The following is a 136,326-nucleotide window of genomic DNA, read 5'->3' as shown; positions in this document are numbered from 1 at the left end:
TTTGGTATAAAAAAAAATATATCTTTTCATTCCAAAAAAATAAATGACATTCTTACTTATTTTCTTGTATTTAATATGTAAGTAAAAATATTTTTATAAAATTTGGAGAAATACTATGAGAGGCGAGGTGGATGAGTCATGGCATGGTGTGAGTGGTGAGGATGGAGCCAAGGATAAGGATGAAGATGAAATGTGTAGGAAGAAGGGAAAGACACAGTCAATTTAATGCAGAATGTCACTTATCAAACTTGTTTTTCTTACTTTGAAAGTCATTTTTCTCATTTTAACGGACTTGTTTATCTAGAAAAAATATTTTTAAATTAGTTTGATCCCGATTAGAAAACCATGCATAATTTACTTGCTTTATACATTTTCGCAAAGACTACAATAAAACTACATCTATTATTAGTTCTTCTTATAAGTTAATATGCCATTTCTTAATTTTCATTTTTTGTTTTAAATAAAATCACATTTATTTCGGGCAAAAAATTCATATGAAGTACATGATTTTTGGGCTGTCATTTACATTAGGGCGGTGGCCCAAATAGTCTTCACGTTTCAACATTGTAGATTTTTTTGGGAGACTTACGGTAACGGTATTCTTTGACCAACTAGTTTATTAATACGGTTAAAGTATACAGAATTTATATACTTTCGTATATATATCGTGTATATATATGATAAAATTCAACGTAACAAATAAGGTTTGGGAAGGATAAAGTATACATAATCTTACTCTCGTCTTGTGAAATTAGAAATGCTATTTTCGATTGACAATTGATTTAAATAAAATTAGTTAACTACTATATTGTGCTAAAATCATATAAGTTGATAGAAACATTTGTTTGAATCGTAATAAATCGTAATAACATTTGTTTGATTCGTAATAAATCGTAATTTGATTATATAAATAAAATTTATCGAACATAACTCGTTGCTTTTTTCATAGTGACATTAATCTCTTTGTATTTTGGTCATCAAATAATTCGTGGCATCATGTGTTTTCAGATGTGGTCCCCATCTTGCTTTGGAATATATATGTCCAATAATACGACAAGGTGAGCCCTACGTACTAACAATAATGAAGCATGGATGACTTATTATCGCGAGATGAATAAGATTTTTTTATTATCAATATCAAATTAAAATAATTTGAATTTCAAATCAAATATCAAATATGTGAGGATAACAAATAAAAAGCTCTTAAAAGTTTGGAGTAGTATTTCATTAACTCTCTTACTCTCATTAGTATTTTGATCTAATATTTTAGTTAAAATCATATCTTCTTCGTTTCAATTTATTTGATACACTTTTTTTTAGTTTATTTGACAAAGAATGACTCTTTCATGTTTTAATAATTCTTTAATTTCAACTTTTCACATGATATGTTTAAAGCCATAAAATTAAATGACATGTTGATACATTTGAATATCTTTACTTTAAGATCATAAGATTAAGTTTTCTTTATTTTCTTAAATTTTGTGTCTAAGTCAAAATAAGTCAAACAAATTGAAACAAAAGAAATATATGCATTTTCATTATCATTTTATTTTTCTTGTTTTTTTCTTGAAACAAAAGGAATATATATTTTAAAAATTGTGGACAAATAAAATTAAACGAAAGAGGTAATATAGTAATTTCAACAATAAATAAGAAGAAATAGAATTTTACTCATAAATCGCATTCACTGAATGCGTTTTATGCCTTTCATTCACAACTCTTTCTATTTTGGTATCTGAGAAGGGTTTTTCAAGTTTTCAACGACATGACTTTTTTTAAAAGATAAAATATTTATCTTTTCTTGATATTATAAAGGTAATAAAGTAAATAAATATATTATAAAAATAGTGGACAATTAAAATTAAATGGAAGGGGTAATATAGTAATTTCAACAATAAATAAAAAAGACACAGAAGTTTACTCATAAATCACATTCATTGAATGCATTTTATGCCTTTCATTCATAGCTCTTTCTATTTTGGTATCTGAGAAGGATTTTTCAAGCTTTCAACGACAAGACGTTTTTTTAAAAGATAAAATATTTATCTTTTCTTGATACTATAAAAGTAATAAATGAAATAAATAAATATATTATAAAAATAGTGGACAAATAAAATTAAACGGAAGGGTAATATAGTAATTTTAACAATAAATAAGAAGACAAAGAATTTTACTTATAAATCGCATTCACCGATTGCATTTTATGCCTTTCATTCTCACCTCTTTCTATCTTGGCATCTGAGAAGGGTTTTTCAAGTTTTCAACAACATGACGTTTTTTTAAAAGATAAAATATTTATCTTTTCTTGATACTATAAAAGTAATAAATGAAATAAATAAATATATTATAAAAATAGTGGACAAATAAAATTAAACGGAAAGGCTAATATAGTAATTTCAACAATAAATAAGAAGACACAGGATTTGTATAATATAATTTGTATAACTGTTTACACTTCTGTTGTTTGTAATTGTATAAATTCGTTATTTCGAGTTTATACAAAAATAACTGAATTATACAAATGTACCCGCAAATTATACAAATCTGTTAATTATACAAATCCGCAAATTATACAAACGAGGCAGCTTAATTGTAGCTATATCCTGTAAATATGCAAACTATAGCTATGGAGCATAATAAAGTTTAGCGAAAAAATTATAAATGACATTTATAAGACTAATATTTTAAAGTTATAGCAATAGAATAAAACTTTCAAGTTGTAACAATAAAATTTTTTAGGTTGTAACAGTTTATATAAAAAAAAGTTTTTTTAATTAATTGTAGAAAATCAGTTTTGAAAAAAAGAAAGTCAAAAAAGGAAAACAAATCGATTTTGAAAAAAAAGAAGATAAAAAACGGATAATGGTGTACTAATTATTTTTGAATTCATTGATGATAATTGTTAATTAGCATAAATTTAGGAGATTCAGACTAATTAGGAATATTTATTTTCCTTATTTCACTCTAATCTGTTAACATTAATTAAAAAAATCATATTTTATTCATTTTGTTCAAAGCTTTTCTCTCTTCGTTTTTTTCCCCAGAATTTTAGTTATAACATTTTACTAAAATAAAAAATGATTTAAAATAACAGTAAAAATCAATTAGTGTGAAAAATAAATAAGGTAAAAACGGATATTTTAGTAGTAAATAATTTAAAAATATTAATGATAATTAATGAGAGACATAAAAATAGAAGAGTCATAACAAAGGAATATTTATTTTCCTTGTTTAGCTCAAAGAAGTTATTGACATTTTGGAACAAATTTCTTTTCTTTTCTTCAAACGTTTCTCTCTCTTCTCAATATTTTCACTGGTTAGTCGTCACTCTTGTCTAATTTCTATTTGTTTTTATTCAATAATCTTCATTTTCTTGTAATGGACGATTTCTTATCAGCATTAATAAATCATGGTGGTAGATAGAATCCTTCAAGTTAATTAGTGTTCTTTCAGATATTTTATTTGTATTGGTAACAAAATGTAACAAAAATTATGAACATTCAAACTGGAATTTTTTTTAAGATTTCCTTTGTGTACAATAATTTTAATTAAGGTGTTTTTTTTTGTGTTATATACTGTTAGATTTTGATATGAACATTCATTTTGTTTTTGTGTGTTTCTGATTTAAAATTACATAAAATTTGTTTGAAATTGATATACTGGTTATGCCATGTTGGTACGATTCTGGTATTATTTATTCTGATGGCGCGATTCTGGTATGAATAAGTAATGATTTATGGCATGAAATAAGTATGATTTTGGCATCCAATAGATATGAAAAGGGTGCATAAAAATTGTCTGAAATTTGTATACTGGTTTATGATTTTTGTTGTGTATAATAATTTTAATTATGACATTTTTTAGAAGTATAATGTTACATTTTGAACATTTAATTTGTTCATTATTTGTCTGAATCAGATATCATTTTTTTGGTATGTTTCTGGTTAAAAAAATTACATAATTTTTTTTTTTTGGAATTTGCATACTACTTATAACAGACATGTATGGCAATTTATAATGTTTTTTGGTACGATTCTGGTATGATTGATTATTTTTTTGGTATTATATTGGAATGAATTTGGGAATAATAATGTAATGAATTTGGTATATTGTGTATTTAATAAATGACAATTAATACGTAGAAATGAAATTATTTTGATATTATAGTGGCATGATCCTAGTATGAATAATTGATGAATTTTGGCATGAAATAGGTATGAAATGTGTGAATAAACTTGAACGCTGGAAGGGGTTTACTGATGTGAAATTCAAGAGATCTAAAGTTACATGCAATACATGTCGTCGAGAGGGCCACAACAGGAAGACATGTTCAAATTACCTACACAAAAAAAATCATAATTTATAATTGTGACAGACTCATGTTTTGATTTATTTTGTCTTTTACTAACGAATTATAATTTCAGAACATTTATTATGAGTACTGTAAAATCTGTTTTTATGTATTCATTGTATTTCAAATATATAGTGAACAATTTATTAAGTAATGATGGTATGCAATTGAAGTCACAAATACTAGTTTATTGTGATTTCCAATTAGTATTATTTTGGTATCCACTTAGTGTCCGACTTGAAAAAAATATAAAACAAGATGTAATTGAGGTGGATACAATATAAAATGGTCACAGTTTTACATTGTCAGCTTCATTCTTTCCAGATTTATACAAGATGGATACCAACTTCATACATTTTTTATTTTTTAATGTTTGTCTTAAATTCTCAAGTTAAAATACCATATGTATATGATACCAATTTAATGTCATTCTTATTTTTCAATTTGGACACCAAGTTGATACAATGTAAGCCAATATACCAACATTACTTAATCAATTGTTCATTGTTTTTCAAATATATAGTGAACAATTGATTAAGTAATGTTGGTATGCAATTGGTATCTATTTGGTATGCAATTGAAGTCGCATAGATACTAGTTAGTGTAATTTCCAATTGGTATTCTTTTGGTATCCACCTGATGTCCGACTTGAAAAAATTATAAAACAAGATGTAATTGAGGTGGATATAATATATATATAAAATGATCATTGTTTTACATTGTCAGCTTTATTCTTCTCAGATTTATACAAATTAGATACCAATTTAATGTCATTCTTATTTTTCAATTTGGAGATCAATTAGATAGAATGTAAGCCAACATAATATATTTCATGTAATTTTAATTTGTGTCCATTTGATTTCGAACTGATATCGCATTGCAAAAATAGAAACATTAAGATGTATTTAAGATTTCAAACCAAGTTATCCAAACTAAAACTATTTAATGATGTATCCAATTGGTATGCATTTTGTATACCACCGGTATCCCACTGAAAAATTATAAGAAACAAAACATAAAATTAGGTAATGTGTTGTTCATTTGATATCTATTTGGAAAGCTTAAGTGTAACAATGTATACAATTGTGGTGTACTATGTTTGGGATGTGTTTTTCAAGACTAAAGTCTAATAAAAATTTGGCTAATGCTGACATCCAAATTGTATAAACTTGATATCCAACTTGAAAACTTTTGACAAATTAAAAATAAAACTGTATGAAGTTGATATCCAACTGGAACAAATTACTAAAAGAAATAAATTTGAAATGTAAAATAGTGCATATTGTATTGTTGCAAAAAACTGTAGCAAAAATAAATATATATCAATCAAAAATTAAAAAACATGACAATGAATATACATATAGATGTATAGATCATGTCAATTTCATGCCAACATTAAACAAATTTCATACCAGAATCATATGCATGAAGAAACAATTTTTTTTTTTAAAATCCTACTAAATTGAATAATTGCTAAAATAATCTAACAACTTTTTTGCCTTTTTTTGAAATTGAAATTTTCGAGTCATCTTTCATTGTTGCTCTTCTTTTAGAGGGTTTTGATGACTGACACAATTCGATATTTGTTGATTATTTATTTATTTATTTTTAAAAAATCTCGCTTACAAAATCTGAGTCTGAATTCGAAGGGGTTCCACCATTTTCCGTTTTCTCTTTTGTTCCTTTTGATTTGGAGGACTTGCAGTTTTCTTTGCTTCTCTTTTCTTCTTCTTTTCTGGAATTTGTTTCTTCTTTAGTAGACCTTTCTCGCCGAACTTGCATTCTTGTTGGTCGGCGGTGATTGAGTCAATATGTTAAAAGTTGGAGCCTCGATTTCAATAGTAGAACTAATTTAGACTAATCTAGGGCTCTTTCTAGGAGTATGCTCAAATTTCTTCTACATTATTTTCACAGATTTGACCTTTCTTTTGATTGTAGAATGAAGATATCAGATTATGGTGATAGAGAGATGATTTACGATTTCTAAGGAAGATGAATGAACAGGTGAGAGAGAAATGTTTAATTTTTAAACGTGGGGTGGTGGGGTGTTGTTATGGTGTGTGAGAAGAATAGAAAAAATGTGGTGGTTGGGAGGTGGAGTTTGAAGAGTGACAGTAAAACAAATACAAGAATCAAGGTAAATCCCTAAAAATGGGTAACAGATAATTATGATTGATTCTTTAATTATATCACCTAATAATTAAAATATAATTATAAAATATTAATTATTTAATAAAGTGAAATTAAAATAAAAATTGATCTGTTATAACCCGCAATTAAAATGTTATATAAGCAATAATATTTTAAAAGTAGATTTAAAACCCGTAATATTACCCCTTAAATATATGTGTGGGGTGATTTTTCCTTAAGTTTATTATAGTGGCTATTTGCGAAAGTTCCCCTTTTCCCTTTTCATTATTTTCTTTTTCTTGTTTTTTGGTCTCCATCAGGCCCAAGGGAAAGAAAAGCCCAGTATACCTATACCAAACTGCTACCTCCACCCACCTCTACTTGGGCCTAAGTATGAAAGGGAAAATTAGAGTTATACTCAACAATTTAATTATCCTAAAATTCTTCATATTTTCGATCACATGAATAAGAAATTTTATACTGCGCAAACAAAACTTATAATAGTGAATAATTTTGATCTTTATTATTTTTAAATGTTTTAATCAGTGTACTGTATATAATCAATGTATATTATTATATTTCATATATACATATCATCGATGGTTACAAACTATTATGATAGGATGAATGAAATTTTCATTAGCGGAAGGGATAAAATGTCAAGATCTCGATGAACAAATAAAAATAATCAGATTCAGAAATGATTTCTGATCTATGATATGTTACAAACACTGGACCACCAAATTAATGTCAACTTGTCATTCATTGTCTTTGGAGGTAATATACCAGTCTCTTATCCATTCTCATTAAACAATGGCGAGGGCGAGGCAGTTTTTTTACATAACTATATACAGTGACGGATCTGGGATTTTAAGGTTGTGGGTGCTCTAAAAGTGGCGGAATCAAAAATACAAAAAAGACTTGTTAATAGTGAGATTCAAACCCGAAGTGAGATTCAAACCCGAGCTCAACAACACTAAAAGAACCTAAAGTACCCACCCAAAAGCCAATGGACCAATCAAATTATTTGTTCATTGGGTGCTCTATGTTAATTTTATACAAATACCTCTTAATTTCTACATAGATATATGTATTTCGAGACGAGGTTAAGGGGTGCTCGAGCATAATAATGGGTGCCCCCGACTATATATGTATATTAACTTGTGAAAACATAATAAAATTAATTGATAATTCAATGATAAAAGAAGTGACCGTGAAAATACTTTTCACGCTAGAGTTGTGGGCTCGAACTCCCCGCCTCTGTTTGGAACAATGGTAAGATTATCTCTGTGTGATCTATAAGTTACAGGCTCAAAACGTGGAAGCAAGACAAATGTTTGCATTTTTGAAGTCTCTCTTATGATTCAAGTGTGTATCGTAATTATGGTTTTCTAAGATTTTTTAACCTTGTAATAATTTTAAACCATGCTTCACTATTTGTATAGCTATATATAAGAGCTTAAGATAATAAGTTGAAATTAAAAAGAGCCAGGTAGGGTTTACACTTTACTCATTGATGGATGCAATTGCAGAAACAAAAACAAAAAGTTATCTTAATGGGAGAAAACAACATGTAATATGAAGGAGCTAACTAGCTAGACCCAAGGGCGGAGCTATCAGCCCGTCTACGGATTTGACAGAACTCGATAACTTTAGCTTAGATTTTGTATTTGTGTCTTATTTAATATGTCAAAATAATTTATTCAGAACCTAGTAAGTTATCTTTTCTAAAATTCAGAACCCATAAACTCAAAAATCTAGCTCCGCCTCTGAGTTAACTTGCCTCAAAGAGTAAAATGATTATTCTTAACTATCAAATTTGGCCATAATATAAAACAAGAAGAAGAGGCATAGTGAGACAAGGAAGTTGGAAGGAAAAGGATAGCACATAGTGCTTATAAATGTATGTCTTTAATGTACTACTTATAATAAGTTCATAACGTTGTCTTTAGTTCAATCTCCTAACTTTAGTACAACACTACATCTTATTTTCTTTCATCTATACTTATACTCCTAGCACTGAGAAACACACGCTGCATAGGCGAATTCAAAATTTAAATTTGACTGGTTCAATAACATTTGATGTTTGTAGCATTGAATTCATTATTCATTGCACATACTTTAAAAATATGAGTTCAGATCAAATATTTATCGAAATATTAGAAATGTTTTAAATTGAAAGTAATGGTTTTGATGTATTGGGTACGAAAAGATATTGAAAATTACCTTCTAACAAGTAATTTTTTAGCATTATAGGTTTCTTAGTGTAATCGTAATAAAGTTTTTTTAGATTATTAAATAATATATACTTACACAAGATCTGCAGACTTCATTCGTGAATGTTCTCCAGTGTCCTTTCTTTTATCTTTCTATTCATGAGTGGTAGCTTTAACCCTATTAAAAATCTAGGTTTTTTCTACCGCAAATTAAAACATATTTTTTCATCGAAAAATCAATTCTCACTAAAATAGTGCAAAACTATCTATTAATTTTAATGCGGAAACACTATTAGTATTATTTTTTCTCAATAATTTAATTATAAAATACTTGTAGAAATAATTATCAAATGAACTCATTCATCTAAAGACCCCCAAATTACTCCCCAAGAAATTCTCTCTCTAGACTAGAAGAAGAAGAGAAGAGAAGAGAGCAGCAACTTAGGGCGATTTTCCCCATTGATTCAAGCTTTGTTTGGGGCTTTGATTGAAGGGTTGGAGGCTTGAGTTGCTTTGGAGGCTAGAGTTTCAAGGATTTAGAAGAATTGGTGAGTCCCCATAGCTTCGAGGACGAACCATTTATTTCCTTATGTCATTTTTTTATGTTTAGACTTTGTAGGGGCTGCGTCCCAATGACTTTTATTCAAGAGTTCTAATAGATGGTTTGAGATATAGTGGGAAAAAAAAACTATCAAATATTTTTTTCATAATAAATTTAACCAAAAGCTAGCTCATGAGGACAGATTTGTTCAAATTCATATAAGGAGACTAATTTTCTATTCTTCTATCGATGTGGGACTTCTTAACACTTCCCGCACGCCCAGACATCAAGTGGAGCCTGAACACTTCTAAATGAGAGCCCAGTGAAACTTCTTAACACTCTTCCGCACGCCCAAACCTCAAGTGGAGCGTGAACACTTCTAAATGAGATCCCAATATCGGTGAACAACAACTTGAGATGACCTGATTCAGATACTATGTAAAAATATGACAATTAAGCCTAACTCAACCTAAAAACTAGCTCATTAAAAAGATATATCCAAATAAGGAGACCAATTTCTTATCCCTCTATCGATGTGAAACTTCTTACCGGATAAAATTATGTGATTTTAGTTCCTTGTTTCTTTTCCATGCTCTGATTATCACTTTTTTTCTCAGAAGAAAGAGACTAGATTCTACTTTCTGTCAAACTGTAGATATTCACGTGAATGACCCCTGGGTGGGTTCAACCACCCCAATTAAAAATATCAAAAATATCTTTAAATTATATTTAAAAAAATCTAAAAATACTCGTCATTCATTTATTTTATATGTTAGATTAAACTACAGGTTGAGGAGGAATAAGAATTTTAAGTTTAAAATTGGGATAACCCTATAATCATCATGCTACTCTGACCTGGAATTTGGAGTATATATATAAGTTTAATTCTACCACGATTTTAAATTAATATACTATACAATTATAATTTGGTTTATTTCAATTTCTAAGTGAAAAAAAATAGTATCTTCCTTAAAGTCAAATTAATTAGTATAAATTTGGTGTAAACAAAATTGTTGTCTCCAAGTAATTAGTACTACTACTTCTTTCCATTATTAATTAATATCCTATATATTGTAGGTAGGGTTTAAAGAATCAGATTCGCCAACCACTTTTTTATCCTCTTCTGTTTGGTTTTATTAATTTGAAAAGCTTTTGAAAACAATGATGGTTCCATTGAAAAGGTATTAAAAGCTAATTCTTGAAAATGTCTTGTCCTATACAAACCTAAAAGAATCCTATGTTTGCCCAATTAATTATTACTAAGTAATACAAATGTTTTCTACATACATTACATTTTTCTGCGTCGAGTCAGGTAGGAGCGAACAAGTTTATTCTAATTTTTTTAGACGGAAAATTACATTATTTATATACACATAGTTAAAATATTTTTTTTTATATATATATATAGAACCTCTTATTGGAAATTCTGGTTCCGCCACCGTTGAATACATGTGCAAGTCTTTTTGATCAAATGTTTTCAATAAGCTTCAAAATTATCTCTTTATTTTTTTAAAATTTCCTTTATGGGTTTTGTACTTCTTTTACATTAACAATTCACTGTAGCTTACGTACTCTCATATACCCAGATGGCCAGATTAAAGAAAAACTCACAATGATTGACTCATATATAGAGTGCTAATGAATATTATCAAGCTAGTATAATGGCACCATATATCACTTGTTTATTACGTATTTTTTTCTATAATATCTCATTAATTTCTATTAATTAAAAATGTTTAGTTGATACTCCACTAAACTTATGAAAATTTTATATTAGCATAGAAATATATAAAAGCTATTTGTAATTTTATTGTATATGAATACGAATTCAATAATCTTTCTACAAATGTGTCTTCATTTATGGTAGTATTGTCGTTTGGTGTGAGATATAAGGTATAATAATATTAAGGATAAAATGCAGGTATTAGGTAGTCCTTGGATTATTATCCCACCATTTATACTACAGTGATTGAATAAATTATCCCATGACAATTAATCTCGAAATAACTTGTTTCCAATCTTTAGTTGAACTTTCACGGAATAATATACATTAAGGTTTCGATATTCAGCAAGAAAGAGATAAAACGATTTGCTCCATTTGTCTCCAATTATTGTATAAACATTGTCTTCGATATTGGAATATGTTGGATATTTAGGTGACAACAAGAATGGAACATGTTTTGTGTTCCTAATTGTTTGGCATTATTTTTTGTTTTCGAATGATAATGTATGTATGTATTATTTTCTCCCTTTTCGAAGTGGAAGTGCCTTTTCAAACACTAGTAAAAAAAACAGCAATCCCTTGCCAAAAGGAGGATAATTAGAAGATAATGTCAGAAGCATGGATAGACCTAAGTGCGCAAGGTGTTCATTCCGATCCTTTCACCAGAAAATTATAAATTAATATATATACAATAAATATTGAAATGACTTTAATTATTCATGTTTATTTCTTTATATTTTGAATTTCTTTTGGAAAAAATCCTAATTCCGTCAATGTTGATTCTCTCTTATTTGTTAAGTACCATTTTATAAGTATTGCTAATAGTGTTGTTAAATTCATAACTAGCGAGCTATATATGTTTCCGATGAATAAAATATCTCATATTTATTAGAAGTAACTTATTCTCACAATTTTTTCGAAAATGCAAGTCATGTTGTATGTATATTTATCGTGTTTCATTTGTTTTGAGTATAACACTTATTTTTTCACATATTTAAAAAGATAGTTTGGTGTATTAAGCTCTATGCTTGTGGTTTGAGGAAATTAAAGATCATACTACAAAGATCTATTGTACACAATATTGTCCTACATTTCTGTCTAACTGTTCTCACTATGTTATTTAAGTTATATATATCTAGTTAATTAGGTGAAGCTAAATCCCACGTATTTGGAAGACAAAAATACTTGCACATTTTTGTCTGAAGATTGACAAAAATACGGATTTGATCTTTGGAGTTGTTGGACAAAACTTCAGACAAAAAAATCAGAAGTTTTGGAATATCACATACTTCAGACAAAGATGTCTAAGTTTGGGACAATCAAGCCAAACTTTGTCGAAAGATTGATTGTTTCCAAATTGTATGCAGTTCGAACTTGGGAAGCCTAATTACTTCAAACCTATGTTCGAATTTTATAATTTCATACCTGAATTTTTTCATGATTCGTAGGTTTGAAGTTGATTTTGAAGTGGCAAGCTAAACTTACCTAAAAAAATAATAAACTTATGCTATGCCTTAGTGGGAGTCCTATAATCGGCTATCTATGCATACAAGAATCAAACCCATTTAACCTCTTATTTGTGCTTCTCAATGGATTAAGAGTCGCTCTTAATATTATCTCAAAAGCATTTAGTTGTAATTTAGGAAAATACTGTGACACCGGACCTGAAAAACCTATAATCAGGTCGGGGACAAGGAAACCATTTTTCTTAAATTTGAGGAAAATAAGTCCATTTTCCTCGTACCAAATATAGTAAGGCACCCTCAAGTGTAGTACAGCTTTCTTGAGTTATTAACCCTTTATTGGGTTTCAAAACATCTGCTATACTTGCTGTATGTTTATGTTTAGATTGATTTTATTTATAGCTCCAAATACCATCCCAAACATCTGCTATACTTTCTTCCATGTGTCTTGGGGGAGCGCAAATTGGGTTAACGACGATCTCAGTTTACAAACATGCGTGTCATATCACTCAGGTGAGATTAGATGAGTAGCCGCTTACCGGATCCAATAGGGATGAACTTCTCTTTAATTTTCTCATCTTCTTTGAGCTCATATTTAAAACTGATAGTTGAAACTTGAAAACTATAACAAAACATAATACTGAAGACCCACACAAAATGATGAATGTCAAAAGTTAAGCATCCACATTAAAAATGCCATATTAGAACCGAAAGATAGTTGCCTGAAACTTAAAGAGTATAGTTTAATAGTAAAGCTTACAAGTCAACCTGTCAACTGCAGCGACATGGTTTGACTATATTACATCTGATTCCAAGTCCACCGGGGCAGAGAAAGCATCTCCTGCAAGTAGAAAAACAGATGTTCCTGTGATTCATACAGTCGGAGATGACAGTGTTTATCCCAGAAAGCTTGTAAGTTATAATTGGACGATCAAGCTCACCACTAGAACTTGTATATCTTGGTTGATTGCTCAGTTTCCTGAGTTGTGCTACCAGCAGCAGAAGCGTCGAATTGGATAGTTGAATGAGCTGGACTGAAGTTCGTCTGATCATTATACAGGCAGGGCTTAAGCACATGCTTTGCTCCAGCTGTTAATTTAATGGGCCCAGATCCCAGAGTACATTCAAATTTGAGAGTATCTTCATCTTTGAAAGATCCCAGGCGTGCCTCTGTTGTTCCACTTTGGCCACTCTCAATACTGTTTGACATGCCTTTAACTGAACCTGATTCAATTCCTTTTCTGCAGCTGTATTGACCTTCAAAATTAGAGTAGCTTTTTAATGGTGCTGAAACAACATAAGGATCTTCTCGAAACCAAAAGTTAGGGATCTCCGCCACATTTGTACGATTGTCTGATGTAGATAATGGCCTCTTTTTGCTCTTTCTGCTGTCACCAAGGTCTCTAAGACAAGGAGTAGATGTGATTTTGGTCACGTCACCATGTCTTTTGTATGTGCCTGTATTTACTCCGGAACCTATTTGGAGTGGCATAGGGGAATAGTTAGCTAAAGATGGTGGAGAGACTGGATTCTCCAATGCATGTTGAGGGCGCTGAGTGAAAGAACAGAAGCGCTCTGATGCAAGATATACCGAAGGGTCAATTTGACGGCTATCCCCAGCAATGCTGCTGCAGTAATAATTTTTCCTGTCAGATGTAGAATATAATTCATGAAAATCCATTAGTAGTTTCTTTTGTTTTGCATCTGAAAACCATGGGGTGCTTTCTGTAGAGAACTGAGACCAGGATGGTCGGAAGTTCCTTCCGGAATCTGGACGCAAATAAGGAAAATTGATGGCACAGCTTGTGCTGTTCAGATCAAGAGAGCTCGAGCCCCCACTCTGACTGGAGTAATGATGCATTAATGTTGGTACAGGTCCATATGGGCTGATTGTGAAAGATTTATATCCACCTGGAAAAGGCTCCTCAAAGTTTGGTTTTTGATTATAAAGGGAGAAAGGGATTTGTTTGATTGCACCTAAACAATTTTGCTGCACCGAATCAATTTGGCGACTGAAGTGAGGAGGACAAACTTGAGGCCTTGGAATGGCCTGATTGATTTGGATACTAGGAGAGCAAGCAACCATGCCTTTCAGTGTTCCCAGCACAGGATGCACGGTGAGATTTTGTTGATCATGATTTGTAACCACTGAACTGTAGTTGTAAGTCTCTGCCGAAAATTTCTCAGCAATGATCTGCTTATCTGTCCAAATCCTTTTATCCAGTGGTGCATGAAAATCTCTTCTATCAACCGTAAACTCTTTTCCCATCAGACGCATTTTCGATGGAGTAACAACCAGTGAGACATCATCAGAATTCCCATATTGCTTACTCCTGCTCGTTTCAAGTTGCTTGGCCTGATCGTTGAGCTTGCTTCTATGGTTGGACAAATTACTGACACTGCAATCTAACTCAAAAGGAGTAATAGATTCCTTATTTTGCTTTAGCGGATCCAACTCAACATTTGTTCTTCCAGCGTCATACTCATAGATACCTAACCTTGAAGGTACTGGAAAAGTAGGGCTCCATTCCATTGAATCATCTGCAGAGGACCTTTTTAGCTGGTCTGTGGATGGTGCTCGTTTATCCCAACCTCTAGCATCAGAGATATTGTCCATGTTTGAGTGTGAAACGTTGCTTACAGCTAATCCTCCGGAAGATCCCGCAATTCTCCTTGAGCTTGGCAGCTGAGTCAACTTTCCTTTACTGTTTGAGTTCAGATCGATTAATTCCCCTTGAGAGTTGAGGGGCAAACGAACATAGTCCTTTTCAATTCCCTTCTCTCCATGCATGGATTCTCTTTGCTTCCACTCAGGGAAAGAACAAATTTTGCACATTAATCCCTGATGGCAGATTTGAGGGAGTGGCTGATATTGCATGAAATGACCACTGCAATTTCCCACGATGGTTTCTGGCAGCGAAATTGGCTTCCTGTTCACATTTTCGTAAGCTGATGAATGTTGAGGATATGCCTTCACAGAATGCACAGAGCAAACTCCAGTAACTTCAGGGGGAGAACCTCTTAACTTGTCATGTGATCTCTCACTAGCACCACAAGCGTTAATTAGACTTCCAACTATTTGGTTATTCTTTTGGTGGTTATACATCTGTTGAGACACATGGAGAGACCCAGGATTGCAGAAATACTGAGAACTGTGTGATGCCACTCCAGAACCTCTTCCGAATAATTTTAAATTGTCATTTCCCTCAGAGACTTGATTAAAAACATCACTGCATTCAGATGAATTATCTTTAGTACCGATATTGTGCCTAAGTAAACCAGGAGCATCAGCGGTACTTGGCATGACGGACCTCTTTGGGGATCCTGGTTGAACAGTAAGCTCACTTTCTGTAGTTCTCAAAATATGTTTATTTATTCCTTTCTCTTCCACAAGGGATAGAACCTCTCCTCTCTCTGTGGCATCGTCTTATACAATGAAAGTAGCAACCAGGTCAGAATATAGACTGCAAAAATATTTGAAAAAACTGAAAACATATAGCAGAAATGCTTTACTATTGCGCCAAAGGATCTTTTTCTTACCTGAGATAATATGTCTGTCGCCTTGTTGATTGCTGCAAAAATTTGCCTCGTTAGGACCAGATAAAATCCCACCTGACGAGTTCTCCACTGGAAATTGTTTAGTCCTTTTCTTGAGGTTGCTACAAACTGAATTCATCATCTTTTGATCATCCGCTGAGAACTTGGAATCAGTAAGACCTTTGGGCTTCTTTTCTGAAACGAGATGTTTCCGTTGTGGTTTCTTCCCGTAGGTAGGACTAATGTCTTCCATGTCCTTCTCACACTTCTTTCTATGCTGTGAACAACTTGGTTTTGAAAATGAATTGGGCACTTTGAGCTTGTCAAATCTCTCCTGCAAGCAAAATGAGTCAACCATATACCGCAAAATAAAGCCACCCCTGAGAGTTTATTTCATTTTCAAATCAGAAAACCTTAGTTTTGAGTGATAATTAGCTGCTTCCCTACCAAAAAATGAAGTAATATATAATCAAGTGATATTAAGCAGAATGTCTTGGACAAAGATTTGCTGCAACTAGAAAGGTGGGATTCGATTGATATCCTTTTACTGGCGTATCACACGTTTAGAAATTCCCCAAAAGAGAAAACAACAAAAAATTAAAAAAACTGAAAGCTACAAAAATTTAACACATAAGAAGATGACAAAAGGAAAAAAAAAAAAGAAAAGGAGAACGTGAAAGAACACAGTTATATATGTTCTTATAGATGCACGCAACTTGCTCCTTTAAGAATGGAAAGGCATCTCAATTCACCAATTTTCCCTGTGAATACTACATTATCACTCACACAACTCCATAAAAGATGTAACTGAGTGAGGCATTCTCATTAACCTATATAAAGATTAAGAAAAACAAGAAGTATATGTGTTTAGGCATCTGGAGTGCAAATCTCAATTTTGGGCTATAGCTATATTGCAAAATTTATACTTTAATTCCAAAGGAAACGATAAACATCAAGAAGAAGAATTTTGGAATTTCCTAGTTCTTAAATCACATTTTATCTGATAGATATTGCATGTGAATTGAAAGACTGATATTTTTCATATACCACTAATCACAGAGGAAACCCATCTTATTTTTTTTATATTGATGCATTGATTATGCAACAAAGTACAAATAGTTCTTCAATGCTTACTTTACTTGGACCCAAAAAAGTAAACCCTCAATACCCGTGCTAGCATTATGCTGGGACATGATTCACCTAGTATGTCAACCAACCACGTTGCTAATCATGGAAAAGGGTGTAAATTGTCCCTTCTTCTCTTATTAAATCAAATGCACAAAACAAATGTTGATTAAATCCCTTTTCTATGAACAGTGGTCTTTAGGTTTCCGATTGTGTGGCGTAATTCAGGCTTACTCTAGTAACTAATCCAACAATTTAGATGAAATCGTTTAACTTCAGTCATAAAATATGGGATTCTGATCAATACTAAACGCTTCATGAGATGACAATTAAGCACCTGTAATGTAACATCTCAGAATTCTGAAGAAACAGCATAAAAGCCGTTGATGATCCACAATAAGCTAACAAACTCATTAAGAAAATGTTTCTTCCACATTTCACACAAAAACACAAACAGATAACAAGCCACAGCTCCATCTTTGGATGTATATTTACCCGGCTTTTTTGACAGTAATTTCAAGCAGAGAGGGGTAAATGGACTAGTTTTACCAGAATAGTTCATAGTTCAAAAGGTAGTGAACAACAAATCAGATTTTCACCATCCCAAATCTAAGTAACTTTACTAAAACCCCGTTATTTTATGCACAAAATTGTACATCAAAATCTCAATTCATCAAGCACAGGATACATTTCACGTCACAATTAACAAAATTAGCACAAAAAATAACAATGAAATACACATTCAACTGATACAAAGTTACATAAAATCGTACCTTCTTTCGGATTAGTAGATCCAGGCATCTACTATTCACATTCTTCCTTTGCTTAAACCTCCTATCCTTCTTCATCGTTTTCTTCACCTCCTTCAACTTGCTCGCAATTGTTTTCTTCTTCTTCATAGTGATTCTCCTCTTGCTTTTACGAATTCTAATTGCATTAACATTTCTATCAGAAAAATCCTTTTTCCCTTCATTAACAACAGCGCAATTATCATCGTCTTCTTCATCCCCATCCTCCTCATCATCATCATAATAATCACCGTCACCGTCCGTTCTCTCAACTTGCGGCGCCACAGCGAAAATGTCAACAATAGACCTCTTCTTCTGAACCCTTGTTTTTCCCTTAACACACTTAACCTTCCTACCCGTTCCAATTGTCCTGACTGGTACAACATCATCAGAATCCTCCGATTCCAGTACATCTAACCACCAGCTAAATTTCTTCACTGTAATTGGAGGTAACATAGCTCTCACATGATCTTCCTTCGTTGATTCATCGAACGGCCAGCATTTCACCACGTCCACACTCCTCGTCTTCGCAGTATACTCCCTAATTTTTATACCACAATAAATACAACTATACAAACAAAACAAAAAGGGAAGCAAAAGTACCGTATCACTATTAAAGCTTAAAAAAAACACTAAAATCTCACTCACCTGATGGAGAAACCATCTATCGACACCGCCGGCATCTTTTCCTCTACCTGCAAACAACAGAAATCATTTACAAACATATAAAAATCAACAATTACGAAAAAAATAGTTGTAGAGAGAGAAAGCTAGCTAGTACGATAAATAACAGTACCTTTAACTATAGAGAGAAAGCAAAAACACAACAACTGAATTACTACTAGCTAGCTTCAAAACGCAAATTCTTCTAAAACTCCATGGAAATTGAAGAAGAAGATGATGAAGAGATTATTTTTGTTGTTTTTGAGAGGTGAGGGATTTGGGAGGTGGGTTTTTTTTTTAGAGAGAGAAAGTAGGGAAAGAAAGATAAGAGAGAGAAAGAGAAAGAAGGTGAAGAAAGTACTTTATGCGTGTTTTCTATTATTTCCCGCTCGAAAAGTGTGAGAAGTAGGGTGGGGGAGAGGGGAGGGGATGGGGTAGGTGTCAGTTTATCCTATTTTCAGCTCTGCCTATACTTTTAGTGTGATAGCGACAGATGAGTGCTCAACCGAGTATATAAAAGTAAGTTTAGTAACTATATTTTATTTAATAGAAATGGTAAGTATTTGTTAATCTATTATCAGGTCTTTAATTTAAAAAAAATTTCATATGGATATGAAATTGTTTTTGTTAAAAAATATTTTATCTTTAATTCTGAGACTTTTTGGGTAAGTTAAAATTTAATCAAATCTTAATATAAATATCAAACATTAAATAAGGAATTTTAATTTACCTATTGTTTTTAATATCTTTTGTTTTCATTACCATTTTTTTTTTTAACGACAAGTGAAACCTCCAGCCGCTATTCTTTAGATGCGCACAGGGTAAAACATCTGCTTCTATGCAATAGCTCACAAATCACATAAGAGAGATAACCCGCACTAGGCCAGCTCGGTGCGACGAGCTTGACCTAGAAGGTAAAACCCCTTGCTTTCGCTGACAAGGGGTTTTGAACTTGAAACCTCCAAAATGGAAGTTCCAAGCCCAAAGTACTGGGCCACCCAGAAAGGTTCGTTATCATATATTTATTGTGCTATTTTTTGTAAAATATGTTTTTTTATTATTTTATTTCCATTTTCTTATATAGGTTAATTTCAATAAGGGGATTGATTGAAAATAGTTTTTGTACTTTCACAAAATAAAAATAAAAGTATATGTAGTAAAGACGAAGTCAAAATTTGATGTTTATAAATTTGGAATTTTAATTCTTTAAACTTATTACTAGATTCTAAATAGATAATTTAAACATGTTATATATTTTTTTCAAGATAGATATGAAATTTAAACCAAAGCATAAGTTATACACTGAACTGCCCAGTAATACTGTAGTAATTTCTTCACGATTATAAAATTACACCAAATATATTATATGGGTGTTCATTATAATACTCGTATTATATTAATCATTTATTTATTTATTCAGTTTCTCTTCTTCTTGTTTAACTTTTATCATTTTTTTATTTCTTATTCAGTGTCTGAAGCACATATTGGAGCTTCGATAAAATTTAAATCGCACTCTACAGGGTCTATTTGAGGGTGACCCTCCCATTAGAATTTTCTTCATATCGAAGGCTCGAATTCAAAATCTCTAATTAAGGGTGAAGCACTCTCATCCGAGCACCATACTCATGTTGATTTATTTTTTTAATTTGGTTTGCGTAAGTGTTATACAGAAGGACAAGTCACTCGTGTAAAAATATGAGGGAACTCAGCAACAAAGATTCCATGTATGGGAGAGGGGAAAACCACGCGCGCTTTGCAATTGACTGCTTCACGTATTCCACTTCAAAATATATCCCAGCAGAAATGAGTATAGTTTAGTCTTTCGGATTCAATTGATATAAAGGGTGATTATTCACACAATTGATTCGGAATCAATCCTCTTCAATATATATTAATTTTGATATTATTTACTAATTGATGTCATATTTGATTGTGTATGCAATATATATATAAGTTATAACTAATACATATACTAGTTATACGTACATCTTATTTAATATGCAGTGATGTATAACTAAGAGGGTATTTGAATTGACTTAAAAGTTAGTAAGTTAATTTTTCACTTCTGAAAGTATTTGCCAAATATAAAAAGTAACAGAAAACAAATCAAAAATAACTTCAAATAAGTTAAGAAATGTTTGGCAAGATCAATAAATGACTTAAAATAAGTCAAAAACTAAAAATAGATCTCTTCCTATTTTTTATTTTTTTTTAATTCAATTTGACTTTTTACTTTTGACTTTAAAGCTATTCTTTTTAAGTCAATCAAACTCTAAGACATAACAACTTAATAGTATTCATAACATTATGGTTATCAATTCATGGATAGCAAAGGTAAAAATAAACCTGTTTTTAATGTATCAAATTAAATAAAAATAATAATTTCAATATTTTTAATATATCCTATTCAATATTATTTTCATACTGTCCTATTCAATATTATTGAACTGTGCATCCGTAGATAACTGATGCATTACACAAAAAGGTGGAACAGCTAAAACAGATTACTATGTTTGGTCCAAACAATCAATAATAATTTCTAGCCTAATATGTAGCTAGTTTTCAATATATAATATAGATTGTGAAAATTAGTAGTCATAATTTGAGTAGAGTTTATCTCTTGCACTTCACACAGCCATGTGTTTATAAGGAGGAACCCCTTTCAAGGTAAAAAAAAGTACGATATATAGAAGGTTGATCTTTCTCAATATAATGTATAACACGAAAAATCTTTTAATTTATATATGAAATGTTCACATGAAAGAATTATGACCGGTCTAATGGGGGGAAGGGCGGGAGAGAAAACGCTTGAGTCTATATATCTTGATAGGACCCCATAAAAGAACGAGAGTTATTGAGAGGTTTCATGTTGCCAAAACAAAGGACACCTATTAACTTTAATTTGCTCTAGAAAGGGTATAGGTGCACTTTCTCTCTTTCAACTTCCACTGAATAAGGATCAGGCAAACTGTTTATAGTCAATTTCTGTGGTGATTACTTTGTAGAATATATATATATATATAGTAAAGATTGTATTAAAAATATTATGTAGAATGATTATATTGAAAACTAGCTAGCTAATAACTAGTATTCCAGTATTATTGATTGTTTGGACCAATGAATTTTAGGGCCCGTTTGGCCATGCAATATGGTATCATGATATGGAATCATAAGATGAAATTGAAGTTTTGTTTGGACATGCGATATGAAATTTTTGTGTTGTATATTTTCTCATAAACATAAAAATCTCACAAGTTGTAAAACTATTAAAATAGCTCCAATTGTTTATTCAATCTTATCAAATAAACAAAAAATTATAAAATCGCATAATAAATTATTACAAAGTTATTTGTTCTCCACTTAAGTAATTGTTTCATCTAACTTTAATTTAATAAAAAAAAATTGAACATAAATTGTAGTGTACTAGTCTTTAATATAATCCTTCCACATAGTACGGACAATTTTCTCACGTTGAACTTGCATTTCTCGATCATGTGACCGAGAAGACGAACCAACATTGTTACTTTGAGCCATTTGTTGGTCAATATCATCCGCAACAATATTTTCATGCTCATAGACTATAAATATTTCATCACTTTAACAATCGGTTGGTGTGAGTTAAAGTGACTATGTGTTGGTGAGAATAATAAATTTTATGCCGGTGAGAATAATAAATTTTAAAAAGTAATGATATGATTATAAATTTTATTTACATATGAAATAAATGGTTAGTAGATATAAATGTGGGGTTGTTTTAACAAAATATAAACTTGTGGATCAATTTTTGTATTAAAATATCTCAAACTATGATATGGTTTTTGGAGAATATAGAATCACATCTCATGATATGGAATCATGAGATGAAATCATTGTAAAATCGCATGTCCAAACGTTGATTCCATCTCACGATACCATATCACGCCAAACACCTACTTAGTAAAATTATAGAATGCATATTTTAAAAGTAGCATGCATGGTGTATGTATACGTCTGATTTGTGGCACTTTAATGTATTTCAACATCTTATTTACGAAGTATGATTTGCTCGACTGATAAAATTATATATGAATTGGGAGGTTTTTGATTTCCGAAATTGTTTTAAATTAGAAGTAGTATTTATATCTTATACAAATATTTAAACCAGTTAATTTGGTAGTATACAGATTAATACTTATATATCTTATTATATAAAGTGATGAAATCTTTGAGTATATTTCTGTGGAGGATTTCACAAACAAGCCTACCCTACTTGTTGTCAACTCTTTGTCCTTTTATTTAAGAAGATCTGCCATAAAATGATGTTATGTTTGAATTTTTTTCCTTTATAAATTCTTATTTTATCGTCACATATATACGTACTATAGTCTATAGTTAGATCACCCATTTGCCTATTAAATATTCCCACTTTCTTTGTTTTATAAGTAGCTTCGTATATTGCTTACAATAACTAGAAATTCTTTTTCTACCGAATATTCAAATAACCTAAAGATTCCATATGTAATCATCAACTTGAGTTAAATTATCGAATTCGAGCTTTGAATATTGAATTTTTTTTTGTTGGGAGTACCAGTGCACCACTCTCAAATGAGTCTTACAATGCACAATTTAAATTAAGTTCAAACTCTAATACAGATACCGAACATTGAGTCAAAATAAATTATGTCATCATTATTATTAGTGAAAGAAAATAGATTGTCGCATCAATCATTCTATGTTTTTTACACTCTTGCCCATTTTTACAAAAAAAAATGGGATAATACATATATTAGACCTTAAACTTGGCTTCAAATTTTAACTTTGACCTCCAACTTTCATAGTGCACAAACAGACACTTTAACTATTCAACCTTTTAATAAATAAACACGCGTGTCTTACCTGGAAAAACGCGTGATGTGCACGTTTTTTGCGCGAGTTAGGAGTGATTTTTGAGGCCTACAACAGTAAAAAAAGTGCTGAAATGACAACTCTACCCTTAATTAATTTTTATTTTTTTTTTAGTTCAAAAATGCACGTGTAAAGTGTTTAATTAGTTGGCAGCCATTGAGTGGCTCACTAATACACGTGACAGCGTTTGCATTTCACGCTCTTGGCTCCAAAAATTGCGTGTTTATTTATTAAAATGTTGGATAGTTAAAGTGAAAATTTGAAGTCAAGTTTAAGGTCCAATATATGTATTATGCCAAAAAAAATATACTCTATATATCATGATAGAAATCGCGGTGGGAATTAATGATAAGATGATTGATTCATGTGTTTTATTACAAGATATTTATTTATATAACTGACAAAGTAGAATCATATGATATTGTCAATAACTTAAATAAGATTTTCTTAAAAAAAAGAAGATAAATAGTCAAATAATTTTGAATAAGTTTAAAGAAGAAGAAGACTAGGGTTAAATAAATGAAGTTACAAGAAAATTTTGAGGTTGATAACTCCACTTTTTTTATTACTTGAGCATTTTTCTTTATAATGTCATTATAGAGTAAATATAAACTCTGTGATGATTTTAATATATTTCATTCTTGATCTCCGAATAATAGTTTTTGCACATTGTTGTTGTTAATTAATAGATATTCATTATTTCATTATAATTAATAAAGTAATATCTAGCCCCCACTTATTTTTATAAAAATGATATAGTAGTACGTTTTGAGTACATTTGATCCAAAAATTTCAATTAAAAAGTGTTAAACTATGTTTGGGGTATAAAGAAATGATTTTGCAAAACTAGAGTTAAAAAAATGGCATGGATGAGCCTTTTCTTTAACAGCAATGGCATATATGAACCAAACTTTTAACGGATGATATAAATGAGTCTTTTCTAAAAGTTCGATGGCATATTTGAGTTTTTTCCCTAGTATTAATAAAAATTCACAAAACACATTTTCTAGTGAGAGAGTGAAATGTCCATCTTTAAAAATAAAATAAAAAGGCGCGTGACGAAACAAGAGAATGTGTAAGAGAGTAGAGATTGTGGAAAGTAGTGCTCCTACGTGTGTGTACAAAATAATTTGGGAGTTGGGGGGCAAAGTAATGAGTATGACCACTGGGCCTAGCTGCAGTAGTGGGGTTTCTACATCTATGGTATGTCATGCATCGAATCGGATAAAATTGTTTCTTCTTTAATCAAATGTTTCAAATTTAAATTTCGAATATGAATCACTTTTTGATAGAAAACATCGAATGAGACTCTATGCAACACAAATTTAAAATAGTTAGACAAGTAATTGTATAAAATTGAAAGATAAACATATATCCTACATGGAGCCCTACATAGCAATTTTATATCCTACATGTATTATTTTACGTAGGACACATGTTTAATTTTATACAAGTTTAAGTATCTACATGTGCACAATCAGGGACGGAGCTAACATAAAGTTAGGGGGTTCATCCGAACCCCCTTCGACGGAAAATATTACTATTTATACATGGTTAACATTATTTTTTATGTATATATAATAGATGTCGAACCCCCTTCGATTAGTTCGTGGTTTAGTTCTTCAAATTTTGAACCCTCTTATTAAAAATACTAGCTCCGCCACTGTGCACAACTAAAATTGAAGAGCATAGTTATCAGCTGGAACTAGGTTAAGACTAGTGTTTATGCATTATTCCGAAAATATATGTCTATTTACCACATGTAAATACAACATGTCAAGATTGATGGGCATAAATGGAAATTTCATCAACTCAGAGGAGCTTCTGTTGTAGGACCCACACTGATGGACAAATAAATATAGCATTGATAAAGAGGGTTTTTATTAGAATTATTATTGAGTTATTTAGCCTAACCTAAAGTAGGAAAAAGTCACTGTATATGGTTCTTGAATTGTGTTCCATCGTAATTGTTCCAAATTTTTTGGTTTTTCTTTTTTAACCTTTTCTATGAATTGTACCTAATCTCTTATTTATACGTGATTATAAATAAATTGATTTAAAGTTATACGTTTTGTTGGGATACCTATTTGAATTTCATAAGTTATTTTTTTATATTTCGTATGAAAACTATTAAAAAAAATTCAATTTTTTCATAATTTTATCAGAGTTCATAAATAATAAGATGGATAAATAGTATATCTTCATGTTTCTTTTATAAATAAATGTTTGTGATCAGAAATTTCTAAATATGCATAATTTTATAAAAATTTACTAGTTGACAATGAATATAGTACTATTAACTAACTATATATATTCGTTAATATAATTCTTTCATGTGGAGATGAACTATCTCTTCATGTTGAGTATAATTTTTTTTTATAAAATTTAAAATGATGAGTCTTTTTATAAAATATAAACTTATAAGACAAAGTTTACATTTAAAAATTAATATCGCGATGTGCATCCCAATTCCTTTTTTTTTTTGGAAAAATTAAGATTGATTTGAAATTATGACCCCCGATCACACGTTCAAACGACCACTAAGTGTTCCAAATTTTTTTTAACTGAGTTGGTAATTCTTCATTTTTACATATTTTTTTAAAAAAAATTAAAGAGATAAAGAAGGAGAAATGAATAAGGAATTACAAAATGGAGAATTGAATCTTCACTAATAAAATAAAAATTTAAATAACCAATTGAGTAACTAAATTCACTCAATTTATGTGACGCATAGAACTTAACACAAAATATCATTTTTGAGCAACTCATTGATATTTCTTTAACAAAAATAATTGTGTAATGCTACATATGTTGAGGCAAACATCAAATAAAATGACGACATTGAAGAAGATTGTAAAATAATATTAAGTGTACTAAAAATGCAATTATTTCTTATGTTTCTCTTGTTGATTTCATTATATAATAATTCTTCTTTATTGAAATTAAGATTGGACTCTACAACATGTCATTCTTAATAATATAACTACTGCTAAATTATGTGTCTATGTCAATAACTAGTTACTAATTCTAAGCTAATTAACCTCGCTACTCCACTTTCTGTCTATCTTAGATACATATTAACTACTTCTATCTCTCCAATTTTACTTGTTCAATATTGACTTGATATAATTTTTCTAGAATAATAATTTTACTTTATTATTCTTTAAATATAATATATTCAATGTAAAAAAATTGAATTGGAAAAAATGACTATAATAAATCATAACGATATTGATAAATTATGAACTAAGGAGTCATTTGGTGTGACTTGTACGATATAATAATCTTAGAAGCTGATATCATAGTGATAAGATAAGTTATCTCAGTACACAAATAAAAATAACAGAAGAAACATCATAATGATAATTTGTACGTAGCTTAATTAGCTTCCCCATACTGTTGCACATAAAAAGGGTAGATTGAATTTTGTGAAACAGGAAATGAGACCCCTTTGTCTCTCCCAACAATACAAACCCTATTTATTTAGTTGGAGTGAGTGTGTACATGACTTTTACATATGTCGGGTTCGAACTCTGGATATGAAAAAATTCTATTGGAGGTGCTGCAATGTGCGATTCATATTTAGTCAGGACTTCAGACACCAGGTAGGAAACCGAAAAAAAAAATGACTACTACATGTGTTGTGCTGCTTTCTGGTTTCTTCCATCTTCTGTTTCCAAATGATTCACAACATCTCAACTGACCTCAATCACTACAACATGCAAAGTACGTACATAGGGGAACAAGTCATTAAAACTTCAAGAAAACTCATCATGTTGGGGGAAATTACTCCTACTTTTATGTTTTCATGATAGAGTATAGGGGTTCAATTAAACATACCTTTAGACTTGCAAATCATAGATAATTTTTATGTATGTTCTCTACGCGCTATGTTAATCTAAGATTTCTAAAATATGGGTGCACCTCCTAAAAGAATGAAAAGGTTGAATCGATCCCTTCGTCCAATGAAATTAATGAGTGGAACCCCCAATCCAGCATAGTTTCGTAGAGGAAAATCAAGTGGCAGACGCACTACTAAGGAGGGGTCTAACCTATGGACAACCAACTCTTTTGTGCATCGGGCAGTTCCACCTTTGTTTGTGTCGAGGAAGTTAGAAGCAAACAAGGAGGGAACTCTTTTCGTTAGACTAATCAAGTCTTCTAAATCTCTTGTAATATTTATAGTATTTCCTCTCGCCATGCATTGATGCATATTAAGTCTTATTAGTACATAATTATCTTTGTTTACCAAAAAAAAAAAAAGAGTGGAGCCAAGGTACCGTAATTGGGTTGATGATTCGAATTCCCTTCGTTCAAAAATTGTATTGTGTAATATTTCGATTAAAATTTATCTTTTATATAGATTTAGTAAATATTGAATTTTTTTAACTCCTTCTTTCTTGTAGATTTTACACTGCTTTCTTATATACTACTATAATCACTTCGTTGTTTTCTTCTTCTTGTACTTGGATTGATGCACTTTAATTGAAGATTTTTCGGAAACAATCTCTCTACCTCTATAAGATAGTGATAAAATTTGCATACACTCTATATATCCTCTCAAACCCCACTTAATAAAATTTCATTAGAGTTATTGTTATTAATAGTTAATAGTTTGATTTCACCACTAATAATAGTATAAGAAATTATTGCCACTGATCATCGACTATGCACAAAACTTAAACTCAATGAATTATTAATACTATATGACCCAACGTAATTATTAGGGCACAGTGAAAGATACAACACGTGGAACTTGGTTTCTCAAGTCTCCATCGCTGTACATATATATACCAAAGTAAATATCTGATCTACAGAAAAACTTTTACTCTGTCCCCAAACTGCCCATCAGTGAATGTACAGAAACAACTGTGAAATTTTTGAAATTTCTTTTTAATTTGATGATGTGGTGTTTAGATCAATTTATACGTATTATAATTATTTTTTTATATTAGCTATGTATTTTTACCCATCAAAACTCAAATAAATAGAAATAAACCATATAATATTATTTTTCCTTCACTGAGATTTGAGCCTAAACGATTGAAATCTCATAATTGAATTAATTTGCCTCTCATTTTATTGATCATCAGGTCATGAAGCCCTTAAAGGGTTCTCGATAATATGCATTAAGATATTATAATTCGATAATTTCATATTATTCTTAAAACAAAAGGTATAGCTTGTAGTCCTGTAACATAAAATAAGATGAGCGTAAATTTCACTTATGATTATGTAACTACTAAAGTATTTTTATCTATAAAAGTCATTTAACTATTTTTTCCTAACAGAAAAATTTCAAACTTTGAGATACTAACTAAAAAATCACTAAGTCGGAAAATGCCAGAATCCTCACTTATATCCAAGCTATGGCTTTGGAAGTGCCACGTAATTATATTGTATACTTAGTTTAATTTATATACTATTAACGGGAAAAGGCTCCTCTCCAGTATAGTAATCTCTCCAGTTGATTCAGTGCATATTTAATTTAATGATATCTGTCAATTTTAAAATCTGATGATCCATATTTATTTAAATAAAACAGCTTTTAAATCATGGTCAAATGTCATTAACCATGGTTATTATTATTTCTCCTTCTCTCTCCTCTCTCATCTCTTTCTTTCTCACTTAATTCTGCAACAATTTGTTTCTCAATCAGCAAAGAATTTGCTTTGTTAACAACAAATCGCTTTTTCTTTCCATTATTTTCACACCGTGATAAAAGAAGACAAAATTCAAAGGATGAACTTGGGTTATTAAATTTAAAAAATTCAACCCATGAGACTACTTCTTTGAAGCTTGGTTCGATCACAATGGTGATTCACAAAACTCTGTCATCTTCTTCGTAACATCATTTTTTTTCAATTTGGAGTTTCTGCAAAAGCCAACTAAAGAATTTGGAAAGGGCATGAAAAATGGGTAGGAAAATATTTTTTCATATACTTTTTTTGTCTGGTGAAATTCTCCATTTATTTTTTGGGTCTTCTTTTCCTGTGGTATTTATAATTGTAATCTTTAATTGGGGCTAATCACTCCATTTCAGACTTTCTCTTTTGAGACTCTCCCTAGTTGTTCATATGTAAATGTAAAAACATTAAAATATTGATGTAATTTTAATTTTCAATTGTTTGATTGCTCTGTTTTTTGGAGAGTTTTGGAGGAGGAAGAAGTGTTTCTTTGATGATTGAGAAAGGAATGAGAGGAGAGAGAATCACTAATAACCGTGGTTAATGATATTTGGTCAAGAAAATTAATCTGGTCCATTAAAAATTAAATGAACACGTGTCAACTATATGAAATTGCACTGGGGAAAACTGGAGAGAAGCCTCTTCCCTCCGTCCTCATACTATTAACGAATGTGGTGCAGCAGAGGGCGGCTCCTCCTTAATAAAAAACATTCTTGATGGAGAGACTTTCCCCAAATGGGATCCTACACAACATGAATTCAGAATAGTCGGATTCCAATACAACTCTCGAACACCTCATTATATTTATTGAAACTATGAATGCGGTGAGTAATTAATTACTCCTAATACTTATACTAGTGTGTGTATATGAAAGTTACTCTTTAATTTACTCTATATGTTTGTTGCTCCAAAAGAAATTAAAACAGTGTTTTGAGTAATTTATGTCCTTTAAATTTTCAGGCTTAGAAAAACTGGTCAAAGGAAAATTAAACCTTGTGCCCTAGCTAATAATAGTACAACATACAGTATATATATATTTTAAACCAAAAAAAAAGCTATTTCTTTAGCGTGGCCGGGGACAGACAGGTAGAAAAAGGGAAATTATATGAAAGAGCAAGTAGAAGATTAAATTTGTACTGGTATAAAACAATTCTCTGCAGGAGTACTTTAATTTGAGTCATGTCTTTTTATAATTAATATTACTAAAAAAAGAATTAATAAATTAAATAAAAATTAAACCTGTAAAATTTATAATATTGCAACTAATTCCGGACGATAACTTGATAAATATATAATCTTATTAAATATATACTCCGTAGTATTACAACTTTAGTGAACTTTTTCCCTTGTTCATCATAAGTACTGAAGAAGTACATGCATAGCATTTAATTTGGTCATATCACATAAATAAATGGATCAATGTAACGTGAATTATGATGGAATAATTAAAATTTATTTATTTTTAATTAGAGATTTTGAGTTCGTATACTTAGAAAATGAAAAAAGTTTCTTATTGGAAGCATTGAACCCTAAAATAGACCCTGTGTAATTCAAATTTAATATATATATATAAAACATAAAAATTATGCTACTTTTGTGAATATCAAGAAAGGTAGTTCGTAACCTATGGACATGCAACCACGTGTGAGGCAAATAGCTGATGTTGTGAGTAAAAAAATCTCAATGCGTTTACCAGAGCTTTAAAATCTAGAAATACTTTTTTTCTAACTCAAGAAATGTTAAAAGTTATTTAGAGTTTAAATATAATAATATTTTAGGAGTATAGATATTCTTTTAAATAATTCGATGGTGAAAAGATTATTTGCATTGAAAAGATATATCATTACACAGTTATGATATTTAGGAGTTGTTTGATATGAAGATAAGATAGATAAAGTTATTCTATCATATAAATGAAATAACTTAATTATCTCATCATTATAGTGCTATAAGAAAAAATAAAATTAGTTACAAAATTTATTGTTAATATGTCGCTAATGATCTCCTAGCTAGCTAATTGAATTTTCTTACAATTCATCGCTAATTCATAGGTAAACACAATAATTAATATGAGATTTTTGCTAAAATTTTGTTCGTCACTAATTTTTTGTTTTCTAGTAGTATAGTACAATTAGTAAAATAAATAATTCTAAAACTAGCTTATAATATCCTACACTAAATAGATAATAAAATAATCTTACATTTTATTCCGAAATTATTATCTTTTATTTATGGTACCAAACGATAATTAGGAATCTTTTTGTGATCATTATTAGTTATATATATATATATATATATATATATATATATGACAGAAAAGAGGTTACCACTTTTTGGGAAATATTTTCTACTTTTGTGATATTGAAGAAATGAATTTCTAATTTTCTATTAGTCAAACATCTAAAATAATGTAAGCCCTTATTAGTTAATTGCACATTACACCAATTAGGGATAAGTGCTTTGGGTTTTAAAAAAATTAATAGTACTAATTAGAACTTTTAGGATGTGTGGAATTGTCAGTGGTGGCTGTGTTTTTTATTTTTTAGGACAAAGATCATGTAAGTGGAATTTTTTAAATTAGAGGTCACGTGTATACAGTATTTCTTAACCAAATTTGTGAGGTGGTGATTGTGATCTACTAGTAATAAACTATTCCAATCAATGTGGATTATGGTAGGATAATTGAGATATTTATATCTTTGATTGAATGTTTAGAATTTAAGTAATGAGTATAAAAAAAAACTTGTTAATACTTCAATATAGATATCAGACACAGATTGAAAGTTTCCCCGCAACAACAAAAAAAGAAGTACTAATAGACTACTACTAAAACTGTTTGACCTAAACAACCTTTTTTCCCTATAAATTATATAAATGTGGACCATTTTTTCTTTTTTGTAACTTTCTTGGGAGTCCCAGATATGGAAAAAGTGAAATGGAAGGGGAAAAACTTACCCATAGTTAGTGATAATAATGATTATTTTCTATAATTAAGTACTAACAATCCATGTACAAGCACACATTATGTATTATTTGAGTTGCTATAAACACATTTACCAAATATGGGAGGAAATATAAACCTATAATTATATGAAAATTCGAATTGTATACTTTCGGAGAAATCTTTAAAGATGATCAAGAAAATAAATATTTTGCGTCAAGTCTCATTATAAAATTATGAAGCATCTCATGAGATCTCAAATTAACAAACAAAGGGGTACAAAGAACTTCAAGTGGAGATAAACTACTTGTTGCAACACTTGTCAAAGAGAAGGACAAACAATATAATGCACATCCTTTTAGAGTCATTATTGAAGATCGTCGATAATTGTTAGAAGTGAACAAACATCACTCTCACACATATCTAGACTAAGACAAACAAATGTGCAGATTTTCTAACAAATAAAGGCCACGAACATACAAAAGGTTTGCTAATCCAAGAAAAAACAAAAGGACATGAATTTCTTCTCCTAACAAACTTAATTAGTCATGTAGTTTATGAATGATATTATTTTTTTCAATAAACAAATTTATTTTAACCTAATAGAGCAAATATATGTCTTGTATTTACCTGAAATAGCAAAAAAAAATTAAAAATTACAACATATAACAAAAATTTGGAGTTTATTTGTTTGCTTGGAGCTGTATCTATTCATATTATATCAATGTATTAATTCGCTCTATATTTGTTCACTGTGATACATAGTGAATCGATAACTGTATCACAAGTTCTTTAAAATAAATTAGATAATTAGTCAAACAATCGCTCTGATTGGTAATTAGAGCTCAAAGCCCAAATTATACTGGAGTCCACTTATCCACTGTGAGCTTAATTTAGGCCCATTAAACCAATGAAGCCCAATTGACTCAAATTATAAAGCCCAAACTAGACTGGCCCATGACATACAATAGTTCATTTTCTGCACAAATCTTAACTTCTCTTCAGTTTCAATTGGAAATGAAGCAAAGAAGAAACCTCCCTCTAATTTTGTAAGCAAATCCTTAAATATTCAATATTTGAATTTATTTTTTCTTCTTAAATTTGCTATAATGTCTGATAAAGATTCAATAAATACAGTTATTTAGAGACTTTGTTGATACTCACAGCAGAAAAATACCATTTTTCCTAACCTAAACCTCTTCTTGATGAATAAAGTTTGAATTTTTTTGTCCATTTTCAGTCAAAAAAACAATTTTGTGTGTTGAAATTTGATTAGCCAAGAATTGGTTTTCTCACAACAAAAAACGGGGTCTGGGGAGGATAGAGTGTAAACGGACCTTATCACTATTCTCTGAGTCACAGAGGCTGTTTTCGAGGCTTAAGAATTGGTTTTCTCACAACAACAAACGGGATTTGGGGAAGGTAGAGTGTACACAGACCTTATCACTATTTTCCGAGCCAGAGAGGCTGTTGTCGAGGCTTAAGAATTGGTTTTGTTGAATTTAGTAATATGAAGTTGTCATTGTTGTACACAGCTAAAACAGCCTATAGGTTCTTGAGCTCCAAAGCTACATGGGGGTGTCAAGTTAGTGCAAAGAGTAAGGTAAAAAGTTGTAGAAGTGAACTCTTACGTACTAAAAAGCCTAAAGTGAAGTTAACTGAGCAGCAAAATCAAATCTTGGAAGCAATTTCAAATGGGAATTCTGTTTTCATTACTGGGTCAGCAGGGACTGGAAAAACCTATTTACTTCAGCATATCATCACTAAACTTAGGAAGATTCATGGGAAATCTCGGGTTTTTGTTACAGCTTCAACTGGGGTTGCTGCTTGTTCCCTCAATGGGCAAACCCTTCATTCTTTTGCTGGAATTGGACTTGGTGATGCTAGTTCTGTGGATTTGCTATCTAGGGTTTCGTTGGATAAGAGAGCGTATCGAAGATGGAATAAAGTTAGGGCTTTGGTTATCGATGAGATTAGTATGGTTAGTGGTGAGGTTTTCGACAATCTTGAGTTCATTGCAAGGAGCATTAGAAGTGAAGAGCTTGGCTGTGAGGAGAAGATTTGGGGTGGGATACAATTAGTTGTGAGTGGAGATTTTTTTCAGCTTCCACCAGTTATTAATAAGAAGGGACAACAGAAGGAATTTGCTTTTGAAGCTGATTGTTGGAATGCTAGTTTTGACGAACAAATAGAACTTAAAACTATCTTTAGGCAATCAGATGCACAGCTTATAAAACTGCTGCAGGGGATTAGGAAAGGGAAGTACGATTCCGATGATTTGAAGTTATTGGATCAATGTTGCTCAAAAGTGGAGCCAGATTCTTCAGCTGTTCAGCTCTATCCACGGATTGAGGATGTGAGTAGAGTGAACGCTGAGAGACTGGACTGTTTAGATGAGGTTCTGTTTCATTATCAAGCTCTTGATAGTGGTAAAGATCCTTGGAAGAAGCAGCTTAAGAATGGAATTGCACCTGAGTTGCTCAAATTGTGTGTAGGATCTCGGGTTCTCTTGACGAAGAACATTGATGTTGTTAATGGACTTGTGAATGGTGCTACTGGTACAATCTTAGATTTTGCTGTTGTTCAAGATACTCATAAATTATATGACCGTGAGATTTCTGATATTTGCGGAAATGGTAACCTGCTACCTGTTGTTAGATTTGATTCTGGCCAAGAACTGATGATTGGTGTAGAAAGATGGTATGTAATGGAGGGAGATGAAGCTGTTGCAATGCGAAAGCAAATTCCACTCATATTGGCTTGGGCTCTAAGCATTCACAAGTGTCAAGGGATGACTCTGAACAACCTCCATACAGACCTCTACCGTGTTTTTGGCTTTGGGATGGTATATGTTGCTCTTTCGCGTGTTAAAAGCTTGGATGGCCTTAATCTAGTCAATTTCAATCCGTCAAAGATCAAAGCAAACCCCAAGGTTTTGCAGTTCTATGAAAGATTGTCTGCTGAGAAAGATGAACAAAAGGGAGACAGTGTAACTGATGATATCTAAATTTGGAAGTCTCTGATGTAAACCTCGAGTAATGGTAGTATAATTCAGGGAAGTTCCTTTGATGATCTTAAGCTAGATATGTGTGTGGGAAGAGACGTATATGGGACTTTTAAAGTAGAAACAAACACATTCAGAGCAATCCCGGAAGACGTAACAAAGATACAATCTTTGGTCATTCAAACCAGGGCATTGAGTTCTTCATTTCCTCCAGGTAACAGATTTGTTTGCCAAGCACCAGCACCTTAAATTTACAGAAAATCTGAGGATCTTCTGCCTATTACATAAACTTTATGAGGTGCAATGTCCGTATTTCTAGATTGTCACTTGAATCCCAGAAACACGCGAAGTATCTCAGTTATGTAAAGACAGGTCATTGTAGAGGAATGGATATACCCCTTCTTTACGAGACCTACAGAGGTGCGTCCTCCTACGTGTATCAACATATTTCTGTATATCTTATTAGTATCAATGGAGCTTTCATTCAGCTATAGGAAGGGATCTTGATCCATGACAACCTACTGTACTCTCGATTGAGACTTTTGTATAACCAACTGGATATTTCAGATGAAATTTTTTAGTGGTTTAACATGTTTTATCGCCAAGCTCGTTCATTGGGGCTTGGTGAGCCAGGTACCAGTAGCTGAAATGCAGTTGTTTGATATGGATCTTGTTACGTCAAGTGTATAGCCTATGAACATAAAACATTTGTATGATAAAAGATTGTTTACGAGCTATTGCATAGGAACAGGATTTAGCCGCACTACTTGGAGTATATGAGATTGTTTACGAGCTATTGCATAGGAACATGATTTACCTTGTGCGGCTGTTGGTTACCTTGTCACTGGACTGGTCTATTTTCCATGTTGACATTTCTAATTGTGTTTTGATTTAAGAATTGCAATTAAAGATAAGTGGACATGCAATTGCCTCATAACCAAATAAAAACAAAGTTCATCAATTTATCAAACTTCAAGATGACCTTCAACACATCGTGATGAACTCTTCTTTGCTTTAAAAAATTGATTAAACTCTCAAAACTTCATATGTGCCACATGTTGGAAATCTTACGAAAAATACCTTCACCACAAATACTCGTATGAAAATCACCAAAGCTTGAGGTGTGTTGAAAGACACTGTCTAAGATATTTCATTCGATATAAGTGTATTCCCAGGATCCAACAAGCTCTTCTAGTATAAAACTAGAAACTAACAAAGATCCACAAAAGAAAACCAACAATATAGATGGAAGAATTATAAGGAAGAATTTCTCCCTCTCTCTCTATTCACACAAAAGGAATATATATGATTTCTTACACCAACAATAGCCATGAGAATATCAACCTCTTTCTTCAACCCTCATTATTGAAATGGATTAATGGAATCTCAATAAAGAAAATGAGACGTTGGAAAAAAGTATTAAAGACCATAGTTAATCAAGACTATTTAGGACATTCAATGGCTATTTAAGTATGAAAATTAAAATTGTCGACACAAATCTTTTCTCAAAAATGAAAGTCATAAAGCTATGCAATTGTAGAATCAATTATTCGTGGGAAGAAATATCTCTATATAAATCATAATAATTAACAACTTAAAATATTAAAATAATATGTTAAAAAATTAATTAACTCTCAAAATATTATTTGTGTAAGGTTTAAGAAAAATTATATCTAACTAGTAGCTCAATAAAATGAAATGCTATCAATACTTAAATAAATAAAATAAAATAATATGATGGGTCCCACCTCCCACACTTTTTGACTTGAAATACAACGTTCCAAAAACATGAGTTAGCCGTTTTAGCAGTGAGAGCCTGAGAGGAAAGCTCCATTGATGTAACTCCCAAAAAACTTCTCCCAATTACCTCAACCGCACCTAAATTTGGAGAATTACACTCCGAAAAATCTACTTAAATTCTCTGTTTTTGGTGTTTCAGAGACTTCATTCATGGCGGATTTCTCTTTTCTTTCTGATAGTGACAATGAAAAAGCTGTAGAAGATCTTCTCTCACAAGCAATGGATCAATCTGTTCTTGAACAAGTTGCTGCCATTAATTGTTCTGGTTTTACCGACTCTGTACTCCCCACTCAGCTCGAAACTCGTTTTCGCAAACTCAAATCCCTTCCTACTGCTCCGGCAACTCCAAAACCCTCTGCTGTCGCAAGAAATTCGAAGAGTTTCGGTTCCTCGGAGTTCCCAAACACCCCTAAAACGAAGAAAATTGATGATGAAAATGAGAAAATTGAAGGAAGCCCAGTTGAGGCGAAAGGTTCTAAGGTGAATTTGGAAGATGGGTTTGTTGAAAAACAGACGAAATCAACGGTTAGTTCGATTGAAAATGATGTTTTCTCGATAACCACAAATGGGAAAAGAGGGAACAAATCTTCATCTGGGCCAATATCATCTCCATCGGATTCTTCGAAGGATTGTTTGTCTCCACCAGCGAAAACTGGGTGTTTTTGGTGTTCACCTAAGAAGGGGTTTAATAAAAAGGGGAAAGAGAATAGGAATGTGAGTATGGGGCTGAAATGGGGGAAGGATGATGAGTTTTTATCGGACATGAGTATATTTTCGTCGAAAAATCAAGAGAAGTTGATGAAGAAAGCCATGGAGGAGCAAGAGAAGATTAATAGAGAAGCTGAGAAGATTGTTAAGTGGGCAAAGCAAGCATCTGCTCGGATGGATGTTTCTAGCATTGAAGATGAACTAAGTGATGATGACACTTTCAAATGAATGTGAGAATTCCTTTTATGCTGCTTTACTAGTAAACTTTATAAGATGCAATGTTCATGTTTTTAGATTATCACTTGAATCCTAGGAACACATTTAAGTGTCACAACTATGTAAAGATGGGTTTTTGTAAAAGGCTGTTGGTTTCCTTGTCATCCAAAAAAGAAAACAGATTGGACTAGACTATTCTCTTTGTTGGCATTTCTAATTGTGTTTTGATGCAATTGCCGCATATATATATAACCAAATAAAAACTAAGTTCCATCATAATTAACTACACTGTAAAGATAAGAATTTTTTTATTATAGAGAAAAAAAGTGTTTGCTAAAATTTGTACAGTTTACAATAGCTGAAACAACCAAAATTAGAAGTGAATAGTGTCATTCATCAAACTTCCAGTACAACAGCAATGGAAGCCATACCAGTCACATTCTCTCCAAACCATAGTCGCCCAAAAGAAAGAAAAAAGATGTTGAAATAAAAGTTGGAAGCATGCACAATAAGAATTAATCGATCAAAAATGTAGCTGCAACGCAAGCACATCTCATCAGACGGTTGGGCGAGATGAGCGACTCTTTGAATTTGAATGATCAAACTTCAAGATGGCCTTCAGTTTCTGGAAAAAATTAAGTGCGCATGCCTGCAAGTAACTCAATCAGAGGCTGAGAAAGTGGTCATGAAGCTGACACTATGTACAAAAACTTGTGAAGAAACCCAAGTTGACTACATTGGGCATTGATTGAAGTCAAAATATATTTTTGTATATTTAAAGATAATTTAATAGAAGGGGAGTTTGGAGTGATGATAAGTGGTGTACTGTGACCACGAGGTCATTTTTTCACTATGAAAACAACCTCTTAATGAAACGCAAAGTAGTAAGATTATGTACAAACACTCAATATGGTCCAGCCCTTCCCTGGACCCATAAGTAACGAGAGCTTAGCGCACAAGATTATCCTTTTGTTCATATATAATTTAAGACAGTACAAACAGTAACAACATTCCCTATTTGTTCCAATAATAAACATGACAGTGAGAATGAACAGATAAGGGCAAGTATTGATAATCAATTTCCTAGAGAGACTATGGAAGGAATGGTAACAGGAATTTTCCTCACTTTTTGTTCCCAAAGTTCCTCCCATAATGTAACTATAAATTAATAAAAACCAAAGACATATGCGGGTATTTTTTCCTCCAAGCTTCTTTTTCTTTTCTTTGCTTTTTTGGTGCAGCTATAAGAGGTCATTGATTAAACAGAAACATAACCCCCGCTAGGGGTGGAATAAATCACCGGAAGCCAAATTACCAGGCTGAACCGGGAATCCTTTATTCAGTAACCGGTACGATATTTAGGAGTAAATTTCAGAATTTTTGTACTCGGTGTGGTAGTTCGGTAACCGGTACTACCTAATAGCTAAGTTTCTAACTTTATCAGCCTTTGAGCAAGAGCATCAATTCACCAGTACTGACAATAAGGTACATGTTTTAACTAGTACCTCCCTTCTACTTTTTAATGCTACACTTCGTCTAAAAGTATATAAGAGGAGTGGGTAAAGTCATTATATTAATGAATGAATTCCGTGCTTCAGGAAAACAACTCAAGAGTAATTTCTCATGCTCCAGGCAAACAATTTAGGAGCTATTGTCAAAGCTAGTTACCTACATCCTAGTAATCGAGTTTCAGATCTAGTCTTTAAAACTTTTCATGCTTTTGGATTGCAAAAGAATCTCAATCTTAATTTTGGGCTGAATTTGGACTTACTGTTTTCCGAGATTTATACGGCCATGCCAACTCCACCTTCAATACGTAATTACCGAATTACTGAACCAGAATTTACCGTACCGAAGCTTGATTTACTATACATGACCGAACTTTGGAAATACCGAACTGAAGGGGATCGGGTGAGAGAGGTTCGTACCTTCCAACGTCTTCTATGCAAAAGAATGCGGCTGATTTCTTCCAACCTGATAATTATTCGCTGAAAAGTCAGTCTTTTTGATGGTTGCTCCTCCCAGCAATCCTCAATTAACCTGTTGAAATAATCACTTTAAATACAATTGAAGGAAATTGAAAGAAACACATGGACTTACTTACTCTCTCAATCCATGAGCATACAACTTTTGTGAAGCACTAAAGGGAGGGCGTTCATTTGCAACATATGCTTTGGCCACCTCAATTTCCTGCTTCATGGAAAATGGTGGACAGCCTTCAATCATCTGTGGAACGGAAAGCATTAAGGCGTATACATGTCTAACCCAACGGCCCTCTTAAATATTAAGGAAATTACAAACATGCTGGAACAGTCAAGATGCTCCAAGTGAATTAATAAAGTAGAATAAGCATAATTTGCAAGAAATAAGAATAGGAGCCAGTAGATGGCAATACAATCTTTTTAGGCCCAACTAACATTGACTGCAAAATATGGAGGACCCCGTTGCCTTTTTCCTCCATGAGATGAGATCTAGAACGCATACAATACCAACCTGTTGGTGGCTATCAGTCTGATATCATGCCCATTAGCACACATTACACATCAAATTTCAGTTACATGAAGTAAAAAAACTGAAAATAACTACGAAGCAAGAAGTGATAGCCAGCTGCCCACGAACAAACTTAACATTTTTTCTTCCAGACAGGGCACAACTGGAGAGCCTTATTCAGTAGTTTATGCATGAGAGGAAAGTATTAAGAATTAGAAGAGCTTACCTCTTGCAATATCAAAGCAAATGAGAAAACATCCACCTTGGTATCATACTCCTCATGCTTAAGAACTTCTGGAGCAACATATCTCCCTGTAAACCAAGAGGTCAATTCAACTTGTTATTCTCATAAACTAAAACATTAGAATCTTATATCACATCAATTGCCTTGTTAAAAACATGCATATAAAGACCCATAGTTCTACAATGATTAAATAGGAGTGTTATCAACTAAATTTTGAGGCAACCAGCTTATGCATATTTTTTTCTAAAATAACTAATTAATACCCTTCTTCAAATTCTATTGCCAAATGTTCAAGAGTAATTCTTTTGATGAACAAAAAAAATCAAGATACTCCTTCTATTCCAAATCCTAGAGTTTCATTCACTAGCACAGCCATTTAAGTGTCTAAACGTGAACTGTTTAGTATTTGCTGGCAAAAGATACAAGGCCCCCAAGGCCTAGCTCAAGTGGCAAAAGGTGGAGGATTTGTGGCTTAGGTCGCAGGTTCAAGCCCCACACCATGCAAAGCGAAGCCCGGTATTTAAGTGGAGAAGGGTAGAGGGGCGGGCCCATTATCCACCAAGTTTAGAAGGCTGTGATTGGTCCAAAGGGCGGTTCACACACGGATTTCTCGGTTATCAAAAAAGAAGATACAAGGACCATATAAACATTTTCAGTTTCAAAAAAAAAAAAAAAGATTCAAGGACCATACGCTGAATCTTAGAGAGGAAACTGGAGGTGAAAATGTGTTTCATCAAAATTAAAAGGAAAAGTAGAACCATGAGACTTTTGAGCCTAAAGCCATTGTTTGTACACACTTTGCATAAAGAAAAAAGGAACAAAATATAAGAGTAACAAAAAAATGACAACAAAGTAACAGTAACAAATCATTAGTGTGAATATATTTCTTCAACAGCCTAAAATGCTGGGATATACTCACATGAATCCTCTTGGCGTGCCAATGGTCTATCTTCCTTGACAGTTCTGGTAAATTTCATCAGCTTACTAAGTCCAAAATCTGCAACTTTCAGAAGTCCAGAATCATCCCGTAATATGTTTCTGTCATTTCACTCAGAAATTAAAAGTTTTCCATACATTTGTCAGGCTTCAGCCACTAAAGAACAAACAAAGCACGTGACTGGCCACTGGGAAACAGTCAGGAAGACTATAATAACATACTCAGGCTCCAGGTCTCGATGAATTATTGCTTCAGGTTTATGCTCATGCAAGTAGTTTATTCCTCTGCAAAATGTATACAAATATGACTATATGAGACACATAGACGCAACTATAAGAAAGACAAATTCAGATTTCTCAACATATTTATGTACACAGCTTCTTCTGCAATTGATCGTGAAGCTGTGCCACTAATTTGCTTTCTAATGAAAATTTATAATCATCATGGAGCCCCAAAGGCCAGCACTATACTGTGTTGAGATCAATAAAGTATGAAGAGATACAAAATGAATGTAACAATTCTAAATTATACTTTAGAACTGAAGAGACTGTAGTTGGCGTTCCTGTATTAATGGCCATTTATCAACAGACACCTTAGGCAAATTCAAGCACCTGGTGAACAGCATGCATGTAATACTAATAAGATTTTCAAGTGGAAATTCAGGACATCAGCCAGTAAACTGACCTTGCAATATCCAGTGCAAACTTCACAGCCATTATTGGCTTTAATGCACCTTTCCGTTTCAGGAATGCACGAAGATCTCCCTGCATACAGAACAGAATCAACGGTATACTTTAGATCGGCAGGGACTTCAAAGGCTTTCTCAACGACTTTAATGAATTTAGTTGACATAAATAATGGGGAATATTTCCTTTGATCAACAAACAAACAGAACCATGGCTTTAATGATGAAATAATATGCATGATTTGTTAAGTCGTTAACATCCTTGTATTTAGTACTTCGTTGATACTTAACCATCAATTATACTATTTTGATGCATGGTCGTTCTTGATTTTGACTTTGTGATAATTTCAAAGTACTTTAAGTACAATAAGTTCTTGATTTTGTGATATCATAGCAAGATTCTGGAGATAACTCCAGGAAGTGGTGAGTTGTTCTTTTAAATCAAAAGTACCTTAGGCAGATACTCTGTGATGATCATCATTGGGCTACTCTGTGTCACAGCACCAAGAAACTGGACTACATTTGGGTGGCGTATCTTCTGTAGTAAGGCAAGCTCATCCCCAAATGCCTTGCTGAAAAACAGTTAGAAGACAAAGAAAAGAGTCTTTAGTAATTTTTTTATGAACTGTCAAATGAGGAATGCTCTAATTCCAACATCATAGATAGTCTATGACCAACCCACACTTTATCTTTGTCGGTGAACAATTCTTCACCAAGTTTCTTAACAGCAACCTCAGTTCCACGCCACAGAGCAACACAATACGTACCCTACAACCATTTAATATGATATGAAAATATATTGCAGTGTTGAAAGTTAATCTACTTTTATTCCAGATACAGAGCAACAGACAAGAAGTTAGAAATAACAGATAGGATTAAAGCAAATAGTTGCCAGAAACAAATACAATAATACATCAGATACTTCATTCAACCCCAAATTCTTGATCTACTTACCTGTAGCCTACCTCACAAATCCCTCTTCAAAAATTTCAGGTAATATATTTTAATTTTCACTTTATGTTATCTTAATGTTGAATTGACATCTTGCTTCTAGCTATCCCACGTCTTCAAATTTCCAAACTATCATTTTAAACCTTCTCATCTAAATGCCCCTGCTAGTCGAAATTAGGTCATATATGTTGCGATGGATGAATAACATTTGGAATGGATTAAATAATGAAACCAAAACAACAATATGATGTATATTTGTGGCAGGTTGATCAACTAAGATAACTAAAGGTGAAACAGAGCTTGGCAATAAACTTGAAAAACATGCCAGTATACTTGTTACCAAAGGCAAGCATCCCATTCTGAAAAATCAGCAGACATCTAATGCAATAACACAACACAAATAACAAAAGGGTAAAGTGAGCAATGATCAAATAAGCATAACTATCAAGTCAAAGACAAAAAGTTGTTACCTTTGTTATGTTGACACTATTACTAAAATCAAGTTCTCTTGGATCAATTTCATACTCTGGAATTTCACGAGCATTTTCTACATGCATGGGAGCCACCTAAAGTAAAAAGTAAAACAGATAAAGTAAATGGTTATGCCATATTACCATAGTGCACTTAGATCTGACAATCTAGTTGTCGACACATACCGCAGGTTTTGCTCCATGTACTTCCAAAAGCTTGACCACATCATTATTCTTGTAATATATTGCATCTGCAAGAGGCTATTTAATCATACTTTGTCACTTCACTACTCTACTGTGAGTAGCCAAAAATAGACCTCAAGATAGTCACACATATGTTCCACTCTGTAGACATCAGTGTACAACTTGGAGTCTAACTCAGTTCACAAAGCATCACTATACTAATGATTAAACACTATTAAGAATTCATAAATCTTCTCCAGAAACAGACGTACTCCTTTGTCTAAATTTGTAAAACACTCTTCTCATTTGGAAACCAAGGTATTAGAACATCTCTTTCCTATACAGCTTTCAAGAGTTCAAATAAAATAATCTAAAAAAAATAAATTAAACTCTGATGTGATGTATCAAACTAATTTTTCATCAATTAATACTTTCCTGTTACTGTTACTAAGATAACATGTAAGCCATATTAACCTTCACATTGGCTTATTTTGCTTAGAAGCACTTCTTAGAAGCTCACAAAACGAGCACAATCTATCCAAACGAATATTTAACAAGGTAGACAATGCCATTGCACCCAATCCCACATTTTCCCTCGCTCCAACACACCCTAGATATGCAAAAATAGGCATTACCTGGGTTAAATATAAGCAAAAAGCTGTAATTCCTGGTGATTGGTCCAAAGGGCGGTCATAGACGGATTTCTCGGTTATAAAAAAAAAAAAAAAAAAAAACCTGTAATTCCTGATAGGAATTTCCAAATGACTAAGACGGTTTGAAAAGTTGAATACTAGACTGGAAAGAAAATGCTGGTAAATCACTTATCGAATCAGGATTGATGAAAGGGCATGGAAGTATTCCCAAATAACATTAGCCAAAAACTGCTTTTGAGCTGCTGGTTTGACCAGCTTTTAAACGTAATACAAGTTAGTGATATCTAAATACAGAGTAATAATGAAGTATACCGTACTGCCCCAGCGATCCATGGCATCCACATGAGCGCCATTTTTAAGCAGAAAATCAACAACATCAGCGTAACCCTGGCAAGCGGCAATATGCAACGCAGTCCGTCCATCGATATCCTTGTAGTTCACACGGGTACCGGAGTCCAAAAGTTCCTCCATACCTTCCAAATCACCGTCATTAGTCATGTACATTAACCTCAAACCGGAATCAATACCTTCATCGACTCCATGGGCGGCGGTAACTGAGTCGTCGGAAACGCCGTCTTTCTCCGGCGCCAAAGATGATTGTCTGCCCAGTGGAAACCTTGACTGCGACTTTGACTCCATAGTGAAAAACTTCAACTGTTTAGGCAATTATGGTTCGAGTAATCGAAGAAGTCGAGAAGGTTCTCGAACAATCTATCTGAAACGAATCAATAATAAGAACGAGTGAGAAGCAAAGGTGGATACTATGAGTTAGAATAATTTTTTTCGTTGAGAAGCATAAAGGGAAACGTATAAGAATAAGACAAATGCTTTATTTAAAGTGCTAAAGTTGAGCAAGGCCCTACATTATTCAATTTAAATATAAGCTTCTACATTGTCTTTTGAAAACAATGACAAAAACAATCTTTTATTAAAGGTGTTTAATTAAGATATATTTATATATAAAAAAAAAAAATTGACCTAGATTTTTGCATAATTTTTTATAGAGAAAAATTTAGAAATAGCAAACATAATAAGACATTATAGTTATATTTCGATAATTGTGTTCTATTGTTATAGTTCTGTTTGCTATGAGGCTGTGGTTTGTATATTTTTGTATGCTTGTATATTTCGCTTGCGAATATACAAATAGAGTAAGTATATACTCCCTCCGTCCACAATTGTTTGCCAGGGTAAGGTCATGCATATCCCTCAAGGAAAATTTAATATAAGGTGTAATTTGACTAATATAACCCTACTATATCAAGAATACCAAAAATTCACATAACTTTTCAATTGAACTACGCAATCATTAAGGGCAGAATTGGAAAAAAGTGACTAATTATTTCTTGATCGTTTAAATTGACAATTAATCTTGGACATCTATTTTTAGTATAGCTGCCAAACAATTGTGGACGGAGGGAGTACAAATTTTGTATTTATATATTTAGTAATTTTTCACAACTCTGTTTGTATATTTCGCTTACCAATATACAAACATGTAATTTATTATGATTTTTTCATAAATCGTATACAAATAACTAGAGTAAGCATATGCAAATTTCTAGATTTATACAATCAGGAACCGATTTATATAAATTATGGATTTATACAAATCATACAAATTATACAAACCAAGCGAATAACAAGAATTGAGAAAATTGTAGTCGCGAATTACAATTTTCTTAAAATGTAGCTATGGTATCTAATATAGGCTAACTGTTTGTTATTCTACATAATTTTCCTTTGTTTATATACATAGTTTAAATTTTGGTCAAACTACCTTATTAGACATACATCACTACCATATATACTAATTTTAACTTTATTTTTAAACATTTACATATATTACTAGTTTTAATATTTTTTATCATATATTATTGAAGATACAATCAATATTCATATCCCTTAAAACTAGGATTGATTAATTATCTTTACATTTAAATTCCAAAATTAGTGTTTTGATTAAAAACAAATATCTTTTATGAGTTAGGGTAAAACTCAAACTCCAACTCTTCCTCTTCCCTTGATCAATCGAAATTTACTGAGAATAAATACTCTATTAAAATGGATGTTCTACAGCTTGTCAACGCACACATCAAATTCTCAGCGTTTGATTTTCTCACTCTCAAACCAATCCCCCCACGAATCCACCATTTTTTCTCGCAAGGGAGACACCTCTTGTGCGCACAGATAATGGGTATCGTTGTAAGCAACAATTTTAAGCCCAATAGATTTATCAAATTCGACATTGACAATGGTACCGATTGCATACCTTATATACTATAGATCAACCGAGAAACTTCATGTCACTTCTCCTGTTGGATTTAGGCGCAGTGAGCAACACCGATGAATAAAAAAGGTGAAGCAAACACCGCCGTGGTGAGATGCCCTGACCAGCCACGAACGTATCAGATAGTTTCAATAAGCGATTTTATGCATGTATTTGACACATTATTGATGTATTTGATACATTATTGAGATACGATTATATGTATTTAGTTTTATCAGTATATCTTGTTTAGTGTGTATGTATCTAATGAATATATCGGAGATTTACGCATTATTGGAATTTTACGCATGTATTTGGCACAATTTGTTCTGTCATGTATTCGAGTCTTGTCATATGTATTTGGTCTTCTATCGTGTAACTTAGTATTATCATACATATTTGTTATGCTATTACAATGTATCTAACTATTTTCGTATTATTTGAGATACTTATTTTTGGATATAATTTATGAAATCGATACTTGATACATCAAATTATACATATAAAAGATACATGAAATAATATTAGATCATATAACTAGATACATGATACATTATGTATCTAATTGATGAAGAAGATGGAGTTTGTAATTTTAGAATTACTAATTTTTATGATTTAGATTTTTTTTTAATATTAAAATTGGTAACACTTGATACCAATTTAATCCGTTTTGTTTGTTAATTTCCCATCATTTACTCCTTTAATTAAGGAATTAAGTTATAACATTTAATTCAAATCAGTTAAGTCACGTATCTTATCCTTTTAAGTATGATAGATACATGTATATGTTGTAATTCAAATCAATTAAATCATGTATCTCGTCCATTTAAGTCTGATACATACATGTATCTAGCGGCTTTGATACATGTATTTGATTGCCGAAAATGGTATAGAAAGTAATATTGAAAACTATCTGGATTTATAGTTTTTAAGATCTAAAGTAGTGGAATTTATGTAGTTTACCCTTAATTTTTCGATGAAGAATGTATGGATGGTAGAGGCGGAGCTACGTGGGGGTTCGTTGATTCGTACGAAACCAATAGCTTTTCCATAGGGTGTAGACCCTGTATTTGTATGAAAAATTAAATAAATATATATATTTATTAACTTGTGAACCCCTTAACAAATTTGATTTGATGACTCAGTGGTAAGAAAGGAGTTGTGAAATGCTGTCCACACTAGTGTTGTGGGTTCTAAACCACTATCAACAAAAAATTCTCCACAATATTGTATTATATTGTGTTGTATCAATAATTTAATAATAAGTATAGACAAAATGAAAAGAGAATAATAAGATAACGACACGATGAAACTTTTCGTTATTGCCCAACGATTGATCTAAACGATACAATACAATAAAAATAAATATTATATTTAAACTAACAATACAATGTATGTGAACCATCCAAACACAATGATAGTTTGATCATAGAAATTGAAATTTATTTTCAATATATTTGTGACATTTGATCAAAATTTTAAAATTTAATTTTTAAATATTTTCAATTTTTTCGAGCCAATTTTGGGGATTTTTCCTCATAAAACTTTTTTTAAAAAAAAAGAAATGTATGTCCAAATACAATTTTAATATTCAAAAAGTCAATTTTTCGTTTTAAATTTCAAACTTTAAAAATTATAAATTATAGTGGAACAAAAGCTTAAGATATACTCATGAGCGATTCTAGACTTTTATACATTTAAAAATTTATAATTTTTTTTAAATCTTTGATAACTATTGAGTTGTTAGATTGAACTAAAATCATAGTAATAGTAATATAAAAGATTTTAATACGAACTCATATCCAGAGATGTAATTTTTTGTCGTTTTTATTACTTTGATGCAAATTTAATGAAATAAAATTACTTAATAATATATTTAAATCTACCTTCAAATATGAGAGATCATTTTCTCATAAAATTTAAATCTTATATCTTTATCTAGAGTTAATACCAAAAACTTCTTCTAAATCATTCATGATTTAACAGTTTAGTGTAATAGTGTTTAAATTATTTAGATATTTGTATGTTATTACTATTTTTAATCTACGACATTTTGTATCTAAAATATCTTTATAGAGACAACTAACATAAAAAAGCGATCTATAAAATCGATTACATATCATTAAAAAAAATGTATGAATTATTTGTTGGAAAAAAAAATCAAACAATCAAATTGTGGAGAAATTGAGAGTAAAAATGATATTGTCCAATATGATAGAAGAGAGCTAAAAAGGTATTTAGAAAATAATAATACAAAAAATTAATTGACTATTTCATATTGATTAAAAATCTTAAATTTTATTAGAGTATCATTTCTAACACGTCAAACCGTTAACTTATAGTATAATAATAAGTGCTTGTGAATATTTTTAATACTTTTTGTTGGTGGTAGTCAAGCAGATTATCATTGTCTTATGGATATAATTTATTTATTTTTCTAAAAATCATCACTACCTAGTATCCCTTTACCAAGAATTCTTTTATGATGTATTTGAAATTAAAATTATATTCATAATCAATATAAATCATTTTTATAATGTTGGAAATAGTTCCTGCTAATTCCGAAGCCGGTCTCAACCAACCGACCCCGGACTCTCCCAACCCTGGTGAACCTATAGTCCCTCCTATTGCAGAGCCATATCATCCGTTACAGGAGCATAGAGAGAGGCTAAGGGAGCTTGCGGGGCGCCTTACAATAAATACTATCGGGTGTCCCTTGCCCGAGGCTATTTTCGAGGCGGTTATTAAGACCCAATTTCAAATGAAATAAAAAATCGAGGAAGCCCTTCGTTCGGACAGAGTGCAAGACACATCTCTTTTTGAGAAAAGACACCTGATTCGGAAGGAAATCGTGGATCAACTTTTACAATTTATTTTCAAGATTATAAAAATTATATTACAAGAAGGTTGATATATATATTATTGATTGATTAACATGGTATAATCGTTATACTACCCACATTATATTTGAATTTAAATTATGTATATACTTTTGTCACATTATCTTTTACTTATTATAGCAAGTAAAATTCTTTATTTTTAAATTATAATTTTTACTTTTTATAATAAAAAAACTATATATAGAGATATTTTTTAAGTAATATTTTTGATACTAATAGTTATTTGCCATCCACGTAAAATCCTTACTTCATCACTAACAATTATTTGCCATTGGATTGTTGCATCTCAAAACATCTTTATAACTCTAGTTACTTGTTTAATATTCCGTAATGTTATTATTTTAATATCTCAAGAAATTATAAAATTTGAAATAAAAGTGTTTCTTAGTTATTTATTTAAAAACTTGCAATCTTATTATTCTAAGAGCTTGGATATGAATATCCCAAATTTTTTTTTTTGTTGCATTTTCAAAGTAAGAATTAATATTTAAAAACTAAAATTATGTTTGATCATAAATATAAATTAAAATTATTTTTAAATTTCTAATCATATTTCAGAGTAAAAAATAAAAATAATTTTTTAATATTTTTAAAACTCTAATCCAAAAAAAGGTAAAATATTGAGATGAATCGATAAGTAATAGATTATTTAAGAGTCGTTTGATGTAAGGTATAAAATATAATAATTTCAATGATAAAATAAATTATTTCACATTTAGCTAGAGGTATTAGAAATCGTAAATTATTTATATCATAAATATAATAACATAACTTAATTCGAAATAATTAACCTCAAAATAACTTGTGGTTAATCAGCCTGTAGAAAATTACCATGAATAGGACTGTAAGGAGAACCGGAACTATCTAGGGCTTGAAAGCACTTTAGCAAAGTCCCAGTCTTCTTTGACAAACCCCCAAAGCGCCATAAAAAGAGTGTTCATGAAAATTCTAGTATTGTGATTCCGCACGCAACACCTACCCAGCCAGCCTCCAGTCGCCATTGTTATGCCCGGTATGGAAACTGAGAACTCAAACACCTCCCGAGCTGAAGAACTCAAGCAACTCGCAAATGAAGCATTCAAAGGTAATTAAATATACACAAACTTGACCTCGTATTATGTAGATTCATCTGTTTCCGATTTCAATGTGTTTTCAGGGCATAAGTATTCGCAAGCTATTGATCTGTACACACAAGCAATTGAGTTGAACGGTGAGAGTGCGGTGTACTATGCTAACCGTGCCTTTGCTCACACCAAATTGGAGGAATATGGCAGCGCAATACAGGATGGAACTAGAGCTATTGAAATTGACCCTAGATATTCAAAGGTAAGTAATTGAATTGTGAAAATAATTGTGCTTTCTTTGTTTCTCTTGATGTGTGATTAATTGCTGAGGTTGCAGGGTTATTATAGGCGAGGAGCTGCATATTTGGCAATGGGGAAGTTCAAAGACGCACTCAAGGATTTTCAACAGGTTGGTATTGTTTTTCATAGCTTCTTCACTCATATCAGCTGCAATTTTTTTCTTATAAGCTTTAGGTAAGGTACAAAAGAATATGTTGAGGAAAAAACATTGCTTATGTAACTAGCAAACACATTTATTAGAGAAAATGATGACATACCAGTGACATTGTATGTGTACTATGTTATTTTTGACCTTTAAGGTTCCTTGTCAATTCTATATTCTAGCAAATTCCAGATGTACTAGGTAGGTTATCTGGAGATACTAACAAGATTTGACATCAAAATCAAGTGCAATGATATGTTGGTTGAAATCAACACAGCAGGAAAAAAAAGTCAGATTTTATCCCAAATTGCAATAAGTTTTAAAGTCATTAACAGTAAGTTGGTGCAGGTTTGGCGTGTCCTTTTGTTGCATAGTTATGAGATGCTACTTATTTATAAACAAGAAGGAAGTTGGTTGCAAAATGGAGAAGTATTGAGAAATGTTGCTTCTGTTTCTCTAGCTATTGGATCAGCAAGTCGGAATTATAAGGCAAAATTTTGGGAAGAATATTAAGACAAACATATGATAATTAAAAAAATCATAGTGCAAATAATATAATATGGCGAAGGTGAATACTAAAGTTGATATTTAAATTTTTCTCAGGGTGCAAATAACATAAAGCTGAATATACAATTTGTTTCATTGCATGTAAACTGATCATTGGGTTAATTCGCAGTGTATCACAACACTGAATTTTGGATCTTTAGCTCAGCCACCACATAGGAAGATTCTTCTCTATGATGCACTTGAAAACGTGTCCAAATGATACTTGATATCTAAGCCAGTACACACACTCATAAACAATTTAGTGGTTCAACAATGGAAGAGAGATATCAAGTAATCTTTTTTACTGGGCATCAATTTATTATTTTGTCTCAATAGTGATTCTTGAAAGTTTTTTTTCTTTCTGTATGGGCCATTAAAGTGGACAAATATTTGGAGAACTTAACTATATGGTCTTGTTTCCCAACTGGTTTTCTTCGGTGTCTCCTCTGCATTATAGGCTCTGAATATGCTGTTTGCATGTATCTTTTGAAGTCTGCTTTATAGTTTTCTGCAGTAGATGTGACCTATCTTCTCTAATCAGAGTACACTAGAAGCCGGAATGGTTTACCAATCTGATAATTTTTGGGATGTGTTCCTTTATTGTCTCAATCAGGTCAAGAAGTTATGTCCAAACGACCCAGATGCTACCAAAAAATTGAAGGAATGTGAGAAAGCTGTCATGAAGCTGAAATTTGAAGAAGCTATTTCTGTCCCAGAATCTCAGAGACGTTCAGTAGCTGACTCTATTGATTATCATTCCGTTGGTAAGATAGCTCCAAGCTGATATTTCTTCCTTATATTATGCTCACGGAAGATACCTAAGTGTCACAGTAAATTTCTTTGCGAAGCATGGCTTTGCACGACGTTTTCTTGTTTCATCTGTGGCTATAGTTGCTGGATAAAGTTATTGCATTACATGTCATAGGCCATAGCATTTCACAAGGTGCTGGACATGGTTACCATAATGGAAAAATGCTTCATTCCCTCTCCTTTCTTAATTTACTGCTGCTTGTTGCCATACATGTTTGCTTCATTAATTGAGGGATGAGAATTGCTCAATATCCTTGAAATGTTGAATGTACTGCCATGAGATTTACTTATTAGTAGGGGTTTGCACCTCTCTTGTGAAGTCTGATGCATCAGTAGTTTAGTTCTCACTTCTCGGTCTGATAGGGTACTGGTTAGATAGTTTTTGTTGAAAAGTTTGAGATTGTGCGGAGAAATCAATTTTGCCAAGGATAGATGGTAGGAAATGTTGACTTGTCCATGGGGAACTTTTCTTTTCTCTTCCCAACCTCTTTCAAATGCTCTGAAGTAACCATAACAAGATAAAGAATAAATCCCTTTGATCTTTTCTACATTATCGTTTGGTTGCGAAGATGATATGTTGTTTGTGTACTATGTGCAAGAGAATAAAAACATTACAAGATGTTGCTCACGAAGTACTTCCCTTTACTTAGTTCAAATTTAGCCATTACTCACACTTCTTGTCCCTCTCAGGAAACGCTGCACCCTCTAACTCAAATTTTGGCAACTACTACAGTAGATTTTTAGTCAAATGACCCCCTGAATTGAGCATGGGCTTGTCCTTTAGATTATTCAACAATAAGCCTTCATTTCAAATAACAATACAAAATAAGAATCTCTAAGCTTAGTCAACTTTCAACCATTCATGTTAGTCCATATAATTTTCATTCTTATAAAAGTAATTAATAGTAAAATTTACCTATTTCATCCTTATAGGGTCAGGCCCTGGCTCATCATATGTTTCCACCAAAACAACTGCTGTATCAGCGGCAGCAGCACTAATGGGAGTTCTGGTGGTATATATGGGGACTAAGGCAGCCACAATGGTGGCAGCAGCAGCTTCGGCAGTCTTATTGATGGTCTTGATAACATTTCTGTGGGGACGTTGCAGTGATGGTTTCTTTACCAAGAGTCGAACACTTGAATTAGGTTTGAGCCTTTATAAGAAAAAAAGTTGAACTAGTAAATAACCCAAGTTAGTGGTAGTTCCCAAAAAGGATATCCATCATAATCAGAATAGTTGAATAAGGACTAGTTGCAAACTGGACCAAATGCTCATATTTTATTTACATTCCATTGCGTTGCACTTGATTGAAAATTGTTCCTGTTCAATTGATATTTTCTATGTATGAAATTACCAGAAGCATGGTGTTCCAACTAAAACCATTTTCCTCCCTCTATTTTCTGTGTTAGTAGTTATTTGCTTCTTTTGGCATTCTCTCAGGATCATATGAGTATGGTGTGAACTCTTCCGAAAATAGATCTCTTCTATCGATCACTGGTTTAAGTGTATTGCCTGGAGTACGACATCACCCTTTACTTTCTAGCCATTAAAGTTTCTAATAAGTTAGTACTGTATCTTTATTCAGAGCGACTTACAGATTCTTGCCCCATTATTTCCGTGATACATTTAAATTCTTGGGCACATCTGTTATTGTATTTTATGGGGAAGATTCTCTGTGGTAAGTAAAATAGCAACTTTTTGCTATGTGGGTCTCCTTTTGAACTTCAGGCTTAGAGTTCTTAGCTGTCCCTTGCTGAAGACATTTATCCGTTGCCTTGTGCTTTTTGGGGTTGTTTGGTTTGAGACGAATAATTCAGGGGTTAGTAATGTAGGGATTAAGTAACAGAGAGATTAGTAATGCAAGAATTATTTCTTGTTGAATGTTTAGTTTGATATTTTGCCAATTTGTGTAAAATGTATATCATGAAATATGTTATTACTTCTTAAAACAAAAAAAGAGTTTTTTTTATTATTATGATGTCATTTTAATGTTTTTAGTCCATGGGATACTAATACCCACATTCTTATACTACATAATATCCTGTATAAAATAATTTATAGATTCTCGCATAACTAATGCAAATATTATTTATGAGAAAAACAAAAGTAGCAACCAAACATTGTCTAATCTAATACTGGAGTTTATGCAAAGGTTAAATTTCCTTAATCCGTCTATGTTATATGATTGGCATTAATTAGGGATTTAATTAGGAGCTTATTCTGTAATTATACACTCACCAAAATCTATTACGTTGTAATTACTATAAATTCCAATTTCAAACTATCCCTTGCTGTGTTAGCTTTATGTGCATAGTAATCGCCAGTTTGCTGGTCCTATTTTGCCTTTCTTACCTGTAAATGTAAAGATTCTTTTAGGAGGATTGGGCATGTGGCTGTGTGCACGTTTTGATGCTTCGTTATTCTGATTCTTCCTTGCTTTTATGTGTCAGTTCTGTTTTACATATGATATTGAGAAATCTTAGAGGTTGCGTGACACTTTTTTTTACCCCACAATTTGTGTCTCTACATTGTAAGACCACCTCTTGGTGTCGAGTCTGTGCTGGGGAACTTGCATTTGTCAGTGGTTTAAGCTTTATTAATACTATCTCTACTTCATCTAATCCAGTCAATGAGATATCTGCTGCCTTTGTTTCACCTGAATTTACATGCCAGTTTGGTTCTTTAAATTGTAGAGGTAGAGCCTCAATATGCTGGTGCAAGAATAGAGGGAGATGTCGTAACATTAGATTTTGTGAAGAAGATGTTGGATGACTTCAAAAACCAGAAGAATTTACACAAGAGGTATGTTTCATTTTCATGGTTGTAATCTTCTCTTTATTTTTGAAACACTCTTCATCTTTCAATATTTGCTATTTTTTGACAGGTATGCCTACCAAATAGTTCTGCAAACAAGAGAAATGTTGCGAGCATTGCCCTCCCTTGTTGACATTGTTGTTCCCGCAGGGAAGCACTTCACTGTATGTGGTGATGTACATGGTCAGGTAATGAATATCCTGATGACGGATGCCTTTTTATAGCTTGTAGCTGTTACCTTTATCATTTGCTTGTCCTTTTTGTTCCCTTCCAGTTTCATTTTACCCCTGTAGCACAAGATTTTGTCAGTATATGGTATTGACCAAGGTACATGCATTTTCTGGTGCTTGCTAGTGGTGCTCCTACATGCAAGAATAGCTAAAACATAAAATTCTTGTTCTTTCAAAATTTGCTGCTTGGTTCACCGATCTATTTGGAGAAACATAAGGGTGGATTCCTTTTGTCAGAAAAAAGGGATGTGCGTATCTCTCAGGTGGCTCCAACCTGTAAGCAATTTGAAGGCGCTTAAACCTTTTTAAAGATCATGGGCATTTTCCCTTTGTCATATTTCTCCTTTTTGCGCCCTCCCTAATTAAAGAATAGAGTTCCTTTTGAGCTGAAATACTACTGATATGCCATGTACTCCCTCTGTTTAAAAAAGAATGACCTCCTTTCCTTTTTAGTCTCTTTAAAAAAGAATGACCTCTTTCCTTTTTTGGTAACATTTTAATTTCAGCTTTCCACGTGACATGTTTAAAGCCACAAGATTGAAGGGCAATTTAGTACCTTTGACATAACTTTAATTTAGGACCACAAGATTCAAAAGTCTTTTTTATTTTCTAAAGCTTCGTGCCAAGTCAAACCAGGTCACTCTTTGTGAAACGGATGGAGTAGTTCGTAAGGCCTATCATACATATCTGAACCGCAGGCCCTTCCACTTGTACTTCTTGTCCCACTTGTGAAACATCCCAGTCCCCTTCCTCACTGAAATCTGAGTTTGGATTTCTCTGATGACACACTCAATTGGCCCACCCTCAGCTTTTTCTCCCCACTTGAGGAAGCATCTTCACCTTCCCTTTAACCAGACTAGGACCTTCATATTTGGAATGCACTTCTCTTTCCACTCAAGAGGAATGGTATAAAATGAAAGCTCTTGAACTTTATTGTGGTAGAAGCTGTGAAGGAGCCTGTATTAAGTTCCACTCAGTATCATGAACCTCCTATCCAGCTTCGATATTGTGTTTTCTTCAACTTTGATCAACACTGGCCTGTCTCCAAAAATCCCTGGAAGCTCTGGCTCAGAACTGAACTGGCAAGCCAACCAGTCTAATCCAGGTTATATCCAACACCAACCCTGAGTGCCTCCCTGACCAGTGAGTTACTCCATCCTTTTGAAACACCATCTTTGCTTGGTCTGACGGCTCGCGCCCCCCCCTTTTGAGAGGAATTTAAGAAACCCCTCTACCTTGAACTGTTGACAACCATGTGGATTGACCCACTTCCAGACTAATCCAACCTCCGGTTGTTTTAGGCTCTTCCCCAATCTTTATACCAAAAACCTCTACCCAAAGTGTATCTTTTCCTCATGATTCGCCCTCAACCTCCATCTCTTGCTATCCCTTACTTCCTTTATCGGAGTTGCCAGCGGTTGTTAATATGATCAACTTGAGCAGAGGCTTGGGAAACCCCTTTTACAGGCACCCAAGTTGGTCTTGTGAATGAAATTTTGGCTTGCTTCTGTCATTGTCAAGCTAATTGGAATACAATTGACCAGAAAAATAATAAACAGTAAGATTAGGTAAAGTAGTTGGTTCTTCTGATTCAATTAAGGAACAGATCCTAAAGAACACTTGTTTGCCTTTAGATATGTGCTGCAAGATATATCATTTAGTCCTTTATTCTTTCCTGCTGTTAATATATAGTGAATTAGTGATAATACAATTTGCTGGGTGTTCTATTTCTGTGCTTGGCTGAATGACTTCTTGTTGCCAGCAAAAAGTCTCTACTGGCTGAACTTTCGTCATTTTCTAATGTTGCTACAGTTTTATGACCTCCTAAATATTTTCGAGCTCAATGGGCTTCCATCAGAAGACAATCCATATCTGTTCAATGGTGATTTTGTTGATAGAGGGTCATTCTCTCTAGAGGTCATATTGACATTATTCGCCTTCAAGTGCATGTGTCCATCAGGTAGATTGCCTGCTCTTATTCATCTTCAATGTTGTAAGCTTGTGTTCTATTATATTATTACTCCTATCTAGTATTGAGTGGGTGGAACTTGAAGGTTTTCTGGATGCAAGTTTTCCAGTCCCCTATTTTTTACCTTAGTGATCTGTTTGAGTCATTTTTCATTTGCCTTTACTCTTTTTCTATTTCTATCTCTTTTTTTTATTCGTACATCAATTATACTTAACAAGTAAGTGAATGTTCGTTTTGGGTCCCTTTTAGATGTGAGCTGTTTGAGTCAATTTTCATTTTCCTTTACTCATTTTCTTTTCTATCTCTTTTTTATTTGTACATCAATTAGACCTAACAAGAAAATGAGTGTCCCTTTTGGGGTCCCTTTTAGATGTAAGCTGTTTGAGTCATTTTTCTTTTTAACTTTTACTCATTTTCTATTTCTATTCTTTTTTATTTGTACATCAATTAGACCTAACAGTGAATGTCCCTTTTGGGTCCCATTTAGATCTAAGTGCTATGTTAATGCTTTTATTTGAGGTTCTGATATTGCAATACATCAAGCTCTAATCAAAGCTAAGATTTTGATTTCAAAGATTTGATTTTTGTCACCATTTCTATACTAGCACGACCTAAGAAGTAACATGTTTTTTTTTTATTCTAATCATTCAGTCGGTGTGTAAATGTTGTTCAGATGGGTCAATTGTATCTTGCTAACAACTTCAATTTTTCAGCTATACACCTTGCGAGAGGAAATCACGAAAGCAAGAGCATGAACAAAATATATGGGTTTGAGGGCGAGGTCAGATCCAAGTTAAGTGAAATATTTGTGGAACTCTTTGCAGAAGTGTTCTGTTGCTTACCTTTGGCCCATGTCATAAATGAGAAAGTCTTTGTAGTACATGGAGGTCTTTTTAGTGTTGATGGCGTGAGGCTCTCTGATATTAGAGCAATTGATCGGTTTTGTGAGCCCCCGGAGGAGGGTAAGTTCTGATGCAAGTAGAGAAGTATACATGTATAATGTTCTTTCAATATGCTATTGTTTAGCACATTTACTAATTACTCTGCTCTAATCTCCTTAATGCTCCATTAATCATCTGACAAACTTTTCAAAAAAAGCTCGGAAAAACTATTCATGCTACTAAGTTTGTGTATCAAAACTACCCATTCTCATTTGCTTGGTAGTTATCATCATTTGACACATTGTTCCTGCAAGCTGCAAGCCACTTTCTTGGTATATGCTAATAAATACTTTTGAGTCCAGACACGACTATTATTTTGAAATAAAGGCAACTATTCTGGTCTTTATCGATGCTTTTGTGGGCCAATTAAAATGGAGCTTTCGGCAGTTCTGCTTCATCTGTTTTAGTTAATATTAATTTATTGACTTCTTTGATAAGTAATCATCAGTTTGCTGACTTGTTAAACATATGTTGCTTATTTTTTTAACCTTGGTCATACATAGTAAACATGACCAAGTTGTTTAGGACCTTAGGTTATAATTGGGGCTTCATTTGATCTTTTTCAGGGTTAATGTGTGAATTGTTGTGGAGTGATCCACAACCTCAGCCTGGTAGAGGACCTAGTAAACGAGGTGTTGGTCTTTCTTTCGGGGGAGACGTAACTAAAAGATTCTTGCAGGAAAATAATCTAGGTACTAATCTTTTCCTTTCTCCCCTATTCTGTTGTTTGACCATATAGAGAATTGACATTTCACTGTCTATTTCTGTTCACTTGATGGATTTTAGCACATATATTTGATGTTAACATGTGTGGATGCTTGCAGATTTAGTGGTCCGATCTCATGAAGTGAAGGATGAAGGTTATGAGATTGAACATGATGGCAAACTCATAACAGTGTTTTCCGCTCCAAATTACTGTGACCAGGTAATTTGTCTCTTTGTATTCCCCTCTCAAGAGTTTATTTGAGCTCATGCTACTTTGTCCAATTAAAATCACAAATTGTAAGTACAAACAACACCCTCACCTCAAAAGTTTCCTTTAGGTTGAAATGTTACACTTCATCAAAATCACTGCGGGGTTTCTGGTGTGTGTATATCTTGTATATCTGTGATTTGTTGCCAGTGTTGTTAAAGGTGCGCTGAAGCGAGGCTCAATACGTGTTGAGCGATTCGCCTCGCCTCAGTGTCGTCATCAAGGTTCTAAGACATACTTTTCCTTGCCAATGAGCCTCTTCTAAAGGGGAGAACTAAACAATTTCACAATTTTTTTGTTCATATATTTGTCATTCATGCTATAACTACTAGTCTTGGACAATATATATATATATATATATATTTATTTTTTCTCCCTTTGTGCCTTTTTTCATTAAAGTTCATGCTTAATTTGCGCTTAAAGTCCCAACGGATCTGAGAGCTTTTCTGCTTTTAATAACACTGTTTGTCGGTCAAGTTTAGCATTGAAGTTATGCCTGAAGAAAGTCCAAAGAGATAGTGCCTTAGCATTTGAAACAGCTAGTAATTCATTACTTCATTTAGGATTTTAAAATGATGGGAAACAATGACGTTTTGCTTCAAGGTAGGTTTGGAATCTATTAGATGTTGGCTTTATCAACAACTTCGTTAGATGGCATTGGGGACATATTTGCATTGATGGCATGGTGTCCAGTTCCATTGCATGTTTTATGCTTAGCGTCTAATATATTTTTAGTACATAAACTGATTGCAATATGTACAGATATATTCATAATATCTGCTACTTTTCTGTGACAATTTACGTGGTTATTAAATCTGACAGGTCAATTTTTAGTTACTGGAACTGTGTTATCTATACATTTGTATTCCTATAGTAGAGAAGGATCTTGTAATAATTTCTTTGTATAACTAATACACGTAGTGTCATATCCTATATGAAGTTTCTTTGATGTGAATAGAAATGATTTATTCAATATCCTCAAATGCACTTTGCATGTTGCAGATGGGTAACAAGGGTGCTTTTATACGGTTTGAGGCTCCCGATATGAAGCCAAATATTGTGACATTTTCAGCAGTGGTTAGTGGCTTTTATCTTGAAATGTCCTTTTCTTCCTTCATATCAACACTTTTAGTCTCATCTCCTTTAACGCGGTGGATTAACTCTTTTCATCTTCATTGCTTTGCCTTGTATGCAGCCACATCCCGATGTCAAGCCAATGGCATATGCCAACAACTTCCTTCGGATGTTTTCTTAAAACTCTGAAACCTAACGTTCAGTATTACAATCGATTCGACCTTTTGTCACACTGACCAAGAGCATACACATCAGGAGGCAGAAGAGCTAGTACTTACACAGCCAATTAGCTGCAGTGTCATTAATTGGACAACTTCCTGACTTGCCCGCAGCTTGTGAGGATCCTCACCTCCTTTGTTTTGATTAAGGTGTAAACACTTGTCTACAATAACAATGTCGTGTGGTGGATTGTCCTCTGTATTGTTTGTGTTCCTCTTTGTAAGATTGTCACACTTCTCATTTCTCTTAGATAATTTCCAAATTGGGAAGCTTTGATACGTCGAATTTTGGTTTTTTTCTTTTTTCTATTTTCTTAGTTAAAATAGTCTATATATTTTTTTTCCACCATCAGCTAAGTGATACTGTTACGTTGTCTATTTTACAATTGGATTGTCATATGTCTCTGTGCCTGTGGCCAGATTACTGGTAATTCCTACTAATTTGCTTTCGTTTGTAATGAGTGGATGCAAATCCTATCAATTTGTAAAGTTTGTGCCATTTAATCTTTTGGTGAAGCAAGTGTTCCAAAAACGTGAAACTTAATGGGTCGATTGATGGGTGTATAAGAATAGTGTCAAATATGATGTATTAGTTATGCTTACATTGAAAAATGTTTCGAGGAAAACTATCTTAATCATGCTAATGCATACATTAAAAACTTTTGCATTATTAATACCGTTAATTTTTATGCATTAATTATACATACTATAACACTAAATAAAGTGTGACTAATACATGAAAAGTCATGGTATATGCAATGCAAGAGATTAATTTTGTAAACAAATAGTTTCTTTTGGAAATTATGCAATGTATATTATTTTTAATACACCAAATCAAAATACTACATAAGAAATTGAGAGAAGTGGTGAAATTTCTTGCAAATTTAACACGCAACATTACATTCGAACTCAACTATGGAGTACTTGGAGAATTTTGCATAAATTCCTATCTTATTGCTACTCTTTTCTAAATTACAAAAATCTCTTAAATTTGGTAGAATCTGGATACATCCAAAACGTCTCGATACATCGTGTTCCGATTTTGAATACATCCCTCAATGCCCCTATACATCGCCTCTCGATTTCATGTATATCACTCAACATCCCGATACATTACATATGTCCTGATACATCACGTAAAATAATGTATTCAACCGATACATTCATGTAAAGTAATATATCCGAGAATATGAGAGAGTAGAGGTTTTTGTAACTTTTTCAAATGATAGAGAATTTTTGAGAGTATGTACGATAAATTGTGTATATTTAAGTAATTTTTCCTCCTTAAAACATCCGCTTGGGCCAATGACCCAACCCAGGCCCAATTCTATGACGTGCCCATCTAACAGTGCAACACATAACTTTCATAAGCAGTTAAAGCACAAAACTGTTGTCTCTTAAAGCTTCCACGTTTCACCATTTTCTTAAGAGTTCTTCAGGCATGGCTTCGAAGCTCGTTCTGAACCGACTGAGATCTCTCTCAAGAGTCTCTGAACTCAGTGACGTCCGTTTTGATAAACTCAGAGAACCGATTTCCATTTTCTCCACCTCACAAAATCATGTAACATGGCGATCTTATTCCGAAGCTTCTCAGCCAACTCCGATAAATCCTCCTCCACCACCTCCATCCCCTAATACTTCTACTACTACTTCAAGTTCTCTCAATGAATTCGAACTTGCCAAATTCTCCATCATTGCCGAAACCTGGTATTTAAATTTCAAAGATTCCGCAATTTTTTTTTGTATTGGAATGAATGGGCTCAAATGGAGTTGAAATGGATATTGAGGATTCATATAATCGACCTGAACTAGTTTGAAATTGAGGCGTAGCTACCAATAGATATATATATATATATATATATAAATGTAGTTTTTTCATTGTATTGACATGAGATGAACTAGTGTAATTTTTGAATATCTAAAGTTAATTTTAAAACATTGAGTGACCGAATCCAATTTAGCTTTGAAATTAGTCATATTGAGTCTGTAAGGAAAAATGTCCCATAAATAATGACAGAGGGGGAGTTTGGAATTGCAATTTTGAATCTTTTTCATTCGATTTGCTTTCTACTTTGATATACTGAATTCAATTGTGCGCCTGTGTTAAATCAGGTGGGATGCAGAAGGACCCTTTAAGCCATTACATCTAATGAACCCTACAAGACTTGCTTTTATTAGGTCTACTCTTTGTCGGCATTTCAGGTAGTTCTCACCAGTTGAAGAATACTGAGGATATAATGTCTGAAAAGATTAGATTGCATACAAAGAGTTTTCTCATATTTCCATTAGTACTTGTTGGTGTTCTATATTTTTAGGACCAATACTTGATACGTGTATAATAATGTTGAAGTTGGAGGGAATATGTAGCTTGTGTTAGAGAAGGATTTAGCTAGATTTGTTGTTCATATTCTTCTTTTCGCAAACTATAATTATCTTTGCTCTTATGTGAATGGAGGGATTTCATGATTTCAATGGATATTCTTATGGTCTTTGCTGGTCTGAGATTAGAAGGGGTTGTAAGGAAAGGAATTAGTAGTACCGTATGGGGAAAAAAGGGGAAAGGAAATGTAATACTAATAGGAGCTTAGAAATAGCACTATTGGATAGAGAAGGTAATGGATAAGCAAAAGGAGAGTATAGCTGAGAAAGGATCCAAATTGCCCTAATAGCTCCGCCTTTTTTTTTCACTCTTCTTGTATCTTTGGAGGCTAAAACTTTTTCATTGTATCAGAAAGGATCCAAATTGCACTAGACCTTTTGAAGGACTGAAGTTTGTTGATGTTGGTTGTGGAGGCGGAATTTTATCTGAGGTATACATTTATCAAGCTTAATACTCTATTGGAGTTCACTTTTACCTTTGTCCTTTGCATATGCAGATTATTTTTCTCCTGTGATTACCATTATTAGCCTAGTATTTTTATAAGTACTATTGTTAGCTTAGTTGAGACTTAGACAATGGCTCTGTCACTCAATGAAGTGAATGTTTATATTAAGCATGCTGCAAAATATACACACACAACTCATTTTTACTCTTAATTCAGCCTTTGGCTCGAATGGGAGCTACGGTCACGGGAGTTGATGCTGTAGACAAAAATATTAAGATTGCTCGCCTTCATGCGGTATGTTTTACTTAAATGTTTCCATGATGCACCATTAAACTGCCATTTTTTTGCTTGTCTGATGAATGTACAGTTTAAGGTTCTTCCCATACCTGAGATATCATGAGTATTGGCATCAAAATTTACAAGTCTTATAATGATTCTGAGTTTATTGTTTCCTTACCTTGAGGGACAATTACTATTTCGCTCCGTCAAATTATAGTTCATTTGAAGGTCACAATGCTTGGGATGGAAGATAGGTTTAAAATTTAGAAGAGTTTTGAGCTGATCACTTGAATGTTCTTTGCCAAATTAGAGGTACTCAATACTGACAACAAGTGCAAGAAAATTTCATACGATGTTTATTCATCTTGGTTCAAATCCTACTTAGAGGTCCACTAGAGATAAAAAAACTGTTGAAGAAACAAGATCTTTCTTTTGATCCTTCTAGGCAATCTGAAAATTAAAGAAATGGTTAAAGCTTAGGCATTATTGGGTGAAGATGAATCAATAGATTGGGGTTAATTAGGACCAGTGTCTTGTGCTTTGAGGATAGAAATACTGTTGTAAGTTTCACCAGCAGATAAAGTACATTACTACACATTAGAAGGTCCATGGGTTGGCAAGTTACCTATTTATTAAAGTTAGAACTAGACGTTATGTATAGATCCTATTATATTTTAAAGAAAACGGCACAGCTCTTTTTGCTTCTTCCACTGTAGGTGTTTTCCTTTTTGCATAAACTGGGAACAAGCCAGATAATTCCTTTAAATTCTTGTTTCCCTGCACTCATGTATGCTGTGATGTTCTGGAGCTTCACCGACAAAATTTGCACCAAGGCGTTCCCAAGGTTGATATGCTAATACCAAAAGGATGTAAAAGTTAGATCATGTTCAAAAGATTGCATTTAAGGTGCAAAAATACCAAATTTTAGTCCATGTGGCTATGTCGTCTTGGTATTCAATATAATATGTGTAGGATATTAACTCTTGATATATGTATTAAACCAATATGATTGACTTGCGTATTTTTTTTATTCAAAAAGATATTCGCATATCCTCATATATATAATATGTGCTTGTCCTTCCAACGGCCAAAGCAAAACTCTTGAGCCCGTGTCAAAATTTTCAATGACTACTGCGGGTCTATATGCAACAACCGAAGTTCTAGAAACTAAAAATTAGAACATATTCTCTAAAATAATGTTGTTGATGAAATAGTTGAAGCAATTTCTTAGAACTAATTTACTTCCATTATATACAATGGTAAGATTAGCACATATCTCAGCAATAGGTTTGCTGTTTGTTAAGCTATAGTGCTATCTTAAACATATAGTTTTTGAATTGTGACAGTAAAACCCGTATACATGCTATATAGTGGATGCTTCTGAATGCTGATATTTCTTTCAGGATTTGGATCCACAGACTTCTTCAATTGAATATCGGTGCACAACAGCTGGTACATGCCATACTTGTTTGATGATAATTAAGTCCAAATATTGATGACTTCTATGTGCTTGTTATTCTATTATCACGATATACAATGAACGGACATTATCTATTCTTTTTTATCATGTTGGTGCCTTCTTTAGTAAAGAATAGGAAAACGAGTCTGCATAACATCGGTTTTTGTTATGAATCATGTTAATGATCAAGCACTGGTTTAATCATGCTCAACTTATCAATTGGAAATGAATTTTTGGCATCTTAGCAAAGCCTCACTTTCTTTCCTAAATAGTTGAAGTAAAGGATGACCAAATTGTTGTATGTTATTGCAATCTCCATTTGCAATTTTTTTGTTGTAGTTCCAATTTAAGCTGCAATAGTGTGAAATTAGTGCCGTTTAGCTGCATGAACCATAACAGAGACTCCTAGGGTAGTTCATAGTCAATTATCATCACTGGTTAACCTCCTCCTTCTTTATGGAGAGTATGGAAGGTGGGTAATTGGTCGTGATTGCATACTAATTATTTGCAGCTTCATGATAATTCAGCTTTGTAGTTGTTATAACCCCTAATTTCTCCGTTTTCACTCAACTGCGTGGTTGGTTATTTTCTTGCTGTGAAAACTTGGCTGAATTATCATGTGTTCAATGATTGGCACTGTATTTGGACTTGCAAAAATATCAGTGTGTGAGATTCCTGGTGAAAGAAAAGATGTGTGCTTTGATTTTTTTTGTGGTGAACTTAATTGCCTCTGTGTCTGTGCTTTAAATTTTTAAGGCTCTTTTCTTTGTAGTTATGTCTGCTTTCCAGTAAAAAAAGCATATCCATCTCATTTTATAGTAGAAAAAAGCCTTGAATTTTCCAAGACAACTTGTGCCTAATTAAGTTACAGACCAGCTACTTAAAATGTTAAATGAAATCATGAATCAAGCTCAAGTGTTGTAGTTTTATGGAGATTACTCTATGTCACAAGGACACAGAATTATTAATGATTTGATGCTTGTTATGTTGCTATGTACTTCAGCTATGGTGTATAACAATTTTAGCTATTGACACATCTGTTGATATTGAAGAAAAAAGACTCAGCTTGTTTTATTTAAAACCCCATTTTTAGTTGAATCTCAAAGATTATTCTTCAAAGAATGACCCTATTTGATGTTATGTCGACAGAAAGCCTGGTTGAAGAACAGAGACAATTCGATGCTGTGATTGCGCTAGAGGTATGACTTAATAAGTAATAGGCTAACTTTGTTCTACGAGTTATTATCTGCAGTACAATCTAACTGTTTTAGTAAATTGTACTTCCATCATTTGTACCTTTTGCTTTGCAAACTTTCACTATTTATTTGAAGTTAACATAGTACATTGTGTAAAAGGCTTGGTCCTTTAAACAGTTCTATGCTTTTATAGCCTTGCTCAAGTCTAATAACAGGCACCCAAGGGTGTGGCCTAGAGGTCAATGGAGTGGGTGAAAACCTTGGAGAGTAGGAGTCAAATCCTAACGAAGACAATAATGCTAGGTGATCTCTTTCTATTTGCTGAAGCCTTTGTGGGCAGAGTTACCTGTTGTTCATGTGTTGGTGAAAGGTAGCAGGTACTTGTTGGAATAATCAAGGTCCCTTTGTAAAAGGTAGCAGGTACCCGTTAGAATAGTCGAGGTCCGCGCAAGCTTACCTGACCATCTTTTAAAAAAGTCTAATAATTGGAGGCTTTTAGAGCTCTCACGGGTCTGTTACACAGGGACAGATCTCTTCTAGTATGTGTATCTAAAGAATTCTGACTGGTGAAGTGAAAATGTAACAACTGGGGCAATATCAAACTATTCTAATCTCCCCTCTTTAGAAGACCCAGCTTCCGATCTGATCTCTTCTAGTATGTGTATCTAATTCTGCCTGTTTTGTAGGTGATTGAGCATGTAGCAGATCCTGCTGGATTCTGCAAATCATTATCAGCGTTGACCATTCCTGGTGGTGCTACCGTGATATCAACGATTAATCGTTCAATGAGAGCATATGCAACGGCAATTGTTGCAGCAGAGTATCTCCTACATTGGGTAAATATATTTAGTAGATCCTCTAAATTCTATTGGTAATTTTTGGTTGATATCAACTCTTGTGAATTGATTTTCTTGCAAAACTTCCCATGTATATGTTAGATGATATTTGTGCATGTGAGATTTGCTAGTTCACTTTGAATATATAGAGGAAGGTGTATGGAAGGTGTTTCTAGATAGTTCTAAGTATTATTATTCTCTTGCCTCAAATTGAATTTCCAATTTATGTGGAGCATTTTAATGTTCTTGATTTATCATGTGTAAATGGCAACAATTCTGTTAAGCATGTTATGTCGATTATGCTTCAAAATGTTCCAATTAAGTTTGGGGACTGATTTTGCTCTATTGGCTAGGATTCATCTCGCTGATACTCCCTCTGTCCCAATTTATGTGGCACTTTTCGTTTTTCGAGAGTCAAACAGTTTAAGTTTGACCAAAAATTTGCGCATGAAATCTTCAATTTTTTTGAAATGAAATTTATATATTTGTAAACTACGTAAAAAGTACTATAAGTCACAACAATTGATAATTCAAAATATTTAAAAGATCTATGAAAGATTTACGGTCAAAGTTAGACTTGTTTGAATCTCGAAATCTGAAAAATGTCACATAAAATGGGACGGAGAGAGTATTTACTAGCATTATCTGTGCATGACAGTGGCCATGTTAAACGACAATTTTCTGCTGATTATAGTGTGTACTTGTCAGCCATGCTTCCTATGTCTGTTTGTGTCTCTCTGTTTCTTGGATTTCTTTTTGGAGAGTCGAGAAGAAGCTAATGGTTGTACAATGTGCAAATTGCCGGGATTATCTAAACATGTTCTAACGTTATAACTGGATTTTACAGCTTCCAAAAGGTACACATCAATGGTCAAGCTTTCTAACCCCAGAAGAACTAGTACTCATTCTTCAGCGCGCTTCTATATCGGCAAGTGGATTTACATGCATCTCTGTTTTTCAGCTATATCATAATCAAGTCAATATCTATCTGTTTGTGCCCATTTGAAATGGTAATCTTTCTGCACTTTACAGGTGCAAGAGATGGCTGGATTTGTATACAACCCTTTGACGGGTCGCTGGTCCTTGTCTGATGACATCAGTGTTAATTTCATCGCTTTCGGAACAAAATCAGCCAAGAAGGATGAAACTCTAGATTAAGTTACAATAAAGCTGTCAATTTTATTTTGCTGTTATCTCTTAACCCATGCTGTAATTGTATGTAATCCCTTTTTCAGTTTTGTTGGATGATGAATGCAATTCTCATATGTTCTCATATTCTAACTACACGTGCTTAGAATATGAACATCCACATCAGAAGTTTTAAACTTAAAAATGTACCATTTCGAACCTATTTTTTTTTATGTATTTTAATACTCCTTTTGTGGATACCATACATAAATACATGTGAATTCATGCATGGTGCAATCCTTATCCATCTTTGAATAAAATTTGTAACTTCAGACACTACTTTCAAAATGACTATCTGTGCACTTGCGCCAAATTACACCGAGTTGCTCTGCCAAAATATTAAAACGCCAAGTAATGGATATATATAGCTAGTTGGAGCTAAACCAAGCACTACACGTGTTTAGAATATGAAAGTCCTCATGAGAAGATTTACAAATTTTGTTCATATATAAACGAGACACAATATGCATTTGAGAATACAAATAACTGAACCGAACCGATAAGAATTTATTTAGTAGTAACAATAATGGAGTGCGGGAATTCTTCAGCTGTTGCTCGAAGTCGGTTATCGGTAATCACAGCTCATCTCGCCGCCGATTACTCCTCCTCCTCCCCTGTTCTGGAAACTTCCTCTGTATCTGCATCGACCGCTGCCGTGTCGCCGCCACCGAATTTAAAAGGCACCTTGACAATCATCGATGAGAGGACCGGTAAGAAGTATCAGGTTCCGGTTACCGAGGAAGGCACTGTTAAAGCCACCGACTTTAAGAAAGTAAGCTTCTATTTTTTCGAATTTTACTGCTTGTTGCGTTGTGTAGTTGGTTTAAATATGATTGAAAGTCCCATTGCACAACTTTTTTATATATCAGTTGTATTCCGTACTCTACTATTTTGACAGGATCATATCTGCAAATTGTAACATCGATTTGGTGTGGTTGCGTGTTATCTTAATATTGTAAGCTCTGCCCAGTACAATACTTTTTTAAAAATAATATCGTGAGCTTATTCTTCAGACCGCTGAACGATACAGTGTACCTAAATAACAACTATCCAAACAAGCTGTTGTTCGCTCTAGTCCTTGAAAGAATTCGAGTTTCTTTAAGGAGTTTTGATATACAGCTATTCTACTTGGTTTTTACGACATGTATATGTATGGTTGCAGTTTTAAGGGCTACCAAATACCAATGTGTGGGGTTGTTCAGTTATTCTGTGAAAAAATTTCTTGTTATACGAGGATCATGTGTTTCCTCCATCATCCTTATGTTTTATTGGAAGAGTGTTACATCTGATATAATTGTTAATTTGTTATATAGATAACTACTGGATACAATGATAAGGGTATCAAGCTCTATGATCCGGGCTATCTCAACACTGCACCCGTTCGTTCATCAATATGTTACATAGATGGTGATGCAGGGGTTCTCAGGTATCGAGGTTACCCGATTGAAGAGTTGGCTGAGCGAAGTTCCTTCTTAGAAGTGGCTTATCTTTTAAGTAAGTGTTTATAATGAAATTTACATAATCAGATTCTTAAGGCTCACTTCTAATGCATAATCAGATTTCTTGAACTCCTTTTTTTGTAAATTTCAGTGATTGTTCTTGTTATTATCTTTAGAAGAGTTTGTTGCTCCCAGTTTCTGCTTCATAAGCTGGTTTATGTTACTCCACAGTTTTGCTTCATAAGTTGGTTTATATTTTATCAACCGCGTTACTTGAATTATGCAGTGTACGGTAATTTACCATCTGAGAACCAATTATCAGACTGGGAGTTTGCAGTTTCACATCATTCAGCAGTCCCTCAAGGAGTTTTGGTATGATCATATCTTAATCTTCGAAGAAAGCTTTAATTTGTGTGCTAGGATATTGGTTTAGTTCCACTCTCAAACGCTGTTCATTATCTTAGAAGACGGGTTGCAATCTCTTTGTTGTACATTTCTTGCTATACTTATCTTAGAAGTGTCACCCCTTGAAGCATGAAGCTTCTGAAAAACCAAGGGCGTGTACGTATTAGACATGTTTGTTTATTCGTCCCATCGGGTAGCTTGCTGGTCTCAGGTATTGTTGTTCCAGGCGAGTCAAGTGGCTAAAATAGATTTCTTCAGACTTTTGTCTGTCTGAACTTAGCTCTAGAGAGCTTGATTATTTTGCTATATATGAACTGCAATGTTAGCATTCAGTGCCTTCCCTTGTATAAAAGGAGAGCCCAGAGTGTCGAACGGAAAACCCAGTTCCACCAAATTGTCCTAAGATCACGCTTCGTCATATATATTATGCGTCTGAGATATACTTTTCCAGATGGTCAGACCACATTTCATGTATTTCCTTGCGATTTCATAATCATTTCAATGTGAATCATGGTTTTGAGTGTAGAGTAGCTGAGATAATAGTGTAATCTTGTGTTGCAGGATATCATACAGTCAATGCCTCATGATTCTCACCCGATGGGTGTTCTTGTTAGTGCTATGAGCACTCTTTCTATCTTTCATCCTGATGCCAATCCAGCTCTTAGGGTAAGCAAAATTTTGAATTCCCCAACTTTTGAACCCTTCTTTCCCCCTCTGCTGTGATGATGCTGTATTACTCCGGCACCTTCTGCATATATCCGGAAGCAACATATTTGCTTGAGCAAAACCTATTTTTTGCTTTACATGTATTCATTGCATTGGATGTTCTTGTTAGTGCTATGAGTGCTCTTTCTATATTTCATTCTGATGTCAATCCAGCTCTTAGGGTAAGTGAAATTTTGAAGTTCCCAACTTTTGTACCCGCCTCTCCTTCTTTGCTGTGATGATGCTGTATTAACTGACACATTCTGCATATATCGGGGGCAATATATTTTCTTGAGCAAAATCTTTTTTTTTTTCCTTTACATGTATTCATTGAATTTGGATGTTCTTGTTAGTGCTATGAGTGCTCTCTCTGTATTTCATCCTGATGCCAATCCAGCTCTTAGGGCAAGTAAAATTTTGAAGTCCCCTGCTTTTGTACCCCCTTTTCCTCTTTATTGTGATGCTGTATTTCACTAGCACATTCTGCATATATGTGAATCTGCAGGCAATACATTTGCCTGAGTAAAATCTGTTTTTGCTTTACATATATTCGTTGCATTGGATGTTCTTTTCCCTCATTTTGATTTGTTAGGATAACTTTTATTATTTTTTTGTTGAATGTTTAGATAAAAGAAGATGAAGCCATATCTGGTAACCAATGCTCATATTCCATATGATAGTTTAAGTTGCTCCTCCTTGGCCCCACTTGACCGTTCTTTCTAATGACGGTTTTACTGTTTGGTAAAGACAAAACGTTTCCTTATGACCAAGCTGAACTCTTTAGTGATCTTTTTTTGGCCTTCCTCTTGTTTGGCCGACGCCTGAGCTTCTTTACAAGTAAGAGACTGGAACATAGTTTCTTACTTCTGTCCAGCTCTTATCTATAGCTTTAATTGCTTCCCCTGGCCTTCTCAGGGATTCATCTTCATAGAACAAAGGGTGGAGGGGACAGGGTGTTGAAGTCCTTTTTCAATACTGAATTTGTCGGTAAGAGGTTATGATTCTCAACTATAATGGAGGGCGACAAATTGAATGAGTGCTAAAATACTGTTACATCACTCAAGTAAGGGTGTGATGGAGAACAAGTTAGACCTTGGTTCAACACTTGCTCTAATTTTGCTGCACGAGTTGGACTTATCTTGAAGTAGTTTATAGATAATTTGGTTTAGCACTTCGTCTTGCTGGTGACCATTGATAGGTAGACATCAAACATTGGAATTACAATAGCTTTCTTACGACTGGGGTTAGCGTACTCTATTGGACAGTTTGCTACAAACCCGGCTTCGCAACCCGAAGGATGGTTTGCCAAAGTCGGTCTAAGCAGTAAATTGGATCAAGCACAACTTTTCCCGACAAACATGGGCTCTGGCTGCACCCTCTGGCCTATACGCCCTCAAATTTAGGAACAAGTCCTACTCTACTAATAGATTTACATGCTTTGTTAAGTAAGAAGATCGGAAAACTATTGTAGTTGCAACAAGCTAAGTTTGATAAACTTAGAGAGCCATTGAAATCACATCAAGCACACCTGCCTAGTGTTTCCTTGCTCCGACTAAGAGATCGTACTTTTCATTCATTCAAGAGAGAAGATTCAAAGAGAAGAATAAGAGCGAAGTGTTTAGCAAACAACCATTTTATTAAAGCTAAAAGATGTACAAGTTCTAAGATAAAAGATCCTTAATTAAGATATCAACTAACTATGGCTTGGCCTCCTTTAGTAAGAAGCCTAATATGGACAAACCTAAGAATAAAAAATATTATTGTACATGACCCATCATTCTAAAAGTAGTAAAATCTTATTTTGTCTAAAAATAGTAAATCTCTATTCGAGCACACAATTCTATCTATCGTAATAAAAACGAAACATGGCACACTTCATTTAAGTTGGGTCCGACTAACATGTGAAGGAGCCTAACAACATACCCAGTGAAATAACACGAGTGGGAGCCTAACAAAAAAAAATGCGTAAAACTAAATATGTTGTTGGCATGTGACAGCATGTGCAAGTAGGTGGGTGGGCAACTTGTAGGCAATTTGCAAGCAGGTGGATAAGCTTTTTTTAAGCATTTTGCAAGCAGGTGAGTAGGCTACTTGTTTTGCAAGTAGTTGGGCATATTACTTGTAGGCATTCTGTAAGTAGGTTTGTGGAAAGATGGATAGACAAATTTAACTAGGAAGGTTTATGGTAAACTTTGATAGGTAATATGGTTAAGTGGGAATGAGCCAATGAGGTGGAGGTAAATGATACTTTCTTGCTCATGTCATCATCAGGCATTATTCTCGGTTATTCTCGACTGTACAACGTTAATGAGGTGGAGGTAAATGAAACTTTCTTGCTCATGTCATCAGGCATTATTCGACTGTACAATGTTGAAGATCTTGACGACGGATTTGCGTATCCTTCCTTCTTCATCCACCAGTCAAGTCGACTCTATGTCTGATGTGGGACCTAAGAAGGTTGATAGAAGGCTTCATGTGTTTCTTGTCTTGCTTTGTTGAAATTCTTTTGGAGAATTCCTCTTTGCTCTAGCCCGACATGGAATCCCACACAGGACATGGGGACTGGTGGATGGAGGAACGATACTCATGCCTGCCGTAAAGACCTTCAACGCCGTGCAGTCGAATAATGCCTAGTGACATGTGCAAGAAAGTACCATTTACCTCCACTTCCACAAAATCTTCCTAGTTAAATTTGCCTACCCATCTTCCTACAAGCCACTTATGCCTACAAGTAGCTTGCTTGTAGAACAACAATAAGTAGCTTTTGCACGTGCTTGCAAAATGCTTACAAGGAGCGTACTTACCTGCTTGTAAGTTGACTACAAGCTGCTCATCCACCTACTTGCACATGTTTACACATCCCAACAACATATTTAGTTTTACGTGTCTTTTGTTTTGTTAGGCTCCTTCACATGTTAGTGGGGCTCTGTTTGAATGAAGTGTGTCATTAGTTTTATTTGATAGAATTGTGTCGGGTTAAGGATTTACGATTTTTAGAATGGTGGGCCATGTAACGTTATGTTTTTTATTCTTAGGCTTCTCTGTATTAACTATTACGCTTCCTACTCCTACATAAAGGAGGTCAAGCCATTGTTGGTAGATATCTTAGAAATTAGGTATCTTTTATCTTAGAGCTTGTATATCTTTTAGCATGATGGACCAAATGATTGCTGGCTAACTACTTTTCTCTTGAAGGATGGGAAGTCTAGTCCCGTAGTCGGAGTAGTGGGGTAAGGAAACACTAGAAAGTGTGCTGCTTGTGATTTCAATTGTGTTGTTCCATGCCCCTCTTCCTCTGCGACTCTGATCATGTGTGTTTATGTTGATGCAGGGCCAAGATATATACAATTCAAAACAAGTGAGGGATAAACAAATAGTTCGCATCCTTGGAAAGGTTATTTCTATTTGCTTTTCCTCAACTTTGTCTTGGTTGCTTAAACTGCTGAATAGTCAAATCATGAACTCATGTTCCTTTTGATGTGTATGACCTTGGCTGTTGTCTACATTATTGCACTAATCCATCCTCCTATTAACTGAATTTTTGCAGGCACCTGTAATTGCTGCAGCTGCCTACTTGAGGATGGCTGGAAGGCCACCTGTTCTTCCATCCAACAACCTCTCTTATGCAGAGAACTTCTTATACATGCTAGATTCATTGTAAGTTCTATTTCTCAACTTTATTCTCTCTGATATCAAGCTCCAGCTGGAAAGAAAATTTAAGCTATGCCTAAATTGGATAAAAGCAATTATTGTTCCTTCTTTACCCAGTGAGACAATATGACTGTAGTGGTCTGTGACATTCTTGTTTATTGGTGTAAGATCTGGATGGCAAGTTAACAATTTGCTCCATGAACATGCAGAGGTAATAGGTCTTACAAACCCAACCCTCGACTTGCTCGTGTAGTGGACATTCTCTTCATTTTACATGCGGAGCATGAAATGAATTGCTCAACAGCAGCTGCGCGTCATCTTGCATCAAGGTAGGCCTTTTCTAGCACTATCAAAAAGCTTAGAAGTTTTAGCCTACTGATACCCCAATGTTTGTGCAGCGGTGTTGATGTGTACACAGCTATAGCTGGAGCGGTTGGTGCTTTGTATGGGCCCCTTCATGGAGGTGCAAATGAGGTACAACTTCGATGTACTAAAACGATGAAATTTCCTTTACACGAGCTTTCAAATATAATGAGCACACTCTCCCTGTCACAAATCACTTGCTGGTTGTAGCACCATACCATGCTGTTTTAAAATGGTTTATAGGCCGTGCTCAGGATGCTCAGCGAGATTGCAAGTATTGACAATATTCCAGAGTTCATTGAGGGCGTGAAAAACAGGTGCATCATTTTCTGGTAGTCATCTTTCTTTATAAAGAAAATTTTCTATTCATACTTAACCATTTTTACTTCTTTTTGCTTTTCCTTTACTCTAGGAAGCGTAAGATGTCCGGTTTTGGGCACCGTGTCTACAAAAATTATGATCCTAGAGCAAAAGTGATTAAGAAGCTAGCAGAAGAAGTATTTTCCATTGTTGGCCACGATCCTTTAATTGAGGTGAGCTTTACTCGTCTCTGTGTGGATGTCATGCTTTAAAATGTTCAATCCACTATTTCATATATCTTATATATTATCTTCAGGTTGCTGTTGCTCTAGAAAAAGCTGCACTCTCAGATGAGTATTTTGTAGAAAGGAAGTTGTACCCGAATGTCGATTTCTACTCTGGTTTAATCTACAGGTATGCATAGTTACATGAATCTTTACGTAACTTAGTCTAGAATGATGTAGACTACTGTAATACATAGTTGTGTAACAGGGCAATAGGATTTCCCACGGAGTTCTTTCCGGTTTTATTCGCAATCCCTCGCATGGCTGGTTACTTAGCTCATTGGCGCGAGTCCCTTGACGATCCTGACACCAAGATAATGAGACCAGCACAGGTAACTTAACTTGGTCCCTTTTTGCCTTTTATTCTGTTTAGATGATATTAATTCTCTCTTTTCAGGTGTATACTGGTGTATGGTTGCGTCACTATACGCTCCTTCAAGATCGATCACCTTCAGCTGAGACGGATAAGTTCGGTCAGGTATCAGTCTCCAACGCCACCAGGCGGAGGTTAGCTGGTTCAGGTGACTAGACTTGTTCACAGTTTCAGACGTTACATCAGGATAATTTTGTAGATAAACAAAACATCAAGCTCTTTTTGCATGTAATAATGTATTAGTTGGTCCGAGGGCCGGCTTAAGGTGGAGGGTTAAATAAATCTCGGATTTAGTTTCGGCAATTCAAATCATATTTGGTTTGAGTTTTTGAATTATGGATTGTATAAAATATATGAATTGGATTGGGTATCAGTTAGTACAATGAATTTTCGAATATCTGAAAATTTGGAATTTTTGTACCGTATATTCAATTCTACGCATATTAAATGTGTAAAACAAATAATGTAATTTATAAAGGAAATGTGTAAAACAAATAATGTAATTTATAAAGGTCTAAAAGAGTAGTATTAATATGGTATACGCAACATGGACTGTATGACGCCATTTTTAAGTTGGGGCTTCTAATGTAACTGGACTAGCGATAAGAAAATAGAATTCAACTAAAATAACCGCATTTATATATAATGTATTGTTATTGTATAAATAATATTTGTAATGGATACATATAATCTATTGTTTATTGTATACATAATGTCCAAAAATGAATTATATTATATCATATACATATACTAATATAATATGGGTTATTTTGTTCCAACAATTGATATCGAATGAAGATGGAAGATGGTGGAGTTATGGCGTAACGGTGTGGCTGTTTTTACCTTTGCCCGTTGTTTATTGGGTCGATACAGTACCTTTACCTGTAGATGGAAGACGCAGGCAAAACAACAGACTTTGTTCGCCACAGCCCACAAGTAGTAGGAGAATGATGCGAGTTACACATAATTAATCTCCAAATTAGCCCATAAATGGTGATGGATTGTGAAACTTAATTCGAGGAAGAGATTGTTGGATGTGCAAACTAATTCCCACATCAGAAGCTGAAAAGGATTCTCCAATGGCATTAGGCCTTTTGAAAAACCACCGTAAAAGCTTAACGCAGACAATATCACAGTATCAATAGCCAATATTTTTTTCAACTAAGAGGACCCGAGAAGACTCGATCCTTAAATAGAGTATAACATCCAAAGGGTTGTTTACAAAACCGAATACCGAATATCCACCTTAACAACAAATCCAAGAGCACTATTTGCAGAATCAAGGATTTAGCATGATGTTAAGTATGATATACGGAGCACGCCAAGCGTTTTATGAAAATTACAGAGTTGCGCTTTCAGGCGTTTTATAAAAATTACAGAACAGCGGTTTCATGTAGCAGAAAACACACTACTCAGCATTTTCTTTCAACAGCCAACTTTGATACATAAAATGCCAGCCTAACTTCTCTCCCACCGGCTTGTAAATTTCGATCTTGCTGACAAAGCCATTGGGGAGGAACCAAGCCTAGTTGTGGTGTCAGGATATGTGGAGGAACCACGCCTAGCTGCAGCGTCAGGATATGTGGAGGAACCAAGTCTAGTTGCGGTGTCAGGATATGTGGAGGAACCACGCCTAGCTGCGGTGTCAGGATATGTGGAGGAACCACGCCTAGCTGCGGTGTCAGGATATGTGGAGGAATCACGCCTAGCTGCTGCGGTGTCAGGCTCATATCCTCTGCCTCTTTCTTGAGAAGAAACTAAACCACCTGGTTTCTTAATAGAAGAAACTTGGCTGGGAATAAATTGGGGGGGAATAAGAGAGGAAGATTAGAGAAGAATAAAATGGATTATGGTCAAGTATAAACAACTGCAAGTATGTCTTTACCTATGATTTCTTTGCACAGACTTATTCTTCATAGCAGCTAAATTCTTTACTTCTCGACTGAAAGAAACAGCGGAAGAGAGAGTGATCAATATGAAAATAGAGGCTATATCAAAGAGGCAAATGAAATAGCACAAATAACACAAAAAATAATACACAAACAGCAGTTGTTTTCTTTAGTTAGAACTAGAATTGTTAAAATATCTTATAGCACAATTTTCCAATCAAACGGCATATACCAAGAATCCACATTCGATGTAACCCATGAAGGTAGTGACAGTGGACGACAGGTTTAAGAACACAAGCACAAAAACTGGGAAAGACCATTCAGTATGGAGTGGGGAAGAGAGAGCATTTGCATGAATAAAATAATGTTGAAGCCATGTAATTGTTCTAATGGAGGCCAAACTTACCTGTTGACAAACTCTATTTTTGCCTTCTTCATCAACGGACTCTTTGTGTTGCCAAAATTGCTACCAAGTCCACTACCTACAAGTTACCTCTTTAATCAGGAACAAAATTACCACGCATTCTAAATTAACATAACATGATTAGTTTGATAGGAAAAGGTATCTAAAGAAAACATGCAGCCTACCATAAAAGCTTCTTTTATTGCTAGAAGGGGGAACCTTTGTGCAGACTCGAACTTGTCGGCTTTGCCGTTCTACACACAGATAACAAAGATTCAATCTCAATAGTAATAGTAACTCACAACATATCTCCATAAAAAGAGAAACTAAACAAGTTTCAAGAACTAGATAAAGTCATATATGATCATGACGACACAACAACATACCCCAGTGTAATCCACAAGTGGGGTGTGGAGAGGGTAGTGTGTAAACAGACCTTACCTTTTCATTGGAAGGTAGTGAGGTTACGATAGACCCTCGGCTCATGAAAAAACATATTATACAACCTATCACCATAAAAGACCAAATAAAAATTTCTGAGCAGGATTTTTGGAACTCCCTAGCTGATACTGAATTCTGTAATACGAGTTTACAAGTCCCACATAGTCCTTTAAGAGGTAATTGGAAAATTTCCCATTGTTGTTAAAGGAAACAGCCTAATTAGTCTAGATCAGCATCTGAATATATGACAGCTTATTATGGCCTCAACTAAAACTAGAGGATGGTACCACTTACTCGGAATACAAATTAAAGAACAAAGAAACAGAAGTAAAGCACATACTGGCATTTTCATTTTGGTACAATTCCTTGATTCTCTCGAATGACCTTTGTTGAGTTTCCTCCATTTCCTCTGTCTTCGCCTGCAAGTAAATTGATATACCCTTTTGTAATGTAGAATGATTTGGTAACAACAATAAGAGGAAGATGTGATCCACTACTAAACATATATCATAAATCATAACAAGGGAGTAAAAACAAAATATGATATGATAAATCACCTCATATAACTGTTTCCATTTAAATGTTACTTTCACTTTCTTCATTCTCTCGACCACCTGATTGATGCTCTTGTCACCAAACTCAATCTGGTAAAACCTCTTCCAAAGTCTATCAGTCACTTGACTGAGATCTCTTCCCTGAAAGAAGAATTTGAGCATTAAAAATGGACTTGATATGTAACACTGCAAGAGGATAACCTAATCATAGAGTTTCTTACTTCTGTCGAATTCTCCACATGTGTTAATTGTTCAAGAGAACAGTGAGGCAAAATGCGCTCTAGTAGATGAGTGTCTGTTTCACCAACATCCCCAAGGTATCTCACATTATCTACTGCTGTCTGAACACATAAATCTACCAGCGAAGGAACCTTACACCTCATTGTAAAACGCCTTTTATGTCTCAGTACGTGTTTCAATCTATTCTGGCCAGCTCACACCTTCATATGAAAAAGTTAATCAGCAGAAGAAAGAAAATCCAGAACGTAAATCCAAATTTAGAAGCATTTAGTACATTCAATACTAAACCAGATAAACAATAGCTTCCTGCTGCTTATCAGCTAACCTTCTGTATGTTTCCTGTTGAATTTCGAGAAATTACTCCTTGAACAGATACAGTTGAATTTCTTGTTTTCACATTTATCATTTTTGAACATTTATAATTGATGCTTGTGTATAGCATATCAGAGTATCATATACCATACATATATCATACTCAAAGTAGGAAGCTCAAGTTGGATTACCATTTCTTCCCTCCACTAAAACAAAATCAGACTAAATATCTAATAAAACAATAAATATTTTAATTACACAAAGTTAGAATCTGAAGTCCAACATGTAACGGCCCAACCTGCTTGTGATATTGTCCGTTTTGGGCCTAGGGCCGCATGACTTTAGAACGTGTCACTAGGGTGTAAGGCATGCTTATTTATATACCCAACATCTCTCCTTTGTTTTGCCGATGTGGGACTTCTTATCCTAAGTTGGGATGCCACGCAACATTTAATTCTTTACAAGTTATGACATTCTAAATTTCCTTACCTTTTAGATGAAGTCCAGTAGTCATTTGATTAAGTTTTATTTTCTTGATTTTCTCCTTTCATTCATTCCATCCATTCACTATATTTAAAGCCCACAATCTCCATGTTAAATTAAAAAGGAAACTGCCCATTTGTTTTTCCTGAGCAAATCCCAAATGGCAACAATTTAATTAACACATTAATAACTTATTTAAAGCATATAATTGAATTTTTCAAGCAACAGATGAATATAAAGGTTAAGGGTCAAGACAATAAATAATACTAAATTTTTAATTGAAGTGATGTATGCTCTTCCGATAGTATATAAGGATGTTCAAAAGCCTTGCTCCATAACTATAAAAAAATGTCATATCCTCTAAATAATTTGTTCCTCTTACACCTATAGAAAAATTCCAAAAACGCAGGGGTTATTTTCTTATGATTTTTGTTTTAAATAAAACCAATCTAATTCATAATCATATAATGAGTTTAGGTGTATTTTGGTAATTAGTCTTTCCATTTGCAAAGATCAGGAAGAATATAAGTAAAGGGAAGAGAAAGGAATGTCATTTGTTTAGAAGAAGTATAACTATCGGGTTCTGAATAAGTGCGAGTTGTAAGAAATAATTTTTATTTTTGTTTTGGATTGCCTTAAAGAAAGGTTTGATCTTTTATTTTCTTTAACTTCAAATGAAGATTGATTTACAAATTTCTAATAAAAATAACAAAAAGCTACTTTCCTATTGAATTAAGAGGCTGGTAGAAAATGGACTCACTCTATAAATAATTTGTGTAAATTTCAGGAATCTGATTCAAGATTTACTTGAACAAGGATTAGTTCCGGAAAGCACATCGACCAATGGGAATCGAGACATCACCGTTTGCGGGAGCAGTATGATATCTGCTAACTTAAGGAAGTTGTCTGACCCATAGAGAGAGTTGGAGGCGGCTGAGCTAGAAATAGCTTAATTAGGTTTGAACCAAATGTAACTATCAATTTCCTCTTCTTTTCATCACTCTCCTATCATGAGCAATGCTTCAATTTAGTGTCAGACTACATTTAATTTTGATGCTTGTGCATCTATCTAATCATGATCAATAGTCTAGAATGTTTATCACTTTCAACACAATTTTCACTTCCAATTTTTTTTTTCCTTTTGTGGTATATAACCATTAGAGTTGCAATAGTGACAACATTGAATTATTTTTGTTTTATTACTCGAGAATTCATACTGGCTTATTTCGAGCTGGATTCTCAAATTGTTAAACAAACTACCACATTCATGAAATCTTTGCTTTACTTATGTTGTGACATAGCATGTTTCAATAATCTTAGGTAATTATGCAAAATTACTAAATCTCTCGAAATACACGTGCAACACACGTGTCCATATCCGATAACTAGTTACTTAATACATAATTCCACGCAAGTCCAAACTTCTACAACTATCAACAATGTAATAACACTTCAAAAAAATCCAACTGTACAGTGGTATAGCTTTAAGAAAATACAAGTAGTGAATAAAATTTCACAAATTTATAATTCATGGATTATGCATAACATCGATTAGGTCAACAAAAACCGGAAAGAGAAATATGAATTCAATTACAATTAACAATCAAATCCATTGGATCGTTGAATTCGACAAAACTGTAGGCATTGGCAATGAAAAATAACGGGAATTAAACATAAGAAATTCACATACATGGAATTATGGACCACATGAGAAATTAAACCGTAAATAGAAGCACAAGGAGAATTGAACCTCACCGGAATGTGATCGGAGCTGGAATTCGCCTGACGGACTTTGATGATCGAATATCTGAAAAATAAAAAATGAATTTGTAGGGGAAGGGAGAAAGGAACTTGAATTCCGATTGAGTTTAAGAACTGCAATGCATCGGAAGATACATCGGAAACGCAAAAAAAAAATTTGATCGATTGATGGAAGACGGCAAACAAAGGTTTGTTATATCCCAAAAGTAGTATTGGAAGCGTTTCAGCGCGTGCTTGTACGCGCAGTTGTCGGCAGGTTAACATTGGGCCTTAGAATTTGGATTTAGGAAAAATTGTACATAATGACAACTATTAATTTAAAATAAATAAAATAGCTACAGTTTCATTTATTTTCATTGAGGAGCAAATCTCTCGATCAATTTGCTATTAATAGGTTTTTCTCCTTCACCCGATCTCAGTACAAGCCTCTACTAGCTAAATTGTTTCTTCTCCAATTTCAAGCCCTTTGGTATTGCGGAGCTGCCGCTATGATTCTCGCGGAGATTTCTGGAGATATAGCTTCCCGGTTCATTTCTGAAGGAAAAAGTCGCGATCTTTTTAATCGAAATCGGATTAGATATACACTCTAACACCCATGTCGTTGTGAATCAACATTGGTATACATATTCCTAATATATACTTATATACAAATTAAAGCTTTATACAAATATACAATTGACAAACATAAAATAATAGACATATACATATACGTATTATATACATAATCATACATCTAAACTAAGGATGAACCTGCTCTGTATAAATATACAAATTCGAAAAAATAGTCAACAATTTCATATACTTATACAACTCACAATAACACTACATAAACTACAACAAATTCTATTTTTCATTTATATACATATTCCCAATATACACTTATATAAAAGATTATATACACAAATTAAAGCTTTATACAATAAAAATATTCCCCTGCCCAGTTCTCTTTTGCCTTTCTCCCTTTCTCGTTTTATACAACAGAATTGTATAAATTGTGTTTCTGTTTGTATAAAACGCGAGAAAATTGTATATACACATGCAAATACATATATATTCATCCTATACACTTATAATTATACAATAAAAATATACCCCTGCCCAGTTTTATGTTTGTATAATGTATAATTTATGTTTATATAAAGCGAAAGAGAGAGCGATTTTTGATATACAAATATTTTTGTCAACAAACGAGAGGCTAACAACAATTTATACAAATGGCCTGCCAGCGAAATTATACAAATCTGAAGAGGAGCCAACGAATTATACAATTGTTTCTTTTTGTATATATGTATAGCGAAATAAACATAGCTTTCAATTGTATATGTATAGCGAATTATACATATATATGTTTGCTATGGAGCGCAATTATGCAAACTTTGCTATAACATACAAATATGATTTTTTTGTATGCTATATGTGAAAGTTTCTCTTTGGATTAGGATGTAAGGGCCTAGTTCAGAAAGTAGTCTCCTTTTCGGTTTTGGAAAGAAGGGAACTAATTACTTAGATACACTTTGCTTCACAATAATATAAACTTTACAAGATTTTGGTGTGTCTAGATACATTCATATACATGTATCTTTGGGTACATGAGTCAAAATTAGGTGTAATCTGTGATACATAATAAATCTCACTCACCACTCTCCTATGTATATATGTGAATCACACCAGATACATACAAATACATGTATCTAGTGTGATTCACATGTATCTGAGATACATGACTACTTCCCTCGCCTCCCTCTCCATCTAGCTCGCCACTCTCCTATGTATATACTCAAAATCTTCTTTAAAAAATCTTAAAATTTAGATATAAAATCCTCTCGATGTTCCGATTTTTTTTTATATATAATTTGCTTGAAATGATTCACGTTTGTGTTACATCAAATTTTTAAATCAAACTTTTGAAACTTTAATGACTGATTGATCATGAAAGAAGAAGAAGGAAGGAGGAGGAAGGAAGAAAAAGCTATTAATGGCTAAAGTTGAAGGAAGAACAAGGTATGATCGAATGGTAAATAAAATAGCCGAATGGCCCTTTTATATAATTAACCCAAGAAAGAAAAGGAAAAAATAGGCAAAATGTCTATTGGGTCAAAATTTCTTACTCAAAATAATTCAATTATCATTAACTACATAAAATGTTCATTCGACCACTTCTAATTTATGAATAGTGCTTTTTCGCTACTGTTTTTCCTTTTTGCTGTCTTATTCTTCCAATTATTATTAGCTTCTTCCTTTCTTCCTTCTCCTTCTTCTTCTTCTTCCTTGTTTCGTTGCTTCTTTCCATCTCTGGCTTCCATTTTTAAAGCTTATTCAAAGCTCGACTTTAAAAATTGACATACCACAAATTTGAATCATTTCGGATGAATAGTATATCAAAAGACTCGAAACATTGAGAGGATCTCATATCTGAATTTTGAAACTATTTTAAAAATATTTGAGTTGGTTGGGATTGAAAAAAATCGATGTACAATGATAGCTTTATTGTATCAACAATGTATTTTGTTGTATATACATCTCTGATACATTATTATACATCCTCTATACACTAATATATATTATTTATATAATATCGATACATTATATATACATATTGATATATTACATATACAAACTGTCATTTTGTTAAAAATATTTTTTGTTGCATATACATATTGGTAAGTAACCCGAAAGAAAAGTCTCCTTATGTGATAATGGGGTTGTGCTGTAAGATTAATTCAAAATTGGAGTAGGAAATCAAAATAATTTATGATTTGATATTTTTCATAACTTATGATATAGCTATTTCTGTATCATACTATCCACTTTAAGCAAAATCTTCATGATTTTCTTCAAATAAAAGATCTCACACTATTAATATAAGTTGAATGGATATCAAAGTTATGATTTTGGTGGTGAAATCAATTCTCCTTTGCTTGATTTAAAATCTTTGAGATATCTTGATTTGAGCTCAAACAATTTTGGAGTGTCTCAATTAATTCCGAATTTCAACATGTGGATTTTGTAATTATTAATCTCATTCGTAAATGGTAAATATTTATTCGCATAAGATGATTACACACAATATCATATATAAATCACTATAATTTAAGCGATCTAATAATAAGATGAGAATGCATGCATGTTAATTAATAAAATTATGGTTAAGTGTCAAAATTTTGTGTGCGAACACATATCATACATCTATTGATTTGATGTAAACTTTTGTACGAATAGCTATGGAAAAAAAATATGTTTATGCTTTGATTGAAATCTAGAAAATGCAAATGCAATGGCAGCTCACAACAGTACACCTTCTGTTATTTCAAACACACACTGAAGGGGAAAAAATCACTAGTTTCTTCAAGTTATATCTTTTCCTCTCTTTTTTTTCCCCATCTTTTGACCACAAATTAAAGTGGGACATCTATTCTAAAAAGTTTCTACCTTTTCTTTTTGAAAAAGATTACGCGGTTTCAGTGACTCAAGAAATAGGGCATTTTTGATTGGCAAAATGCTGTCTAGTGGGAGAAAATATTTATGTCATGTAGCTCATATTTTGAGTTTGTTACTCGGTTTAGTCCATATTTGTATATAAACACCTTTTATATAAGATTGATATATTATATATGTATAATATTTTCTCCTGATATAATGTTGTATATATAATATTGTATCTTATGTTATGTGGCGTAATAATTTATGTTAAAGCGGTATATTTTTGAAAATTTCACCTTTTTTTTTTTTTTTTTTTTTTTTGGTTTTCTGCAATGCAATGTATCTTCTTTTATCTTTTTTGTTTTGGTCGTGCAAATGGGGTTGAAGAAAAAAAAGTAGAAGAAAAAGTATGCATACTTTATATAAAGTGATACCAGTGAGTCAAGGTTTATATAAAGTGAACTTTTTAAAAGTTATTATTGTTGTGATCGGGCCAACTTTCATGCATCTTGATTAATTCCATGTGATATTAGCCACTCTCCATCAGCAATATGCAACTCTGTCCACCAAAACTAGAACAAATGGGAAGAATAACCTAATTTTTTTTTTGTCTTTGCCAACTTTCTAATATGGACACTGTTAGGCCAGGTCGGCCAATGATAGTTTTAATATGATATGATATTATTCGTTTTGGACTAAATTCATATAATTCCTGTCGAATTATTGGCTTTGATACAAGTTGTTGTGTTAAATTGACATAAAAACTCTAAGATAGAGTGATTTATCCATTTAAATCAACCCCGTACTATATTTTCTCAAGTACCCTTATGTCATTATGTTGTGCTACACTAAAATAACTCGAAGATATTCTTAATAAAATGTAATTTTTATCTGCTTTGGATCAAGCTTACACGATTTTTCATTTAAGGTCTCACAAGTCACACCATTAATATATATGCAACTTTCTTTACTTTTTAACTACCAATATAGAATTTTGTTCACGCATGACCTAACAACTTCTCATGTCATATTCAATTTTGCTTGCACCTAAGTCAAACTCTGGTACTCCAACTTGGAATGTCATTATCTTGATTATTTTCTTGTCCTAACTATCTTCATTATAAATCCATTTGGTGCAAAGCTCCTTAAAAAAACATCATAAAACAAACATGGCACTTAGTATGAATATACTTCATCTAACTCATTTTTTCATGTTTTTTCTGTTCACATTTCTTTACACACTAAATATCAGCTTCATTTCTTGTCACAATAATCTTAATGTTAGTTGTATAAAAATAGAGAAGGAAGCTCTACTTAATCTCAAGAAAGGTCTTATCGATCCTTCGAGTAGGCTTTCTTCTTGGATTGGAGATGAATGTTGTAAATGGGAAGGCATTGTGTGTCATAAAAAAACAAGAAATGTAATCAAGATCAAGCTACGTAACACTTTTAATCGCGTTGATGATGTAGGTGATGGATATCAAAGTTATGAACTTGGTGGTGTAATTAGTCCTTCTTTGCTTGACTTAAAGTCATTAAGGTATCTTGATTTGAGTTCAAACAACTTTGGAGGGAATCAAATTCCAAAGTTCTTTGGATCTTTTCGAAAATTGAGATACCTTAATTTGTCGAATGCTGGTTTTGGTGGACCTGTTCCTCCTCACATTGGAAATCTTTCAAGATTGCATTTTCTTGATCTTAGTAGTTACTCAATTAATGAACCATTTGCTAACAACTTGAAATGGCTCATTGGACTTCAATCTTTGAAGTATCTTAATTTAGGTAGTGTGGATTTGTCTAAGGTGAAGAACCATTGGCTTCAGTCTGTCAATATGATTCCTTCCCTTCTAGAGTTGCATTTGCCACAATGCATGCTTTCAAATCTTCCGTTGTCTTTTGAGTTCTTCAATCTCTCTTCACTGTTAGTCCTTGATCTCTCGAACAATGGGTTCAGCTCATTATTCCCATCTTGGTTATCTAAGCTTGGAAAACTTGCTTATCTTGATTTGAACTCGAATGTTCTTCGAGGTGCTATTCCAATTGAACTTGCAAACATGACTTCACTCCAGACACTTGACTTATCTGGGAATTCTTTTCTGGAGGGTCAGTTGCATGAGCAACTGGGAAATCTGTGCAACCTAAGAGAATTGGATCTTTCTCTAAACAATTTCACAGGCGATATAACCAAATTCATCGATGGTCTTTCTAGGTGCAACGAAAGCAAGCTAGAGAGGCTGAACTTGGGATATAATGCTGGATTGGGTGGAACTCTTCCAGATTCTATCGGATTCTTGAAAAATCTCAAGTATATTGAGTTATGGAAGAATTCATTTGTTGGTATGATCCCTGATTCGATTGGAAATTTGTCATCATTGGAGTATTTGATCCTTGTATGGAACCAAATGAGTGGACAAATTCCAGTCACTTTAGGGAAACTTTCAAAGTTGGTTGTCCTAGACCTTTTTGAAAATAATTGGTGGGGTGTCATCACAGAAGCTCACTTCACAAACTTGACTAGTTTGAAGGAGTTGTATATATCCTCAAACTCATTACCTCCTAGTCCTCCTTTGGTTGCAAACGTTGACACCGAGTGGATTCCTCCTTTTAGTCTCCAGTATCTCAAGTTCAGGTCATGTCGATTTGGTCCTAAATTTCCTATGTGGATCAGACATTTTACTGAATTGCAAACTTTAACGTTCAGGCGTGCTGGATTTTCAGATACTCTCCCTGATTGGTTGTGGGAAATGAACTGGGAACTTGAAGAACTGGATTTTGGTTATAATCAACTTAAGGGCAGAGTGCCAACTACTCTAAAATTTAAGCCTGGTTCCACTGTCTATTTAATGTCTAACCTTTTTGAAGGTCCAATTCCATCTTGGTCCTCAAATGTAGCCTCGATAAGCCTGAGTAACAATTCATTTTCAGGACCTGTTCCTTTTGATATTGGCTACAGATATCCAGATTTGACTGACTTGGATCTTTCTCAAAACTCTCTCAATGGAACCATTCCCTTGTCCATTAGCAAAATCACCAACTTGGTAACTTTGGTTCTCTCGAATAATCATCTTACTGGAGAAATCCCTGATTTTTGGGACGAAGTACCAATTTTGTACACATTAGACCTGTCAAACAACAGTTTTATTGGCCGCGTCCCAAGCACCCTAAGTACTCTTAATTCCCTCAGATTCTTAATGCTAAGTAACAATCATCTTTCTGGGGAGTTCCCTCTTGGTTTCCAAAATTTCTCTTCAATGATCACTCTTGATCTTGGGAACAACCAATTTTCAGGAGAACTTCCTTCCTGGATAGGAGAAAAGATGCCAGTGTTGTTGGCCTTGAGCCTTCGATCGAACATGTTCAAAGGAGAGATTCCAAGGGAATTCTGCAACATGACATCACTTCATTTTATAGATGTTGGTTCCAACAATCTCTCTGGAAATATCCCGTCTTGTTTTGGAAATCTGAAGGGCATGACTTTGGATCCAGAATCTCAACGTTATGAAGGTCAATTGAACGTATTCTCCAAGGGGAGAGATCTCTTATACAAGGATAATCTTTATCTTGTGAATGGCATAATCCTTTCAGGCAACCATTTAACTGGTGAGATACCAGAAGAATTGGCAAATCTTTCCAGGATGAATACCCTGAATTTGTCCATGAATCATTTGAGTGGAAAGATCCCTGAAGAAATTGAGAGGTTGAGACAATTGGAAACTCTTGATCTCTCTAGGAATGAGATCCATGGCACCATCCCAGCAGGCATGACAAGCTTAACATTACTGACTCACTTGAATCTCTCGCACAATCACTTGTCAGGTAGAGTTCCCACAGCTAACCAATTTAACACCTTCAATGACCCTTCGATATACACGGGCAATCCTGATCTCTGTGGAGATCCATTGCAAAACAAATGCAAGGATGAAACAGAAGAAGAACCTGATCTTCATCAGGATCCTCCTTATCATTCTTCTCCTAGGGAATTTGGAGAAATGGGGTTCTTTGTCAGTATCGGAGTAGGATTTGTTGTGGGATTCTGGGGAGTATGCGCGATTCTAATAATAAAAAGTTCATGGAGGCATGCCTATTTTCAGTTTGTTGGTTATTTGGGAGATAAGTTGTTTGTCATTTTCATTCTGCCTTGGGCTAGTTGGAGGAGATCCAGAAGCTAGGAAATTAAAGTATGCATATCTAGTACCACTAATAATCAATGAATATGTGCAATATAACGTGTTTAAGTTTTATTGTTTCTTACTGATCACCTTTCTGTTATTTCTATTGATCAATGCTAGATGAATCAAAGAAATAGTGTAGTGAAGTCTTCATTACTAAATTCTCTAATTTAAACTGAAAAAACTGAATAATCATTTCTGAATAGGTCATGATGAAAAGGAAAAATAAAGAAGGAATTGATAGAACTATGCAACAATGAGGTTGGCTTAGAAAATAAACAAATGAAATACTATAAAAGGAGGACCAGTTAGCAGTTTTGTAAAGACTAAACTTAATCTTCATTAATCATTTTGATGTTCATATATACACTTGCTTGTGTTAACAGACATTTTGTTTAACTGTTAGATACATTAGGCTCTACTCTTTGAAGAATGCCAATTTCTTCTGCATTTCCAGTTGGGAGAGTGGAATCAGTAAGCGTACCATCAGTTAGGCTTTGAGTTTGCCAGAAGTGACTTCTCGTTGATCTGAATCCTGAACCGCTTGTTGACATCCCTGGATCAGAAAGGACATCCTGAACAAGAGTTTGGCCTTGGAGCATGCTTACCACTTGAGACATTATTGGTCTAAGTGTTGGAGCTGCATTAGTGCATAAAAGGGCAACATTCAGTAACACAATTGCTTCTTGTGACGAGTAGTCAGAACCCAAGTCTGGATCAACTAATTCCAATATACTCCCGCGCTCTTGCAAAACATAAGCCTAATCAAAACAGAAAATGAAGAACAGTTAATGTACTAAAAAAGTATGACATGTTCATTTGCCAAAGCCAATTTTAAAGTACTTTGGCTCTAAATGTACAAGTTGATGCAGGGGAAGATTAATAAGATGCTATTAGTTTACTCGGAATGTTGATAAAACGTTCTCTGGTTGAGATGAAACTAGAAGGTGAAGTGATTTAAGGATGATGGAAGCCCAGATATTTGGTCGAATAGAGAGAAGTAGTGAAATTCCCCGCTTTTGGGACTACATTGGCTTTATTGTTGTAGAGAGAAATATTAAAATTACCCAGTCAAGAAGATAAACACAATCTTCCGTTGGCCTATAATTTGTATTGCTTTTCCCACTAATAATCTCCAATGCAACAACTCCATAGCTGTAAATATCTGCTTTGCTAGTTAAGTAGCCTCGCATCGCATATTCTGGAGCCATGTAACCCCTGTACCACCAAATACCAAAGATGTTCCAACTTATTAGATCTTGGTTTCCTCATCATTAATACAGTTACTTGCTAATTACAGAGAATTCTGATACAAACAATCTTCACATTTCTTAAAATTAGAAGTAGCAAGAAAATATTTTCTTGAAAGTTCACCTATAGCTATGTTGAATTGCAAAATGTAAAATTATGACCGAAGTGAGACGTTGAGGTGCTAATAATTAGCAAACCAATGAGTTACAAATATGGTAAGGAAAGAGAGGTGGTTTTACCATTGACGAATAAAATTCTATGTTACTGTTCTACAAAGGCAGTTTAATATCTAGAAAAGTTGAGTTTCTTTAGGCAGGTAATAAGTTCTTGGCTTGCTTTACTTTTGGCAGATTATACCTGCAAAGTTGCTTTCGGATGAGAACAGTACCACGAGTGTTTCAAGATAAATGAGTGGATTAAATGTTGAGCCATTTTCTATGGAACATATCAACCAAATGTTGTTGCTAATGGGATCGGAACAAGAGGAACTAGTTTCATAATACTTACACAGTTCCTGCAATCCTGGTACTAATGTGGGTAGTATCATCCTCATGTAGTTTTGCCAAGCCAAAATCAGATATTTTTGGATTGAAGTCCTTGTCAAGCAAAATATTACTGGTCTTGATGTCTCTGTGGACTATCTTCAGGCTCGACTCCTCATGGAGATATGCTAAACCTCTTGCAATTCCTAGGCAAATTTTTTTCCGAGTAGACCAGTCTAATTTCATTTTGCCAATTGGACCTTTGCCTGTAAGAGAAAGACAAACAAAAAGAAAAAGTTGTATATACCAGCTCAGTTAGATAGACAATGTCAAGTGCATAAGCAGCAGACATATTTTGATTGATCGGAGTTAGGAAGTATTTACCAAAAAGAACACGAGATACACAGTTATTTTCCATGTACTCATAGACTAGCAATAATTGGTTTCCTTGAATGCAACATCCATAAAGCTTTACAAGATTTGGATGTTGTACAGCAGAGATCATCCCTATTTCATTCAAAAATTCTCGAGTTCCTTGTTTTGACTTTGCAGAAAGTTGCTTCACCGCAATTACTGTTCCATCAGATAATAGACCCTGTGTACAAAAGTCATGATTCAAAACTCTATTCAGACTTCTGCAGCTTATGATCAGCAAGTAAGATTATAATAGATTGAATCCTATGTCGCGAAGATAAGAAATCTCCATCTTAGTTGAATGGAAAAAGATCAGTAAATTACTCCACTTCTCAGGGATATATAAACACATATGGTAATAGAGCATTTCCTGTGCAGTCTCCTCATTACAGGCGAAAATTCACACTTCCTTTGAAGGTTTATGAAATTTAAGATTTTAGTCTTTCATTTTCTCTCTTAAGAGGCATCTGCATCATGCCATTATGATCCTTCTCATGCTAATATAATGACATTTATAGTTATGTGTTTGATTTAAAATAGACAAGGAAAAGATGATTACCTTATAAACTGAACCAAAACCACCTTCCCCAATCTTGTTTGCTGGGTCAAAATTCTTTGTCGCGGCTTTGATCTGTCTGAGAGTAAATAGTCCAGCTTGTAGATCCAGCCCTTTAAGTTCTGTTCAATAGGAAAAGTATCTCAGTGGAAGCTAATGGCTACAACATTATGTTTCTTCAAGGTTCATATAAACTTTGGTCAAGTGCTTCAGACCATTAGTGATTTTTGAAAGCCTAAAATGAATAAATGATTGATGAGATGAACAAGCAAGTCAATAGAACGTAAAGCATAACTTCAAGTATTTGAGATGATATAATTTGGTATGAACTGAAATACTGGCTAGAAAGTAATTATGTAGTTTAGCATTTAACTTGAGAACATTATTGCTGACTCATAGGTCAAATAAATGGATACTAAACTTTCAAAAAGTAAAATACTTGTAGTTATTACCTCTATCAGTAGATACATTTTTGCCTAGACAGCCTCCCTTGTACAAGATACCAATAATCAGAAGGACAAGAAATACTGATCCAGCGATTATGCCGGCAAGTATGCCAACATTAATTTTACTCTTTTGATCTGCAGGCAGATGAGCAGGCAGACGAGCAGGCAGAGGAGGGGGAAAATCTGCACGGAAAGGAAAAAATAATATGACATCTCAAAACTTGTGATGATTTTAGCAAGCTTTAATTGACTTGCATATGCAATTTGAAGCATTTTCCTTTGAAGTCTTAGTATAAGTCTTGATGCTTCCACTACCAGACAAGATTAAGGAACTGAACTGTGGACACTATAAGTGGTCTCCCCACTGTATTCGAAATGCATCATGAAATTTAAAGGTATATGAAGTTTCTTAGGTTCTGATACACATTAACTTCCTGAAAGAATATGTTGACAGTGGTTTTAGATGCATAATGAATCAGTAGGAATAGAATTTATAACATCAAGATGGTTAACAAAACTTATTAAGCCTTGGTATGTAGAGTCATTTGGTCTCAGAAAGGTTTTTTTAAGGACTAGTACATCAGAATAATGTCCTATGTCCCTATGGCATTCATTAAAGAAGAATTGAGCATACAACTGTAAGCAAGACAGATATAAACTTGAAGAGAGTAAAGGAACATACTATTAACAACTGATATAGCTGAAATTAGAGGACCATAAACCCCTCTAAATGGAATTCCTGTAGTCCCTCTTCCTGCCCAGTAAAAATGTATCTTCAGCGTGTGGCTTGTCACATTCACAGTGAACGTCTTCACAATGGGCTTACCAGGCCCACCAGCCTCTTTTGCAATGTTAAAATCCTTCAACACCAAATTTTCCTGTCTCAAGAAGATTGAATAAATACACTGGTGGCAGCAAACATGAAATTCACACACATTTCACTTTCCCCCAGAGCATGAATGTACCTGCAAGTAGACATCAAATATACGCTCTCCAAGGCTGTTGAATGAAGTATCATTTGTGAATATTATCTCCGCAAAATGGAGCTTGACAGTGTAGTTTCCATTCATTAGACATTGTCCATAATATGTGAGGGAGAGGGGAGATATACGTGCAGTAGTGTATAGTTCCAGTTCAGGGGCCTTGACATTTTGCAGGGCAGAGACATTGGTATTGATATAGACATCAGACTCAACGTCGTTGTCCATAAAATTTCCTGTGCTGCTAAACGCCCAGTTATGTCTTGAATAATACATAGAAGCACCTCTGGGTTCTAAATCAGCTTCAAAGTTTGTGTATTTTGTACCATTCCTGATGGTTACCTCTTTGCCTCCACAATTAATGTGCATAGAATATTGTTCTGCAAACCAGTAGACAAGGGCACTCTTAACAAGAATTCAGCAGAAAATCACAATGGACAGATCAGAAGACAGCAGTCAGTCCCAAACTCATAAATTGTATTATTTGTTGTTACTAGGAGTCCGATATGACACATGCGCCTAACTCAGCCCCAAAAGCTAGCTCATGAGGGGAGGATTACCCAAGTCAATATAAGCAGACTACCAATCCATTCCCCAACCAATGTAGGACTCTAACCCACTCTAACAGGGGTGAGACTACGTACACACCGCCCTCCCCATACCCCACTTGTGGGATTACTCTGGCTATGTTGTTGTTGTTTATATTTTCTGCCACTAGCTAACCTCACACTACAAGTACACCTATTTATGTGACAGGAGACAGATTTTGTTGTGCTATCAATTACAGAAATGGACACATAAAAGTTTACTTACGCCGATCTATTGGCTCAGAACAAGGGAAATTCTGCTTCAGGCAAGGATGAATTTTGTTTCTGCAACACAGAAAACAAAAGGAAAAGTTGTTAAGAGTGCTACAAAAGTTTTCTATTGTATGTAAGAGTTCACTCTTAGTTATAGGTGAACTCAAGGAACAATAGTTTCCTCTGTAAGATCAGTGCAACAGATAAATTTATTATAGGCACATTAGTCTTACGATTCTTGTCCCAATGCAGAATAGCTCTCCACCAAGTTTCTGAATAAATCGTCTTCTTGTTAGAAAATTATCACAAACAAATAAGTCAAATGAAGAAAAACAATTTTATCAGACAACTTACTGATTTCCACGGGGACATTCAAAAGGTGAGGTTTCCCATGTAAAATTGTTATTTGAAACATCTCTGTGAAGCAAAATAGACAACAAAATTAGACTAGACGTTTAGCAGTCCATAACTAATAATTTTTTGAAGCTGAGAGATGATCTTTTACATTTTTTAGTTCCTTTTCGCCATTCTTTTTTTGAAAAAAATAGGTTACTCAATATTGAATACATTCTAAAGCCTCTACTTGCATAAAAGCATGTAGGTCAGTAAGCGAAAACTTTTAAGAGCAATCAAGTTTTTTGCACATTTATACTCCATACATCTCAATTTATGTGATGTTGGTTGAGTTGGCATGGAGTTTAAGAAAGAAAGAAAGAAATACTTTTAAAACTTGTGGTCTAAAACAGGTCATCGATGTTTGTGAGCATTTTAAAGTCAAAATTGATACTAAATATGGAAATGTGTTATTCTTTTTGGGACCGACTAAAAAGGGGAGTAAGAATTAAGTTGCGAAAACACATACATGTTCTTGTTTCTGTTTAAAATCCATCCAGGAACAAGTCCAGTAAGTTTGTTTGCTGTCAAATATCTGCAAAGTACCAGAAGAATAAGAGAAAAGAAAAAAACAGAAGCCTAATATTAATAAGCATCTGGCTACAAAGAAATAAAGATATCTGAAGAATATCCACTTACATAAAATCTACTTTGGATAGGTGTACAAAAGTTGATGGAATCTCACCAGACAGGCTGTTAAAACTAAGGTCCCTAAAATCACAAAGCAGATAATAGTAAGTTCCATGGCAAAACAAATTTCAGCTAAAAAAGATTCAGAATCTTGAAGAATGTGTATATACTATATAGCATGAAAACAGAAAAGGTATCAACATGCAGGAAAACTGAACCAAAAAAAAAAAGTGATTGAATTTTTTTCAAACTTACAGTGTCTTCAATTTCTTCATTTCCCCAATATATTCAGGCATTTCTCCATGAATTAAGCAATTTCTTAGTACTCTGCATTGCACGAGAGGAATTCAGAATCTTTGATCAGAAATTGATTCCGAAATCGAAATGAACTGTCCTTCAAGCAGTCCATTAAAGGCAGAGAAGGTAAAGAAACTCACAGTATTTTTATGGATTCTAGGTTATCTAATGGTGGAAAACCAGATTTTCCACTTTTTAGATCACTGATCCTTCTGAAATTCATGAAAGAAAAAAATAACAAATTAGTTTACTTCTCAAAGCAACCACAAATGACATCAAAAAGGAGTTTCACATTGGCTTACAAATCAATTAAACTTGTCAGGAAAGATATAGAGGAAGGAATGGGACCCTCAAGAGAACAACCTTGTATATGCCTGCAAAAATTATAGTATAATTGGAGGTTCATGAGATCACAGCAATAACTGTAAATATGCAGGAAAAATTGGGGTATAAACTTCTAATATTCCAGAAAGAGGCTGTTTCCATGAGTTCGAGCCGTGGAAACAGCCTGTTATAGAAATGCAGGCTAAGGCTGGTACAATAGATCCTGTGGTCCGACTCTTCCCTGGACCCGCGCATAGAGGGAGCTTAGTGCACCGGGAAGCCCTTTTTTTTAAAGCTAGAAACTAGACTTCATCTACTGAAGTCTGAAAAGTAAAGAAAAAAGAAAGCTTACAGTTTCTCAATTTTTGTCCAGCTGCTGATAAATTTTGGTATCTTTCCAGTAAAATTGTTGTCGTTTATCCTCCTAATATATCGCCAAAGTTAATTATGTGATCATCCATCACAATTCACAAGGGACAGAAGGAATGACCAAATGAGAAAGAGTTTAAAACTGTGAACTCACATATCAGTTAAGTTGGTTAGCTTGGCTAGTGTGGCTGGCAAAGCTCCAGTTAATTTATTTGATGATAACACGCTGAGAATTAAGGCACAGATGCATTAAACAACGTGAAACGAATAAAGATTTCCAGAACAAAATTAAAATAGGAAAAAGAGAATTACAGTTTTTCCATATGAACCAAGTTGCCGATTTCTGGAGGTATCGTTCCTGAAAATTTGTTTCCTTCAATGCTCCTGTATTGAAAGTCATAGAAGAGGTATTTTATTTCTCATGGAATCAAATATAGGTGATCAAAAGTTCTTGTCAGAGCAGCAGCTAGCTTCTGAAATAAAATGCCTTAGGAAAAGAGAAATTTGTTTTGATATGTTTTACCTGAGCCGAGGTTTTTCACAAACAGCCTCTCTACCTCTACGAGGAAGAAATAAGTTCTGCGTACACTCTAGCTTCCCCAAACCCCACCTACGAGATTTCACTAGGTATGTTGTTGTTGCAGACAGACATGACATATAGAGATCTTTTTTCCGCACTTTCATAATATGATTCTCACTTCAGTACCAAATTACAGTATAATATATATGTTGAATCAATGGATCTCCATATTGAATTGGTAAATGACTTAAGTTTAACATTTTTATCAGGTTACCAATTAGTGTTTATCATAGAGATTTTACTTGTAATTACTTATACAGTCAGCGAATAGAACTTAAACTCGATTGTGTAAATACTTTATGCAGTCATAAATAAAACTTAAACTCAATAGTAAAACAGATTAAGTGCAAGTATACAACACTGAAAATGACTAGTAGGCATCAGAAGATATTTAATCTTACAGGTTCCTAAGCGTCGTAATTCGGGTGAGAACTTTTGGAAATGGACCAGACAAGTGGTTTCCCATGAAAGAACTGCACATTCAAATAACAAGTGTTTTCATGTCAAATTGCTTATTCTAAACCAGAAGAGAAAATTTAAACACTAATGAAGAATAGTTTAGGTGAGAAATAGTATGTACAGGTCAAGCAAGCGTAGTGATGCCCATTGAAATGGGATTGAACCATTGAGATAATTGCGACTGAGGTCCCTGCATAATCATCATTTACTAGTTGGATTAGTGCAGCTCCTAAGTTTTCAACATAGTAATATCAGGTGCTTCAGTCTATTGAGTGAATAATGCTGTAACAAGGACTTACAAGTGCTTAAGATGGCGAAGTTGCGCGAATTCTGGTGGAATATTTGCTGAAATATTCTGTGCTTTCAAAGCTCTGTGGCATATTTAGTGTTAGTTTTTGACTACTTCATTGCATTACATGCAAGTTTAACATAAACAGGAAGTATACAATGTTGATTTGTTTGGTAATTTGAAGAAAGAGCTTAACTTCATTACACTAACTGTTCAAAAGATAATTTGTACTTTTCAAGATAACTAGAAACTAGAAAGAAACTAATTACAGGTAATTATACATAACAAAATTGAATTAGTAACCTGAATTATAAGACATGTAATTTGTTACAACAAGTATTTTTTTAAAATTATCTTGGAGAATTTTTTTGAAAGTGAAATGTCTTTTGAGTTTTGAAATACTTTACAAAAATAATGTTTATGTTCATGGGTCCACACTCCACAGACACCTCATTACAGGCTTACAGCTGGGCTGCCATATAAGAAGTTGACTCAATTTTCAGTCAACTCATAGATAGTGTTACTTAAAGTCCACACATTTCATTTCCTATTCACACACTAATCAGTTCAAACTTGTAAAAAGTCTCAACCTTTCAAACTTGTAAAAAGAAAAGTTTTAATCTTTTCTCTTTCGAAGAAGCTACTTAAAACTGCAGATTCAATTGTTGCTGCTTTAAAAAAAAATCAAATCTTCACCTCTATGCTACTCGGACTCTTCAAAAATGTAGTCAAGTGTGTGACAGGTCCTCCAAAAAAAGTGCATTTTTGGATGAGTCGAACGGGTGCTGCTACATTTTTCAGAGAGTCCGAAGAGCATAGTTTCAATTTAATAGGTAACAGACTAAAACATACATGGAGGTGATATGGCAGGTGGAATTGTTGTTAAAAGAGCAATCACAAGCAACAGAGCTCTCAAATCCTTTAACAGTAATAGCAGTACTCCAATTTCCTTCTCCACTACAAGGATCTTTGTTAAAATCCCAATCTCTGTTCCCAAACTTTTTTGCAATCACTTTCAATGCTTGCACTGCACATCAAGAAAATGAACATATGGGTAATTGAAAAAACTAAGCAGAACACTTCAATGAACAGAAAGCTCCATACTTTTTCTGATATTTTCCAAGAAAATGAAACATATGAGTAATTTGTAGTCTCTCCATTTCAATATGCTTGTCCTATTTTAACTCGATACGAAGTTAAAAAAAAAGCAAAGAACACTTTTTAAATGGTCTTCAATTAAAAGATTTGTCAAATGTACCAAAATGTTTTTTAATATTGTGCTCTTAAACATGTCATGTGTAAACTGGAAAGTTAAAAATTAAAAAGTTCCTAAAAAAAGTAAATAGAGAGTCACTTTTAGACATTGAAATTGAGAAAGTAAAAACTAAAAATAAAGCAGCAAACTTCAATGAACAGAAAGTTTCAAACTTTTTCTGATATTTTCCAAGAAAATGAACATAGCAGACTTCACTGAACAGAAAGTTCAAAACCTTTTCTGAAATTTTCCAAGAAAATGAAACATGGGTAATTGAAAAAACTAAACAACAGACTTCACTGAACAGAAAGTTCCAAACTTTTTCAATTTTCCAACAAACTGAACATATGGGTAATTGAAAAAACTAAGCAGCAAATTTCAAAATACAAAAAGTTTGAAACTTTTTCTGACATTTTCCAAGAAAACAAAATGGGAACATGTAGAAACTGAAAAAGATTACTATGGGGTTACCTTCTTCTTGTGGGAGCTTAGATTTTGAAGTTGCTGCTAAAACTGTGAAGAAAACAAGAAAAAGAGAAAATAACAGAGATTGAAGAAACAAAATCTTCATTATGCTCATTTCCAGCTACTATTAGATTGTACAAAAAACAGTACAAAAATCCTTAAAGAGTTTCAGCTCTTCAGTCACTTCCTTATTGGCATTTTGTTATAGTATAGTAATAATAATAGAGAAGAGAAAATTGAAGATTGGGTTATATTTCATTATGGAATCTTTTTTTATTTATAGGATTGAATTGCTGTGCTGAGTACTGATGAGTGATGGGGCAGGGGGCAATTTTGTACTCTTTCCGTCCCAATTTAGATAACACATTTTGAATTTCGAAATTATTTGATTCTTGAAAAATGAAATATATATAAATTGAAATAGAGGGAATATTTTTATGAAATATGTCACGTAAATTGGAATAGAAGAAATATTTTTATGAAATATGTTGCCTAAATTGGGACAAAGAAAATATTATTTTTTGTAAGAGATAAGAAAAATAATTTGAACTAAGGGGATTGGATGGTAGTGACTAGTACACTATTTTCTTGGATCTTTTCATTATAATACTACAAATTTTCTAAGATTTTTTTTTTCTTTATTACTTGTGATGTTTTTAATATTTTATTCAGATTCTTAAAACACTTAAACACTAAAATTTGGGCACTTACACTAAAGATGACATACGTTTACACTGTTGAAAACTCATTTCACTAAGCTAAGACTGTTTGTTTTTATTAAAATTTAATTCTTTGGTTATAAGTAATGATAGTGGATAATGGTGGGCGACGATAATCTGTGAATAGAGTAGTGATGAATTATTATTTTTAATATGTATAACCTATTAATAGATATTTTAATTATATTACAATTTTGTTATAAATTGTGATCATTTAAATCTATTTAGATTTATCAAATAATTGTAAATTAAAAAATAAATATATTTAATAATTAAAATTCAAATCTAAAAACAAACCGACTTATGACTAATACTACGTAATTTGTTCAAGCTTTCAAAAAAAATTTATCTGAAAAAGTGTTTTTTTTTTATTCATAAGTGAGTTTCGAAAAAGAAAAAAGAGTAGTTGTTTATATCAATCAATTTGAAAAAAAATATTTATCAATATTTTAGCAGTAATTTATTTTTGGCTAACGTTCCAAAAATGCTCACAAAGGATTTTGTTACTACTACAAAATATTTACTTTTTTTCTAAAAGCTAAATCAAACACCAAAATTCTCGAAAAAATAAATATTTATTAATTATTTTGAGTGTTTTTGAATTTCGAGAAGCTTTGTCAAACAGACTATCAACTCTTTACGGTAAAGAACACAAATTATTGAAATAAACTCTTCATATTTACTAATTCTTTTCTTCTTTTTTACTTGTTAAAATAATATTTAAGTTTTCGAAACAGTAAAATCTTGCCATATATACCCATATATCTTCATATTAAAATTAAAGTAGATGACATATCCTTAAATTTTACTTTTAAAACTTAAATGTATCTGTGTGGACTAGAATTAAGATTAAGATGTTACAAATTTAGACACGGGACTAATTAGGAGTAGGTTATTACTTTTAGATGGTGATATTTTACGCAAGTATCATATTAATCATGTGCTGGTATTTATATTCATTAAAATTAATCAATCTTATTATAGGTCAATTATAACGTAAAGTCGTAAACCACACTTGATTTTTATGTCAATAATTAATATTGTATGTAGACGGAAAACCTACTTGCTTATTTGCTATATTCCCGTGTTTTTGCACGGCTTAGCTCATTTTTCAAGTCCTGTTTCTCTCTCACCTCCTTTTCATTTATATCGTTCTAAACAAGCCTATGAATAAAGCATCGATTTTTTGTATAGAAATGCAAAGGTTCTAAATCTTTTACTTCATATTATGAACATAATTCAATCGAATTTGTCAAGAACGAGCTGACAAATAAAGAACAAATTTAGAATTTAAAATTTAAATATTTTTGAGTTTGAGTATCAAATTACTCGATTCTAATGTCTAAGTGAAAAAAAATTATACTACATGAATTCTTTAAGACAAAATAATTAAGTTTAATTAAATTATTGAGTTCTATAGAATTTTACCTCTGTGTGCCCGCATGTATGAAGTTTATATTATTCTAAAAAATACTTAGAAATCGGGCTTGTTTTCTTCTTCTTCTAATGATCAATATATATATATATCTTGATACTTTATTCTTATTCTTCATGAACACATAAAATATATTGAAGTGAACTGTTATTTTATGTTTTATGTTCTTTCTAATAGTCTAATTAATTTCCCAATAATTTGTTTTGTCTCTCAAATTATTGAATATTTATTCAGTAAGCTACTTGAAGTCAAACTTGTTTTCTTTTCTTTTAGTGGTATCACTTGATACTTTATTCATGAACACATAAAATATAGTATTAAAGTAGAGTGTCATTTTATTTGTCATGTTCTTTCTGGCCTAATAAATTGACTTTCCAATCGTTTGTTTTGTCTCTCAAATTAATGAATATTTATTCAGTAAAGTACTTGGAATTTAGCTTAATTTTCTTTCTTTTAGTGGATGTCTTGATACTTTAGTCATAAGTACATATCCCTCCATCCCATATTAGTTAAACATTAAATATAGTTATCTCGTACTCTATTAATTGATCACCTTAGTAAATTAAGAAAACACTAATTGATTTTTTCTCTATATTATCCTTGCAATTAATTCTTTTTGAAAGTGTTCACATTTGTTTGTAAAGTTTCCAAGAAGTTTTTAAGGGGTGAATTTGTAAAATCATCTTCTTATTTTTTATTTCCTAAGTACCGTGCAAAATGAAAAGTGATCAACTAATATGGAACTGGAGGAATAGTAAATACGTAGTCAATTAATCCATCATTATATTTATTTTATTTTTATTTTGGGATAAAAAAAACTATGAAAATTGCTTTGATTTTTTGTTATAACCTACATAACTCATATTTGTTGGGAGAAGAAATTTGATTTCCTCGATTGCACCTTCAAGGACTTTCATTTATTAAAAATTGGCACATTATGTTTAATTTTTTCTTTATTTTAATTTCTTTGTCTTATTCTTTAATTTTTTAATATTAAACATAATATATGAAAAGTTAGAAATAAAGAATTATTTAAAATAATAAAAATTAATGACAATCAATTCTAGCAGAGGAAACTGCCAACCATTTTTTTTTATAAAATTTAAATGACATTAATTTGACGGAAAGAAAATTAAAATGTCAAAGTGAAGAGTACTATGGGTATCCACAGACCACAGGATGTGAGTCAATGGTGTTATGTCCTGATAATACGAATGAAGATTATAATGAGATGAATAAAATTTGTAATTTTTTTTACGTAATTTTTTAATTAAAAGTCTTGATTATTACAAATTCAAATTAAATAAGTATTAAATTCCTATTATAGAAATCGAACATCTAACGAAATGCCAAATAAAAATACAAATTGTCAATCGTACTTTTAATGCTAAGTTGCCAAAAGAATAATAGCCTCTAATAATTGGAGAAAGAATATTATGTGAAAGAATTGGTCAAACTCATTATAAGACACACATAAGTTTACGCGTTATGAAATAGTACGTGCATGGTCCTTTTCTACTCATTATAATATTGATTGATGGGGAAAGCCGCTAGTTAATATTCATTTCATTGAATTTTATTTGTAATATTTTGATATAAAATTATAAAAAAAATTTATTAATCTTTTTTATGATCTTAAGTATATCATGATAATATTATATTATTATAAAGCTCTTAATATTTATAGTCGAACATATTATGATATCGATATCAGAGTGAAGCTAGACTTCAATGTGTATAGATTTGACCGCGAATCAATTAATTTTTGTTCAAATTTTGTATTTGTATTAAGAAGCTCGTGACTAATTAAATTCAGAACCTGATACCAGCATTTGATAATATTATCCTAAAATTTAGAATTCATGAAGCAAAAATTATGACTCCACAACTTTAATTTATGTAGTTATAAAAATTTCTCATTATACAAATGTAGAAATATAAAAAAAAAATGTCAAACAAAGTCGAACCAATAAAGTATTAGAATTTCTTCTAACATTATATTAATGTTGATTATGACATACCATTGATTTTAAATGTCGGTTTTACTTTTTGCAAAATTTGGTCCAATTTAAGTACCACCTTAAGAAATTAAGAATGTACTCATTGGTATTTTTTTTTATCAAATCGAACACTCACTAATAAAGTAAAAATTCAGACTGTCAATCAATTGATCATATTCTTATAATAACTTGAAATTATATCATTTCTCAAAATAAATTCAATAAAGTAAAGGTGTTGATAAAAAATATGATGCTGTTAGATTGTCAATAGATAACTGATTTGATATAGAAAAATCGTGAGATAATAGAATATTGGTGAAAAAGGAATTGCAAGATATATTCATGTGAAGAAAAACAAAGTTATTATAACTTATATGTAACAAGAAATTCTTTTTTAATACTAGAGAAACAATGTGTATAGAACATTTTATCAAGTGAAGGTCAAGAAAACGAAAGCACTAAATTGGTACCAATGATTAAGAAGCTATTTGGAGAAGCTATTTATGTTTGTTGCTTTCTTAGTAAATAAATTAGTTTAAAGAATTATACATAGTGTATATAGTTTTTTTTTAATGGAATAACAACATTATTAGAAAGCATAAACAACGCATTATTATTTTTGGATATATATCCAGCTGCACTTCTTTACTTGATTAACAGAAAATTAACAACCTTATTTAAAGTAAGGCACCAATTAAGGTTGTGCAAGGTCGGAAGAGGCTCCTTTCCATTGATGATCTCTTTAGTTTTTCCCAGTGCTACCTTGTATATAGTTGACATGTGTTCATTTAATTTTTAATGGACCAGATTAATTTTCTTGATCAAACATCATTAACCATGGTTATTACTATTTCTCTTTCTCTCTCCATTAAAAATTAAATGATCACGTGTCAACTATACAAGGTAGCACTGAAGAAACTGGAGAGATCATCACTGGAGAGGAGCCTCTTCTTGCAAGGTCGGTGATAAATACTCTTTTATTTTTTACTTGAAGTCTCGAATATAATGCACCATTTAGGTGTATAACTAAAGAACATTTTAGTTGCAAAACGTGCATATATCAGCTATGTAAACTTGAGTCATGCCTTATAAATCTCATCATAATTTTCCTCTTCCATTCCAATATGAGTTTCACCTAAAAAATCATGTACAACTCATCTTCAAAACCTTGTCAAATTATAAACTTGTCAATTCTTACTTGACTCACACTCATCGGTCCGCCTCCATCAAAAACGCCATACTCACACATACTTAAGTTTCTTGTCATCCCTAACTAAAACCCATAAAACTAAACGAAGAGAATAAATATTTGAAAAAAATTAGAAGTGTTTTCAAATCGACAATTCTCTAGAATGAGAACACATATTAAAATCAATATTGGGAATATTTGCATGGGAGAATATTATAAATGTTGTAAAAACGGCGGTGTTACTCGACAAAAAAAAACGCGCTTATAATTACGAAAAGAAAAATTAGAGAAAACAAGGTTGGTATGAGAACGCGTTTGTCATAAATTAATCTTGTCTAATTATATTAATTTGATTTTTAATCAATTAGTTAATTATTATAAACTATATTTCTATTCTTTGATGAATTATTAATGTTAATTCTATCCCGAATGTGGAATTTTTTCATGTCAAATCTAATTTTTGAAAACATTTTTCTTGATAGTCCTGAGGATCTATCGGTATACTCTACCTTCTCAGAACTTCGTTAATTGACCAATCTTACTGGCTAGCTAATAAAATAATTATAAGAGGTTAATTTTAAAATGTTCAATATATTAAAACCGTTGATTGAGATACTGATGAGACGACACTGAAAAAGAAAACATTTTTTTGAACTTATTAGCTGGAAAAAAATATAATGGGACTTTAAACTTGTTTGTTTTGTGTTGACGTTGACCAGCACTTCATAATAAATACAAATACATAAATCTGGAATGGGTCAAAATCAGATTCAAACTCTCCACTCAAACTGATTTCAGATCTTTTTAAGGAAGCAAATGGATTCGAGCCTGGATATGAAGAAAATTATGTCGGGAGCGTCATCTTCAATTTTTTGAATCATATAGTGTGTGATCCGGATAAAGGATTTGAACATAAAATCTTAAAATTCGATAAAAAATTATTTTCATCAATCTACATAATACCTCGTAGACAACGAAAACATTAACTTATAAGGTTTTGATCTTGATAGGAAGTTGGCCGGTTGAGTCTCATTTATAATGTACTAATCCGATTAATTCAGATTTGTGCCGTACAACTATACCTTTATATGCATTTTCATGCAAAGAGTTAATTTAAGATTTTAAAAAAAAAATGTAGTAAAATTATGAAATAAGAAAATGATAAAGGAGTTGATTCCATGCATCAGGGACCCCAGGTAGACACCAATGAATACAATCCATGCTATTACTATAGATGGATTGATGGCCGTCTGATCTGTATTGTGATAATCTTGTTATGTTGATCAAACGGACGAATAATTTTGACATAGTTTTCAAAACTTTTTCTAGCTCTATTTCTCCTGGATGTATATTTCCTGGACTTTGTGCTGGTCCTGTTTTTCCTTTACATCTGAATATTAAAAAATAAAATTAAAAAACTATCAATTTCAAGATATATTAATATAATTATATAATTACCATCTAAATGAAACAAGAAGTTAACAGATAATAGTAATTTTGGTCCTTATTAGTAAATTTTGCTTTTTGGTACTTGTGACATACTCTGTTTTAATTTATGCAAAAGTGTCTGATTAGGTAACGTGTAAGAGAAGAAAAAAGGAATTTAGAAATTTGTGGCCTAGGACTATCTACAAAGGTTTCTATAATTATAAATTATTTCATTATTAAAATGAAAAGTTTAAAATCAAATAGTTACTAAATATAAAAATATGATATTGTTTTGATGACTATACATATAAAAAAAATGTCATATGAATTGGGATAGAAAGAATATACCTCAACATATTTAACCTTAAATAACTAAATAATGTCTCTTTGATCCCTTTGGTAAAAAAGTATGTTTTATGTAATTTATTTATAGCATTATATCACTGTTAAATATGGAGTGACAATACAAACTTAATGTAGTGAGTAATCATTAAGTAGTGGGATCGAAACGATTAATAATTATAGTAAATTTATGAATATTTATAAGCAATGAGACCAAAAATCGCACGGTTCAACAAAATAAAGGTTTAATATGTTTAATCAGATATCATAGGAATTAAAATCAAAATATATCAATAACCGAGGAACCAAAAATGTTATTAACCCACAATTAAATTTATAAAGAATGATACTTACCCCTCATGATCAGGAGAAACTCCTTGAAAAAAGATTCTTGTTTTTGTTGAATTAAGATTAGTATCAGCCCATTTGGCCCATGTATTTAATCCTTTCTTATAAAGTTCCATTCTATCCATATCTTTATACGTAATATTCCCTTCTTGAATCACATTCCAACTGCAAAAATAAACAAATAATAATATCTTGCATTAAATGGATAATAATTAATTAGTAGGACATACAATAATAAACATACTATATAGTATATTGAAAAAAATATGAAAAATATTACTGTATATCACATGTATATCTCACGTTTGTTTTTTCCCTTTGCGATCCCACCAATGCCATGTATTAAAAACCAATACATCCATTTGTTTCCAAATATTTCCAGAACTAATTGAATCAATCTTGAGTACCCTTGAGCCTTTTTGAGTAACAGTATCAACAATGAGTGGATTCCCAAGGAACAATAACCAAATATTGTATTCCTATATTACAAAAAATGTTATGTAAAAATCAAAGAGTGGACAAAATATGAACATATATATAAAGATGATTTAAGATATATATGCTGATAATGAAAAGAACTTGTATTCTCTATTAGTTTATTTTAACATGTTGTAGCAGATAATTTGGATTATTTTACAAGTTACTAATCTCAATTCCAAGGAACAAGTACCAACTATTGTATTCCTTTATAACAAGAGATGTTATGTATAAACAAAGAGCGGACAAAATATGAATAAGGAGGATTTAAGTTATATAAGCGGATAATGAAAATAATTTGTATTCTCTATTGGTGTATTTTAACATGTTGTAGCAGATAATTTGGATTTTTTACATGTTACTAAGCTCAATTTTATATTATGGACAATTTGATGTAATTATCTTTTGGGATAATAGCACTTCTACTCCCTAAGTTATATATTGATAAATTTTGCTTCTGGTCATTGTGATATATGACTTGCTGTATTTAGTCTTTAATTAATTAAAATGTATTTGTTTGTTTCTTTCATGTTAAAAGTTGACTATATGTTAAAATATATGTTATCGTCAAATATGGAACAATAACACAAATTTAACATAATACACGAGTAATTAAATGGAGGAGCGGTCAATTATAATGGTAATTTTATGAATATTCACAAACAAATAATCAAAAATGCACAATTCTATTAATTGATGATTGTATACGTGCTTATCAAATATCATTATGATGACTAAAATCGAAATATATCAATAATTGAAACACCAAATAAACAAGTGCTACTAATTCTTTTATATATATATATATATATATATTATCAATTGATAGTGTAAATAAAATATTATATTGTCAAATTATAGAAGATAAATTTGAAAATAATATATGGCTTACCAAAAGGGTGAATGTATAAATCTTTCCAATTTTGTCCATGCTATACTTGGCTTGTGGTAGTGAAACATGAAGCATACATGCAAGAGAAACCCATTGATTTTGACCAAGTGAATCCCCAACAAACATGATGCGTTTTCCTTTGTATTTTAACACCAATTCAGTTCCATTGAATCTATAAGAATTAGAACATAAAAAAGGAAAAAAATGTCAATGATTAATTAATTCAATAATATTGAAATCCTTAATTTAGGGTGTATTTGGTACGAAAGAAAAGATTTTTCTATAAAAAAATAAGTAGTTTTATTTTTTATCTTTTGATATTTGATAAATAAATAGAAATTATTATCTCAAAAGTAGTTCTATATACTTTGACAAATACTATGAAGCCGGTGGAGGTGAGTTGGGGTGGTGGGAGTGCGATACTAGTGGGGGTGTTAGGATAGATGCAAAGTCAAGATATTGTCTATGAATCAAAACTATTAAGTTCTGTTAAACCCTTTCCTACGCTCTATCCCTGGAGACAATCAACCTGAAGCATCAATTATGAAATCTATTTATCCTCTTTTCACCAGGAAAATCATTTTCCTAATATTTCAGAAAAATATTTATAAAACATTTTGATCGATCAACTAATGAAAAAATCGAAAAATATTTTGTAAAATTGATCTTTCCTCTGTACAAAACACACCCTTACTAACCAATATTGAAACAATAAATTAAACAAACTTATTTCAAAAATCAATTACCTTGGCAAATTACATCCAACTGGTTGCCATCTATACTTGAAATAATCTTTATCAAGGCGTCCATTCTTTTGACAATCAAATGAGGGCTCAATAAAAGGACAAGTTGATGCATTATATAGAGAATATGATTCATCAAGAACCCAACTCCCTTTGTAAATATCACACCCCTTATTTATTCCTACTAAATTTACCTCATTGAAGATTTTGGTTTTTGAATTCAAGAAAAGAGAAAGTGCATAGATGGTTAAAAATGTTGATACAATGGCAATGATAGATATAGAGTAACAAACCATGAGAAAAAAGTTCAATTTTTTTTTATTGTATCAATAATTTGATGTACAAATGAGGGAACTTTGGTCTTTTGTATGTGTGCAATATATATAGGTGAAGATGAAATGTATTAGATGAATTTCTGAAATGGATTCATGCATGTGTTCAATTTTTTTATGTTGCATAAGTGATCATGATGATTAGTAACTTATAGAAAGTATTAATATCTCCTCTAAACAACTTGTTTGGATGGTTGTAGCTATTGTATTATATTATATTGTACTGTTAGATTAAATACAGTATTTGTTTTGATTGTTACTTGAGTTTTATTGTATATCGTATCATTAAATTAATCATTACGTAACGATCAATTTAATGTGATCGCATCGTTACCTTATTATTTTCTTCTCGTCATAGTCATGTTTTATCCCTTTTCCCTACCCTTTTGTAATACTCTGTCTCATATCCTACTTTTCTTTTCGGTTTGTTCTTCAAATTGCTTATGTGTAGCATTATGTAACGGACGACAAACAATATACAATCTATCCAAATATTGTATTTATCAAAATAATACAATACAATACAATACAACACAATATAATACATATATGAAATAATTATATGTAACGACCATCCAAAGGTAAGCTAAATATTTTTCATGAAAAATATTACTTGTTGATGTTTTGCTTTATTTATCAATTCAATGGATGTTGACGGCTTGATTTGGAAACCAATAACTTGTGTCATTAATTGCTAGTTCCACTCTTTGATTCACTTCACTAATTATAATATATGCTAATTATTATTGCTAGTAAATTTTGGTTACTTGCTTCCCCTATCTTCATTCAACTTAAGGGTCTCGATTTCCATGGTTTAAAAATTAAGGTTCTAAAAGTTTCCATCGAAACATACATAAAAAAAATCATTTTTTAACATAGGGAGAAGAAATTCGATTGACAGTTCTGAAAAGTACGATGTATCTAGTTTGTCAAGGATAGATCTAGAAGTTTGCTTACAGGTTCACGTGAAACTCTTGAAAAATCTACTTAAATATTTGATACTGAACTGAATTATTATTATAGAATGAATTTGAATCGATGTAGAAAATCATAAATTTTAAATTCTGAATTCGCTTTTGTGCAAATTTCCAACTTTAGTTTTTCAAAACTATCAAAACAGTTTGACTGGATTATTTAGATAGAGATGGGGGAATCATACTGTTGGACTTTGGCCCAAAGTTTTGAAGTTATGGGCTTTTCTTGGAAGTCAATAAGCATTTTTGCGATTTAAGATGCATTATGGATAAATAAAAGTGAACGAACAGTAATATAATTGATCTATATTTGATCAAGAATTGCACTTAATAGTACATTCCAAGTATCAGCAACACCAGCAATACACCAATGTGTGCAATCCACATATCTGTGTCCACCAAATCCATAAACTGATGGATGACCATCTACTCTATATTGTGACAACTTTGTTACATTCAACAAATGAACTGATTTATTCATCCCTCTCAATACTTTCTCCAACACTATTTCTCCAGGATGTTGTCCTTGTGTACTCTCCGACGGTCGCGTTGCTCCGGTACAACTAATTTTATAACCAAATAAATATACTGTCAGTGTATAAAACTTCAACATTAAAAGATGTCACGTAAATTGGGACGTGTGTTGAACTTACTTGTCATGGTCAGGAGAAACTCCTTGGAAAAATATTTTGGTTTTTGTGGTGTCTACTTTAGTGTCCACCCATTTTGCCCAAGTATTCAATGCTTTCTCATATAGAGTTACACGATTTGCATCTTTGTATGTAGAGTTTCCATCTTGAACAAAACCCCAACTACAAAAACAATTATAAACTTATAATCACAACAATATGTTCTATGTACTGATGATGTAAAAAAATATATGTATAAACTTATGTCACATATAAGATAATGTTGAATAAATTTAATATCTTTATTGATTGGTATGATAACTAACGTGCTATTACATGTTAAAATATGAGAACTTACGGTTGTTTTCTACCGGTGTGAAACCACCAATGCCAAGTATCAAAGACGAGGACATCCATTTCTTCCCATTGAGCCGCGGCACTGAGAGAATCGAGCTCTAAAACTCGGGTTCCATTCTTCATTTTGACAATGTCTACTAGAAAAACATTTCGAGATACCAGGTAGGACGTGTTGTATTTCTGTAAAGAGTAGGATACGAAAGTTTATTTATATACAATGAAAAGCTCTATTTTGAAAATGTATTTCAACAAGAAGTTTAAATAAGTCGACTTATATTTCCATAGACTAAATTTAACGTTACAGAAAACGTATGTACCGGAAATGTGAAGAAAGAAGTGGATCCATTCCTCTTGGAGATATATTTAGCTTGTGGATCAACTGCATAAAGCATACAAGTGAGAGATTGCCATTGATCCACACTTAGTGAATCTCCTACAAACATCACCCTCTTCCCCTTTAATTTGAGCTGAAATTGTGTAGCATTAAACCTATACACAAATGAACATACATGACATCAAGGGCAAAATTAGTCCTTTCTGAATAAGGAAAATTGATTTTTTTTCCTAATAAAAGTAAAGAAAATAAGTTTTGTGGTTGGCATTTCATAAAAGGTGTTAAATAAGCAGGTTAAGTTGAGTTTGGACTAGTCAAAATTAATTGAGTTAATAAATCTGAGTGGTTATTGACTTCACCCAAAAGCTAGTTGAACTGAAATGAGCTTAAATTATATAGGGCATAACTCAACCGTCCAATAAAACTTTTTTTTATTGTTACAGTAATATTATATCAAATAAAAATAAATCTTGTTAAAATTTTTCATGGGTGAATTTGGATTACCTATCAATCCAATATTTTATGAGCTGAAATGGACGAGTCAATAACCCACCCAAACATGAATACGTTCTGTTTTCACGAGCTAATTTGCCACCTCTCTTCTCCCGCCTCATCACCCCACCACCCTCACTCCCCACCCTACCTCCCACCAGAAATTACCCCTCTCATCCACCTTTGACCTATCCAACCCCCACCATCGAGCCCACCTCGATCTCTTCCCTACCTCGAGTCCCCAACCGCCCTTTCATCATAGTATTTTCCTTGATTATATATAAATATCCGGGACAAAATTTTCTGCCTACTCCCCAACATAATAAAAAAAGGCAAGATTTTTTTTTTTTTCTAAAATACACATTTCCCTTCCTGTCAACCACACCCTAATTAATTGTTCCATAAAAAATAACTAAATTAAGTACATAAACACAAATCAAAAACTAAAAACAAGAACAACATAGATTTTTAAAAAAATGTACCTAGCTAAATTGCACCCATGGGGTTGCCATCTATATTTGAGATAATCTTTATCTTGCCTTCCATTATTTAAACAATTAAATTGTTTTTCAATAAATGGACAAACAGATGAATCATAAAGAGGATAATCATCATCATAAACCCAATTTCCATTAAATAAATCACAACCATTCATTCCCAATTTGTTCACATCATTCATCAACTTCCCATCTACATTTTTCAACATGAAAACAATAAAAAATAATACTAGAGAAAAACTAGCCATCATTATAAGACACGCCAAAAAGTAAAAAATAAAAAGCTTTAGTCTCTTTTTATTTGTGTCTATTTGATACTTGGAAGGGTCCTATATATACATAATATTTTTTCTTAAAAAAGAATCAATGAGAAAAAAGGGCATTAATTATTTTCTTTAATTACTAGTCATTAATAAAATATCCAAATAAAGAAAATGAGTAATTTTATTAATGAAAAAGGAAGTAAAAACAAAAAGACGGTGGAAATAATAAGTAGATTAATGTATCAAATTGGGAATTATGTAAACATAAAGTGCATGATATATGTTGGTTAGTAGTTTACAAGTAGTAGATGTGATAAATAAGTATATAATAAATATCTTGAATCACAAAAAGATTTAGTTAAAACTACTAATCTATTAGAATGAATTTTCTCTATTTTCATGTCCTTGATTCAAATCGATAACAAGAAAGAAACTCAAAATGAAAGACAAAGAAAACAAAGGAAATGATCTAGATAACGTGGAGCAATTTAAACTCTTGATTAGAATTAAAGAGAATTGAATTGTGGCTGACTAATTTCTTTTCCAATTGTATATAAAAATTAATTCTGGAAGCTTCTCCTCACACCCTTAGCATGTTGGAGAGTAACATTTGTTAGATTGATTGTTGAATGTGTACAAATAACAATAAGATAAATGTATCTCAGTATTTTTATTTTCGTATACAATACTTGTACAAATATTAAATTTTGATTCAATACAATCATCAAAACAAAAAAAATCAAATATTTTCTCCACATTCTTTTATGGTATCAGAGCAATAGATCGATCCAAGTTTTTACAATCATTTCATTCAAATTTCATAGCCTTTCAAAACAAATTATCTATAGTACAAATTTCGCATAATTGAATACACTTTTGTACTAATGAAAACAATCCTTTTGACAAAAAAATAATAATTATTTTTCCATTACATTTCTAAATTTATGCCTTGCAAATTTAAGCTATATATAAGGATAATTTGATTCATAATTTTTCATTAAATGAGCATAAGAAATAAAAATTGAAGACCATCATATTTGAAGGAATTTTTTTTAAAGATCACAGTAAAAAGCCAATCCTTGCAAAAACTTGGTTTTCAACTACTGGCAAAGTTAAGAATTTTATCACAAGTGTTTAAGATTTAAAATTTACATTAAAATTAATTTTAAATTTTTATATATAATATAAATTTTATCGAAGAATTTTCAACTGATTATCCTTCACTATATGTGTCTTCAAAAAACAATGAACTCGAAACACGTTTACATAAAGTTAGTCGAACAAATATTTTTACACATGCCCTGACATGTCAATCAAGAAACACAAAATACAAACAAATCCTTCATTTCTATGGAAAAAAAACCACAAACCACCTTATATATAATTACGAAAATTTAAGTAATTACATGATTTAAGATAATATAATCTTTAAAAAATTCTACCATTTGAATTTATTACAAAATTTCTCTTTTAATTTTCCTTCTCTCTAGCTCTTAACATTTAGATACATCACTGCACCTTTATCATATACATTACAATTTTGTTTGTCTACAATGTATCTGGTATTAATGTTATTGTTAATACATAATCTCACTTATTTTAAACATAAATAAGTATGAATCTGATTTATAGTTATGTATCTGATACATAACTTATATATTTAATACATAACTTATATATCGTTTGCTATGTAGTAATGTATTTGCGAGTTCTGAAAAATTTGGAATTATTTTAATTTGAAAAACTTTCGAAATAGGATGTAAGTAGCGCTCAAACGGTTGGAGTTTCTCTACTTTATACATATATAATTAACATATGATGAAGATATTAATATTGGACCATCACTAGACATAATAATATAAAATGTTATTAATGTTTTGATTAATTATCCAAGAAGTGCACTTAAGAGTAAATTCCAAGTATCAACAACACCAGCCAAACACCAATGTGTACAATCCAAGTCCCTATGTCCACCATGCCCAAAAACTGAAGGATGACCATCTGCTCTATATTGTGACAAATTTGTTATATTCAATAAATAAACTGATTTATTCATCCCTTTCAATACTTTCTCTAGTACCAATTCTTCTTCATGAACTCCTATTGTACTCTTCAATGGTTGCGTTACACCTTGACACCTGTTTGAACCTGAGATTCCAGGGCTAATTTTGAAATTAAGTATTATTCGTTAGTGTATAAAACTTAGACGTCTATTATATATTATTTCGCAATAAATAGTATAGTATAATTATAAGTATAAATATTTGTTGAACTTACTTGTTGTCATGGTCAGGAGAAATTCCTTGGAAAAATATTTTGGTTTTTGTGGTGTCTACTTCAGAATCTACCCTTTTTGCCCATGTATTGAGTGCTTTTTCATATAGAGTTAGACGAGGTGCATCTTTATATGTAGAGTTTACATCTTGAACAAAATCCCAACTGCAAAATTAAAGTAGACCATATATAAGAACATGACATAGTAAAAAAACTTAAAATTTCAAGGCATATATTATGAGTTAGGTTGATTTGAAGTCGAAATTTTATTTCAGTACTAAAAAAATCATTATTTGTCATTGATATTTCTCATTAAAAAGTGTTTCAGTGTTATTCTCATAGATAATTTGATTGAATTAGTAAGAAAACAAAAAAAAAATAGTAGTATTTTCACAAGGAAAAATTAGAAAGCTTTCCAGCATTTCAGAGAGGATCTGTTTTTCATCTTTCTAGTGGGCTAGTTCAGTGGGAAAATCATGTTTTATAATATAAATTTCTCATCTTATGAAATAGTCGATCTAGCTCGTTATAAATATAATTAGATGATGACTTACGGTTGTTTTCTTCCAGTATGAAGCCACCAATGCCAAGAATCAAATATAAGAACATCCATTTCTTTCCATTGAGCTGCAGAGCTCAGAGAATCCAGCTCTAAAACTCTAGCTCCATTGTTCTCCGTTTTAATGTCTACCAGAAAAGCATTTCGGTACATCAAATACGACGTGTTGTACTTCTGCATTAACGTGTTCAAGATTTAATATATACGTCAGTGATCGAGAATTGATCTATTCATCATAGAGTAATATGTTGTATAGTCAATATAGGATTTATTCTATTTCATTATTTATGACAAGCATACTTGTCAATTGTCATGTTTCACTCTCGAGAGTGAATTTGAATAATTATCATGGTGAAAATGTATTGTAACTTAAGATATTGGTCAAAATTTATGTAATTTGACTTTAGAGAAGCAAAATGTGACAAGTATTTTGAGACGGAAGGTACCGGGAAAGTGAAGATAGAAGTGCCTCCAATCCTTTTGGAGATATATTTAGCTTGTGGATCAGCAGCATGAAGCATACAAGTTAGAGATTGCCATTGATTTAGGCTTATTGAATCTCCTACAAACATCATTTGCTTCCCCTTTAATTTCTTTTGAAATTCTGTAGCATCAAACCTACCAAAAAATTAAAATAAAATTAAGGACAATAATATATTTAATTTACGATTAGACGACAAGCTCGTATATAAAAAGTGAAGTTGTGTTTGAACATGAACTTTAATTTTTTTTAAAATATGAGTGAAAAAGGAAATTGTTCAAAATTTATAAACAAACAATATTTTTTTTGGAAAAAAAATAAGAATAAAAAATTCTACGTCCAAATGACTATTATAAATTTCTAATAAGACCAAAGACTTCTAACAAAGTGCATCTCTTTTTAATTTTTTTTTTCAACGGATTAACCGCAGCCGTTATTGCTACAACCTCCGCTACAGGCTCTATTCTTCGGGTGAGCACCTTATGATGAGAACTTTGTGCACATTGGGTAAATCTTTTACTGTGTAATAGCTTACAAATCACAATGTAAACCGTACTAGATAAGCCCTATACGACAAGCTCGACTCAAAAGACATTGAGGGGATAAATCTCGAGTCATCCATCTGGACAACCATCCTTTAAACCAACTGACCCATCGGACAAAGTGCATCTTTTCCCCTAAAGAATTCGGATGTTCATTTGACATTTTATTTTATAAATATATCTTTTGCTTTCTTAATTTCATTATCTTAACTGAATAAACAAATAATTAAATCAAATAAAACAGACAATTTGCAATTGCACATGATCAGCCAGCTTGGAAAATCTTAAACAATATTAAAGTGTTTAATTTGATTTGCTTATATTGTTTTCTAGCTTTTGTCCAAAAAAATTCAACTGTCTTCTATCTGCCCAAGTGATAAAAAGTTGCCATTATGTGACATGTGAAATGTGATAATTTCAGATTTTTTATTTAATTAAGAAAATCCCAAACTTGGAAATAAACTCTCTTTAAAGTCTAAACACTCATAACAAACTAGCCAAAAAAATGCAAACTAAAGAAAAACCAAAAATAGAATGTCCACAAGTCTCGTGATTTTTCTCAGTTAAGAACTTATTTACTTATCATTAATCTTAGAAAAATGAGAAAAACTTTTTCAATAATAGTATTGCAAAGAAGACGTTATATCATGATTTTTTTTAGACACATTTGGTTATAAAGTATGAAATTAAATTTCAGAATTTTCAAGATTTTGAAAAATAATAATCACTTAAAATTACTCACAAAAAATTCAAAAACAACTCCAATATGTAATCATGACCAAATACAACTAAATTTTCTACTATCATTTTTTTTAATTTTTTTTTTTTTTCAAATTTCACAATAAAACCTAGAGAAAAAAGCTTATAGGAAAAGTGGATAAGATGTATCTATCGAGCAATCCCATCCAGCAATTAATTAAAAGCAATGCACGTTATTTTCCAATTAGCTAGCAATGATCCCCAAAATTGATGAATCCAAACACATTTGGTCCTACAATCTTGTGACTTTTTAAAAAAAAAAATATATATTTAAAAACAAATACTAGAAACGTACATACGTCTGAACTCTGATGGAGTAAGTTTAAAAAAAAGAAAAAAGAAGAGTAGAGTAATTAATAATTTTTTCTTAAAAAAAACAGAAAATAAAGAAGACAAACAAACAGTCACGGGTTAAAACTTAAAACGTTTCCACTCTAAAATTTAGAAGTTGTGCAGACAGATAAGTAGAAAAACAAAGGCAAAACATAAAACATAACCCTACCCTCCAGTCTCATTTTAACTGTCGTTTTAATTTTTTTTCAACATTTTTCTTATTGATTTAACATAAAAATTTGATGGGGATAAATTTTTATCGTACCAATACTATACAACAATAACAATCGTAATAACACGGTACATGTAAGGTCTGAGAAAGGTAAAATACACGTACAATAACAATCGTAGTAAGTACAATCAATATGATCCAACAAGTAGGGTCTGAGAAAGATAGAGTACACGTACAATAACAATAACAATGGTAATAACACATTTAGTATCATCGAATAAGTAAAGTCTGGAAAAGATAGAATACACAGTACGTAGACCTTATAATAAGAAGAAAAAAAAAAGAAATGAAACATATAATTAAAGAACATAAGAGTATACCTGGGTAAATTGCACTCTTTGGGTTGCCATCTATATTTAAGATAATCTTTATCTACCCTTCCATTCTTCAAACAATCAAATTGTTTTTCAATAAATGGACAAATAGATGAATTATAAAGAGGATAATCATCATCATAAACCCAATTCCCTTTGAATAAATCACAGCTGTTGATTTCCAATTGGTTAAAATCATTGATTAATTTCCCATATACATTATAATTGCTCAACAATATGGAAAGAAGAAGCAATAGAGAAAACATGATTTTTTTTTCTTTTTGTTGAATTATTTCTCCTTACTTTTTTTTTTGTCTTCAAAAAATGTGAGGAGAAAATAATATATATTAAAGTGATAGATATAGAGAATCCTATATATATACATGTAAAATAATTACAATAATTAATGTGAGAAAGAGAATTACAGAGAATTAAAGAAACGCTAAGAATGTGATAAAGAAATTTAAGTATGAAAAAAGAAAGGTTCACATGTTAGTTAGAGTGACACTTTTACCAACAATTCAACTTGGGTCGCAGTGGAATGGTTCAACAATTTTTTGTTCTTTAATCAGAGATTTTGAATTCGAGTCTCTAGGAATGAAAATATACCTATTTGTGAAGTCTCTTACAATGAGAAGATTTAAATTTAGTTGAATCTCAATATGAGTATCGAACAACAGCAAAGGAAAAGAAAGAAATGATACTTTTACCAACATGGGTCCCAGTGAAATGGTTCGAGATCATTTTATCATTTAATCAAAGATCTCGTATTTAGTCTATGAAAATGAAAATATCCTATTAGTAAAGTTGTTCCTAGAAATAATTTTTATAATGCTTGAATTTAAATTCAGTTAGACTTCAATACGAATGTTAGACGAAAATCAAAAAGAAAAGAAAGAAATGATACTTTTGATCCTAATTAACACCTAATTTAGTACATAGATGAAAAAAAAAGGTTGGTAGTTTTTGTTTATTAATAACCAATTAAGAAAATAGGTAACAAAGAAAGATGATGGGTAAAAAGGAAAAGATAATGGAATAAATTTAAAGCTATTGTATCTAATAATTTTAAATTTAAGTATGAAAAAAAAAGGGTTCACGTGTTAGTTAGAGTGACTCTTTCACCAACAATTCAACGTGGGTCGCAATGGAATAGTTCGAGATTTTTTTATTCTTTAATTAGAGATTTTAGATTTGAGTCTTTAGGAACGAAAATATACCTATTTGTAAAGTTGTCCCTACAAATATATAGCTCTTGCATTAAGAAAATTTAAATTTAGTTGAATCTCAATACAAGTATCGAACAACAGATGAAAAAGCAAATGAAAAGAAAAAAAATGATACTTTTACCAACATGGATCGCAATAGGATGGCTCGAGATCCTTTTATCCTTTAATCAAAGATCTCGGATTCGAGTCTCTTAAAATGAAAATATCCTATTAGTAAAATTGTTTATAGAAATGAGCCTAAATGATACTTTTGATCCTAATTAACACCTAATTTAGTATATAGACTAGTAGCTTTCTTGATGGATAAAAAGGCTAGTAGGTTTTGCTTATTAATAACCATATTAAGAATATGTGTAACAAAAAAAAAAGATGGCTAAAGAGGAAAAGATAATGGAATGAATTTAAAACTATAATATCTAATTATTATTATTATGTATGTAAACAGAAAGTGCATGATATATGATGGACTATGGTTTGTTAGTAATTCTAACTATTAGAAGAATGTATTAGTTTTTCAAAAATCCTTTCAAAGATCAAATATTTTTAAAATTATTTTGTGTTGTCCTCCAATTAATTACCATATCTCAAATAGAAAATTGTTATACTTTTATTAGGAAATGAGGAATCGAATACGGATATGATAAACTTTGCCCCAAAAAGACGAACAAAAATAACTTTAACAAAAAAAATTCATATATTTAGTGACCATTTAAGAAATTAACTCGCTATTATTCAGCACTATTCCAATTCTCTAAACTCCCCCAACAATGTCTCTAAATTCTTTGCACCAATGAACATAGTATAAAACTTGCCATCGTTCTGTTACATTTATTGATTTGATATAAAACACACAGCGCAATTAAATTTTTTCCTACGAAAGTATCAACACAACAGTATCATTTTTTGTTTGGTTAAGTCGTTAGCAAGTAAATTTGGAGACTGATTCAGTCTCTCAGTCCCTCCAAAAACTGAAGAAAACAAACACTCCTGGATAACTCATTCATGAACAGACAGTAAATATAGAAATCCTTAAACATGTAATGACAACAAACTAATCAAAACATCCATCCAAGCAATGTTCACGTTCCGAAATAGACGTTATAGCAAGGTAAAACAGAGAGTTATAATACCACATAAATGTCTCTTTCGCGCTTGTCAATTTGATTCTTCTAAGCCAAAGATCAAGATCAGCTTAAATCTTTGTAGACGATTTCTGCTTTAGGTGATACATGCGGAAAATTTGAGATCTCAGTGAATATTTCTTCTCTTGTGTCGAGAGGCCCCTCATCTAGAAACTGTCGATTGATTACCAGCCTCTCTAACACCGGGGAGTTGGCTAACAAATGCTTGATAAACTGCATCTCGGATGTTCTTCCTATAAAGCTTCCAAGCTGAACTTCCCCAAGGTGGTTAAATGTCAGGTCTGACAAAGTTTCGGGTTGAAGGGATTCTTCAGTAGATTCTTCATCAGTATCACTATCATCTTCATCACAAACCTAAGAAAGATAATAAGAAGTCGACTATCAGATTATTGAAGATAAAAAAAGTACGGCAAATAACCACTAAATAAGATTAAAAAGTGTCAAAGCACTACAAACCTCCATTTCGAGATATTCCAAATATGGGAAGCTTCTTATCAAGCAAAGAACATAAGAAAGCTTATATGATTCCACCAGCAAAATGTCAGGCAGGTAAAATTGTTTGACATTGTTAAGATTATAGGGAAGCCTTGTTGGTATTTCATATCCTTCTTCAGCAACGAACTAAGAAAAAATTACATAATTTCAAGATTAAGTCAGCCCAAAAGATATTCCATCCGTTAAAGTGTATAACAATGAAGACAGGGAGAAACATTTACCTCCGAATTTAAGAAGTTCAAGCTGAGGTCCTCGAGAGCAGAACAAGACTCGAAAATCTTTGCAAAATCAAGACTCTCTGCCTGCTCAATGTCACCTAGCAGAGATGCTTCTACCAGACGAGGGACATTCTTTAGGCAGATAGAACTTATATCGCCTGTGAAACTGAACAATCTCAGCATAGGAGCATTAATTTCAATCCTGTCTAAATCTTCTGTGGTAGACAGCACCAATTGCTCAAGTAAGGGGCAATGAGATATCAAACTTTCCAGCAATTCAGAAGAAGTTGAGACTCCACATAGTTCCAGGCTGATTAACTTATCAAATCCTTCAAAGGCAGATGGATGATAAATTGAACAAGAATGGAGATTTAGATGTCTCAGCTGCGAACATGTGAAAAGTATAGATGACAATGTGTATCGCTTTCCAAATGGAAGGTGCAGAACAAGATCTTGAATGTGATTCCTGAGGAAAAATATGAAGTTGTCAACTTCAGGACACCTTTTTAGATGAACGATGTTGAGGGTAAACTTAGTAATGGGCCCTTCGTGAAGGGTCAAGAGCTGGTAGATGATCTCCCTAAATCTAACTGTAGGGTTTAGTAAATCCTCTCTTGTTTTCCATAGAGATTCATCAAGGGTCAACTCCGTACGTCTACACCAGTGATACCTCCATTTCTTTGATAAAACACTTGTCCTCACAGCATCTTTGCAAGGCAAATGTATCAGAATGACGTCGATTACATTATGGGGAAGATTGCTAAGGATGTCGGGCCTTAAACTTTGGCAATGCTCTCTTCCCTTAGGAGGCATCATAAACCACTAAGAACCTGTATAAATAAACAACATTATGAGGTAAGGAATCTCCAAGCTATTTGGACAATGCTCAAACAATCTCCAAATTATCTGGACGGAATTACTATTCACTCTGTCAAATCAACACAACAACACAAGGAGTACTTAAAACAATAATCATCAAGAACCTGCAGAAAATTAATAATAATATGAAGCATGGAATCCTCAAACTATCTAGATAAGATATAAAGGTGCATTGTCATTGACATCATCAACTGCTTCCTGTTAAAATCAATGTTACATTTAACTTGACTTGAGATGCCAAGTGGCATACACAGAAGTTTTAGTAAGTGGAATATTTAAATAAGTGAAAAAGCACAACAAATCATCTCAACACATCATACAAGAACACATGATTCAAATCATACTCAAGAAACTATCGGGGATCGAAATGACTTAATTGACCATAAAAGATTGATAAACCCCAAATTATTTCATAGGAAAAAGTAGGGGTGTGGCCATTCCCGGACCCTGCGTTTGGTGCATCAGGCTTCCTTTTGTTTCATAGAACTTAACACAGAGAAAAACAATGGATGTTTTAACTCATAAAATCTGCTCATTTTAAGTATTAAAAAATAAACATAAGAAGCAGTTTTTTTTGCTTGATATAGAACGTCTTATCAGTAGCTTTACTAGCATAAAAATTTGTAAACACTAAAGAATATAGATAACTTAAGCATAACACTAACCCCAAAAGGAAAAGTAATGATTTTTCTACCTCCACGAGATAGTGGTAAGGTATGCATACACTCTACCCTCTCCATACCCCACTTAGTGGGATTTCACTAGGTATGTTGTTGTTGTTGAGTGCTTCAGTTGTAGGGCACTATTTGGACTCTTCAATTGGTTTGAAAAAAGTGAAAATCAATACAGAACTAAAATTGAATTCGGTTTGACAAAAGTGGAAATAAATACTAGACATTCTAGGAGAAAAACTTGGTCACTTGGAGAAGCAAAGAGTAATAGCTAGATAAGATACAACATGTCTACTGTGGAAGTGGGATTCTTTTCGCCCATGAACGGGATTCAGATGGGAATCATCTCTCTCCATTTCTTCATCCTTGTATGGAGGGTCTTAGTTGCATGTTTGAGAAAGCCAAACAGAGACGGTGGTTGGAGGGTTTTAGGGCTGGAATCAATAGTGAGACTCTTATGTCCATCTCACACCTATCATTTGCAGATAGCACACTTATTTTTTGTGGTGCTAAAGGGTGAAGGAGAGATATAAATAGACAAATCTTAGTGATAATCAAGACTTCAAATGGCCTTGGAAGCAAATCTGGAGAATCAAAGTGCCACGCAAAGTGGCATGCTTCACCTGGCTGCTAGCCAATGAAGCAGTTTTGACATTGGACAATGTGTCCAAGAGAGGTATCTCTCTATGCAACAGATGCTCCCTATGAGGTAAGGATACAAAGACAGTTAGACACCTCTTTCTACTTTGCAATTTCACTGACCAACTAGATTTTCCTTAATCTCAGAGGAACTTCCTGGAGTTTTCCTAGTAAGATTGATGAGACTCTTTTCAGTTGGAAGGAGGCTGAAGTTGGGGCTACAAACAAAGAAAGATGGAGGATGGTCCCTGCTTGTATCTGATATTATGATGAACTATATGGAGAGAGAGAAATGAGATGTTTTGAAAATAGGAACAACAACTGCACGAAGTCAAGCTTAAATGTATTTTATTGTTCTGTTTTTGGTGTACAAATGTCTACTCCAATGAGACTAAGTCAATCATAGATGTTTTAGAGGTCCATCAAGATTTTGGTTCAGTTTTGGGGAAGATTAAACTTCTTTTTCTTCTTATTTGTAAATATGATTTTTCAGTACTAAGGTAGTAGTGACTTAAATACAAATGTTGCCAGTGTAAAAAAAAAACCCCAAGTTCTCTACCTTAACCTCACCCTTACAATTTTTGAAGTATTGTCAGGCCTTCATATTAACATGTTGAAAGTGTTATTTATCTTGTTAATGTGGTGCCAAATTTGGTGGAGCTGGCTGATATTATGGAGTGCACTATTGGCAATTTCGCAACAACCTATTTGGGACTACCTTTGGGAGCCAAACACAAAGCAACTGAAATATGGAATGCGGTTATTGAGAAATTTGAGAAAAGACTAGCTACATGGCAAAAAGGGTACCTTTCTCTAGGAGGAAGATTGACTCTAATAACAGCGTTTTGGTTAGCATCCCAACAGATTTCATGTCTCTTCCCAATATCTGAAAAAGTCTTCAAGAGTCTAGATAAAATCCGGAGAGACTTTTTATGGGAAGGCAACTATGAATCTCACAAATTACACTTTGTGAAGGGGCCAAAAGCCACTCTTCCCAACATCTTGGTGGCCTTGGTATCAAAGATCTTGCTATACGTAGCAAGTGTATGCTTATGAAGTGGCATTGGAGGTTCATTCAGAAGGAGGCTGGTCTGTGGAAAAAGGTAATTGTGGCTAAGCATAGCAGTAACACTCAATGGTGTACAGAACAATCAACACTTCCCTAGGTAACTGGATTATGGAAGGCCATTTAATACCTTGTGCGGTAACTTTTTCAAACAAACTCACTTTGAGGTAGGGAATGGGAACCATATCAAATTCTGGCTAGACAAGTGGACAGGAGATTCCACTTTGAAAGAAGCCTTCCCAAATATATTTAACATTGTCAGACATCCTAATTATTCTATTGCTCAGAACAGGGATGACAACTCATGGAACCTGAACCTAAGAAGAAATTAGCAAGATTGGGAATTTGAAGAGTTATTGAATCTGCTCAAAAGCTTGGAGAACTGCAACATTAACATTCAGAGCAGTGATAAGTTAAAATGGGGCTTCAACAAAAATTTTATACGTAGTCAAGGTAGGATGTGAACACTTGAACTCCAATAAGATGACAATAGATCAGTGGTCCTGGAAATTAGTCTGGAAGCCTAAACTCCCCCCTAAAGTCTCATGTTTTACTTGGACAGCCTTAAAAGAAGCATGTCTCACTCAAGACAATCTTATGAGAGGAAGATTTCAACTGGTCAATAGGTGTTGCATTTGTCAGTTAACATCAGAAGCATCAACCACCTCTGCAACACACTTTTGGAACATGTTACTAGCCCTTTTAGGTATAAACTGGTCTATGCCCTTCAATATCAGAGATGCTTACACTAGTTGGAGCTGAATGGAAGTTGGAAATCCATCAGAAAAATCTGGATCATGACCCCAAAAGAAACAAGAGATTTTTCGATGGAGTTTCAACTCCAATTTGTAAGCTTAAGGTTAGTTGTTTGGTTAACCTTATTAGCTGGGCTAACTCTTTCCCTGTAAATAACTTAGATCACTACTTGAATTTTGTCATCTACTTAGCTCTATAAGCTTTTTGTTCTTACTGAGCTGACAGATTGCCCTTTCGTATCTTTGCATCTACTGGACGCCTTAATGAAATCTCACTTCATCAAAACACAAAAATGTGTAATTACTAGATCAAATGCGGAAATAGAATATATAGCTATGATCTAGGGTGTGTGAATTTTTGTAGTTAGAACAAGAGGAATTAAGATTGTGTGAAAAAGATAAGTTTTCTTGTTAATGAAAATAAGGTTGCAATCTGTATAGCTCATATTCCAGTCTAGTATGCCTGAACAATACATGTTGAAATCAATCGAAACTTCACCAAATATAAAGTTACGAGTTGTGTCTTGCGTTTGTTCCATGTGTCATTAGAAAAGCAACCAACTGATGTGTTTATCAAGGGTATCAACAATTGGACTTTCCATACACTAGTTTGCAATGGCTTTTAACATAGTTTGTTAATGTAGAGACTTTGTTGGCTTTTACAGCTTGTTAATATAGACACTTTTACAGAAGGGTAGCTTTAACAGTTTGTTAATATAGAGGACATGGTTGACTTATAACATAGTGAAGGAATGAAAAGAATGAAAGAGAGATAAGAAAAAAGAAAGAAGGTAGTTTTCTCTGCCGAAGAGAGGTGCCATGTCACCTTGACTGTAATGACCTCTATATATTATTAGCATGTTAAATTATAAAACATAAACCTAATGTAGAAACTTAACTGAATTCACCTCTGCAAATCAAAAAACACGACACCATTGCACACACTGATCTGCAACCAAATCAGTAATAAAATGAAAAATAATGGAGAAAAATCACATGAATATTTTGGAATTTTGTACTATTCGTTGATCATGTATCATATGCTTCTTGTCTATGGAGAATTTTTATTTCCTTCTTCTGAGAGGAGAGGGTTTCTCTTTCCGTGTGTATTTCTGTCTTTATTAGTCGACATTTTGAAGATTTTTTCCCCTTTCAATAATATTATGTTGACAAAAAAGAAAAGAAAAGAAAATTACATTTGTTGCACAATGCTTTGTAAAACTAATCTCAAAGATTCTAGCTGCTAGACTGCAAAAGGTCATATCTAGTATTATAAGTAATGCTCAAGATGTTTTATTCCTCAAAGGAAGATTGGTGACAGCATTATATTAGCTCATGAAGTGGTGCATACTTATTCCAGGACATATATATCCCCAATATGCATGATTAACATAGACTTTCAAAATAGTGAATTAGATTTCCTAGACAATTTATTGGTTGGGTCCTTGAATGTGCGAAAATAGTGAATTATACTATTTTGGTTAATGGAGAATCATCGGCTAAAGCAAGGAGACACATAACTCCTTTTCTATTTGCCATAGCTCTGGAATATCTGAGTAAAAGTCTGAATCAGCTAACACAGGGCAAGGAGTTCCACTTTCATCCTAAATGCTCTAGAATGACGATAACACATCTATACTTTGCATATGACCTACTATTGTTCTCCAGAGGAGACTTACTTTCTGTCAAGGCATTTTAACACTGTTTCCAGAAATTCTCTTTAGCTTCTGAACTACAAGCTAACATTGGTAAGAGTTCATTGTATTGTGAAGGGGATTAATCTGAGATAGACAGAAAGCTACAGTATCAGGGCTATTCCTATGGAGAACTACAAGTCAACCTTTTGGAGTTGTTCTTGAACCACAACAACTTGTGCTGGAGGACTGAATCTTACAAATCTACTAGTTTGGAATTAAGAAGGTATAGGAAAAACTTGTTGGGACAATAGTCATAAACATGGCAAATTATGGATCAAAGATCAACCTTTTGAAGTTGTTCTTGTACCACAACAAGCTTACTAGATGGTAAGGTATTTGAAACAAGGACTAAACTAGCTCTTATAAGGAATGCTAATCAGACAGACATCTTACTCACTGCTAGGTGATGCCCAACGTACCTTGGTAATACCTTATGTTCAAGAACGGTGCAAGGCCCAAAGCAAAGTTCACCAAGTGGCTTCGACTTCAAGAGAAACTGATGAATACTGATACATTGAGTAAGTAAGCATTTGGATAGAGAAAAATATGAAAATCTTTGAGCAGAAAAGCAGAGAATGGGGAAGTCTAGCCAGAGAAATTGCTATTGTTTGTTGTTTCATATATAAATAAATTAAAATTAAAAAAGATCTAAAAAAATAAAACTTCAATAGTCACTCCTTTTACTGCTGATGAATAATCAAAATGCTCAAATATTGATCTGACCAAATTCAATATCTCCGACATAATCTGACGTAAGAATAAAGAAAAAAACACCTTGATATTACAGCCTATTTTAGAAAAACTAAGACAGGAACATTCAATTAAGAACATTCATACTAAATGAGTAGTATTTCATCATTTGGACAACTGAAAACTCAAAGTGTTTGCACTTAACAAATCAAGAAGTTTATTGAACAAACAGATACAAACAAATATCTTAATTTTGAGTAAAAAATAAAAAAAATAAGATATTTGTTTGTATCTGTTTGTTATATAAACTTCTTGATTTGATAAGTGCAAACACTTTGGAGTTTTCATAAAATATCTTATGTGCATAAAATTTTAGATGAAAAACTCAAGGGAAAATACATAAAAAAAACCCTGAACTTGGCACGAAAACTTACTTTAGTACTTAAACTACACGGGTGTTTATATACCCCCTTAACATCTTTTATGTGAATTATTTTCAACCCTCCGAACACCAGCCCAGTTGAAGGCTGGGCATTGTTACACACGCGCGTTTTCATTGGTCCACGTCGCTAAGGGTTTAAAAAATATCTTACCCGTTTTATATAATCCACCTGTTCCCAAAATACAACCCGACCCATTTCTAAACAAATATCCCTAAATCTCTAAGCCCGATTCTCATCCTCTCAAATCTACAAGACCTAATCTCAAGATTTTTCTTTCGTTAGCGTGAAGTAATTGATCGCATTGTGTGCTGCAATTTTGTTCAAGAAGTAACGACAATCTTGAAAAACTGATAAACAATCTGGAAAAACAAAAAAGTGAGGAAACACAGATCAAAATAATAAATGAAGAAGAATAAGTTTGAATCTTACATTTTGAAGAACAATAATTCCTTCAAAGATTCAACTTTTAGGTTTGAAGAGCTAAGATTAGAGAAAAATCAAGAAAAATATAATAAATTAGGTCACCATTTTTGGATGATTGGGTTGGTGAGGGAGAAGAGGTAATTAGGGTTCTTAAAAAGTGAAGATTGTTCTTCAAATGGGTAATGGGTCGGATATTACCGTTGGAGGGGGAAATTTAATTTTAAAAAAATGTTAAAAGATGACTAATGCGCCGTTCTAAGCTGTAACAACACGCGCACAAGGCTGGTGTTCGGAGGGTTGAAAATAATTCACATAAAAGATGTTAAGGGGGGTATATAAACACTCGTGTAGTTTAAGTACTAAAGTAAGTTTTTGCGCCAAGTTCAGGGGGGTTTTTATGTATTTTCCCAAAACTCAATAAGTAAACCCATTCAAGATTAAACAAATCCCACAAAATGGACAAAACAAACAAAACAAACTAAACATGAAGACATTATGACTACAAAGCAAGAATATTGGATAACAGAGATACAATTTTTTAATTAAAGTAATTATAGTATATTTCACGAATATTGAAAAATGTGTATTAGAGCAAACACAATATTGTAGCAGCAAAAATATTATACAAAGCACTATAAAAAGATAAAATAAAAACAACAATCAGTGGAGTATGATTGGCGGCCTAAGTTCTGTTCTAGCTGTATGAAGTTTGGCCATGAGCTTCCCGCAATGTTGGAACAAGACTGCTGAGGGTGTGATGGAAGGGGAATTTCAGGAGAAGAAGAAACGAAAAAGAAGAAACAGGAGGAGGCCCCAGCCTCCCGTGTGGAAAGTAATGCACGGTCAAGCTACCAAAGATGAGACAAGGATGGTCAAGACTAAAATTCCATTGGTAGAAGAGACAAAGAATGAGGATGTATCAAAGGAACCAGAACTAGTGGCATCATTTGGTTGCTTGATACGATCGAATATACCAGTCCTAAATAGCTTCCAAAGTCTAACCATGGAGGCATCCACAAGTACAGGCGACCCCATGGGTCTTCACCTACAATGAGATAAGTTACGTGGAATGTTAGAGGGCTGAATCAGCCCTTCAAACAGAAAGAGTCAGGCTCTTTCTGAATAATAACAAGGTGGATGTGGTGGGACTCATTGAAACTAGAGTATAGGAAAACAAGGTTCAAAACATTATAAATAAGTTAGGAATTGACTGGATATCTTGTTGCAACTATCCAATGGGAAGGAATAGAAGAATCTGGTTACTGTGGAAGAATTCGGCCCAACTGCTCTAGAGTGCAGTTTCTGTAACAATGCAATGGAGACTGTAAAGCATTTGTTCTTTGATTGCTCTATCACTAAGGCTATCTGGACAAGATTACTGATTTGGTTAGGCTATTCCAGAAGTATTGGTGACAGGAAAAATGACCTACAATGGCTCAACACTCAGGCTAAAGGTACATCTGGAAAGGGGGCTCTAGTTAGTTGTGGTTTCGTTACACTGGTTGCATTGCTATGGAGGGAAAGGAATAAAATCAGGTTTGAACAGGGCCAGCTTCAAGTGGATAAGTTGGGCAGGGAAATTGCATATCATTTTCATGTGAGAGCTCAAGGTCGTCTAAGTTGGAAGGCTGCTCTTACTTTGATAGCTGGAGTTCCATAGAGTCGGGCAGACATTGGCTTAGTTTTGTTATTCCTTTTGAATGTCAAGGTAGTCATTGAATAGTTTGAGATAGATTTGATTGTAAGCCTATACATAGTGCCTTCTGTTAGTAGGAAATGTATAGACGGTGTGGCTGTCCAGTTATGCAAAATAGGTGGTCTGCACCTATTTAATTTTGTAATGATTCACTTTGGTTTTGAAATGAAACTATTTCGTTCACCAAAAAAAAAAAAAGATTAAAATAAAAGCAATAAGGAAAAATAGATTTATGTGGCAATTTTAGGCTCATACTTCTAAAAATGAGCAAAAAAGGTTTGGCATTTTTTAATTATGTGAAGAAACCTATATAATACCTAGAAATATTTAGGCATCAACAGTTGAAGGCCATTCCAGTTCGGTATGATCGTAAGCTTCCTCAATCGTCACCTGAGCTTTGTTCTTGTGCTTCCTCAGGGAGTCGTCACCATGCGTCCACCGATAGAGAAAAGGGGTAAGATATAATTTTTTTTCCTTGTTGGGATTATCTGGGTAAGGGAAAAGTTTTGGGTGCCAACGGAGAAGGATCTCTAATGGAGAACCACAGCTAGGACCCAATTTTTCTTACAATAACCCGCAACTTTTACCCAAAAATATAAATCCTTTCAATTTTCAACCTAACAATTAATTTATTTTTTGGCACATGCGGAATTATTTATCCACAAGAAACAAGAATGTAGTAAAATCATTGTAGATGTTAGTCAATACTCTAAGTGGGTTTTTGACCCTTCCATCTTGCAACTATTGTTTGGCCAATCTGTTTATCATAAGCTCAAAAGTAGCTTTTTCCCAAAAAAAATAAAAATTGAAGAACATTTTTGAGAAAAATACACTTAGAAGCACTTTGAAAAAGCTTGGCCAAACACTAATTGTTACTCAAAAGTGCTTTCAAAATTTATTGGCCAAACACAAATTGTTTCTCACCAAAAAGTACTTTTGGAAAAACACATTTCAAAATAAGCTCATTTTAGAAGTTTGGCCAAACATGCTATAAGCCTCGTGTTCACTTTGGTATATATGAGCCTTACATGTTTTGCCTTGGATTTGGGTTTGATAAAAAAAATTCACGATCTTAAGGTGGTGAGGATAGCCTAGTCGCAAGAGGATTGTGATACAAACGAGGTCGTAGTCTTTGATCATGTTATAGTTGTGTTGTCTAGTTCATTAGCCAGTATGGTAAATTGAAGTCGTGGATGGAGAAATTTGTTGTGGATTTAAAGGGTGAGATTGCAGATGCCTATGGGTTCATGAGAAATAGGGAATTTCTAGTGGTGAAATATCCTGAGAATATTTTATCATAGGATCTAGAGAACATGAAATATAAGGATCTTGTTATCCATGGTAGGTGTTGTTCATTCTTCTTGAGCAAATACGTCGAGAGTTTAGTGTTGCTTGATAGAAGCAGTGGGGCCACTATTGATCCTTCTGATTCCAAAGAGGCAACGGAGTTACAGTCTCAATGTTCCACTGTGACGATATTACAAGATTGCGACACTCTTGGGATTAACAGATGAAATAATTAAGGGAGAAAAAATTATGCACTTAATTGACAAGATATTTGTTGAGCAATTAGAAGCTATTTTTTTGCTAGATTTAGAACAACAAATCAATAGCTTAATAAGTATAAAATTTGCAAACTCTAAAGAATCTATATAATTGTAGCATAACACTACCCTAAGAGAAAGTATTATATTTCAAATACCTTTTATGAGTGCTTCAGTTGTAGGATACTATTTGGACTCTTCAAGTCTCAATCTAGGGTAAGCAATTTGTCTTTCAACTCTTTAGATAGGAAGAGATGAATTGGGGAAGTGCATTATATATTTGTAGAGAAAATGGTTTTATACTTAACCAAATACATAAGCGCCCTTTAAACTTAACTCTAGTTTTCATTTTGACACCTCAACTAAGACATGTTCCTATTTGACATTCCATGTTTTTATGTATTTGGCCAAGTACAAAATCATTTTTTCTCTAAAAATATATATTGAACTTCCTCAATTTCTCTCCCTCTAAAGAGTTCAAATCACGCCCAAAAACATAAGCTAGCACTCACAAAAGATATTTGGAATTTACTACCATTTAAAAAAATCACTATTTTTCCTTTTGGTTTAGTGTTACGCTGCAAACTGCAGTTATATATGCTCTTTACGCTACAACAAAAGAGACATAGTAGCAATAGATTTTCCTTTAGCGGTATAAAATAAGTTAATGCCATTGCATCCAAAGTCACTAAAGCCTTTAGCGGCATTTATATTGAGTATTGTTATAAATACTCATATTTATTATTCCTGCAAAATCCTTTATTTGTTGTAATGTTAGGGTTTGCAAATTTTAATACTAGTAAAGGTAATAATTTGACATTCTAAATTTAGCAAAAACAACTTTTTATGTATAATTTGTTACTTAAAATGAGCAGATTTTATGCGTTGATAATCTTAGTAAAAGCAAACAGGAACTACTTGAAAATATCCATTGTTTTTCTTTGTGGGTTTAAGTTCTATGAAACAAAGGGAAACTCAATACACAAAATGCAAGGTTCGGAGAAGGGTTGTACCCTAATGGGTATGATGTAAACAATCTATTTCATAAAACAATTTGGGATTCATCTAATATTTATGGTCAATTACGTCATATTGATCATTGATGGTTTCTTTACTAGGATTTGAATTGTGTTTTCTTGTATGATGTGTTAAAATGGTTTTGTTTCACTTCTTTAAGTATTGACACCACTTACTTAAACTTATATGTATGCCACGGTATCTCAAGTCAAGTTAAATATCAAGCCCAGTGGTTTTGGCTTGAGACCTCCACTCAAGTTCGAAACCCCTTGGTAGCAAAAGTAAAGGGTTTGCCTTCTGGGTTGAGCTCGTCGCACCATGCTTGCCTAGTGTGGGTTACTTCTCCTGTGTGCATCCAAAGGATAGCGGATGCAGGTTTCCCTTGTCATAAAAAAAAATAGGAATAGTTGATGATTTAAATTAAAATGCACCTTTATTTCTTATCTAGATAGTTTGGGGATTCCATGCTACATATTATTATTAATTTTCTGCAGGTTCTTGGTGATCATTGTTACAAGTGCTTTTGTTCTTGTGTTGATTTGACAATGTGAACAGAAATTTTGTCCACTATTAAAAAAAACAATGGAAATGGGATTCCTCCTACAATAATAAAGTCATAAAGAGAAAAGTTAATCCAAATCATCACCAGATTGTTTTGAAATTGAAGGAGGAACTAAATAAGGAGATGAATTTTCAATCCCCCAAGTAAATGCATTGAAATGTATTTGACAACAAAATATGGTTTCAAGGAAAGGAGATAAAGATAGTTTGAAAAAGGGGGCATATAAAGGGAAACAAATCAACAACAAAAATGGGATTCCTCCTACAATAATGAAGTCATATAGAGAAAAATTAATTTGAATCATCATTGGATTGTTTTGACAGTGAAGGAGGAATCAAATTAGGAAATTTATTATACCTTACTTCCCTATCCCTTTTACTTCCATTTTCCTCTTTCCTTTACTTTTTTTTTTTTTTTTTGAAATTGGTAAATTGTATTCTTCAGCATTAAGTCTATGCTGGCAACCTCCAAAAAGTTTACGGAAAAGGAAAAGAGAGATACTTACAAGGAGCCTATAAAATCCACTTATTGGATTTCCTCTTCTATACTTTGTTCTTTACACCAAAAACCTAGTGAAGTATTAAATTTCCACTTAATCTTCAAAATAGAGGATTCTTTTCCTTCAAAGATCCTCTGGTTCCTCTCCTTCCAAATGGTCCACCAGATGCAGGTTGGGACTGTCGTCCACCATCTTTTCTGGCTTTTGCTTCCTCCTCTTCTGATCCAACAGCTAAGTCTGCAGTATGTTCAGACATGATCCAGGTGATTCCAGCAATGGAAGTGAAGATAGCCCAAACTTGTGTTGTTACTTTGCAATGCATGAAAAGGTGTTTGTTGATTTCTAGTGCCTCATTGCAGAGGAGGCATCTAGATGCTATGACGGACCCCCCTTTTTTGCCATGCCTCATGTGTCAAGCATGCTTTCCTAGCTACTAGCCAGGTGAAGCATTTCACTTTATTAGGAGCCACACTCTTCCATATAGTATTCCAAGGTCCAGTTGACCTGCCTACAACTACACTCAGTCCCCTTTTGTATACCCTGTTAACAGTGAACATTCCATCATTGTGGTGCCCCCAAATGAGTTTGTCTGAGTTTGCATTAGTGCCTGGGAAGTTTCCTATTAGGTTTAGAAAATCTGCTACCCATGTATTTCCCAATCATTTAGGAGTCTTCTGAATGTCAGGTTCCACCCTTGAGGGAACCACATTTCTTGTATACGGTATCCAGTATTCAAGCTTATTGAAAATAGTCCAGGGAAAAGGGATTGAAGAGTGCCATGACCACTCCAGTCCTCTTCCCAAAAAAGTACCTTGCCTCCCCTACCAAATCTAACTTTAGTGTTAAGCTTGAGAGTCATCCATAGATGCCTGATAGATTTCCAAACATCAACCCCATAGGTATTAGTCACTTTATTAGTGCACCACTGCCCCTTCGGACCATACTTATGAAGGATAATCCCCTTCCACAAGGACTGATTTTCTTGAGTAAATCTCCATAGCCATTTGATAAGTAAAATCTTATTATGAAGCTTTACGTTCCTCACTCGACCTCCAAAACTCTTGCTTTGCTGAACTGTGCTCCATTTACCAGGTTGAAACTTTTCTCAATCTTGCTTCCTTGCCACAAGAAATCCATCCTCAACTTGTCTAAGATTTTCACCACCTCACCGGGGATGGGAAATAAAGACATTACATATGTTGGCAAAGAATCTCGGACTGCATTGATCAAAACAACTCTACCTCCCAGGGAAAGGTATTGTGATTTCCAAAGAGCCCGTCTTTTTTCTGTTTTCTCTATTATTCCATCCCATATATTCACAGTTTTGTGATTAGCACCCAATAGCATTCCCAAATAAATTGTGGGCAACTCCTCTATCCTGCACTTCAAAATATTTGCCAGACTGAATTTGCTGCTCCTCTTTCACTAGAAAAATATCGCTTTTCCTCCAGTTAACCTTCAATCCAGAGCAAGCTTCAAAGATCACCAGTATCAACCTTAGGTAGCAAATTTGTTCTCGTTCAGCTTCGCAGAAAACCAGTGTCATCAGCATATAATAAAAAATGTTTTCCTCTTTCCTTTACTTTTTTCCTTCTTTCCAAAATAGAGGCAATGGCGACTTGCTCGAAATGTATTTGGCAACAAACTATGGTTTTAAAGAAGTACTTATACACGCAGGTTTGTGAGAAAAGAGAAAGAAAGTAAAGTGTCAAACCTTTTATTTTAATACAGTCCAAAAAACCCAAAAAACATTGTCTTTTACAATTCTATATTCATCCAATATTCAACAAATTAAAGACTTGAATGCAGTTAAATAAGTTACAATACATTTGGTGAAACTGCTGCTATTTGCGCTTGCTTGGAGAAAGCAAACGGGCAGCTTTAACATTTTGTTAATACAGAGACTTGGTGAGCTTTTAACATAGCGAAGGAATGAAAGAATGAAAGAGAGATAAAAAGTAGTTTTATTGGCCAAAGAGAGGTGTCAAGTCACCTTGTCTTTAATGACCTCTCTATATATTATTAGCACGTTCAAATATAAAACATAAACCTAATGTAGAAATTTAACAGAATTCACCTTCACAAATCGATATACACAACATCATTGGAT

The 136,326-nt window shown here is 32.9% G+C and overlaps 14 protein-coding genes across 21 annotated transcripts; 6 read left to right on the top strand and 8 right to left on the bottom strand.

Moving 5' to 3' along the window:
- Nucleotides 1–13,139: 13,139 nt before the first annotated feature.
- LOC125839241 (uncharacterized) lies at nt 13,140–18,791 on the bottom strand. The gene is made up of 6 exons (XM_049518210.1): nt 18,671–18,791; nt 18,523–18,565; nt 17,860–18,415; nt 15,965–16,295; nt 13,366–15,850; nt 13,140–13,265 (listed from the first exon to the last, which is right to left on the bottom strand). Exons 2-5 carry the CDS (start codon nt 18,555–18,557, stop codon nt 13,368–13,370), a joined length of 3,405 nt encoding a protein of 1,134 aa, XP_049374167.1. The 5' UTR covers nt 18,558–18,565; nt 18,671–18,791; the 3' UTR covers nt 13,140–13,265; nt 13,366–13,367.
- A 14,740-nt stretch (nt 18,792–33,531) lies between these two features.
- On the top strand, nt 33,532–35,138 carry LOC125839248 (ATP-dependent DNA helicase PIF1-like). Its single transcript, XM_049518220.1, has one exon. The coding sequence runs from the start codon at nt 33,560–33,562 to the stop codon at nt 35,054–35,056; it is 1,497 nt and encodes a 498-aa protein (XP_049374177.1). The 5' UTR covers nt 33,532–33,559; the 3' UTR covers nt 35,057–35,138.
- A 1,799-nt stretch (nt 35,139–36,937) lies between these two features.
- Nucleotides 36,938–37,994, top strand: LOC125839262 (uncharacterized). Its single transcript, XM_049518237.1, has one exon. It carries the CDS (start codon nt 37,004–37,006, stop codon nt 37,787–37,789), a length of 786 nt encoding a protein of 261 aa, XP_049374194.1. The 5' UTR covers nt 36,938–37,003; the 3' UTR covers nt 37,790–37,994.
- Nucleotides 37,995–39,281: 1,287 nt separating this feature from the next.
- LOC125839251 (integrin-linked protein kinase 1) lies at nt 39,282–45,085 on the bottom strand. Of its 2 annotated transcripts, XM_049518223.1 has the most exons (12): nt 44,703–45,084; nt 43,741–43,815; nt 43,555–43,650; nt 42,816–42,901; nt 42,585–42,705; nt 42,133–42,212; nt 41,670–41,732; nt 41,431–41,549; nt 40,494–40,579; nt 39,882–40,003; nt 39,706–39,817; nt 39,282–39,313 (listed from the first exon to the last, which is right to left on the bottom strand). In XM_049518223.1, exons 1-12 carry the CDS (start codon nt 45,027–45,029, stop codon nt 39,290–39,292), a joined length of 1,311 nt encoding a protein of 436 aa, XP_049374180.1. In that variant the 5' UTR covers nt 45,030–45,084; the 3' UTR covers nt 39,282–39,289. The 2 variants fall into 2 exon arrangements, with proteins under 2 accessions (XP_049374180.1, XP_049374179.1); XM_049518222.1 differs by lacking the exon at nt 39,282–39,313 and having other exon boundaries at nt 39,598–39,817; nt 44,703–45,085.
- Nucleotides 45,086–50,397: 5,312 nt separating this feature from the next.
- LOC125839244 (serine/threonine-protein phosphatase 5) lies at nt 50,398–60,939 on the top strand. Of its 2 annotated transcripts, XM_049518215.1 has the most exons (13): nt 50,398–50,643; nt 50,716–50,885; nt 50,961–51,032; nt 52,225–52,375; nt 53,355–53,567; nt 55,116–55,224; nt 55,307–55,424; nt 57,279–57,426; nt 58,149–58,397; nt 58,943–59,068; nt 59,201–59,301; nt 60,352–60,426; nt 60,545–60,939. In XM_049518215.1, the coding sequence occupies exons 1-13, from the start codon at nt 50,565–50,567 to the stop codon at nt 60,602–60,604; spliced, it is 1,671 nt and encodes a 556-aa protein (XP_049374172.1). In that variant the 5' UTR covers nt 50,398–50,564; the 3' UTR covers nt 60,605–60,939. The 2 variants fall into 2 exon arrangements, with proteins under 2 accessions (XP_049374172.1, XP_049374173.1); XM_049518216.1 differs by lacking the exon at nt 53,355–53,567.
- Nucleotides 60,940–62,074: 1,135 nt separating this feature from the next.
- LOC125839293 (ubiquinone biosynthesis O-methyltransferase, mitochondrial) lies at nt 62,075–68,586 on the top strand. The gene is made up of 9 exons (XM_049518272.1): nt 62,075–62,348; nt 62,754–62,843; nt 63,373–63,451; nt 63,683–63,760; nt 65,149–65,197; nt 66,354–66,403; nt 67,087–67,236; nt 68,084–68,164; nt 68,269–68,586. Exons 1-9 carry the CDS (start codon nt 62,083–62,085, stop codon nt 68,392–68,394), a joined length of 969 nt encoding a protein of 322 aa, XP_049374229.1. The 5' UTR covers nt 62,075–62,082; the 3' UTR covers nt 68,395–68,586.
- Nucleotides 68,587–68,916: 330 nt separating this feature from the next.
- Nucleotides 68,917–76,388, top strand: LOC125839292 (citrate synthase 3, peroxisomal-like). Its single transcript, XM_049518271.1, has 13 exons — nt 68,917–69,196; nt 69,738–69,918; nt 70,150–70,235; nt 70,830–70,934; nt 74,305–74,367; nt 74,521–74,630; nt 74,834–74,953; nt 75,023–75,098; nt 75,231–75,304; nt 75,400–75,520; nt 75,604–75,701; nt 75,780–75,903; nt 75,969–76,388. The coding sequence occupies exons 1-13, from the start codon at nt 68,951–68,953 to the stop codon at nt 76,098–76,100; spliced, it is 1,536 nt and encodes a 511-aa protein (XP_049374228.1). The 5' UTR covers nt 68,917–68,950; the 3' UTR covers nt 76,101–76,388.
- A 686-nt stretch (nt 76,389–77,074) lies between these two features.
- LOC125839296 (uncharacterized) lies at nt 77,075–82,229 on the bottom strand. Of its 5 annotated transcripts, none has more exons than XM_049518279.1 (9): nt 82,022–82,071; nt 79,746–79,810; nt 79,453–79,671; nt 79,235–79,372; nt 79,018–79,096; nt 78,422–78,490; nt 78,240–78,315; nt 77,830–77,886; nt 77,075–77,736 (listed from the first exon to the last, which is right to left on the bottom strand). In XM_049518279.1, exons 3-9 carry the CDS (start codon nt 79,612–79,614, stop codon nt 77,403–77,405), a joined length of 915 nt encoding a protein of 304 aa, XP_049374236.1. In that variant the 5' UTR covers nt 79,615–79,671; nt 79,746–79,810; nt 82,022–82,071; the 3' UTR covers nt 77,075–77,402. The 5 variants fall into 5 exon arrangements, with proteins under 5 accessions (XP_049374236.1, XP_049374239.1, XP_049374235.1 ...); XM_049518282.1 differs by lacking the exon at nt 82,022–82,071 and adding an exon at nt 80,273–80,411; XM_049518278.1 differs by lacking the exon at nt 79,746–79,810 and having other exon boundaries at nt 82,022–82,229.
- A 4,396-nt stretch (nt 82,230–86,625) lies between these two features.
- Nucleotides 86,626–89,616, top strand: LOC125839200 (receptor-like protein EIX1). Its single transcript, XM_049518173.1, has one exon. The coding sequence runs from the start codon at nt 86,629–86,631 to the stop codon at nt 89,614–89,616; it is 2,988 nt and encodes a 995-aa protein (XP_049374130.1). The 5' UTR covers nt 86,626–86,628.
- A 295-nt stretch (nt 89,617–89,911) lies between these two features.
- Nucleotides 89,912–99,838, bottom strand: LOC125839237 (probable LRR receptor-like serine/threonine-protein kinase At1g07650). The gene is made up of 24 exons (XM_049518206.1): nt 99,613–99,838; nt 98,739–98,913; nt 97,897–97,968; nt 97,719–97,787; nt 97,540–97,611; nt 96,871–96,942; nt 96,713–96,784; nt 96,542–96,613; nt 96,168–96,239; nt 96,006–96,077; nt 95,824–95,895; nt 95,578–95,649; nt 95,408–95,473; nt 94,900–94,962; nt 94,779–94,817; nt 94,559–94,617; nt 93,731–94,125; nt 93,448–93,643; nt 92,772–92,948; nt 92,323–92,441; nt 91,734–91,944; nt 91,375–91,615; nt 90,684–90,834; nt 89,912–90,377 (listed from the first exon to the last, which is right to left on the bottom strand). Exons 1-24 carry the CDS (start codon nt 99,719–99,721, stop codon nt 90,012–90,014), a joined length of 3,084 nt encoding a protein of 1,027 aa, XP_049374163.1. The 5' UTR covers nt 99,722–99,838; the 3' UTR covers nt 89,912–90,011.
- A 6,254-nt stretch (nt 99,839–106,092) lies between these two features.
- Nucleotides 106,093–109,403, bottom strand: LOC125839284 (protein trichome birefringence-like 42). The gene is made up of 5 exons (XM_049518263.1): nt 109,183–109,403; nt 108,437–108,608; nt 107,371–107,546; nt 107,074–107,232; nt 106,093–106,339 (listed from the first exon to the last, which is right to left on the bottom strand). Exons 2-5 carry the CDS (start codon nt 108,560–108,562, stop codon nt 106,093–106,095), a joined length of 708 nt encoding a protein of 235 aa, XP_049374220.1. The 5' UTR covers nt 108,563–108,608; nt 109,183–109,403.
- Nucleotides 109,404–110,789: 1,386 nt separating this feature from the next.
- On the bottom strand, nt 110,790–113,097 carry LOC125839348 (protein trichome birefringence-like 43). Its single transcript, XM_049518341.1, has 5 exons — nt 112,780–113,097; nt 111,789–111,960; nt 111,473–111,651; nt 111,139–111,297; nt 110,790–111,048 (listed from the first exon to the last, which is right to left on the bottom strand). Exons 1-5 carry the CDS (start codon nt 113,043–113,045, stop codon nt 110,790–110,792), a joined length of 1,035 nt encoding a protein of 344 aa, XP_049374298.1. The 5' UTR covers nt 113,046–113,097.
- Nucleotides 113,098–114,902: 1,805 nt separating this feature from the next.
- LOC125839347 (protein trichome birefringence-like 43) lies at nt 114,903–118,893 on the bottom strand. Of its 2 annotated transcripts, XM_049518339.1 has the most exons (5): nt 118,558–118,893; nt 116,337–116,508; nt 115,886–116,064; nt 115,335–115,496; nt 114,903–115,219 (listed from the first exon to the last, which is right to left on the bottom strand). In XM_049518339.1, the coding sequence occupies exons 1-5, from the start codon at nt 118,815–118,817 to the stop codon at nt 114,943–114,945; spliced, it is 1,050 nt and encodes a 349-aa protein (XP_049374296.1). In that variant the 5' UTR covers nt 118,818–118,893; the 3' UTR covers nt 114,903–114,942. The 2 variants fall into 2 exon arrangements, with proteins under 2 accessions (XP_049374296.1, XP_049374297.1); XM_049518340.1 differs by lacking the exon at nt 115,335–115,496 and having other exon boundaries at nt 114,903–115,195.
- A 1,898-nt stretch (nt 118,894–120,791) lies between these two features.
- On the bottom strand, nt 120,792–131,023 carry LOC125839346 (F-box/FBD/LRR-repeat protein At1g13570-like). Its single transcript, XM_049518337.1, has 4 exons — nt 130,912–131,023; nt 121,639–122,465; nt 121,379–121,543; nt 120,792–121,276 (listed from the first exon to the last, which is right to left on the bottom strand). Exons 2-4 carry the CDS (start codon nt 122,449–122,451, stop codon nt 120,968–120,970), a joined length of 1,287 nt encoding a protein of 428 aa, XP_049374294.1. The 5' UTR covers nt 122,452–122,465; nt 130,912–131,023; the 3' UTR covers nt 120,792–120,967.
- Nucleotides 131,024–136,326: the final 5,303 nt, after the last annotated feature.

The sequence above is a fragment of the Solanum verrucosum genome, unplaced genomic scaffold (assembly GCF_900185275.1).
Source record: "Solanum verrucosum unplaced genomic scaffold, falcon-dt-bn FXZP01000170.1, whole genome shotgun sequence".
Classification (NCBI taxonomy): Eukaryota; Viridiplantae; Streptophyta; class Magnoliopsida; order Solanales; family Solanaceae; genus Solanum; species Solanum verrucosum.
Note: the sequence above shows the minus strand (reverse complement) of the source record. Positions and strands in the feature narration are given on the sequence as shown.

Bases quoted from the DNA above. Each gene is read 5' to 3' on its own strand.
- LOC125839296 (XM_049518278.1), bottom strand. From the start codon at position 79,614: ATGAGGTGTAAGGTTCCTTCGCTGGTAGATTTATGTGTTCAGACAGCA. The intron at 78,491-79,017 runs GTATGTGCTTTA...ATCTGTGTGTAG, and splicing joins GTACCAAAATGAAAATGCCA to AACGGCAAAGCCGACAAGTT. The intron at 78,316-78,421 runs GTAGGCTGCATG...GGTAACTTGTAG, and splicing joins CAATAAAAGAAGCTTTTATG to GTAGTGGACTTGGTAGCAAT.
- LOC125839241 (XM_049518210.1), bottom strand. From the start codon at position 18,557: ATGCCGGCGGTGTCGATAGATGGTTTCTCCATCAG. The intron at 18,416-18,522 runs GTGAGTGAGATT...TATAAAAATTAG, and splicing joins ATAGATGGTTTCTCCATCAG to GGAGTATACTGCGAAGACGA. The intron at 16,296-17,859 runs GTACGATTTTAT...TTTTGCTTGCAG, and splicing joins ATCTACTAATCCGAAAGAAG to GAGAGATTTGACAAGCTCAA.
- LOC125839348 (XM_049518341.1), bottom strand. From the start codon at position 113,045: ATGATGGCTAGTTTTTCTCTAGTATTATTTTTTATTGTTTTCATGTTG. The intron at 111,961-112,779 runs GTACATTTTTTT...ATTTGTGTATAG, and splicing joins CATGGGTGCAATTTAGCTAG to GTTTAATGCTACACAATTTC. The intron at 111,049-111,138 runs GTAAGTTCAACA...TTATAAAATTAG, and splicing joins GTTTCTCCTGACCATGACAA to TTGTACCGGAGCAACGCGAC.
- LOC125839251 (XM_049518222.1), bottom strand. From the start codon at position 45,029: ATGGAGTCAAAGTCGCAGTCAAGGTTTCCACTGGGCAGACAATCATCT. The intron at 41,550-41,669 runs GTATGTTATTAT...GTGAAATGACAG, and splicing joins CATCGAGACCTGGAGCCTGA to AAACATATTACGGGATGATT. The intron at 40,004-40,493 runs GTAAGCTCTTCT...TCCGTTCCACAG, and splicing joins TTGCTTTGATATTGCAAGAG to ATGATTGAAGGCTGTCCACC.
- LOC125839347 (XM_049518339.1), bottom strand. From the start codon at position 118,817: ATGTTTTCTCTATTGCTTCTTCTTTCCATATTGTTGAGCAATTATAAT. The intron at 116,509-118,557 runs GTATACTCTTAT...ATTTTTTGGTAG, and splicing joins AAAGAGTGCAATTTACCCAG to GTTTGATGCTACAGAATTTC. The intron at 115,497-115,885 runs GTAAGTCATCAT...TTAATTTTGCAG, and splicing joins CATACTGGAAGAAAACAACC to TTGGGATTTTGTTCAAGATG.
- LOC125839284 (XM_049518263.1), bottom strand. From the start codon at position 108,562: ATGTTTGTTGGGGATTCACTTGGTCAAAATCAATGGGTTTCTCTTGCA. The intron at 107,233-107,370 runs GTGAGATATACA...TTATTTTTGCAG, and splicing joins CGCAAAGGGAAAAAACAAAC to TTGGAATGTGATTCAAGAAG. The intron at 106,340-107,073 runs GTAAGTATCATT...TTTAATATTCAG, and splicing joins GTTTCTCCTGATCATGAGGG to ATGTAAAGGAAAAACAGGAC.
- LOC125839346 (XM_049518337.1), bottom strand. From the start codon at position 122,451: ATGATGCCTCCTAAGGGAAGAGAGCATTGCCAAAGTTTAAGGCCCGAC. The intron at 121,544-121,638 runs GTAAATGTTTCT...ATTTTTTCTTAG, and splicing joins TGAACTTCTTAAATTCGGAG to TTCGTTGCTGAAGAAGGATA. The intron at 121,277-121,378 runs GTTTGTAGTGCT...TATCTTTCTTAG, and splicing joins TGGAATATCTCGAAATGGAG to GTTTGTGATGAAGATGATAG.
- LOC125839292 (XM_049518271.1), top strand. From the start codon at position 68,951: ATGGAGTGCGGGAATTCTTCAGCTGTTGCTCGAAGTCGGTTATCGGTA. The intron at 70,236-70,829 runs GTATGATCATAT...CTTGTGTTGCAG, and splicing joins CAGTCCCTCAAGGAGTTTTG to GATATCATACAGTCAATGCC. The intron at 75,305-75,399 runs GTGCATCATTTT...CCTTTACTCTAG, and splicing joins ATTGAGGGCGTGAAAAACAG to GAAGCGTAAGATGTCCGGTT.
- LOC125839262 (XM_049518237.1), top strand. From the start codon at position 37,004: ATGGCGGATTTCTCTTTTCTTTCTGATAGTGACAATGAAAAAGCTGTA.
- LOC125839248 (XM_049518220.1), top strand. From the start codon at position 33,560: ATGAAGTTGTCATTGTTGTACACAGCTAAAACAGCCTATAGGTTCTTG.
- LOC125839293 (XM_049518272.1), top strand. From the start codon at position 62,083: ATGGCTTCGAAGCTCGTTCTGAACCGACTGAGATCTCTCTCAAGAGTC. The intron at 62,349-62,753 runs GTATTTAAATTT...GTGTTAAATCAG, and splicing joins TCCATCATTGCCGAAACCTG to GTGGGATGCAGAAGGACCCT. The intron at 66,404-67,086 runs GTATGACTTAAT...CCTGTTTTGTAG, and splicing joins ATGCTGTGATTGCGCTAGAG to GTGATTGAGCATGTAGCAGA.
- LOC125839237 (XM_049518206.1), bottom strand. From the start codon at position 99,721: ATGAGCATAATGAAGATTTTGTTTCTTCAATCTCTGTTATTTTCTCTT. The intron at 97,969-98,738 runs GTATGTTTTAGT...AATATGCCACAG, and splicing joins ACCTGCCATATCACCTCCAT to AGCTTTGAAAGCACAGAATA. The intron at 96,078-96,167 runs GTAAGCCAATGT...CATGAATTTCAG, and splicing joins CTGACAAGTTTAATTGATTT to AAGGATCAGTGATCTAAAAA.
- LOC125839200 (XM_049518173.1), top strand. From the start codon at position 86,629: ATGAATATACTTCATCTAACTCATTTTTTCATGTTTTTTCTGTTCACA.
- LOC125839244 (XM_049518215.1), top strand. From the start codon at position 50,565: ATGCCCGGTATGGAAACTGAGAACTCAAACACCTCCCGAGCTGAAGAA. The intron at 52,376-53,354 runs GTAAGATAGCTC...TCATCCTTATAG, and splicing joins TATTGATTATCATTCCGTTG to GGTCAGGCCCTGGCTCATCA. The intron at 60,427-60,544 runs GTTAGTGGCTTT...CCTTGTATGCAG, and splicing joins TTGTGACATTTTCAGCAGTG to CCACATCCCGATGTCAAGCC.